Source organism: Orbicella faveolata, unplaced genomic scaffold (genome assembly GCF_042242905.1).
Source record: "Orbicella faveolata isolate gen_17 unplaced genomic scaffold, um_ofav_v1 contig_34, whole genome shotgun sequence".
Classification (NCBI taxonomy): Eukaryota; Metazoa; Cnidaria; class Anthozoa; order Scleractinia; family Merulinidae; genus Orbicella; species Orbicella faveolata.
This window is the reverse complement of record NW_028301563.1, coordinates 14,202,266-14,343,306: the sequence shown is the minus strand read 5'-3', so window position 1 is coordinate 14,343,306 and position 141,041 is coordinate 14,202,266. Positions and strand designations below refer to the sequence as shown.

General features: G+C 39.4%; 11 protein-coding genes and 4 pseudogenes across 15 annotated transcripts; 8 read left to right on the top strand and 7 right to left on the bottom strand.

Annotated features, from left to right (window-relative positions):
• Positions 1–3,002: 3,002 nt before the first annotated feature.
• LOC110053912 (acetylcholinesterase-like) lies at positions 3,003–17,065 on the bottom strand (annotated as a pseudogene). Its single transcript, XR_016201679.1, has 7 exons — positions 16,201–17,065; positions 14,174–14,353; positions 13,149–13,306; positions 12,179–12,283; positions 8,344–8,774; positions 6,038–6,282; positions 3,003–4,510 (listed from the first exon to the last, which is right to left on the bottom strand). The product of XR_016201679.1 is annotated as an acetylcholinesterase-like (transcript).
• Positions 17,066–24,042: 6,977 nt separating this feature from the next.
• Positions 24,043–39,771, bottom strand: LOC110053884 (band 4.1-like protein 3). 2 transcript variants are annotated; one of them, XM_020760195.2, is made up of 16 exons: positions 39,595–39,771; positions 38,248–38,352; positions 38,041–38,089; positions 37,517–37,589; positions 36,498–36,542; positions 35,598–35,650; positions 35,043–35,122; positions 33,893–33,939; positions 32,110–32,197; positions 29,752–29,840; positions 28,952–29,018; positions 28,595–28,764; positions 27,765–27,868; positions 26,833–26,931; positions 26,212–26,248; positions 24,043–25,773 (listed from the first exon to the last, which is right to left on the bottom strand). In XM_020760195.2, exons 1-16 carry the CDS (start codon positions 39,664–39,666, stop codon positions 25,770–25,772), a joined length of 1,182 nt encoding a protein of 393 aa, XP_020615854.1. In that variant the 5' UTR covers positions 39,667–39,771; the 3' UTR covers positions 24,043–25,769. The 2 variants fall into 2 exon arrangements, with proteins under 2 accessions (XP_020615854.1, XP_089128281.1); XM_089272155.1 differs by lacking the exon at positions 24,043–25,773 and having other exon boundaries at positions 26,208–26,248.
• Positions 39,772–41,973: 2,202 nt separating this feature from the next.
• Positions 41,974–44,868, top strand: LOC149104950 (uncharacterized; annotated as a pseudogene).
• Positions 44,869–48,331: 3,463 nt separating this feature from the next.
• On the top strand, positions 48,332–51,047 carry LOC149104949 (uncharacterized). Its single transcript, XM_089272146.1, has one exon. It carries the CDS (start codon positions 48,388–48,390, stop codon positions 50,164–50,166), a length of 1,779 nt encoding a protein of 592 aa, XP_089128272.1. The 5' UTR covers positions 48,332–48,387; the 3' UTR covers positions 50,167–51,047.
• A 633-nt stretch (positions 51,048–51,680) lies between these two features.
• On the top strand, positions 51,681–54,151 carry LOC149104948 (uncharacterized). Its single transcript, XM_089272151.1, has one exon. It carries the CDS (start codon positions 51,785–51,787, stop codon positions 53,489–53,491), a length of 1,707 nt encoding a protein of 568 aa, XP_089128277.1. The 5' UTR covers positions 51,681–51,784; the 3' UTR covers positions 53,492–54,151.
• Positions 54,152–65,119: 10,968 nt separating this feature from the next.
• Positions 65,120–67,675, top strand: LOC110053916 (uncharacterized). The gene has a single exon (XM_089272149.1). The coding sequence runs from the start codon at positions 65,416–65,418 to the stop codon at positions 67,189–67,191; it is 1,776 nt and encodes a 591-aa protein (XP_089128275.1). The 5' UTR covers positions 65,120–65,415; the 3' UTR covers positions 67,192–67,675.
• A 98-nt stretch (positions 67,676–67,773) lies between these two features.
• LOC149104947 (uncharacterized) lies at positions 67,774–70,940 on the top strand. The gene is made up of 2 exons (XM_089272162.1): positions 67,774–68,581; positions 68,838–70,940. The coding sequence occupies exons 1-2, from the start codon at positions 68,268–68,270 to the stop codon at positions 70,300–70,302; spliced, it is 1,779 nt and encodes a 592-aa protein (XP_089128288.1). The 5' UTR covers positions 67,774–68,267; the 3' UTR covers positions 70,303–70,940.
• Positions 70,941–73,501: 2,561 nt separating this feature from the next.
• On the top strand, positions 73,502–75,973 carry LOC149104946 (uncharacterized). The gene has a single exon (XM_089272148.1). The coding sequence runs from the start codon at positions 73,769–73,771 to the stop codon at positions 75,557–75,559; it is 1,791 nt and encodes a 596-aa protein (XP_089128274.1). The 5' UTR covers positions 73,502–73,768; the 3' UTR covers positions 75,560–75,973.
• A 2,173-nt stretch (positions 75,974–78,146) lies between these two features.
• LOC149104945 (uncharacterized) lies at positions 78,147–81,143 on the top strand. Its single transcript, XM_089272145.1, has one exon. The coding sequence runs from the start codon at positions 78,443–78,445 to the stop codon at positions 80,585–80,587; it is 2,145 nt and encodes a 714-aa protein (XP_089128271.1). The 5' UTR covers positions 78,147–78,442; the 3' UTR covers positions 80,588–81,143.
• A 73-nt stretch (positions 81,144–81,216) lies between these two features.
• LOC149104944 (uncharacterized) lies at positions 81,217–84,346 on the bottom strand. Its single transcript, XM_089272154.1, has one exon. The coding sequence runs from the start codon at positions 82,917–82,919 to the stop codon at positions 81,528–81,530; it is 1,392 nt and encodes a 463-aa protein (XP_089128280.1). The 5' UTR covers positions 82,920–84,346; the 3' UTR covers positions 81,217–81,527.
• A 1,367-nt stretch (positions 84,347–85,713) lies between these two features.
• LOC149104943 (uromodulin-like) lies at positions 85,714–95,576 on the bottom strand. The gene is made up of 4 exons (XM_089272301.1): positions 95,261–95,576; positions 94,903–95,052; positions 90,169–90,319; positions 85,714–89,603 (listed from the first exon to the last, which is right to left on the bottom strand). Exons 1-4 carry the CDS (start codon positions 95,559–95,561, stop codon positions 89,141–89,143), a joined length of 1,065 nt encoding a protein of 354 aa, XP_089128427.1. The 5' UTR covers positions 95,562–95,576; the 3' UTR covers positions 85,714–89,140.
• Positions 95,577–107,343: 11,767 nt separating this feature from the next.
• On the bottom strand, positions 107,344–108,226 carry LOC149104942 (uncharacterized; annotated as a pseudogene). Its single transcript, XR_016201680.1, has 2 exons — positions 107,918–108,226; positions 107,344–107,813 (listed from the first exon to the last, which is right to left on the bottom strand). The product of XR_016201680.1 is annotated as an uncharacterized LOC149104942 (transcript).
• Positions 108,227–111,983: 3,757 nt separating this feature from the next.
• Positions 111,984–125,388, top strand: LOC110069327 (uncharacterized; annotated as a pseudogene). Its single transcript, XR_016201681.1, has 17 exons — positions 111,984–112,937; positions 113,572–113,631; positions 114,505–114,588; positions 115,392–115,430; positions 116,409–116,450; positions 116,608–116,726; positions 117,573–117,667; positions 117,935–118,020; positions 118,256–118,357; positions 118,812–118,902; positions 119,126–119,180; positions 119,962–120,054; positions 120,262–120,393; positions 120,643–120,768; positions 121,283–121,318; positions 123,339–123,396; positions 123,667–125,388. The product of XR_016201681.1 is annotated as an uncharacterized LOC110069327 (transcript).
• A 2,753-nt stretch (positions 125,389–128,141) lies between these two features.
• On the bottom strand, positions 128,142–132,355 carry LOC149104941 (uromodulin-like). Its single transcript, XM_089272300.1, has 4 exons — positions 132,335–132,355; positions 131,108–131,273; positions 130,039–130,167; positions 128,142–129,227 (listed from the first exon to the last, which is right to left on the bottom strand). The coding sequence occupies exons 1-4, from the start codon at positions 132,353–132,355 to the stop codon at positions 128,863–128,865; spliced, it is 681 nt and encodes a 226-aa protein (XP_089128426.1). The 3' UTR covers positions 128,142–128,862.
• Positions 132,356–136,468: 4,113 nt separating this feature from the next.
• LOC149104940 (uncharacterized) lies at positions 136,469–137,951 on the bottom strand. Its single transcript, XM_089272299.1, has 3 exons — positions 137,581–137,951; positions 137,225–137,374; positions 136,469–136,587 (listed from the first exon to the last, which is right to left on the bottom strand). The coding sequence occupies exons 1-3, from the start codon at positions 137,906–137,908 to the stop codon at positions 136,469–136,471; spliced, it is 597 nt and encodes a 198-aa protein (XP_089128425.1). The 5' UTR covers positions 137,909–137,951.
• Positions 137,952–141,041: the final 3,090 nt, after the last annotated feature.

The following is a 141,041-nucleotide window of genomic DNA, read 5'->3' as shown; positions in this document are numbered from 1 at the left end:
ACGCCGGAGAAATTCGAAAACGCAACGAATGAATGGAATGTGCCATGTATAAAATGTTCCCGATCAAAAACGAGAGATATGGCTGGCTTTTCTTCGATGGAAGCGAGTCGTGGGAGAATGGACACAAACCATAGCGAAACTCGCGTCGCACCAAAAGTATTCAATACATCGGGATCAAATTCCTTTGGACACTTAATCGTGCTGTGTCTTTCAATATTAGAGATACATGTAGGTACAAAAGTCGGACCGGATCACTCGGACCGCCAGTCTGGGTCGGATCAACTCGGATCGACTCAGATCATTAAAAAAGTAATAAATTTGAGGAAACTAAAACTTTTACCCATTTGAAGGTTAAAATTCCTCTCAAATAATAGGCCAAATCAAGAAAGACTTGCCACGTTACTTCTCATTGTCAAGCCGCCATTTTGTATTTTTAGTGCCAGTTCCTCTCGGATCAAGTTGCCACGCGACAACCTCGTTCCCAGGTTCTCTGTCAAGGGAACGTTTGTACATTTTCCGTTTTCTTTTCAGTCTCTCTTTGTTTCTTACGTGTTTATGAAGGGCGCTTTACGTCGTGTTATTAGGAGGAATATTTAACAAATAAAGAAGCCTAAGCCGTGTATTACACTGTGATAAAACACGACGGGAATTTGAGAACACGAGGGAAATGTAGGAAACACGAGCCGCAGACGAGTGTTTTCTACATTTCTCGAGTGTTCTCAAATGCCCGGAGTATTTTATTGCAGTGTAATTAACGAGGCTTAGGCTTCTTCATTTGCTTTATGATAGAGGTAATGTGGCGAAAAACAATAAAACACGCTTTTTCTATGTTTTATATTCTGATAAAACACGGGTTTTTGACCAATCAGAGCGCGCGCAGGGTCCTATCTATATCATAATTTTGTAGAGTGGAGCCGTTAGGCTGTGCTACAGCAATCACAGGCAGCCCAAGCTCTCTCTATGATATGAACCACACAAGCAACACAATATGGCATCGAATGTTAAGGGTTTATATGGGATATTCTACAATAAAAATGGCTTACCTTATTCCATACGTGTGTTGTTTGCTTGTTTGTTGTTAGTGTAAAAATGGCTATTTACGACGGTTTACGATTAGTTAGGTATGACCTGAACCATTTCAAAATATGCAAGTCCACTCCATATTGATAATGTTGAAGCTTCTCCAGCAGATCTAGAATCCGGTGATCCATGGTGTCGAAACCTTTTTTGAGGTCGAGAAAAAGTACCCCATTTATGAGACTATTGCCTATGTTTAAGTCAGTCACTCATTAGTAGTTGCAGATTATTACCTAAGAAAATTTGGCGGTTTGAACTTTCTATTAGGATGTAACTATGACGTAAAATATGTAGACGGTTTGCCCTCGTTTTAAAGAGATACCGTAAATCCTCGAATTAGGGCCCACCTCGAATAAGCGCACCCTTCGAATAAGCGCCCCTCATATCGGCCGAAATTTAAAATAAGCGCCCCCGCCCCCCACCTCGAATAAGTGCCCCCCTCCCCTCCCCCAATTTTGTGGACGAGTAATGAGACAACAAAGGGTGTATAGTTTTCGTCATGTAGTATTAGATTTGTACATTGTTTCAGTTTGTGAACACGTTTAGTGGACACGTTGAACACGTTAAGTACTAACGGTGACGCGATTTAAACTTTAAGATCAGCTTTTTATGTCAATAAATAGCTTATGTTGGTGTTAACGCGCAGATGATTTATTAAAAAAAAGGATCATGTCAGGCTACGATTTGGGAAAATTTAAATAAGCGCCCCCCCCCCCCCCCCCCTCCTCGAATAAGTGCCCCCCTCGAATAAGCGCCCCGGGCGCTAATTCGAAGATTTACGGTACTCTTACCTTTTGGTCAGCTACTGTCCTTCCAAGAATTTTAGAACAAGTATGCCTGCAAAACGAATTTTCTCCAGTTTTATCAAGTTATCAGTGAGATTCCTCACTTGTGTCCGCTTAATACAAGGTGTCCGCTCTAAACAGGTTCAATAAGGATAGTTTATTATTAACCCTTTGTAACAAAATGTAACACAGTGCAACATCAAAGACTGCTCATAGCACAATGTCAATGCATCAATCTGGAATAATCTATTCAGCTCTAAAACGAAATCACTGAAGAGTTTTAACTAAGGTGTCTGACCTGAGCTTTTAGAAGCAAAAAGCCTTTGAAATGTCCGCTTATTGCAGCTTTTGTGCAACAAAATGGCGTAATATTGGTGTCCGTGTCCGCTTAACAGAGGTGTCCGCTGAATGCAGGTTTATTTTACAGTAAATGTGGGAGGAAAATTTAGGCACTCAAGCTGGTGTCCACTTAATAGGGGCTGTCCGCGTAATATAGGGTCCGCTTAATACAGGTTTTACTGTAATCAAAGCAAAAAAAGAGCCCTGGAAAACGAACTATAACTTCCTGGAACTGGTACTTCCTCACCTGTTCTCTACACAAATACACTCTACACAAACACAACGCGAGAAAAAGCTAAAACTGGAGACTTCTATCAGTATGGTTTACTAAACCGTAAAATTCAAACGCGTACGGTCAGCCAGACTGGCCCAATGAAATGGAACAGCATAATAAGACTAGATGGGAATGCCTGGAAAAAATGTTCACCTCCCTGAAAAACATCTGCAAGGAGACAAAATTGAAGGAATTCCAGCTTCAATTAATCCATAGAATTGTCGTTACTAAAAAGGAGTTTCATCAATATGGTATTTAAGCGGACGATGAATGTCTCTACTGTGGTGAAAAAGACTCAATTGATCATACATGTTTTAACTGCCAATTTGTAAAGATTTTCGTAAACAACATAACTGACTGGTTTAACGCTCCCAACAAGTCAAAATTTGTGCCAACTATTGAAGAGAAACTATTTGGTATCATATCTGGCCCATATGAAAAAGAAATATTAAAGAAATTTAATAACACGATCCTATTTATGAAATATTACAAAACCACTAGTAAGATAAATAACTACGCTGTTTACATTTCTGTCCTTGTTAAAAAGTTTTATTTAAGTAAAGAATAAAAAACTTTTGTTATTAGTTACGAAAAACTACTTCCCCCAAAAGTGCCCTGGGTGCTCGACTACCAGAATTCAATGTAATGCCGTACATGAAACTGGTTATGCTATATACTAGAGAAATGTTAGCAATGTGGTGAAAATTAAATAGTTAAGTAATGTACGAGATAATTGTAGGTACTGCGATTTACGTAAAAAAAAACGTGAAGTTCAAATGTAAGTAATATTAGTGACAAAACGCACTGAAAACAAATGTAAAGTAAGTTATATGATATAAACGATGTAGGTACTAGTAGTGCAGAAAACCAATAGAGTTTATGATAAAAAGATTAGCCTCAAGAAGCGCCGGTTTGAGTGGAGTGACTGAGGGTCAGCTAAGAGTAAAGTTAAGTAAAGTAAAATCCTTTATTTAAAACACGATTATCGTTTAAGCACTACATGTTTGAGGGGTCGTGTATCTAATTAGTTATCTAATTACTGATAAAATGAATAAAATATAAGAAATTAACTTACTTTATCGCAAATCTGATTCTTCTAGCACGCCCTTTTTTTTTCTCAAAACATAATGCTCTGATCTCTCATTAATTCTAGTTCCGGTTTACCTAGTTTCTTTAAGGAGAACTCGACAGCTGTGTGAAAAGTCTTGAAGTTAGACGAGGAGTCAGACGCCGCGTCAGACATACTACAAACGATTTTTGTCACAAGTATTTGACAATTCTTTATTGCAGAATTATTTTGTAGTATGTTTATGACAACCTTCATATTTGACCATCTTATCAGAACCTACCTACAGCATCAAAACTGAAAATGCAAAATGTTGAAACTATGTTCCTCGGTTGGTAGGCCAGGGTTAAATAAAGTACCTCTCTTATGACAACATTAAATTTAACAGCTTTAAGCCTTAGACCTATTTTAGACTTGCATTTGTGCCAGGAATGGCACCATATCTATCACAAAGGGGACTATGTTAGCCGTCAAGAAAGCATCTCTTTTACATTAAACGTAAACATGTACACTACGGAATTGTTGGAACTATGTTAGACTGGTTCTTGAATCAGAGTTGTAACCACATAAGCAAGGATGGAACTTTCAAAGCCATCACATTTCAAAACCCTACAATGCTACAAATGTTGGAACTCAACTGTGTCATGCTAGTCCTTGCACTGGGGTCAGGCAAAACTTATCTCTTAAAACTATAATGTTCCTAATCCTATAGTCTAATTTAATTTAATAGTGCATTAATTCAATTTTTAATGCAAGTGTTGGAATTTTACTACACTACCATGTAGTTCCCTGATCAGGGATGCAACTATTAGCGTGTTAAAAATCTGCAGTACTGTATAAGCCTGGTAGTTGGACCAGGGTCAGAGATGGCGTCTGCCAGCTTCCGCCTGATACGCCATGTAACCACCACAAGAACAAGGACCACAATCGAGAGAACGACAACCACGGCAATCAGGGCATTCTCAGTTTCTGAAAGAAAACAATCCAAGAGATTTTAAAAAAAACACATGTCAAGACAGAACGAGTATGTTGACACAACTTCTCTCCTTCACTGGGGAAGAAAACTCTACTGAAGAACTGCAATCCAAAGTGAAAAGTCCGATCTTATCTAGTCAGAGCTCTTTCACATAATAGGCAACAAGTAACTTAAGACTACAAGGTAAGAGTTTCTTATTTTTTGTATTGTCTTCATATATGTACATGCATTACTAGAAATGATTCTTAAAAATATATATTCTGTTACAGAACTACCACAAACTTGTAAAAAACTACAATTGCTCTGAAACCCTTCCGCTGATTTAAGATTATATAATCATAAATTTACCTTTAAAAAATAAAATCATTTTACTCAAAGTTAAAAAGGAGTAGTTGAGGTTCTTAACTTTCCTAAGATTTTATATTTCATTGTCATCTTAACACCTCTTACTAACCGAGTTCGAGGTTCGTACCGTAAGTTACGGACCGAGTTTTTCCCCCTTCGATTTATGGCCCAAGCGCGAAGCGCGCGGGTCATAAATCGTAGGGGAAAAAACGAGGATCCGTAACTTACGGTAGGGACCGAGAAGACGAGGTTAGTAAGATATTTGTTATATCTCTACTGTGCGCCTGACGGGTTAGGAAACGATTTCTATTCACGCGGACTCAGAAAGGCTTCAAATTTCTGACGCACTTCGAAAGCAAAACGAGTCAGTTTGAAATTATTTTTAAGTCGTTAGCACGCTTTATTACATAATTTAGAGTGTAAGATTGTTCCAAACTTTCACTTGTTATAAAAGTCAAGAACACTTAGCGACAAATCAGGAAACAGCTAGACAACAGAACCAACTTTAAATTTTAGCGGATCACACACAGGAGAGTACGGCCCGCTAAATTGACCAATCACAGCGCGCGTACTAACTGAGGGATATAATAAAAATTGTTACTGCTTTGCAAAGTCAGTTCTTTTCTTTATAAAATCTGAATGGATACATCCTGTATCCATTCAGTTCCACTCATTTTTCTTTCCTGGTCTTTTCATCCCTAATTTTTCGTAGGCCACATAAAAATCATTATCAGAAGGAGCAAAATGTCTTGCACCTTACCATAGTACAGTACTAACATGTTCAGGCTCTACGTTCGTGAATAACAACCTGTATTTAGATGTGTCATAAAGCTAAAAGCTAACCACGAGCTAACTAAGCTAACTTACGCAACCAGAGTGCTTAATTTAGATTAATTAAGGAGTGCTAGCTAGGCTAATAGGAGTGTGATTTAGACTAACCAGCAAGTGAGCCATGCAAGCCAGTAATCACTACTGGCTCTAAGGCTAACCTCAAGCTATCTTAGGGAACTTGGGGAACTTTTTTGGGGGGAGGGGCTATTTAGGCTAATTAGGTTCTACTGATTTAGGCTACCCAGATGGTTATTTAGGCTAACAGGAATAGCTTGCGTGTAATGGCTCGCATGACTCACTGGCTCGTGAACATTTTGAGCAGAACAAAGCTAAAGCATTCTTACTTTTACTGGCAACAGCTTCCTTCTGTCCTGGTGAACCTATGGTAATTGGTACTGGCTTTGTAGTAGGAGGAGTAGTAGGTATCACAGCTGGTTCTGGTTCTGTCAAGGAGGAGACAAGTGAATTCCAAAATGCCATCTTTTCAGGAAGCATATTGTTCTTGACGGAAGATGCCGGACTCAACGAGATATACTTTTCATCTTTGAGAGTATATGCTGGCCATTTGGTTGAATCTTCTGTTGGTTTTCTGCATCAAACATTAAGGTCCATCAACAATTCAATGAACTAAGAATATTATTATTGTCAAACTTGTTATGCATGAATTGGTAGGGGTTTCATTAAGGGCCGGGCAGCAGCATATTGACCGGCTGTCAGAGGATGACTTTGCCCACCTGGTTTGGACATCTAGGAAAGTTTTTCTCACAGAGAAGTTCAGTTCACAACGATTTGCCTGCCTGTAAAAACCAATTACCTCTGGCCTGTTGAAAAAGTTAATGAAACCCCTGGAATTGGTCAATATTAACCAGTGACAGCAGTCCGACAGAGACACTAATGTGCGCGCTGTCCATAATAATTGCTATACACTTGAAAAATAATGACAGTTGATGATGCAAACAGAAATACCTGGTTTAGCTAATTAAAGAGTAAGATATAAATCATTGTGTTTATTATTCCACTAATATGCCTTTTTGCATTTTGCAGGAGAACACACAAAATACGACCCCATATTGCACAGTAGAGTCATATTTGTTTTAATCATTCACACGCTATTTGTGATTGGTTGCTTAGTTCCCGCAGGACTTTCTCTCAGGCCTTCATGGTCAATTGATTTCGGTGACGTATCGGAGACAAACAGCTGGGAGTATGGCCCGAAAATGATGAGAAGGAGGCAAAATATACAAAGGCCTTGGAATAGGGTTGTCCACATTATGCCGGCATAATTTTGAGCATAATAGTGAGGCATGAGCATCGAGCATTATGCCAGCATAATAGTAAGAAAAATTCCCGGAAATATGTCAAAATATCGAAAATAAATAAATAAATACATCAAAATTAGGTACAATCTCGAAATTGGGATTCCTGATTTCCTGTGCAGAAATATACGTGACAATCGACTGCCCCAGACTTCACGACAGGAAACGGACGTGGCCACGCGGGGTGACTAGGAGTCTGGGACTCATTTATAATCATCCATATAAGCATATCAAGCGATTGTATTTTATTTTAGGTAAACAATGAATTTTGACTTTTTGAGCATAAAGAATTAGCATACTTGTGAAATGTTCGTGGCTAGTGTGACTCGGCGTTTCGTCTCGGCCAAGAGACTCTTCAGAGACCTTTAGCATTCAAAGGCAAACTCGTTGAGCATCACGCCCAAAGTCCCGTTCGCAAATTCTTGATGTTGACAGTCTGGTACGTACGGTTGGGAATCCTTCTGCGATAGAGGGCCAGACTGTCAACATCAAGAATTTGCGAAGGGGACTTTGGGCGTGATGCTCTACGAGTTTGCCTTTGAATTCTAAAGGTCTCTGAAGAGTCTCTTGGCCGAGACGAAACGCCGCGTCACACTAGCCACGAACATTTCACAAGTATTTGACAATTGTTTGCTTTTGTATAGAATTAGCATAATAGTGAAAATTGGGAGCATAATGTGGACAACCCTACCTAGGCACTAGGCAATCTGATTGGTACGACCTTTGAATGATGCAGGGTGTATTTCAAAATGTGGAAGCTGAAATATTAGAAAATGTCGCAACAGTGGAATAATAGATCCCTTATTCCATGGTTTAATATATACTGTAATGTGCCCACATATTTTAGTGACCGCTTGTACTGCACAACTCGCAAAATATCTGTGCACATTATAATGTTAAACCATCAGATAAGGTTTATGTATATCAACGATGTCTTATAGAGATGAAATCTGTAATCATTGTAAAGAACATTCACGAACTCTTTTATTGCGTAAGAACTTATTTGTTTGTACAGATAAGACACAGCTTGATATAGCACGTGATACCACATGAATATAATCAATTGTAAATTAGACTTTGAGCAGTCCTTTTGCGAAGCGAAGACGAGAACACGAGATCGCGTTTTTACGAAGATTTATGTTGTAAATAGGGACAAATTTCAAATTAAACGAAAATTATTTCAAATATAATCTCGAAGTTTATCATGTCTCCAGAAATTGTGAATCGGATTAAGATAAATGACTCAGTACAAGTATGAATATCGGTAAGGCTTAAAAGATACATCTATACACCACGTACTCCACAGTATTAAAAAGACAACAGTGTGAACTTACCCATTCTTGGCAAAGCTGCTCCACTTGGAAATGATTTGCTTTGAGAACTTTATTTCCCCATCTTGCTCAGCGTCACCAGCACATATTTAACACATATTTAACATCGCCGCTGTGAATAACTCCAGCCCAGGCTGGAATATGAGGAGAGACGAAATGGTCAAAGGAGTACAAATAAGTCTCCATATCATGTTTGACAAAAACCTTAGCAGAGCGCACTGCAGGAGCCTTGAAGAGAGCATCAGAAATGACATCCATGTACTTTTGACGGATGACTTTTAGATTTGTTTCATTTGTCCAGTCTGTGTACTCAAAGATCACTGCATCTGTGACCTTCTGTGTTTGGTTGTAAGCCCATCGCCCGCTTTTGACAAGGCTGTCAAATGTTGTTTTGTTAAGTCCATTGTTTATGCCAGGCACTCCAGGTGTTATACCTACAAAACAAATAATTTAATAAACAATATAATCATTGGACGAGGTTGAGCAAAATATCGTGAGTTGTCAGTGGGGAGCAGATCAATTATCTAACGAAGCTGAAGGCTGAGGAAAATAATTCATATACGAGACACTAACAAATAACGATATTTTGCGATAACCGAGTTCAATAATAATTATTGTTTTGAGTTCAATTTGGAATTAATTTGCACGAGTGAGTTTTTCAAAAAGCTGAAATTGCACGAGCCGCTTCAGCGAGTGCAATTTCAGCTTTTTGAAAAACTCACAAGTGCAAATTAATTCCAAATTAAACGAGAAAAACCGTATAATTACTTATTAATAATATAACCATGAAAAAATTCATGTGGAGGAAGTGCCGAAAGATCTTTCTTGAAGCCATTTTTTCTCATTCGAGAAAACTTTTTTTCAAAGTTTCCGCACAAAAGTTTCGTCATCATTCTACGTGATATCATTGGCTTAGAAAATTTCCTATTGTCTTTAAGCCAATCATAATCCAGAATTACGATGTGTAATTTTCACTAATGTTACACTTTTTGCACTGATGTTACACTTGAACTGCACTGTTTTCAGCCAATAAGAATCGAGTAATTTTTTCATGTATATTATTAATCATTCCAGTGTTTCCGCCAGAGCGCGCCATTGCGGGAATCCCACGTTACAATCAGAGATGGCCCCCAGAAAAACGAAAGAAGGGCCAATTTGGCCCTTTCCTTTTACAGGACTGCAGACTTAACACAGGCATAATATTTTAAAAGCCATCCCAGGGCTCGAAATTGTGGTCGATACGGTCGCCAATGCAACAAGCATTTCATCCTTGGCAACCAAAAATTCTGGTCTAGTCGCTATAATACGGCATAATGACGACTACATTTCTCTGTGTTGGCGATCAATAACGGTTATTTTGTCACACATTATGTCCTTCTAGAAAATCTTATTGAAAGATCTTTGCTTCTAAAACATTCAACATAAGAAAAGAAGTCAATCCGTCCTTTTACATTGCTGCATTGATTCTCTCACATCGGAAAACTTCCAAATGGCTGACAGTGTTTGAAATCGCCCTACACGTATAATGCATTGCAAACCCTTGATCATTCACTACGTCGTGTATGCCTAAGGATTGCTCTCTTGTAATGCACGGATCCTTCATACTAGTATCCCATTCAAAAGAAACTTTATTGAGTAGAAACACTTCAAAAAGCACTTTCAAAAGATTTTCAGGGGCCACTTTGGCCCTCAAGTAAAATTTTCTGGCTGAAACACTGCATTCAATCACCAAATTTGTTTTCTTATTTTAATCACTCTCTGACAGTAAAGGGAGCAATCTGCCATTTTTCACCAGAGATCATGGTTACAATTACGCATGAGCAGAATATTATTTGCAGCAAAACACATTTAGATGGTACTACGCATGAGCAAACCATTATTTGTAGGCAGCTATTTGCAGGTCATCTGGCTGGCTCTCGGCCAATGAAAAGGAAGAAAAAATACATTGAATCATCTAATTTTAATTATTACATTGTTGGATGAGCAGAGTAAGGAGGACATTTATATATATACAGATGTTGGACACTTTTCATTCAAACAAAATTCTGAAAATTGCAAAACAGGGGCTAATGGTACAGAAATTCTGCAGCAAACTTTTAAGAAAATCCAATAGTGCTGAATTTCTGAAAAAGCAAACCCGTCCAGCCATTCAACAAACAATAATTCTTGAAATTCTGGGGGGGGGGGGGGGGGGGGGGAATCAAATGAAACGGACATTTCCAAAAAATGTTGGCATACATGTACCTCAAGAGGTTGCATTGCCCTTTAAGGAAATTCTGGAAAATGCTGTTCCATTCATCACTGGAAATTTCATTTGTTAAATGGAAAATGCCCATTCTCAAACTAGGCTGACTCAGTCAATGTTGTAGGCATGCAATAAAATGAGGCGCTTCCAAGCTGCTGTTGTACTAAGTTGATTTCCTCCAGACATGAAGATACCGGTAATCTACTTCTAGAAACTTAACAGCAAAGTAAAAGTCTTGAACAGTCTACCTTACGGTGGCCTTCATTGCAAAATTTGGAACACACAACACAATGACCCCAGCCAGGACTTTAACTTCTACAATTCGATCTGGAGTGTTGTGCACTAACCATTAGGCCACCAACACTTCCACACAAATTATTGTAGCATGTCTAGCATAGTTATATTTAATCTTGCAATTTTGCTATGCACAGGTTTGCATATAATGAATGAAACCTGTGCATTATTATAATAAATAATTAATGTGTCTATCAATGTTAAGCCTAAGTGGGGACCACGGGCATGTATGTGCGGTATTTCACTTTTCAGAAGAACTTTTTGTCAAAATCCCCACTATAGGGACCAAAAAATGGGTTGGCACACAATCTCCACAAAGTGAGATGCCGTTGTTATTTGTTGGAAACAAGTGCTTACCTCCAAAACACCCATGTAGGTTTTCTTCTCTGCAAGAATTATTTCGAGATGTCCCACAGACGAGCACACATGATGATGTGACTTGGTTCCATTCCTCCTCACAAAAAAATCAAACATCCCCACCCAGGGGCCCAGACTCTTCGTCAATTCCCAAGAGCAGGAGAGGTAATCAAAGTCAAATGCCTCACTTATGCCTGGGGTCTGCCCCCTTGGGCTTAACACTGATGGAAGCATAAATACAGTGTATGATCAATATTCAACTGTAAGGTCATAAGAATTTAGAACAAGATCACTAGAAACTATTCTCCAAACTAGTGCATTATAAAAGGTATATTATAGTAAATGGTTTGAACCCAGGAGTATCAGTAGTTCGTATAGTGTGATCATCCGGGTGAATGTAGTTCTGAAAAGAACTGTTGTTGGTGACTGACGTTTCGACAACCTGAGTGGAAGTCATCTTCAGAGTCAAGTGAATAGTGTTTGTCAGTCGATGATGTTATAAGTCTGGTCCGTTGAACATGATTGGTCAGTATAGCCATGATGGTATTGGCTGAAAGACTTGTGTAAAGTTTGTCATCGGTCATTGGTGGGTTTCGATCCGTCTATTGTTAGTCAAATAGGTCGGTTTTTGGTATGTGTATTGTTAAGTCGGTCTGTTAGAAGTCCGTTTGTCAGTTTCGTTTCCATCATGGATAAGTCATTTGTAAGTCTATAATGACCAATCACGTTCAATGGACCAGACTTATAACATCATCGACTGACAAACACTATTCACTTGACTCTGAAGACGACGTCCGCTCAGGTTGTCGAAATGTAAGTCACCAACAACAGTTCTTTTCAGAACTACCCTCACCCAGACGATCACACTATACGAACAAAAGGTGTATTATTAAGGAGAATATTTTCATATTGACATGCTCAGGATTTATCTAGCACATGTACCTTTAAAAGGAAGAACAAAAAATCCTCCTTCATTCTTGGCTACACCTATCATTGCCGGCACAGTCTGATTAAACTTGCCATTGACAAGAAGATTAAAGGGATGATCTGCAAAGCATGATTAAATTTATTTACAATGGTTGATAATTAATTGTCGTAAGCAAAATTTCATATCTTCACCTTTGCCCCATGACCTTCACCCTTACTGTACAGCTGTAATTGGTAAATGAATAATGTGCAATTAACAATTATTCCATTGGTACGAGATGGTCTAATAGCCAAGGAGGCACCTGGTTCTAAGTTGGCTATAATCATCTCAATTATCCAACAAGCACTAGTATAATAATAATTGCTTGGTTAAAAACATCCCCAAATATAGAAAACTAAACTAAGACTAGTAGTAATCAAAGATTAGAGCTGGGCGTTTGCGCATGTACTTTGCATATTTCGTCAACAAAGTTTGATGGAATGACAGATAACGATTTGCACATAAAATTGAACTAATGCCGACCCATAAAAGTGTTTTTAATATTAAAGTTTTTACAACTAGTAACTTGTGCTGGACAGAATATTTTCCAGGAAAGACATTTTATTGAACTATTTGCAAAACTCAAACTTCAATTTCAGATCGCCAACAGTTGTTAATAAATATTTCTTATATCTTGTCATGTTATCTTGTGAATGTTTTTGTTTCAATTGCTTGAATTTACGTACATCTTGTTTACACAAATGAAAAAGTTTAAATTAGTTCTAAATACAAATCACGGCCTTTTGGCGAGCTACGTACACAACAAGGAAAGCTACAACTTGGAAACTTTTATTTTCTAACCACATACCCCAGCCATTTGCCATTGCTACACAACCCAAAAAACTTGTTTTCTGACCACAATTCATAGACATTTGCCATTAGGCCCAGTTCTTAGCTCTTACATGTTAAAGCTTCTTGCTTCTTTCTTATTTTCAGCAAACTCACCATGTAGAAAGTTATCATCAACAACAGGCAGAAATAAGCAGCCAGAAACAGCGGTGCCTGTGATATCTTCCTGGGCAGTCAGTATATCACTGACACTCTTTTTCATCAGGCATTCTTTCAGTCCTGACATGTCACAACCAACACGTTTTGCAAAAGTTCTGTTGAAAGATAAAGGATACCCTAGTTAATTCATTTATAACCACTTCACCATTAATCAGACTTTTGAAGGAACCAGTGACTATTGTTGAGCTGGGGGTTGCTTTTTTAAGTGAAGAACATATCATACTGTTGTGCAAAGTTTTTTTTTTTTTATTTATTCACTTTTGACAGCTTTTTGATGGCTATTGCATGTATGTACATTTAAATTTAATATCAAATAGACCACTTTCAATATATTAAAATTCAGCTTGATGGTGAGGCCTAAAGGACACAAACAAAAGAAATGAATAAACATGGTCAGTCAATTTCCTTTGTTTGTGTCCTCTAGGACTCACTGCCAAACTGAATTTCGAAAGTGGTCTATTGCAAGCACAATATGTGGCAGGCAGAGATATTAAGTGTGAAAGTGTGAGTTGTGGAGTTTGACAGCATTCATAGATCAAGCATTTTGATCTAGCCATTCAAAACAAAACAATCAACATTGTTCGCCAAAAAGATGTCATTGCACTAAGCACTTTGTCAAGTAGCAGTGATACCTGAAAAGTGACCATCAATGAGGGGAACAGAGAATTAGTTTTTCATATCCTTCAGTGATTATCAAGGTAAACAAGGATCCACAAGGTCTGTTAAAGGGTTTAAGGTTACACAATACCTTCATGGGTGTCTGTCAGAAAAATAAATCATACCTGCATTGCTTTTACAGAAACTACAAGTACCACAACCTATATAGATCAATAGAAAGTTTATGACCTATACAATTCAGAGAAAATATTTGTTAATTTGGCTGTGCTTTTTTGAGAGGTAATAAGCAATCTGAGATGAAGGCAATTAAAAAGGATTTAATTTGTAATTATTGTGAGACTTACCTTGTGGAGTTTATGGCTGCCTTGTTGTCCATGCCAGCAAATGTAGTAGTTGCAGTTCCACTCTGAAGGATAACCTGGTTGTAAAGCTTATAGCTCAGAGGGGACAACATGTGAAGAGCAACACTTGCTCCGCCTGCAGATTCACCAAAGATTGTCACTTTATTTGGATCTCCTCCAAACCTATCAATAAGTAACACAGTTTGAAGCAAAAAAAAAAAAAAAAAAATTGGATGAACAATTCAATTGATTTCCAGGTGGTCCAATGGCCCTGGGGGGAACTCCCGTGTGAAAAGGTTGAGGACGCTTTTCGTCTTACTTAAGGTTGGAAGTCGCAAATTTTGGTCTCACTTAGGGTGTCCAAGATGAAATATTGCCACCAGTTTTAATCACCCAGGTATCTTTAGGGGTACGGGTTCTGGGTACAAATTGATTGGCATCACCTTTGTGTCACATAGGGTGTGACACAAAGGTCGGATCTAGGGCAGATCTAACCCCTTCCTTAAAGAAATGAGACATTTAATAACATGCTGACTTGACCTCAGAATAGCAGAAATCCCACTTCTGAGGATCTCAATTAAAAAAATTTCCAAGGGAGGATGCTTCCAACCCCCCTTCCCCCCCCCCCCCCCTACAAGGGACTGCCTTCAGCCGTCCATATCTGGAACCCCCTTATCTAAAATCCTGTATCCACCCCAATTTTTCCATTAGAGAAGAAACAATTGGTGACTAACTATTCATAAACAAAAAATTACAATGAAAATCATAATCCTAATTCTAATCATATTTACATCAAAGTAAAAAGTAAAATGCATCACAATCAGTGATAAAATAAATTAGAAGATCAAAAGAATAAAATAACTTAAAAAGATTGTCTCTATATATCAACATTATAAACATTGTTCCAATATCGTAAACTATGCAATTAATGTCAGCTATATATTGTAAGCCACTTTGAATAAATATGTTTTTAAAAGAGACTTAAAAGTTGTAAAATTGTCCCCTCCCCCCCCCCCCCCTGCTCGATAGGTGCATTGGCATAGGTATTACACAATTATGACAGCTTATCATAATTACGGCTAGCTGCGTGAGTGGGCAAGATGAACTGAACCCTGTGCTGTGATTGCCTACCCAAGTGGGCCCGGGTGGGGCAGGGGTTACTCCCAGAAAAATTTGGTGGGGGTATGCAGCCCGCCTCCCAAAACCCTTACCCTCTTTATGACCAAAATCTGCGATTTTCCCTACCCTATTTATGACCAGACCAGACCGAAAATTCAATACCCTATTTATAACCATTGCGACTGACACAGTTGCTCTACACATAGTTTTTAAAGGGGTTTTGTTGATGGTCTTCTTAATAATGATGAAAAAGTAGCTTCTTCTGAACAACATACCCAATTCAAGACTCGAGTACAAAAACCATACCCTATTTAACACAAAAATGGCCAAAATCGATATGCCATATATGACCAAAACGGCTGAAAAACCATACCCTTTGGGGCCGCACCTACGTATATAGCCAATGTAAGGGAGTACCCCCAAACCCCCTCCTGGGGTAAGATGGTGCTGCCCTGTACCTTGCCTACTTGGCATTACCCGCTGACTGTCCCGAAAGTAAACAGTGTTCTTTTTCTAGATAACAAATCCTTTATTGACCAAGCTTGTTCAGTCGAGATGATTGGATATTATTGTCATTTTTTATTTTTGCGTGTTTATGGACCTCAACTTCGACTCAGTCCGTAAACACGCAGCACATCGTCAGCAATGTCCAGCCATCTTGACCACATGCTTAGTCAATAGCCAATATGTAGTACAACGTGCATGGCCCCCTTAAGACGCTTATAGGCCCGGGCAGGAGTGCTAATCTTGTCACTAGCCCCACTCCCCCAGCAGAGCTTTTATTTCAAGTGACATTAATTTTGTGCCTTGTGAACAACGGAAGGTCACATTTGTTGTATTCTATCTAGATGTCCTTTATACGGATTTGCGTTTGTAATTTATACAGTAAAATGTAAAAAAAAAATCTTCACCTCTTAATGTTCTTCTGTACCCAGCGCATAGCCTCCACTTGATCCAAGAGCCCAAAGTTTCCGGGTATCTCTTCTGTTCCAGTGGACAAGAACCCCAGCACACCAACACGGTAGTTGAAAGTAACGACCATCACCTCACCCTCGGTGGCAAGATAACCACCATTATATAGTCCTGCTGCAGATCCTCCCGTGGAAAATCCACCACCATATATCCATAACATGACAGGCAAAAGAGCAGGATTTTGTTTGGCTTTGTCTTCAGGAAGAAAGACATTGATAGTGAGGCATTGTTCATCTATGTCCTTTGTGGAGTTCATAATCACGCTAGGGTTTTGCGGACACCACTTGCCGAACGAGGTTGCGTTCACAGTACTTGTCCACGGCTTGGGCGATTTAGGAGCTTCAAATCTATTTGCTTGGGCAAACGGTATCCCAAGATATCGGACAAAGGTCTTGTTCGTGTTCAAAACAATGGCTTCCCCGCGAACAGGGCCATAAGTTGTGTTGACGATCAGCGCAGATCTTGAACAAAGAGCTAAGGGAAAGGTGATGAGAATTCCCAGAGAAACCAAGATGGAATTTGCCATAGCTTTTCTCGTTGAAACACGAGGGGAAATTCTATGACTGGCGTCGTTTCTTCGACGGAAGCGAGTCGCGGGGAGAATGGGCTGAACAAACAGGTTGAAAAACGCCTGGTGGGGAACCACAAAGGAGCCCCCACAAAGGAAGACTGGCCACTGAAATTGTCATGAACTGAGGGCCAGATCAGTGAACAAGAACGCGCAAAACTCTAGCAAATTCAAGATGTACAAGAATTTGATGAGCTGTTTCCATTCTTTTTTGCACAGAGGCGTTGGCAAAGCCCGTCATGGATTCATCAGTTCTTGACTGTCACGGGTCGTTACGGGTAAGTCACGCGTTCTGTAATCCTAGCAGGTTGCTAAGACTGAGAAAACTTCCGCCTATTTTCATTAAATGCTCACATCAATCATTGAATTGGCCAGTCAATATTTTAATTTTCCTTTTTGTGGTTTGTTTTTCAATGTCGGATCAGTGATTGAAAGCACGAATTCATTATAATATATTTATTTCAGCGACGGTGTGACAGTAGACAGCGAACTGAGTGTTTCGTTTCCGGAGTGACTGGAGCTATGCCGGGAAATTTTTGGCAACACCTGTCCCTATTGATGTTAGGATATGTTGCAAGAGTAGACCAGGACGATCGTTACATTATTACACAGAACTCCATTTCGCCGATTCAGTTTCAAGCGCTATTTCCTATTTTTGTACGACACGGAGGCTGGAATGGTCCGCTGTAGCTGCTGGGTGTCTCAAAATTAAAACTAAGGCCTAAGATCTAAGGCTTAATTAAGACTCCCGCCGAATCTGCTGGGTGTCTCAAAAGTAAAACTAAGACCTAAGATCTAAGGCTTAAGACTCCCGCCGAATCTCAAAGATCTCCTCTGAATCTCAACTGGACCCTCTCAGAATCTCACCTGAGTTTGTTTTTTAAAATGTGAAACTTGAACCAAGAAGCGATCACAAAATGAAACCTCGCTGGCGCGTTGCGAGAACTGAAGCCTCCCTAGAAAAATTAAACTATAGCTTTCTAGAATTCAACCATACAACTTTCAAACCAACCATGTAAACTTTCTTTTGGTCAGCGCCAAGTGTGACGAAACCGCGCCACAAAGGTGGGCTCTCTCTAACAAAAAAAAACTAAGCATAAACGAACCCGAGAAAACACGCAACAACTACCGAAGTCTACAAGCATTTATCATAACAATTACACTAAAATAACATTGTACTTTAAATAGGGTAACTAACAATAATACAATAAGCTAAATAATTAACCTTAATTTATTTACAAGAATCTAATAAACAAGCTAAATACTTCAGTACACTTAATCTATTTACAAGAATATTCCTTTTAAAAAAAAGGCGTTTCCGTAGTTCAGTTCAGTTCACCTTGCGTCTGAAGTCCTTGTCCATGAACTTGACCCCAACAACGTTCCACCAACACATGACACACACAACGAACCAATTCAAACTCCCGTTTATAACTCCCACCTTTCAACTTACTTCTTCCGATTACGTCTTCACTCAGTCCGGTATATTTCAACTTGACTTCTCCGATTTACTCCAGCTGTCCGGTTTACAACGGCCGACTTCGACAGAACTTTACGCTTGTCCTTCGATTGCTTCGACCAGCTATTTAGCACTCACGTTCCCCGGAAAATGGCTCTTTGTCGTGAATCTAGGAATGGTTTACTGATGGCTTCTCAGTAATGAAAATGTGCTTCCGGACGTGTTCCTGCCACTTTCTAGCCTCGCTCGTAACTACACTTCAACCTGCTTCTTCTACACACAGAAAAACCTCTCAACACGTATCAACCCAAAAGCCCTAAATATGTAAACGCAAGGTGTTACAATCAAAGAAAGGAAAAGAAAACTATTGGTTGAACAGAACTAGTTACGTAATGAAAGAATGCAAATCACATAATCGAGTGCCACGGAATAAACACGATTCCAAACAAGCCGTTCCCATGGGATGTAATTAAGCATTCCATGACACCTACACCAAAACTATTGTTACGGAATAAATATGATTCTAAACATGCTGTTCCTATGGGATGTAATTAAGCATTCCATGACACCAAGACACCGAACTCTGTGTCTTGGCGCTGACCAAGAGGCACGTGAGCTCTGGGAACGAGATTGTCTCGTCTCCCAAAGAAAAGGCTACTAGTCAGAACGATGCGATATTTTCGGGCGAAAGTTTACTTCAAGAGCAAAGGAAGGGTAAATATAAAAGTTTATTTAGTTTTATTTATTTTTATTTAAACCGGCCCGGGGCTCTTCCGCTCTTGAAGTAAACTTTCGCCCGAAAATATCGCATCGTCCCAACTTCCGAACTTCTCTACTTCAACGCGTATTACTCCTTTTTCATTGAAAATGTCAAGTTTTAAATGCTAAAATGAGAGCTTTGTAACTCATTGGTCGGGCATGAAAACGTGCTTAAAGCAAAAGCATAAATTTCTAGTTGACGTTCGTGGCTTAAAAACGTCAGTGCTTAAGTATGCCAGAGAGGCCGAGGCAATGAAGCTCACAGTTTTCTTCGAGCTTCACTTTTGAAAAACTGTTCCCTTCTCGGAGCAGACAGACATATTTTCGCGCCAAATGGAGGCTATTGTCGAGGAAAAGGTTGTTGTTATTCATCGTGGTGGATGCAATAATAAAGTGTATTATCGTTTGTCTCACGATGTAGTCACTTGAGATGTAGATCGCGACGTTTCGACTGCTTACTGCTAGTCTTCTTCAGGCGATAAGGTCGACTGATTGCACGGTATCATTTATATCACAAAGGTCGGCTGTGATTGGTGCATTTCGATCCTCCTATTGTTCCATTGTTCCGGCGAGTAGCTCTTCCCTCAGTGGTCCGCTGTTGTACCGTTCTCCTGTTGTTGTGTTTCTTGATCGTGGGTATCCATGCTTCAGGAATTTCAATTCCACTATCCCTGTTGATGTTGTTAGGGTAAAGTCTTATGTGAATAGCTTCCTTGACCCTACGTGTGTACCAGTGAGGATCTCGATCAATAAACTTGACCTCATTCCAGATAGGATAGTGGCCGGTCTCGTGGGTGTGTTCAGAAACGGCGGAGGTCTGGGTACGGGCGAGTCGTATATCCCTGTCGTGTTCTTTGATCCTCTCCTGCATAGATCTCCCTGTTTCCCCGATGTAGACTTTGCCGCACTCACAGGGAATCCTGTAGACAACACCATCTTGTTTAGCCGTCACGTCAGTTTACAGAGAACCTGATGGCCGCCTTACCACCAGTGTCTACAGGAAACCAACACATACTGATCAGTACCTAGCGTATGATTCACACCACCCTCAGTCAGTAAAGCGCGGTATTGTGAAGTGTCTGTACGACCGGGCTAAACGTCTCGTCACCAAACCATCAGTAATCGCTGGAGAGAAGAAACATCTGTCGTCTGTACTTGTTTCTAACGGATATCCCTCCTCTTTTGTACAGAAGATCACAAAGGCACGAACAACCCCAAGAAGAGAGCCTGTCGCGGAATTTAAATCCACCGCCGTTTTACCTTATGTCCAAGGAGTTTCGGAGTCTCTCCGCCGCTGCCTAGAACAACAAGGCATTCGCACCGTCTTTAAGTCCGACACGACACTTCGGTCACACTTAGTGCGACCAAAGGACACCGTCAACCCGGCTAAATAAGATGGTCGCGATCTACATCTCAAGTGACTACATCGTGAGACAAACGATAATACACTTTATTATGGAGGCTATTGTTTATTTTCAGATATCAGTTTGTTTTGGTTGGTAAATGACTTCATTCGATCAATGATGATATCGCTTTATGTTATATTATCGGATAATTCTTCGTCGATTGTATTTTCTAGTTCTATAGTTAAGCACAAACTGAAGCTACTGATCGCAGAAACTTTATAGGAGATTTACCGAGAAAATTCAGTATCTTCTAAGACAGTCGCAATGGCGGCAATTCCTTCCCCACCCCCCTACCCCTGGGTATCGCGGCGCTCTCAGTTGGTTAAAATACTGCCTAACTAACACAGGACATTCAACGTGAATAGTTTATTGACGATACGTCAGTCAATCATCTGATATAGATTATAACATAATCTGTACCCTTGCAAATTATAACTACTTGTTCTAACAATTACAACCTGTGCGACGCTTGATACGGAAAACTATTAGAAATCCACCCTTTAGATGTAGCCAAAATATACGTGGAAACACCGGACGGGTATGCCTCTTTTTTGTTTATTTTTTTGTTTGTTTGTTTGTTTGTCTGTTTTTTTTTTTTGTTTTTTCGTGCCGTGAAATAATTTCTGACGATTCGTCCCTCAATCGTCAGAAATTACATGTTCAGCTGGAGGGCGATAGAACATCACATCATCGAAAAAGATAGAACATCATTTAACTATGCAACAACAGTTCTATAACAATCTAATCAGACCTTTTTGTTTACTTCTTTTATAGCCCAAGATTAATTCCCACGTGAGCTTTTATTTCTTCTCTTTGTAAATATAAACATCAGGGGATAACAAATAAACCAAAGAAAATGTAGTCTTTCTTTTCTCTTGGTTCGTGATTCGCTGGCTAAAACAGTGTGCAAACAAAATCCGTGTCAATTCAATCTCGTTCTCAGAGCCCATGTGCCTTTTGGTCAGCGCCAAGACACGGAGCTCTGGAAAAATCAATTTCTAGACTCCAAGAATTTAGGAGTTCCAGTTTCACGGCGCATGCGTGCCTTGGTTTAAAACATGGCAATCTCGTTCCCAGAGCCCACGTGCCTTTTGGTCAGCGCCAACCATAAGACACGTGGGCTCTGGGAACGAGATTGGTGTCAATTGTTTGGCGCATTTTTTAGCGATTGGTTGAGTTTCTTATCCACATTCATAACAAATTGTAGAATCTTCGTCAATCCATGTTGCCGTTGATGTGTGAAGACTTGTCCTTTTAAAGGCGAGTTGGAACTCTGGAAGCAAGAAGATGCTAGAAGAAGAAGTGCTGGGAACTGGGTAAAGTCTTTAGCTTTTGTAGTTTACGCCTCCTTTGTCAGTCTTTTAATGCAAATTTTCCCATTAATTCTTTCATAACTTGGCTTTTCTTCTTTTCTCGGCAATTGTAATTTTTATAATTAATTGGTTACTGGACTTCGTGCCGTCCAGTTTGGTGTGTAATCATACTCGTGATAAACGAATCAGACTCCCGCTGCGCGGTCGTCCGATTTTGTTATCACTTGTATGATCACAGACCGAATTGGACTCCACTCAGTCCTATTACCATTACTTATCGTTACGAAGAAAAAAAAAAGAAAGGATTCTATCCACCCCCTCCTCTCTGACCATGTACAAAAGTAAGAGTTTGCTTCTCCATCCTTTAAGGAAACTTTTAATGCTTATCTCACAATGGTAGGGCTTATTTGCGTTCCTATCGTTACTCTTAGTGCTTTACCACCCGATATTCTTGGCACCTAAAACCTCTTAGACGCAAACGCCATTTAAATACATTAAATTTCTTCACAAGGAACCAAAATAATCGCAGAAATGAGGGTTTGGATCAGAATTGTTACGGTTTCTCGACTCTTCAAGCGGCAAAAATTTAAACCCTGAAAAGAAAGATAATCACAGAATCAGTTTCTATAGCGGAGACTTTTTCACGGGAGTCATGGTCAAACCTATCACCCATGATCCCTTGCAAGCATAAAGTTGTCTGTTTGCGGGCCACAACCGAAAACTATTTTAGGTCCTCAGAAATAGCACTTCCTTGATTTTGAAGACAAATTTCCAATTATCTCAAACGTAGCTAGGATTTCCAAGAGGAGATTGCAAATTTCGCTTCCTAAAGAAACGCTAACAAAATTAAAAATGGATAAGAATGAAGTCTCGTGATTTATCATTTACTCAGCTAAGATATATATCCTCAAAAAAAAGGCGCCTTGAATGCTTTCGTGCAAAAAAGTCGATTGTTTTACTAACTTCTATTTGCCTGTCGTAATGAATGTGCACAATGTGCCAAACGATCGTTCCAGGCAGTTTCAGGTAGTTTCCCGAATTTAATCGCAAACAGCCGCGCATTTGTCACAGCTTCTAGTGCTCTTACTGGGAAAAGCGCAAGGAAAACTTCATGTCCTTTTACCTTACAACCCAACATGTTCGACACAAGTTGAGCACATTTGTTTAGGTGGCCTCGGGTATTTCTTTCTCAATTACGGCTAGCAAAAGCTAGCTACGCTTCGGCGAATACTTTAAAAAAATTATAAACTTTATTGAATATTCGAAAAGCATTTATCTTAAAAGGTGTTAATCACAGGAATGAACGATTGGGAGGTTTAGACAGTGAGCCCAGCAGTGTGTGTACACAGCCTTTGGACTTTTTTCCCGTATCAGTGCTTGTGCGCCTCGCCTAGTAGGACGTTAGACGCGCCATTGTACCCTCGCCCCCAACAGTTTTTTTATGTCTAAGTCTTCACCCAAAGGGAGGGTTCCGGAACCCTCCCCTGGCTACGCCCCTGATAAAAAATAGCTTGTATAATTTTACCCTCGCCCCCTCAATCGGCCTCCCTTCGTCGGGGGAGGAGGCAGGGGTTACAAAACGGACCCTGCCATAGGGAAACTCAAATCTGGACCCAGTTTAAACCGGTTTAATCCAGTTTAAGTACAAGTTTTCACATTTTGCAGGCAGAGGATGATAACATAAAGCTATTGGAAGCGGACAATAAATCGGCAGTAAGTTTGAAATTACCTAATGTAAGTTACTGGATAGCCTTTGGGAGAAGAGCGAACACGAAAATGCGTGGAAACAATAAACTCTCCGTCCCTGCGAGTAGTATCTAATCTTTGTGGACCATGTGTTTGATTCGGCACTTAGTCGGTGAAATCGATCCTATCTGTTTGAGGCGTTTCCCGACAGATACAAATTTAAAATAACAGAAAAAGTTGAAAAGAAAGTTTTATACGCCTAGCTTTCTTCAAAAAGCTTAATGGGTTTCTTATTTGACACAATTGTACAAAATTAGCTTTAACCTTATTGCATTCTTACAGCAATAACAAAAAGAAGACTCAAACCATTTTCATATGAAAGGTTTTGCACGAGAACTCGTCTGAGGGGTACAAGGTAACTCGGAAATGACCTATTAACTGACTACATACCGTGACCCAACCGCTTGAACCGCAACTTGCTTGGGTGATCCACACTGCGTGACACTTTTGGTAAATTTCATGGCACGTGAGTCACGCAAGGCTAGTCATAATCGCGGTTGAAAACAAGGTCAAGCAAGCATATTCGTAACTAACAAGAAGCGCCTTTATTCAATTAAAAAAAAATAATCCGCTTCATTTAACAGATTACAAGATTGTATTTTAGTTAAATTATTTACCCTGCGCTATAAACCTTGCTTTCTCTTTAGATCCAAACCCTTCTTTGAAAGAATGGCTGTTATTAACCCAAAAAGGGAAAGAAATTCGTGAACTCAAAATGGCATTATAGCAAGCAAGGCCAAGCCCTTCAGCTGTCCTCTATCTTATATTTCTTCTGACAAGACAAGATAGTTAAACTTGTATACTAATCGAGTATCGATGGAAGAAGCAAAGCATAACCTTAATGGTTAATCAATAAAATATATTATATAATAGTATATATTTGCAGTTCGCAAAAACAGTCCACAAAGCTTTTGCTTGTATGTCTTCCTTAATCCTCAAATCTCTTGCACCTATCAGCAACCAATTTCTCCCAACACGACAGGCCAAACTCAAGAATAGAGCTGTGAGAATTGAGAACTGATCTTAAAAGGGTGATTCGTGGGGAGATATCCTATCTATTAAAATTGACAAGAGACAAACATGTAACTTGCCAGGCATAAGTGAAGAATTATGTCACAGTGACTTGGATGTTTCATTCATGGCAAAAAATGTTCTAACCCTATCAACAAGAGGATCTCCTATCAATAATCTAAGCCTCAACAAGTGATAAAGACAACCTGTAGCCTAACAATGCTATGTAAAAAACTTCTAAATTTTATCCTATCTTTACCAATGGCATGTCGTGGTCTCATGAAATTTTGAAGCATCTTCAGTTTGTTGAATGCTTAACTCTTTAACAAGCAATGAATATAAAAGTATAACTCTGAACTGTGCAGTTCCAGAAAATATCCAGATATACTCCCCCCACCCCCCTCTCACAGAAGAGATTGGAATTTCCTGGGGGATGGGGGGATCGGCAAGACCAAAAAATGTGAAAAAATGTATGACGCTTAATTTGAATTTCCAGGGGGTTGGGAGTGTGGGATATTTTCTGGAACTACACATTTTGAGCCCCAAAGGTGTGGATCATGGGAGCTAGTAAAGAGGAACCTTCTTATTTAAGCCTTAGAAAGTAACAACCATACAAGCTCCCTGCACAACAAACTGTGGTCTGGGTATAATACAAACTGTCACATTCTCTCAACAATCTGTGAGGAATGTGAAGAGACAAGTGAGGAGAACTTGCATGCTGACATCAGGATGTCAAGGGTTTCACAAATATGGAATAAACATTGAGCAAGATATTTATTGCTTAGATTTTTATCTTTTTAAAAAGAAAATACAGTTCAACCCCTATTAAATGGCCACCCTCAGGAAAATGGATAGTGGCTGCTCAAAGGGGGCTGCCCTTCAATAGAGGTAAAAACAACAGAAAAACCCTCATTGGGAGTCTGATCACTGACTGCCTAATAAAAGGGGTGGCCGTTTAATAGGTGGCTGCTAATAGGGGTTCAACTGTAACACCTAGATCTTGCTGGAATATTGAAAAACAAACAAACAAACAAAAAACACACTATCAACATAGTAAAAGCATTTTAAAAGTTATATCAATATGTTCTGGCATACAGTAAGGTGAAGATAAAATTTGACACGCAAAATCCTGTAAGGAAATCACGCCTTAGTTCATCATTTTGCATATGTTCCCATGAAAACCTGGTAATGAACATTTCAACGAAGTATGGGATTCTTTTGCAAAAATTACTCTTCCTTTGATTATTCATCTGAAAAAGAGAAATCATGTTTACTATTAGTATACAACAAAGTCATTCTTCTTTTGAACATTCCTCCTGTAAGCAGTGATCACTTTCCAAGTTCCTTTTAGTTATGGCTTTGTTGCAAAATTAAATACAGTATATCAAACATGAGAGACAGTGTTTCATCAGGATGTCCAAACACCAAGAAGAGAATTGAAAACACGAAGTGCAGTGTAGTATTTTTGATGAAATTCGTGGTGTTTGTATAGCTGATGAAACACTGTCTCAAGTGTTTGATATATCTTCTCAATCAAAACAAAAACTAGGGAGTAAATGGAGAAGTAAAATCATCAAAATCTACGCTAATTAAGACCGGGTATTCAAACCTCCTTCATGGTTGATTTTCTTTGTTTTAAGTTAATGAATTATTTCAATAATTAAAGTAAGTTTGAGAACTGGGCTTACCCCTCCTCTGTTGCCATGGGTACTTCAACAGGCTCCTCTGGATAAATAAATAAATATTAGTATAGATAAATACAATGTAAATAATAAATGGGTAAATAAATGAATAGATGAATTAACAGAAAGGAAGAGAGGAAACAATTAGACGAGGGAGTGAAGGAAGAAAGAGAGAGAAAAGGAGGGATAAGGGTAGGTAAATAGCAAGGGAAGGAGAGGAAAGAGGGACAGAAGTGAGGTAGGCAAGGAGGGAGGGACATGGGGAAAGAGGAAGGTAGGGTGGTAGAGAGGAAGGAAGGGAGGAAGGGAGGCAAGGAGGGAGGGGGTAAAGAGGGAGGAAGAAAGGTAGGCAGAGAGGTAGGGAGGGAGGCAGGGAGAAAGGGAGGATAGCAGGGAGGCAGGAAGGTAATGGTGTAGACAGAGAGGAAGGGAGGCAGGGAGGGAAGGATGAAAGGATGGAAAGAAAGGAGGGAGCAAGGGAGTGTGGGATGGATGGAGGGAAGGAGGGGAAGGGAGAGAAAAAGAGAATATGGGAGGGGAAGGAGGAATGGGTATCCAAGGCGACTAAATGCAAGGAACCAAATCATAAAAGAAAGAAAACTGGTGATTTAATGTTAGTTCATGTACCTGTCTTCTCAACAGGCTTTTCATCATCCTTCTTTTCTTCATCTCCCTTTTCTTCTTCTGCCTGGGGTACCTCCTGGATCATTTCTGATCTACGATTACCTACAGCAAATGTAGATGCAATTAACATGAACACACATCGGCTGTTGCCAACTTTACAAGCTTTTGGCAAAACTCAAACCTGTTTGTACTGAAAACAAATGAAAGAACCAGTTGACCATTGCGACAAATTTATCACTTCTTTCACTCAAAACTCACTTAAATCAAATGACTTGGTTTTGTGGAAAAGGATTCAAACGATAACAATGGCTCACAAAAAAACTGCTGTGAGACGTTTTACTAAACATAAAATTGCATTTTTCTCAAGGAGAAGATTTAAAGAAAATGTAGCTGATGAACAAACTGCACTGTCAGGCCATCAAAAATAAAAATCTTAACCATTCAATAAACTACGTCAAGAATCTGGGATTCACGCATTATTTGGAAAAGTGTTTCACCCAAATTTATAGAGCTTTGTATGGAGATATCATGTTGGTGCCCCTCGGTGGCCATAAAGTGACAGAAACATCTGTCATTCAGTTTTGCTATTGAAACGAAAAATTATTACTCTGGAGCTCCCACACATTGAAATTAATACTTCTTCTAGGGCAAAAACTGTTCAGTTAGCAAAAAGTTGTGCGACAACTCTTTTGACCTATGTGAGAGCCTTCTCATGCAGCCATTTTAATGTCACGCAATGCATGAACTTGGAAATTCAAATGTGCTCTATACAAAATGAGGAACCCTGTCCAATGTAAACATTGCAAAACGTCAAGTTGTTAGAGGGTCTTACATCTCATAAAACTTAACCTTCTGAAGGAGTGGTAATTTTTAGCTTTGTAAAATGATGATGTCACATGAAAACCGGCAATTGTTGAGATTGAAACTTGACTTACCATCAAGGACTTTAGTTGAAAAGCGCTTGCTTGAAACTCGCTCAAAGTCTGGCTGACTGCGTAGGATCTCCTGACTGTGACGAGCCTGGTGCTGAGTTCGACCACTGTGGAGAAGCAAGTAAAATCAATCAATCAATCAATCAGTCAATCAATCAATCAATCAATCAACCAGTAAATGTACGAGTCAGTCAGTCAATCAATCTCCATCTACAGTGTAGTGGAGGTAAAATACAGCATCACATTTAGTTCAATGGTAGGAACTCTGCTCCAAAGATAATATACATGTACACATACATGTAAGCTACAGCAAGAAAGAAAAACATGAAAAAAATTTAAACACTGTGCAACACATGATACACCTGTTATGGTTTGAATTAACTTTTGGTCAAAGATAATAATTGCTTCAACCCAGTTTTGTTTTTATTTTCCTCTGAATTCGAAAAAAAAAATTGTAAGACAATTAAAAATAAAGGTCAAACTGACTGCAAAATTTAAACAAAACATAAGTATCAATTTACCACTACCTACATGCACTAATGAATATCAGGTGTATACATCTTCATTCTCATTAAAAAAGGATAATGTGCACTCAGTGAGTTTTATTCATACATGTAGCCATTCCTTGTTCACTATAAATGGGAGGCCACGATCAGAAGCACATTGATTGATGAGAATGAAAAATATGTACGTGCTACAAAATTGAAGGATTTTGGAATTTACTCAGTAGGTAATGTAGTGTACTCTCTTGTCAAAAGCACATAAAGTAAACTGTATGGGTTTATCAAGATTACATGTACAGGTATGAATCATTAATTAGTTTCCCAACAGACCTGTATCTAAACTTGGAACCAAGTTTGATGAATCCCACATCTTTAGGGGGCAGATCAGCCTGCGACAATCTAAAAAATGAGTGGTTTTCCACTCCGACTTTCCACAGTCTTTTCGTGGCCCTCAAACTACCAAGCTTGAAGCTCAACACTGTTGCAACATAGTAATCACTCTGTAGTGTAGTATTGTAAAGAAAGAAATACAATGTGATATTATTAGTAAGCAAGAAAATAAAATGTATGAGACAGGCAATAAAAATAATATATACATGAGTTTTATTCAAAAGTAAAATCTACATGTAGCAATTACTGTAAGTACAAAGACATTTATTAAAGACAAAATTATTACGGCAAGTTTACCTCACTTGCTGGTCTGATTGTTAATGTAAACTTCTTCTTTTTGAAGGCAATTTTCACAATCTTGGGCCTGTTACAAAATCACAAGATACACACATTAAAATTTTAGTTCCTCAACTTTGGTCAAAAGCAACTTCTGCCTAATGTACCATAAGGGGTTATAGCCACAGAAAACATAAAAAAAACTTTCAAACATGGCATGTTAACATACAGAGTCTAATAATTTCCCAAACATAATAATAAATTATGCATGATACCTTATACTGTACAAGTATAATCATACACAAAAACAAAATAAGAAAGATGCATTGCATTTTTTTTTCAAATTCCAGAAAATCAAGAGTGACCAAATATCACTAAAAAAATGTTTCCAGTAATAAGATCGTTGACTCTGCCAATAAAAAGACAAGACAATTATGGGTATAACTGACTTCCCTTTGCAAAGAAAAGCATGGAGTACTGTACTACACATGCACAACCATGCACTTTCAATTATTTTGCCATTTTTGGCTGCAGGACATGTACATAATTGTACAAGTAAAGCTGAGTCAGTCAATAATGTTTAACTTGTCTGTTAAAAACAGGGCTGTCATTAACTTTTGCATCAACTGAAATGTTGATTTTCACACCTGTAACAAACTTGTTACCTTTTACTTGAATTATATCAACTATAGGCCAGTTCATCCGTAACATCAAGGGCCCATCAAACATACTCAGCTGCAGCAGGTGGTATGGGTTATGGCCCTTAGTGACAGCTTGGAAAAAGCCCTCCATTTCAAAGCCTGCATGATTTCCCTACTTACCAAACAAATTTGTTAATCAGTCGGTTGTTGTGGAAGATGTGAATACCCCATGCAGACACACCAATAATCACAGGCTGCCCTTCTGCATCCTGAAACACATTTGGAACAATCACATTAGGAGCGTTTCCTTCTGGTAGAAGTATATTATTTATTTGCTGCCTACAGTTACCAGCCACGAAAAAGGGGAAATTTTTGAATATTTCCTTTACAAGTTGTCACAGAAACTCAAAAGAAGCTACTAACACTGTAATTAAGGTTTATCCATACATCCCCTTTGATAAAATTAAATCCTATTAAAGAACATCTTTCATCAAAAATTGCAACAACTCAAAAACAGCATAAAAGAATTAAAATTAATTTATAACTAAGTACTGTAAGTATAATAAGGGTAAAGTCAGCATGCAAGCCAAGGGGTCCATCAAACTGGAGCTTATCCCGGTTTCTGTGGCATGAAGCGACTAGGAGTATTTCTGCTCCCCCCTGAATGGGATGCTAGTCCATTGCAAGGTTACCCTTAGCATTAAGTTTGCCAGTACCCATTTATACAACTGGGTGGAGAGAGGCACTGTGATAGTGTCTTGCCCAAGAACACAACACAGTGTCCCCAGTCAGAGCTCAAACCTGGACCGCTTGATCCGGAGCTGAGCACACTGGCCATGAGGCCACCATGCCTCCATGAATTTGATAACTACTGCCATAATTTTCTTTTGACTACACTTGTAGATATTAAATTTCTTGACATTAAATTTCTTTGCGACTTTTTCCATTTTCTGTGGTTCATATAACTCTTTTCTTAAAATCAATAGCCCACCTTTACCAAAGTTACTTTCAGTCTTCTGGCATTACAGTGTGAATAACTTTCTCTTTTAAGGACCCATTAACCGATTTATGTGCGCACTTGCGTGCGTTGCTAAGGAGGTGAAATTCCACTTCCGGTTACTTACGTCAGCCTCAGCGCAGAAAATAAAAAAATCAATAACTTCCAAATTTGCTCCCATTTTAGATGTTTTTCTTTGGGTTTCACAAAATGCAAAGTAAAAAAAGTACAAGCAAAGACAAAATAAGAAAAACAAGAGCAATACAAGGAGAAAAACAAACTCCATGTGGCTTTGTTTTATCTTACCAAAGTGTGCTGGTAGTGTAAATTGCGCACGCGCTGATAGGGTAACTTCCAATATATATCGGGTGCACTTCCAGTTTCTTTAAATGCTAAAGGAAACGCAGTTTTTCTTTAAATCCAGCCTTTTTTGACGGATTTTGATTAAAGCCAACGTTGGAAACATAGCTATACATTCCTTTTTCAAAATCATGCTTTTTTCAGAAAATTACGAACTTTTTAATATTTTGAAGTTCTCTCAAAATCCGACCTTTTAGAAATGAAACAAAATCCATGCATAGCGTAATGAGGATTTAAATTAAAATATTAAATCAATGAAAAACAATCCGATAAGGTAATTTGCCTGGGAGCCTTTGCGTTTTTTCAGTATTAGTCACATGACCATGGGTGTGGCCTGATGACGCCAACACTAGTGTTGCTGATCATGAAAAAGTTAAAACACATGAAATAACTCTGAAGTAACTAAAAATGACGAGGTTATATGAGAATAAATTTTCCCTTGCAACGGCTCGAAAAGATCGGTTAATGGGCCCTTAAGGAACTTTTATTAGTTGCAAAAAGTGATCTTAAAAGTCAGTAACACACATTGATCAATCACTCTTGTCATGCACGCAAGAAATGTCTCACATGAAACTGTGAAGCTTGGTTCACACTTTTGAGGCACAATGCACATGTAAATACAAGCACAAGCACAAGGACGTTCACAGTAGCAGCATACGCATGCACAGTGAGAGTTACATTGCTGGAGAAACAAGACAGTGATTAGTTGAATTCTTGGGCTTAGCTTGTACTTATTTCCTGTCAGTTCGCACTTGTGAAATAAACATAACACTAGTGAATTAAGCATACGTGTAAGCAAAAGAAAAAGGATAATTTTTCTTTTTTTTGTGCTTATACTCTTATACTTGTGATTATGATTGCACTCAAGTTTGTGCTTATCTCATGAGTGTGAACCAGTCTTAAAGGAGCCCAGTTACAGTTTGCACATTTTGAAAAGTTTAGCCTAAATTTTTCAAATTTGTTGTTTGCAATCCGTGTCAATCTTCGCCATCCTTGACCATCCTTGTTCCTTTATGGTTTATTATTATCTCTTTGATGTTTATCTATCTTAGTAAACTATTATTTTCAAGTTTCCTTCCATTTAAAGGAGATTTTGTATGCAGCCAAAAAAAGACAAAACACCGTGACTGAGCTCCTTTAAGTTCCTTTAACTCATTGGCACAAAATGAAATGTTACACACCACAGCTTGATGGAGGTCAACTCCATACAGGGGAAGCTTTCTGGCATTATCCAAATACTGCAACTCAGCATCCTCTGGTGTCATTCCCCTAAAGAGTAGGAATTGAATGTTACTCAGTTTTATCTAATGTGTTGAATTATTCTTGCATTTGGATTGGTTCTTAGTTATGATCTGATTGCAGAGAAAGATATGAAGACATGATTGATCATTGCATCTATATGTACACAACTTAAGCAGTTGTGAAATTAAGCTTGAAAAAAATTCTTCATATCTTTCTCCGCAGTTCAAATATACAATCTTTCATATATTCACTTGTATTCTTCACCATCTATGGCCTGTATAATATGAACTCACAATGTGACCAGCTCCCACTTGGCTTGAGAGCTCAGTTGGTAGAGCACTGTATCAGTATCACAGAGGTCACGGGTTCATATCCCATTCAAGTCTGATTTTTTTTCTGGCTTAATTTCACAATTGCTTAAGTTGTGCATACAACTGTGATGACCAATCATGTTTTCATATATCTCTCTACAGTTCAAATATATGATCTTTCACATATTCACTTGTAAAGAGATAAAATAATACCACATTTCCTTCAAATGTCTAATAATTTCAGATACTATTACAATCCACTCTAATCTGCCATTAACCCATTCACACATACATGAACAGCTGAAAAGAACAGTCACTGTCATGTGCCTGATTTGAAATTGCAATTACTGGGAGAAGCTGGATGTGCAGGTACAGTGTAACATAAAATACTGATCACTACCACACTGCAAAATTAAAAGGGTGCAAAAGGGTTGATATATTCATTTCATAAATGTACAGTGTCAATAGATATTCAACTAGCATTATAGTCTATAGTGTATGCTGTACAGGTACAGAGAGAAAGCCACAGAGCTAATGTACTTCATTGCAAATCTGACAGGGCCTGGTAACAGTGTGTTTACATATACAGTTGAACTTCGGGTTGCGACCACTTCTCCTAAGTGACCAGTTTTCCAAAATACCAAAGGTTTCCAAGTTAACTGACCATGACCACTTTTAGAGCTAAACGTTTGAAATTTTCTCTTGTCTTTAACCTCCCACAAGTGACCACTTGACAGATAATAGAGCGGAAATTGGATAATAAGGCGTTGAAGTATATCAGAAGCATACCATGATACTCTGAATAAAATACCACTGGGAAAAGTTTTGGGAAAATTTTGGGAAGATTAAGTTTTTTTGTGGCTGCTAAATGCTAATATGGGTTTAGATGGGCACTGATGCATGGAGTTACCATATGCTAGTGAGGCAACAATTTGACCCAAGAGGGTTAGATAAGCTCTCGTAAGCCACCACCTCCCGTAAGCAACAGCTAAGCTTGGCATTTTGGGTGGTCGCTTATGGGAGCTGGAGGTTTGACTGTACAGTATGTGTAGTTTGTGGTCATGGACAGTGAAATCTTTTGGTTCTTGTGACATTGAAGTTTAGTTAATTTTGACAAAATTCAGATGTACAGTATTCCCTTTGCTTAGTACAGTGTGTAGTTCCAAAAAATATCCACACCTCCCTCCTAGAAGGGATTTTTTTTCCCAAGATCCCCCCACCCACTGTCTCAAAATTCCAATTAAGCTTCAAACATGTACATTTCTTTAAATTTTTTGGTCTTACAAACCCCCCCCCCCCCCCCCGCCCCACCCACACCCTGCCCCCGGGAAATTCCAATCCCTTCTGTAAGGGGAGTATGGATATTTTCTGGAACTGCCCACTGTATTACAGAAGTGGGGGCAAATCTGACCTGTGTTTCTTGTGAAACTCATGTACTTTCTGAAGCATCTCATCTGGCTACAGAAATAATCAAGAAAGGTATTTTCATTACTACAGTAGAAACTTTACAAATGTAACTAAAAGGTATATTTAACAGCAGACTGACATCTTACCACCAGAAAATGCAGTACCACTTGCCACAGTGGCTTCATCCTTCAATACACATAATTATACAGTCTACATTATACAGTTTACATTTTCATAGGGGATATTACACAGCAGCACGCAGATATGAATTTTACTTCCTAGTGGCCAAAAGCATATTATTTTTATGAATGAGCACAGCAAGCAAGTAAAATATTGTTTTTAACACAAGAAAATACAATTCATATCTTCCAGCCACCATATAATTTTCATATTTACACAAACTGACTGTTTGCACAAACAACCGGAAAAATAAAAAATGACATCATCAATATCCTGACTGGTGAGAACACGGAAAATACGCCACGTGAGTCCTGGATGTAGTTTCATATGAATTCTATGAGTGTTCTATTTGCCATTAAAACACCTGACTTTGTCTATGTTAAATGTTCATATCTATAGAATTACTAATGGATAGAAGTATCTTTTGCCATTTGTTGAGAATTTAGTGGTAGTACATATATGTACACTGTGTATATCAAGACAGCATATCCCAATTGATTATTTCTTTTTTATTCTCATCACCTGTCCACTCTGCCTGTTGTCAGAACTGGGAGATATTATTCATTGGTCATGTTAACCAATGTATAAGTAGCGGAGCTCCAGCAGCCAAGTGGAGTACCATGACTATAGATAGGAACAGAACCACATGCGTGCAAAGAAATAGATAACCATGCAACTCTTTTTTCATGGTCAACATGGCTTTTTCATGGTCAACTTGGATTGCATGTGTGTGCACGCTACGATGAAAAACAACAACAGCATTGTGCAACATGGTGGCCATACTCCAGCTAATAGGTGGAGCGAAGAATGCTGCCTTGGTTTACAGCGCACATCTTTGATATTGGACATCTACTGTATGTTATGGTGAATTGACAGCTGTCAAAACAAGGCATCTCTTGACCAGAATCATTTTTAGGCTAGGCTAAATCGATATAATTATTAAAGGGTAATGAACATTTTTACGGTTTTAGTACCTGTTTAGGACAGAATTTAAACTCTGAAAGATATCCTGCACCTTCTCCATGCTCATCAGGGTCATAGTCTCCAACTTCAGCTACAAAAACAATTTTATAATACATGAGACAGTTTAGACGCAACAAATACAAAGTGTACCAAAAGTAATAGAGTCTGTGCGCGAGTTGTACATTCACATGTTAACTTAAAAGAAAATAATAGTCTGTTGTTCACAATACTTTCGATACTGTATAGTAAATAAATGAATAATAACAAAATATGTTTTTCAGTAGTTGGCAGGTTTTGTTTGGCTCCATTTAAGAGTACAGATCTAAATTGTAGGGCATTGTTCAAAAAGTTGTTATTAACAAACCTTCCCCTTCTCTCTATCTAGCACCTCTGGAAATTGAATTTCAGACAAGACCCTTCTGTCTGTTCTTAAGACACCAAGCCAACGAGCATTTAAGTGGTGATCTACATGTAACCTAAAGATGGTACCCAGTTTTAACAATAATTACAAAATCATTTTTGATTTTGTAAAATAAACTTTCTAAAAATGTATGAACTGACTTTACCTTGCACAACAAATGAACCAAGAAGAGCATGGATAGGAACAGAGCATTGCAATCTACAAAAAGGGAACATAACTCAAATAACTTCTTTGATGCTCTTTACCATAGGTGTCCAGGCAGCCGGTGGACACCAGTTTTTAAAGAAAATTGTTATGTTGTTCACGTTGCCTTATAAATTGTTCATTTAAGCAGACCCTATTGCACATTTGCGACACCCGCTTTTCAAATCCTGGCTAAAAACCTGCTCTTTACATTACTTTACCATCAGGACTGGGACATGAGGTTTATTGGGAAATTAGGTATCATATTCAAGAATGGGCAATTGAAATCTAGTGTTGGTATTCGGCTGCAGTCACAGTACTCATTTAAGGGAGTGTCTGTTCAGTTACAATCATTTTCATAATTCATCTTGGCAATAATAATTTTGCACTGTTCATAAGTACATCTTAAGATGTTTTTCAGTCATGTACAAGATTGTACAGGCCACTCAAACCATTCAAACAAAATAAAATAATAACTAAATATCACATGTACATGTAATTGTAATTATGGCAATTGTGACCCAAGGTCATATTTAAAATTTGTAGCTACTCAACTGTGTCCTATTGGAAATCTGTGGATCTGATTGGTTCTCGCATAGTTTTCTATTCCCTGATGGACAACGTTCATGCACACACCGCTATTGAAACTTTATTAACATTATTCTAAATTCTAGGCTTAAAAATACAAAAATTGTACTTGGTTTTGTGCGGTACTCCTCTAGAGCATCTACTAATACAATAATTAGACTACTCGCCTTTGTTTTCTATTAGCGATAACCAACTTGGTTATGCCTCGTTTTCTACGAGCGATAGAAAGCTGCTCCTAGTCTTATTCTTAATTAGTGCCTTTCATCCTTCTTACCTTCCTTTAAGAAGATCTTCTCTGAGTTGTAAAACCATCAAGTACCTACACAAAAGTACTTAATAATTAAACTGATAAATACTACATGAAATAATGTTGGTCTGCTCAGAATAAAATTACACATAAAGGTCACATACTGTAAGTATGAACAACCACAATTATAGTCTGATAGTCTACACGGTCTGTACTTCCACCTGTTCAAACCGTGAAAAGACTGGGTAGCAATTTCAGTGTACAGGTCTTAACACTGTGGAAGTGACAAACAATAATGTTTTTGATTTAAAACATAAAAATTTGTAGCATATATTCACAGATATCATTCCCAAGCCATGTAGATTTCAAAATTTTAAGAGTTCAATCTCTCATGAACATTGTAGGCAACAGAGTTCAGGTGGCACTCAAAAGTAAAGTTTCCTCAGAGAGCGCAAAGTTTTCCTGTGTTGTTTCTTTGGTGCTGCTGCATGATTGCTTTACAATAGGCTATCAAAATCTCACAAGAAGTTCAAGCAGTTGTATTGACAGTTTTTTACAGCTCTTGCAAGACGCGTGTCTTGTCTCGTGGTATGAGAGTCTAGTCTCTGGAGAGGGTGCTAACTTACTTTTGAGCAGTGCTGTAAATTTACATCTATTTACCACTCAAAAAGAAATTAACGTACAAAAAAACAAAACACAAAAAACAAAACAAAGCAAAAACACTGATTTGTTATTACACTAAAGCGGTTTTCAATTGAGTGTCATAAAACCAAGCCCAGAGTAATTGCTCTAGCCAATCACAAAGGACATAGACAACACAGTGAACCAATCAAAACTCAAAGCAAATACAAATAGCTGATGTGAAGGATGGAAAGATGTGTACAAGCAAATTAAGATTGGTTTTGGTTTTACTTCTGATTGGATGACAAGTGGCGAGAGTTTTTAAAGCCAATCGTGAAACGTAGAAATGCGAATTAACCCAATTACTTTTCAACACTCAAATGAAAGCCACTCTGTTACAATAATTTATTATCTTATTTTCTTACCTTGTGATATCTTCAACAAGAGCAGTTGGGTTGGGTGGATAAAACTTGACAGCAAAGTAGAAATGATATGGTTCTATAAAGAAAAAAAATTCTCCTTTTGAACTAGGAGGATAAATTCCAGAATTTGTCCACAGGCCTGATTTAACTTTTTTTAACTTTATATCTTCCAGTTTATTTTAACAAAACACTGGGTTGTACATATACAATGTTGCTGTATGTATACTTTTACATTAGTTTCACCAGGCCTAGAAAAATGGCCATCAAATTATTTGCAATAACATTTCAAGTAACAGCTGTCTACATGAACACACAGAGTTCTACAGATTATCTACAGATTAAAGTGTAAGTTATATGTACATGTAGGACTGCCTGACTACAATCTTTCTTTTTACAAACTACCTTGACGAGCCTAACTCACAATAGTCCAACAAAAAAACTTCTAAGTAACATATTGTATAGAAAAGGACAAAATGTACACTATGTTTGGTTAAAAAAGGAATTATGAATCCATGTACAAGCCTTACCGTGCTTGAGCTGTTTCTTGATAGGCCTCAATGGGTCCAACCAATTATACTGCAACCAAGAGTGAACTTCTCATTAAACTAAAGCTGATTTTGATTTCTTAAACTCCCTGATTTTTCAAACCAAGTTTTGTTTCCCTTTGAGGTTCAAAAAATTGGGATTCCACTGTATTTGGAAAATGTTAATTAATGCATTTTATGGTGAAATACCTGCCCATCCTTTTCGTCAATGTATCGCAAACCAAAGTAATCCTTCTCAGCAACTTCAATTTTCTCGCAGATCTTGTCAAACAAAACTTGACCCTTTGCATTTTTCTGCAAATAATATTACAAACAAGTGACTTAAACTGGTAATTAGGACAAAGACCACTCCCTGCACAAAAGATTTTACTGATCTACGTGTGCATTCAACTCAATATCACAATTCTATAACATTGCATCTCTTTTTTAGCGGTTAATTTCTAAGTATTTTGACTTTATAGAAAGTATAATTAGACAAAAAATAATAATAATTGTTTGGTTGGACTTCAGACCAGACCAGACCCCCGTGTAAACACTGTACATAAAATACAGTTTGCCTCTATTATGTACACAGTTTTCAGAGAAAAATAAACAGTAATCTCCTGGGTTTGAAGATGGATTGATCAAAGTACATTTTACATGTAAAAAAAAAATAATGGGAAACTTTGGTTCCTTGCCCTTTGAACAGCTGAGAGGCACTTTGCTATTTTAATTGACGGTAATTTTCAACTATTAATAATCATTTTGCTAGAAACCCAGAAGTTGGGATATCAGTTTCAGATAAAAGCTAACTGCCAAACAGACAACATGTCAACAAATACTATTTCAACCTTGTACTAATAGAGCAGACATTCGATAACTTCTAGGCCTGTTCTTGATTGGCAAACACCAGCAAATTTATGATCAACGAATGGCTTGTTTTTAAATTTGTATGAAGGTCATAAAAAATTTTCCAGGGTTAAGAATTAACGACCACAACTCAATGTAAGATCAGATAGGATCAGAAAGATCTATCATCACTCTGTCTGGGTTTAAAAGAAGCTTTTTTCCTTCAGGAATGTTTTCAACGTAACGGCTTCTTTGAAATGAAAATTTATTTACAGCTGTAGTCATAGCACGGTTAACACAATCAGCTATTGTATGCCAGTAACTACTGCTGGACACATACCACAAATACGCTAGTTTACACATTTTCCAAGCAAGCGAATTATTCCAATATCCTGGTAAATTTGTCAATTTACAGAATTATTCGACGGGAATATGTCTATGCAAAGACAAAAGACTTCCATGTGATCATATGCGAATCCGAAAAAATTTCATCAACATCGCATCGGATCTTTCTGCAAGACTCTCAATATTATATATTCTGTGAAATTTTGCAATTTCATTTTGTAGTTCATAGCCACAGAAGAATAACACAGGATCGCGAACTATTGGTAATTATTAGCAAACATAAACTTATCGCTGCATACAAACTAACATTATATCCACCATTTTGGAACCAAAATACTCGTTTACAAAATAGAAAAAGCTTACATCTAGGTCCAAAACTGTACTTTGGTCATCTAGCAGTTGAACTTCACAGTGCAGCGTGCTTGACTTCCCCATAGTGCTGCAGAATAAGTGGTAATTTGGATGTGGACCTTCAAGCAAAACAAAATCTCGGAGCGTCTACAAATGATCAAACCCTACCCAAGCCAACTGAGCCTCGATTGCAGTATTTTGTTCCGTTGAATTCTGGGTAGAAGATAACGACATAAGCATTTGTCACGGGTAGGGTAGGGCAACGCGTGGAGGATTAAACGCCGGGTCTCGAATAAACGCCCGGTCTCCCACGTAGATTCGTAAATAAGACCCTCAAGGAATTTATATTCGAGTTACAGTAAGCTTTAGGTATACATGTAATTATAAGATATTTTAAGCTCTAACTGATAATGAATAAAAACTCTAATAAACTCCAGGCTCGAATAAACTGCAAAAGTCAAAAAACGCCTGATCCGCGAGTCAAGTTTAGTACACTGGGTGCCAGAGGCTCTATTTAAGTTTGCGAGTTGCGGGAAACCCCCTAAAGCCTGATGATACGTGGCGATCACGGACTGTTTCCCCCTCACTACGGGAGGTTTTTGAGTGCTAAAACAAAAATATCTCCTACACAGTATACCTGTGTCCTGCCCGGCTGAGTATGTTTAAACCCCATGGGGACTCCTAAATAAAAAGGTAGCTGCCGGTTTCGCCCCATGGCGAGTTCGCCCCCACATCGACTGAACTTGATCGAGTTCGTCCCCAACCAGATCGAGTCGCATATACAGATTATTCCTCGTTCTTTTGTCCACTGCCTTATTAGAATACTGGTGGTGAGGAAACTTCGCTTGGTGGCGAGGTGACTTCGCTTGGTGGCGAGACTCCCTGATGGCGAGATACAACAAGCGAAACAATCACCAACCAATCTTATCAAACATACATAGACTGAAATGGTCATTCGAAAACGTTTAATAACTCGATAATAACTACGTCACAACACAAAATTTTGGGGCGAACTCGAAATAGAAATTTTATAGTGGAGACGAACACGGTGGGGCGGAACTCGCCATGGGCGAAATCGGACCATGTAAGAACGGGGGTGTTAGTCCTAACTTTTAGGGGTTAAAAAAGCATTTTTAGTACCTATGAACTCTTGGTCTTCAGCCATCGCTGCTTGATTACAAATTTAAAACAAACAGCGCTGATAAACATTTTAAAAACATGCATTTTATGAACTTGACGTTTCGTATGCTAGTCAACATACATTTTCAAAAGTATAACCGTTAAAATTTGAATGGGGGTCTGGCTGAAAATATTCTTGTGAATATTCTTAGATTATAGCGTAATGCCAGTTCTATTTTCGAATGTTTTCGGTGTCTGGATGGTAATTTTGGAGTCAGACTGCACGCAATAAATACTGGATATGACACTCATAACCTCTTCCAGAAACACTCTTCTTCTTTGGCCATTTCAATTTAACAAGAAATAAAATGCAAACAGCGGCAAGAAATGTTATTTGCATTAAACATACGGCTAGTGCTGGTTTTGAATTTTATACGGTTTAGTTAAAATCATATACAGTAATTCTATTAACGCACAAAGTTAGATTCTTTTCAAAATCTCAGCCTCGGGTTTATTCATAAAATATTCTTAAAATTTCGTATAATATGTATTCTTATCAAATAAAGAGTGTAATAGAATATTTTATTCGATTTAATTAGATTCAGCAGACTATCTTGTTACGTTGCATATAGATTTCAGAGTCAGTAAAACTGCTGTTTATTCTGCTTGTCTTCATCAGTTTTTTTCTGTAGCGGCTACAGAGTTTAGGCTTACTGAGTGCTCGCTCTTGGTAATGGGGTACAAATTAAGGAACATGGTCATTTACTTCGAGGAAGTAAGGAATATTATTCAAATTGGTTCAAAGGAACAATGGATACTGTTAACGGAAACCGGAGAAACTTCAGAAAAAGGAATTACTTGTTATTAGGCCCAGGACGCACTTGAGAAATTTTTCAAGTATCTTTCCTCCGTTGGGTGGCTCCTTTGTAGCCTAAATCGTGAAAAACTTCTCCAAACACCCTTTGATTTGAGAGGGGGACATTCGCGTTTTGCAATATTGGACAATATTTCAGTTGAGGTATATCCGGCTCAAAGCCGTGAAAATTAATTTCCCAATTAAAGTGGAACCTCGTTAATGCGGTCACCAACGCGCCACAAAAATCTGTTGGTATTGACGGGGGAACCTTATTTACGGCGTTCTTTAAAGAAAACAATGACCGGATGAGCTTTTGCCCCGGCCAGCAAAAAAAAAACTGACATGGTAAGGTGGGCTTCCACTGTATAGTTATGTGACGATCCCGTGACGGTCAAGAGAGGCATGTCCGAGACGACCATCACGGGTGCTTGAAAATCACGGGTATCACTCTGATCAGTGACCAGCACGGGTTTTAACAGTGCACAAAAAAGTTTGATTTTTTGACAACTCTTTGGGCGGCAAGCGTGAAAATTGAAATTTACCGACTGAAATGGCTACTGGTTCCCAAAATTTCGACATCAATCCCTGCTTTGAGACTGATGTTCCCGGATGTCATCAGAGCGAGGAGGAGCGGGAAACGACACGAAGTGACAACTCCATTGTTTTGAATATAAACGCTGGCACATTGCAAATTGGAAGAGATAATGTCCTGAACTTTAGATCAGTGCATGATTCGACTACTCCTGAAAATCCCAACAAGGTTGAAAGCAGCGATGAAGGTGGTCCTGTGTTGAGAGAACTCTGGAAACCACGCGGACTTTTGAACGTTGGTCGGAGTAGACTTGGCTTCCCTGATTGTGACACCGATCACTTAGTACAACTGCTGGTCTGTAAGAATCAACGTACACGGGAGGCGCTTGACATCGGAGGTCATTACGATGTAACAGTGGCAGTAAGTTATGATGGAGAAAGTGCATCTAGTCTTAAATTGCCTGATTATCAGTGTAACTGCATCAAAACTGAGCTGACTAAAAGTGGCACAGACGCATCCATGATAGGAGTTATCGGCTACGTGTTCCGCTTCCACGAAACTGACACAAGATACAAGATCAGTTTTTCTTTAAATGCCATTCAACCGAAAAGAAGAGGGAAAAAGAGAAGTTTAAAGGAACACACTGCTTGTGAAACGATCTGTCAAATTTCTGTCATGCTAGAAACAGGGCCCATGATATCATTAAAAACAGGCAAGGCTAAGAAAATGACTAAAGAGAGCACTGTTTCCCTATTGTTTGCCTTGAGTCTACCTTGCCTTTCTAAAGAGAGTACTGTACTGTACAAAAGATCCTGGTGGGTTACGAATCAGTTTCGGTCGTGCCGTAACAGCTTTAAGAGGGAAGATTTTTATAAACACGCAAGTGATCTATTGCTGACGTTCACTGATGCAGACACTCACATAGCCATAAAACTGGAACAAGGCATGAAAGCTTCTTACCAAAACCAGCCAGACCGCGCTCTACAGTTGATCGACGAGGCGTTCAGTTTCATGTCTGAAGCAGAAAATCCTCAGCTTTTGGCAGGTAAGGGCTACGTCTATCGAGCAGAAATCTTGAGAACACAAGGAAGCCTAGGAGAGGCTGAGCACTGTGTGAATCTAGCCTGGCAAAACATTGCTGGATGTCAAGCGGGCCTCGACACAAGCTTGATTGCTTGGGAGAGAGCAAGAATATTAATAGATTTCATCGGACGCACTCCCCATCGAAGCCTGAAACTAGTCAATGAAGTTCGAAGTAATCTGGAAAAGTGCATCGACGTCTGCCTGCATGTGGAAAGAGAAAACAGCGATTTGTGAAGCAGCTCTTCGTGCTTGCGTTGCTCGCAATGACAATACTTTTGCTCGATTGCGACAGCGATGTCGCCCGAAAACGCACTGTAAACGAAGAATTTATCGCGAAAGCAAGGTGGTGCTTAGATACGCTGAGAAACAAGTACTGGTCGGAAATGACACTGGTAGACAAAGTCGACTTCTACCTGTCTAGTTCTGATCTGGAATATCGACGAAGAAATTTTACGGAGGTAAAAGAGTTTGCTCGTATGGCGAAGAACAAGGCGGTGGAGATGGGCCTCTACTTGGAACCCCCTAAAGCGCAGGAACGTCTCGATTTCATACGCGTAATCACGCGCGGTCACACAATCGACAATGGTCCGCAGAAAAGTGAAAGCGAAGGAGAGAATGCCGACATGAGCTCGTCAGAAGCGGAGTCTGATTGGCTGACTGCAATATTGAATTGATGTTACTTATTGAGTTGAAGTGACCTTACACATACATGTATAGCACTGATATCTCACTGAGTGAAGACCGAGAACTGACGGCAAACGCACAAATTAAATATCGCAAATAAACTGAGAGGCAGCCATTTGGATTTTTTAAGGCAAAACCGTTGTAATGGAAACCTAGCTGTTCTCTCGGGGTTTTTAAACATTAAAGTCTCCAACCAATGTAGCAAATAAAGCTAGCCTTTAATGACGAATATCACCTAATCTGACGAACATCACCTAATCTGAAACCAGATAAATACATTTATATAAATGCTCTTCCTGTAGTTCAGTTTTATCTTTTAATATAAATGACTTCAAGTCATTGCACGTTTGTTATCCCCAACATTGACCGAAGTTCCGATCAGACTAAAGTTATTCTTGACCACTATTTACGGTGGAAAGAGATAAGTCAATGTCTCGATCATTATAACAATTTTAGAATCTTGTGTAAGAAGTCAAGAAACAGTTTGTTAATTTAGAGTCTTCATGATTATTTTACGGCAAAACTGTTTAAGCCTAACAGGAACCGTAAAACTGCAATTCTTATTAAATTCATTGAGTAGTTTTTTGTGATCATGTTTTCATTCCGCGAGCTGTAGTAGAGAGGTGACACCTCCCTGTTTCGCTGAGACAGCGCAGATCATAACATTTACGTCCCAGCGAAGATAAAACTGGTTGTCACTAGCAATATTCGCAGTCGGAGTCGTAATGAGCAGATACTCAGACGGTAGTGATATGCATAAAGTGTTTATGTAGATTTCCTTGAGTTTTTTTGTTGTTGTTGTCCAATACCGTTCGGTACTGGTGATATGCCTTGGTCGAAAGACGAAATGTCGGAAAGATGATTAGTAATTTATGTAAATTAGCCATATTTATACGTTTTACATAGTGATTTTAACTAATTTCCTTTTTGTGTTTATTTCGAGGGCCATTAGTTTATCAGTTTTGTTAGTGTCAAATGTTACCCTCTCCAATAAAGTCTACTACTACTACTACTACTAGCTCCACTTTTAGGCTTGGGTAAATCTAATTGACGTCAGTTTTAAATTTAACAAATGGTAAACGCCATAGCGTGCACTATTGAGTTATGGATGCACGCGGGAGGTTGCTAAGCACGAAAGAAGCGTAAGAGTCGCACGAGGCGGTAGCCGAGTGCGACTCTAGCTTCTTGAGTTTTATAACATAACATTGAGACGTTGGAACAACAGAAGTCCTTTTATTGAGCTACATCACAAAAAAAAAAATGTTCGTGTAGTCTTACATGACAAGAGAAAACAAGTGCGCGAAAATTCATTCATGACAACCGACTGCACACCAGTAACTCGATAAAGTTTCATCTTCAGACAACTGTGAAGACAGTTTCGCATTTCTGGAAGAAGAACGTCGGCCATTACTTTGGAAACAGTGTCTGTCAAAAGATTTGCTTTGTAAACATTAGCACACACGTCAGCAGCGTACACCCATGGGCAAATAGTAGACGCTAAATTAACCAATCAGAGCGCGCGCTTTGCTTTAGTTATGTTATAAAACAAATTGTCAAATTGTCCGCTCTCGCTCGTTGCGTCAACATAAGTTACAAATTCATGTGTCAGTCCGCTTATTGTCAATGACAATTAGTCAACGAGCGCGCGAGAATTTCTGCGGTTATTGTAAAACATGTCGTAAATACAAGTTTTTTCTTAGTGTAATAGACGCAATCTCGTTACTTGAGCCCGCGATACTTTGGTTTAATCGCTAACCGTAAAAATCTGGGAACAAGATTTGTGATGAACGTGAAAACGAGCCTATCCTTGACAAAAGGTGGCGTCATTATCTACTAGCAGGATAATAAGGAACCGAGACCATAGTCCATTTCCAAACGAACTGCTCAATTTAAGGTATCAGTAAGGGGAAAATTTGCAATTTTGCATAATTTTACTTTTTTGAGCGGTTGGATAAATCTTAAAGTAATCTCTTAGATAAAAAAAACTCCACGAAAAAATCTTATATCTGCCGCTAGTTATTGCGCGAGAAAGATTGTTTGCATATTAATTACTTAATTGAGAGTTGACAAGTTCTGTCAAATGAATTAATTATCGAGGCAAGAAGTCACATGACATCAAGATCATGCTGAGTTGACACGCGATTCGCGCGCCATAATCAGTGCCGGATGTCTTCGAAGAAGACAGAGCGATCTTGCCTGTTTTCATCGGCTAAAGGAAGGCCAAAGAAGGCGAAAAACACTTTCAACAAAGAGTGGGCCGCTAAATTAGCGGAAAGCGGCAAAGGGTTCGTTTAACAATCAAGAAAAATTGCTGGATGAACGCGACAACGATCGCGATCACGAAGCCAGCGAGCAAGCCGAAATGAGCGCAAGCCGCGCTAAAATACTGTTGCAAGAAACTGTCGAAGCAGAGAGGAGATTGACGAAGAGAAGTGGACGAAATTGAAAGGCAGATCGATTGTACAAAATTAGAATCAGCAGTGCAACATTTTTTTTTTCTTACCCAGCTATTGTCATTTCTTCCAGTATCTTTGCCTTTGCATCAACATCAGTCGATGTAGTCCCGTTTACGGCGTCCTCTCCAGCGTTTCCCTTTGTGCGCTTGCATTTTCTCAGGAACCTTCTACGGGCCTTCGGCATGTTAACAGTGACATGGTCATAATTTTGAAGATTAGTCAACCGATACGTAAAATTTCGAACGCTAATATAGTAAATCAAAAGATAATTTCACGTTTACTAACTTTGGAATTCTGACTTCACACATGAAAAAGCGGTTTATTCACTGGTGAATAATTTAACGCGCGCCGTCGCGGAAATTTGTACCTGTTCCATGTTAACTGTCACAGTCCTATTGTTATACAGAAAGTTGATTCCTCTGCGGTGTCTCCCTTGGTGTGATAATCTCATAACACTTGGATGCCGCCGAATTTTATTTTTTCTCTGTTTCTCGAAAGTAAAAAATAGGCGAGTTGTACGTACATTTCGAGTTCCAGGTCGGCAGCCCCTGGACCAAATTGGCTGAAATTCGGAGAGAATGTTGTCAGAACAAACGCCGACAAAACCGTGTCTGCGAATTCTGATTACTCTTTTCATTAAAAAGTTATGCCTTTTTTTCGCGGGCAGTCCTATTTTTTTCCTTTTTCTAACTTCATCCTCTTGTAAAATAATAACAAACGCATGTGCCAAAAATCTGAGACACGGTTTTTGAGGTCAATGTGTGAAGAAACGGATGCCATGTTAATCGTTTTCTCCGACCTAAATTTAGCGGGCGTATACCTTGATTTATGGGTTCGTGAAGCTTTGTAAATATATTCACATTTTCGAAACACGGTAAATTTTTACCGTTTTAAACAGGTCAGGTCATAATCTGTAGTTATTAAGCTTCCAGTAAATATACGGTTTATATGGGTTTTTGTTAAAGCCACGAACGCTAGAGCGGACCGCGCGCGGATGGTCAAATGGGTTATACTGATACCTTAAGTAAAACTATGAGGGACATAAAAACGACAGATTTTCTAAAGTACGGTCACTGAAACAGGACGAGTTAATTTTGTTTCTAAAATCCTCGCAGAGGGGAATCCTCGAGAAGAGGCCATTCAGATGACACATGCAGTCACGCAACATATCAACTTCACTCTATTTAGAGAGGAAATGAAATCCGGCCCGCATGTAAAAATTCTCCCCTTTATCATACGCTGAGATCTGTCAGTAAGACCCTGGGTTATTCATTAACTCCATGAAAGGTGATGAAAGTTGATTTGACCGCGATTTTAGCGACTAATAAACAGGGCTCGCTTGTCGGCTTATGAATCATTCAGGCTAATGAGGACGTTAGTTTGCCAAGCACTCTCCCTCCTCCCCACGTCGTTTAAAAATTCGCTTGCACGTCACAGCGACTAGCCAGAAAGCAGAGCTTCACAGTCACCAAGTGGGTAATGACATGAGTGCAAGATTAAATGAACAAAGAAGAAGAAGAAGAAGAAGAAGAAGAAGAAGAAGAAGAAGAAGATTATTTATGTGCCAGTTGAGAATATCTAGCTCCTAAGTAACAAGGAGCTTATTAGGGACACAGTATATTAAAAATTAAAATTCAAAATATATACAATAAGAATTACCTAAAATTATACCAAGTAGAAGTTTAGTAATTTAAAATATAATAAGACATGAAAATACAATGCAAAAAGCATTGAGAATACTCCAAAAAATAAATGTGTCAGCTGTCACAAAGCATACACGAGCAGCCTTGATTAACTAAATTACTGACATGACACAGAGGAGAATCGCCGAGAAGAGGCCATATAGCTGTATACCCGTATACTCGTTCATTAATTAAATTACAAAGATCTAAATTTAAACACAAATAAAGTGGAATAAAATTACAACGAATAGAAACCACAGCCTGCACGCAAGTTAAATAGAATCTCGACAGAGATTGGAAACACAGCAGGCTCCCGCGCATGCCTATATTATGCTTTTTCGCTCTGCTGCGCAGCAACGACAACTGCGGAAAAAAAAAATATTACCGAGCGAAATGGCTACTGGTGAAAATTTCGACGTGAAAAGATGCGATGCAGTCGGAGCTTCAGATGATTACAATGCGACTGATGATCCTGGAAGTGATTCAAGCGAGAGAGAACGAGAAACAAGCGGAAGTGACGACTCTTTCGTTTTGAATATTAACGCCAGTCTATTGCAAATTGGTAGAGATAATGTCCTGAACTTTAGAACCGTGGATGATCCGATCCTCAGTTCTAAAGATCCCAGCAAGGTTACAAGCGGCGATGAAGGTGGTCCCGTGTTAAGAGAACTCTTGAGACCCCGTGGACTTCTGAGCGTTGGCCGGAGTAGACTTGGCTTCCCTGATTGTCACTACGATCACTTGGTGCAGTTGTTGGTCTGTAAGAATCAACATACAATAGAGGCGCTTGACATCGCAGGCGGTTACGATGTAACAGTGGCAGTAAGTTACGATGAACCAAGTGAATCTAGCCTTGAATCAGTGCCTGATTATCAGTGTAAACGCATCAAAAGCGAAACTGAAAGAGACACAAACGGGTCTATGATAGGACTTATCGGCTATCTGTTCCGCTTCCACAAGCCTGACACCAAATACAAGATCAGTTTTTCCTTGACCGCCATTCCATCGAAAAGAAGCGGGAGAAAGAAAACAAAGAAACACACACCCGGTGAAACCATCAGCGAAGTTTCGGTTACACTGGAAACCGGGCCCGTGGCATCATCCAAATCAGGCAAGACAGGGAGAAGGTCAACAGCGAGCGCTGTTTCCCCATTGTTTGCGTTAATGAATCCACCTTCCCTTTCTAAGGAGAGCATAACGCTGTACAAAAGATCCTGGTGGGTTGTGAATCAACTTCAGTCACGCATTGACAGAGCTAACTATGAAGGTTGTGACAAGTACGCAAAGGATCTATTGCTGACATTTACCGACGTGGACACACGGATAGCCGTTAAATTGTCCCAAAGCGTGGGAGCTTGTTACGGCCAAAGCGGGCCGGACCGCGCTCTGGAGTTGATCGATGAGGCGTTCAATTTTATGTTTGAAGCGAAAAATCCGCAGCTTCTTGCCGGTAGGGGCTACGGCTATCGAGCGGGAATCTTTAGACGACAAGGAGACCTGGGGAAGGCTGAGCATTATGTGCAACTAGCGGAGCAAAACATCGCTGCGTGTCAAACGACCCTCGACACAAGCTTCATTGATTACGAGAGAGCAAGTATGCTGATGGATTTCATTGGACGCACTCCCCAGCGAAGCCTCAAACTAGTGAATGAAGCTCGACGTATTCTGGAAAGGTGCATCGACGTCTGCCGGCGGGTGGAAACAGAAAACAGCCGATTGTCTGTGATGAAACGCCACTTTCTCGTGCTTGTGTACGTCAAAATGGCAATGCTTTTGCTCGATTGCCGCAGCGATGCCGCGAAAAAACGCACCGTGAGCAAGGAATTTATCGCGACAGCAAAGTCATGCTTAGACATGTTGAGAAGCAAGTACTGGGCGGAAATGGGACAGGGAGATAGGACTCTGTTCTACCTGGCGAGTTCTGATTTGGAATACCGACAAAATAATTATGTGGAGGCAGAGAAATTTGCGCTTTTGGCGACGGACAAGGCGGTGGAGACAAATCACAAAATGGAAGCTTCCCAAGCGGAGGAACGTCTCGATTTCATGCGCGCAATCACGCGCGGTCACACAATCGGCAATGGTCCGCAGCAAAGTGAAAGTGATGGAGAGAATGCCGACATTAGCTCGTCAGGAGCGGAGTCTGATTGGCTGAGTGCAATATTGAATTGATGCTGCTCACTGAGTCAAAACTACGTCAGTTCTGTGCAGACCAGGTTAACAGTCACGCACTGGCGCCATGTTAGGAATAAACAACAGCATGCGCGAGAAATTCCTCCTTTCGAGGAAATAATTTAACGAAGTTTAACATACTCCACTGATATCTGATTGTATCGAAACTGAGCAACAGTAAAGACTCACAAGCAAATTAAAGATAGCTTATACCGTGAAAGGCAGCAAAGACAGACCTACTCTGGGTTAAGCTTAACCTTGGGTCTGTTTAAAATCATTCTCCAATCACTTTATGTAGGATGTAAAGGTTAGGTAAAGGGGTAAAGTTTGCATACGAACCTAGTGGGTAGTCAGGCCAGAACTTATCCCACCGGCCGGTATCTGTAGCATGAAGCGACTAGGAGTATTGCTACTCCGGCCGAGGCTAAATATTATTGCTTTTCTGCCGATTTTACGCTCAGTGAAAATATTCTTGTGAATATTCTTAGATTATAGCGTAATGCCATTTCTATTTTCGAATGTTTTCGGTGTCTGGATGGTATTTTGGAGCCAGACTGCACGCAATAAATACTGGATATGACACACCTAACCTCTTCCAGAAATGTTATTTGCATCAAACATACGGCTAGTGCTGCTTTTGAATTTTATATGGTTTAGTTAAAATCATATACAGTAATTCTATTAACGCACAAAGTTAGATTCTTTTCAAAATCTCAGCCTCGGGTTTATTCATAAAATATCATCTTAAAATTTCGTATAAAATGTATTCTTATCAAATAAAGAGTGTAATAGAATATTTTATTCGATTTAATTAGATTCAGTAGACTATCTTGTTACGTTGGATATAGATTTCAGAGTCAGTAAAACTGCTGTTTATTCTGCTTGTATTCATTTTTTCTGTAGCGGCTACAGAGTTTAGACTTACTGAGTGCTCGCTCTTGGTAATGGGGTACAAATTAAGGAACATGGCCATTTACTTCGAGGAAATAAAGAATATTTTTCAAATTGGTTCAAAGGAACAAGGGATACTGTTCACGGAAACCAAGAGAAACTTCAGAGAAAAGAATTTTTTATTAGGCCAAGGACAAACTTGAGAAATTTTTCAAGTATCTTTCCTCCACTGAGAGGCCTCCTTTGTAGGTCCTAAATCGTGAAAACCTTCTCCAAACACCCTTTGATTTTAGAGGGGGACATTCGCGTTTTGCGGGATTGGTCAATTTTTCTTGAGGTATATCCGGCTCAAAGCCGTGAAAATTAATTTCCCAACTAAGTACAACCTCGTTAATCCGGTCACCAACGCGCCACAAAAATCTGTTCGTATTGACGGGGGAGTCTTATTTACGGGGTTCTTTAAAGAAAACAATGACCGGATGAGCTTTTGCTCCGGCCAGAAAAAAACTGCCGTGGTAAGGTGGGCTTCCACTGAATAGTTACGTGACGATCCCGTGACGGTCAAGAGAGGCATGTCCGAGACGACCATCACGGGTGCTTGAAAATCACGGGTATCACTCTGATCAGTGACCAGCACGGGTTTTAACAGTGCACAAAAAAGTTTGATTTTTTGACAATTCTTTGGGTGACTTGCGGCAAGCGTGAAAATTGAAATTTACCGACTGAAATGGCTACTGGTTCCCAAAATTTCGACATCAATCCCTGCTTTGAGACTGATGTTCCCGGATGTCATCAGAGCGAGGAGGAGCGGGAAACGACACGAAGTGACAACTCCATTGTTTTGAACATAAACGCTGGCACATTGCAAATTGGAAGCGATAATGTCCTGAACTTTAGATCAGTTGAAAGCAGCGATGAAGGTGGTCCTGTGTTGAGAGAACTCTGGAAACCACGCGGACTTTTGAACGTTGGTCGGAGTAGACTTGGCTTCCCTGATTGTGACATCGATCACTTAGTACAACTGCTGGTCTGTAAGAATCAACATACACGGGAGGCGCTTGACATCGGAGGTCATTACGATGTAACAGTGGCAGTAAGTTATGATGGAGAAAGTGCATCTAGTCTTAAATTGCCTGATTATCAGTGTAACTGCATCAAAACTGAGCTGAATAAAAGCGGCAAAGACGCATCTATGATAGGAGTTATCGGCTACCTGTTCCGCTTCCACGAAACTGACACAAGATACAAGATCAGTTTTTCTTTAAATGCCATTCCACCGAAAAGAAGAGGGAAAAAGAGAAGTTTAAAGGAACACACTGCTTGTGAAACGATCTGCCAAATTTCTGTCACGCTAGAAACAGGACCCATGATATCATCAAAAACAGGCAAGGCTAAGAAAATAACTAAAGAGAGCACTGTTTCCCTATTGTTTGCCTTAAGTCCACCTTCCCTTTCTGAAGAGAGTACTATGCTGTACAAAAGATCCTGGTGGGTTACGAATCAGCTTCGGTCATACCGTAACAGCTTTAAGAGTGAAGATTTTTATAAACACGCAAGCGATCTATTGCTGACGTTTACTGACGCAGACACTCACATAGCCATAAAACTGGAACAAAGCATGAAAGCTTCTTACCAAAACCAGCCAGACCGCGCTCTACAGTTGATCGACGAGGCGTTCAGTTTCATGTCTGAAGCAAAAAATCCTCAGCTTCTAGCAGGTAGGGGCTACTTCTATCGAGCAGAAATCTTGAGAACACAAGGAAGCCTAGGAGAGGCTGAGCACTGTGTGAATCTAGCCTGGCAAAATATTGCTGGGTGTCAAACGGGCCTCGACACAAGCTTGATTGCTTGGGAGAGAGCAAGTATATTAATAGATTTCATCGGACGCACTCCCCATCGAAGCCTGAAACTAGTCAATGAAGCTCGAAGTAATCTGGAAAAGTGCATCGACGTCTGCCTGCATTTGGAAACAGAAAACAGCGATTTGTTTGTGAAGCAGGTCTTCGTGATTGCGTTGGTCGCAATGACAATACTTTTGCTCGATTGCGACAGCGATGTCGCCCGAAAACGCACTGTAAATGAAGAATTTATCGCGAAAGCACAGTGGTGCTTAGATACGCTGAGAAACAAGTACTGGTCGGAAATGACGTTGGTAGACAAAGTTTACTTCTACCTGTCTAGTTCTGATCTGGAATATCGACGAAGCAATTTCACGGAGGCAGAAGAGTTTGCTCGTTTGGCGAAGAACAAGGCGGTGGAGATGGGCCTCTACTTACAACCTCCTAAAGCGCAGGAACGTCTCGATTTCATACGCGTTATCACGCGCGGTCACACAATCGACAATGGTCCGCAGCAAAGTGAAAGTGAAGGAGAGAATGCCGACATAAGCTCGTCAGGAGCGGAGTCTGATTGGCTGACTGCAATATTGAATTGATGTTACTTATTGAGTCGAAATGACCTTACACATACATGCATTGCACTGATATCTCACTAAGTGGAAACCGAGAACTGACGGCAAACGCACAAATTAAATATCGCAAATAAACTGAGAGGCAGCCATTTCGATTTTTGAAGGCAAAACCAATGTCATGCAGACCTAATTGTTCTCTCGGTTTTTTTTAAACATTGAAGTCCCCAACCAATGTAGCAAATAAAGGTAGCGTTTAATCACGAACATCACGTAATCTAAAACCAAGCAAGCTATGTATTTATATAAATGCTGTTCCTGTAGTTGTTTGATATTTTAATATATATGAGTTAATGTGATGATCATTGCACGTTTGTCATCCCTAACATTGACCGAAGCTCATTTTACGGGAAAACCGTTCAAGCCTAACAGGAACCGTAAAAGTGCATGTCTTATTAAATTCATTGAGTAGTTTTTTGTGATCATGAGAAGTGACAGCTCCCAGTTTCGCTGAGACAGCGCAAATCATAACATTTACGTAACGAATTCGCAGTCGGAGTTGTAATGGGCAGAGCATGCTCAGAGCGTATTTTTAGTAAATTCAGTAGAGCATCTTGTTATTTTGGGTATGGATCTCAGATCTAATAAAACTGTTGTTATATGGTTCAAATCATGATCATTTAAGAACGGCTGACTGTTAGGATCGAGAACCGCCGGTCAACGACCCATTTAGCAAATCGCTCATATTTTGCCCAAAGATACCCTTAGGTGACCTAATTCTAAAAATCATATTTCAAGGTTCCAGCAGGAGCCATAATCGGGGACGGAGACCGTAAGTGTCGGGATTCGCGCGCACCTATGATATGGGACAATTTTTCTATTTTTAGAACAAAATGCGCCATCCTGACGTCATATATCCGCGCGGATTCACGCACGTGTCGGGGGCTCTCGCGTGGATGTTGTCACGTTGTGTGATCAAATGGTGAGAGTTGAGGGATTCTTTTGCGTATTTTTCACAGCGATGGCAGGGAATAAGGCAGGGAATACGAACCAGGGCGCTTATATGTAGTTTTATGCTCTGAGCTAACGGAAAAGGTGGGTTTTTCAGGGTCGAAAACAAGACTTCAATCTCGCGCTGGGAATGAATACTAAGATCTGCTCACGCTAGTTGTAAGCTTACGCGTATGTTTTTGCGTTTGTTTGACTTAAGAATATAGCAAGAAAACTCTACACTCTGGTATCGAGTTAATTTGTGAGTTTCTCAGACAATGGTTCATCATAACCAAAACCTGTTTTGACGGTTTCTTATTGTTTCTGCTTGTTTGGTGAGTTGGCAAAAGTTTTTGAAAGGAAAGTCTGACGCGTACAATTAGCTCATTTGCATAGTGCAGCTCGTGCACTTTCAAGTCCGAATCGGTGTTTGAATTGTCAACAAATCTTGACAAAGATTTCTTTCGTTATCTTTTGTGCTCAGATGCTGTAACAAATTTCACGAACGCAAAAAAGGCTACTAACATCATGTGTGTTTCTTCAACATAAGCATAGTGAAGTTTTACACTGCGAAAATGAAAATAGACAAGGAGTTTTGATAGCTCGATCAACAAACTCGAAATCGTTATTCCAAGTTGATTAAAGAAAGCGTCATCGTAACTTTGCTGATTATTTCTGCTTTATTCACATATTTCCAGCTTAGCTTTTAATATGTTCTCAAACATTTATCAATCTTAAACATATTTAAAAACTATAGAGTTATTGTTTGAGTTCGATGTACGCTTTCACACGAAAGAGCGGCGGAAGTACAATTTGTCATGTTTACTGACTGTACGGAAAACACGCATCGGCGGGCGCTCTCATTCATTGACAACAGAGAATTTACTGGATTTTTACACGAATAAAACTGAGCAGTATCTACGGACGTAAAGTTATTGGGCCTTGGATGAAACATCAAGCGTTGCTTAAAATTCAAGCGAAACTCAAACTGGCAATTATTTTGTTTTACTTTTCGGTCGCGATAGACTGATAAATTCCTCGCAAGTGTGTGGCAAGAGGAGCTAGGAAACTATGAGGCCCTGAAGCTCTGCTATATCTAAATATATCCAGCTAGTTTTCTGCTGTGTAATGGAAAAGCTGTTAATCTTCAACATATGTGAAATTTAAAGTGGAGTAATGTACAGCTCATGTAAAAGAAGCATCCGTCGGAACACAACTTGGTCAGCGATATATATAAGCTTACAGCGGAACATACCTAAATTCGACCATGTCTTACTTCACTCAAACTGGAGCAGCTTACGACGAAAATACTTAAGCAAAATTCCAACAGACGTGAACGCGTTGAGTTGTGGGCCAAAAACATGAAAATGTTCGGGAATTTCGGACGCCATTTCCTCCGCGCGACATCCGCAAAAATCCTCGCAGCATGTACGCGCGTGTGCCGCAGGCGATGGCGCAATTTGTTCTAAAAATAGAATTATTGTCCCATATCATGGGGACAACCCTAATACTAGAAATGGCGCGCGCTTACGGTCTCCGTCCCCGATTATGGCTCCTGGTTCCAGCAAATTTTTATTTTTCACAAATTCGCGAACATTTGAAAGCGCGGTCAAAGTGCGGTTTTTCGTGTAATAAAATGACCGAAATAAGGTGCGAGGACGAAGCGCTGGTAAAGTCTTAAAATAAATTCAATTGACTTCAAACTTCACACAAATGTGGAACAACCACTCTAATTTATTCCTCGTTTTAAACTAATCTCAGAGATGTTGATATAGTGGTTTTCCTAACCATTTTAAAAACACCTATGAAGCGTGTGAAAAATAACGGCAAAATATAGGTCATGTTTAACAGCATAAAAATACATCTGGTACCTCACTTTCCGATTATTTTACTTTACAGCCTAGAAATATCATTATTAAACATATATCATGCCAAGTTTCATGCTCGAACTCGCAGTATTTCCCTTTGAGAAAAATGAAAATCTATGTCAATGTGTTGGGCGCAAATAACACAATAATTATACACGAACAAGAGACAAATCAGTTTCAACGGCGAAAGTAAAAGGCCATCATTCATTAAAATCCCGTCAATTCACTGCTATCAGTAGAAACATAATGTCCACTACATAGAAACTGTTTTTAGACGTTTTCGAAACATTGCGCGTTAACTTTGTTTAATTTCGTGTCCGCCGTCATGTCTAGTCTGTCATCGCGTGTATTTCACTAATGTAAAGAACACTCTGAATTGTTTTCACGACAAACACAAGAGATTTCCTGTAACCTTAATGTTTTCGGTTCACCAAAACGCTTTAAGTTCGTTAAGACACAATAATGGGTCAACTTGGAATGCTGTTTAGCATTAAGGACGTTAAAGGACTGTAAATTAATCGAGTTGAAATATCTTGAAGCAAATCAAAATCGCGCCCTTATTCTAATTTGGCAAATAGCCGACCTCCGTTCAAGTTCAAGAAGTCGAGAGGTTAATTCGGCAAAGTATTACCGGTACAACAACAAAATCAAACCGAGGTCACAAAAGTGTAAGTTTAAAAGTGCAGTGGCAAGTCCCAAATAAATTTCGCCTATATAAAATGGAAACAAGAAGTGAAACGCTCTGCCCCGAAACAAATAAACAAAATATTAATACGACTAAATTAATCCGAAAATGTTACAGAAAACATACCTAAAAGCCGTCGATTCCCCTCAATACCACTCCACATTGCCTTAAAGAGCCCAATCTTTCTGCTGTAAGAATCAGGGGCCTCAGGAATCTGTTTTTATCATATCGGCAACCGTGCTGCGTGGCTGATATTCGAGACTCAGTAAAAGTTGTCACACAACCGTACGAGCAGCCCAGTCACGCTTTCACTGCTCTTGCGCAAATGTTCAACATTTCGCAATTTACATAAACCGATTACAAGTTTAAAGTAGTGACAGTAGATTGAAATGCGCTTCTTAAAGCTGACCTATCCAGTAGCAATTATTTCTTGTTCTTGAATGGCTCTTAGTTGTAGCTACAGTCGGGAAGGGGGGGGGGGGGGGGGGGAGGAGGGGGTACTCCTGGAAATTTCGGATATCTCTATGCCGTGGAAGATTAAGTGGTCTCCAGCTCTTAACGCCAACACTGACACACCAGATGATTCTCGAAGTATCACAGGGATCCCTAAGCTAAATAATTTTGAGTTTAGCTCCGCTGAGTCAATTACCTGTTGGCGCGCATATTGCATTGACCGTGGACAGGTGGAAAAACAGTTAAACGGGAAAAGCCTGGTGCACATTGTAATTTAGCGTTGTCCAACACGCAATCGGTCAGGTTGTAATGCTAATCGTATTTGATAGAATCTCAAGTTTTCTTTCGACACATACTTTTGTGACATACTCCTAGATGGGTGTGACCGGGAGCCATGAGTCAATTCAGTCAACTCGCAAAGCTTAACAGAAGAGTGATAATGAACCACTGGTGGAAGGACTGCAGATTGTCCCTACGCTTTACCCTGATAGGCCTCTGTTTTATTCTAATGAACTGATGCTGTGACAATAATACTATTGAGCTTTACGAACATGCTAATTGTCAAGGGTTTCTTTTGCAATTTAGTCAGACATCACTCTTTCTTTATTTCTGCTGGAAACATCGTTCTCTAAAGGAGACTTCAGGTCATTTTCTAAAAAGGCGCGAACACTGCGACCCCAACATCGGTGCCATTATCAACGGGTGTAATAATAATAATAATAATAATAATAATAATAATAATAATAATAATAAAATATTTATATAGCACCAATATCCTAAAAGTTCAAAAGCGCTTTACAGTTAGAAATATTAAAAACACTTAAGACTAATAAAGTAAAAATTAAAAAAATGTCGCTAAAGAGTTATAAAAATGCTTTTTTAAAAAGGAACGTTTTTAGTTTATGTTTAAAAAGGGACACTGAGGAGCTGTTCTTGATGTCAGACGGAAGAGTGTTCCAGAGTGTAGGAGCTGCTACAGAGAAAGATCTTGCGCCATATGTTTTCAAATTGAAGTGCGGAATGGAAAGAAGTTCTTTAGACCGAGAAAGCGTCTGGTGATGCTTCCATGGATAGTAACCATGCATGGCAGGGGTGTGTTAATGTCTTCAAGGCAGCTGCATTCGTGTCTTTCATAGCCTGTCCACTTTAGAGAGGCACTTGTCTCTGGAGAAATATACTCAGTCACTGGACAGACATTCCCTTATGGACTTAGCCAAAATGTGCTACAAACCCTGCTTGGAGCAAGCGTTGGCGCGTTACTCAAAGCCACAATAGGCCACCAAGAAGCCCTTGTTGTTTCAAAAGAGGGTTCGGCTCTCAGGGCAGTCAGTGACAAGCAGCACTCGTATCTTATGGCAAAATTCCGCACTGGTCAAACGACAGGCCGAAAGCTTGACGCCGAAATGGTGGCGCGGGAAATGCGCAGAGCCCAGGATCCTTATAATATTCGTCTTTTTCAGGTGCTAGTTTTTCGGGGCGGGGAGGATCGTTAAATTTTTGTAGAGAGGGAGAGGGAGTAGAGGAGGAAGACCCTTTAGAGGGAAAACTCATGGCCGAATCGTCTCAACCTCGTTTCCAGGGTCTCTCATCTTACCGCACCCTGGAGCGTACTCCAGTCGGGCGGTAAGATGAGAGACTCTAGGAACGAGGTTTGAATCACCTTTTTGATTTGAGTCACCCTTTCCAAATTCGCTGCAACGATTAATTTACCTTTATCGACTTAAAATTAGATGATCTAATGCATTTTGTTTCCGACACTGCGCGTAGACGCAGCGCAACAGTGCCTTAACAAACTAATCACTCTAGAACATCTGAAAACATAGATCTCCCAAACAGCTTACTTTCCTGAAAATAGTTTTTCACAAAGAACTACTTATTTATGATTTTTTTATACTGCAAAAGAAACCCTTGACCATTAGCATGTTCATAAAGCTAACTGGCATCATTGTCACAGCATCAGTTCATTAGAATAAAACAGAGGCCTATCAGGGTAAAGCGTAGGGACAATCTGCAGTCCTTCCACCAGTGGTTCACTATCACTCTTCTGTTAAGCTTTGCGAGTTGACTGAATTGACTCATGGCTCCCGGTCACACCCATCTAGTAGTATGTCACCCCAGTATGGGTCGAAAGAAAACTTGAGATTCTATCAAATACGATTAGCATTACAACCTGACCGATTGCGTGTTGAACAACACTAAATTGCAATGTGCACCAGGCTTTTCCCGTTTAACTGTTTTTCCACCTGTCCACGGTCAATGCAATATGCGCGCCAACAGGTAATTGACTCAGCGGAGCTAAACTCAAAATTATTTAGCTTAGGGATCCCTGTGATACTTCGAGAATCATCTGGTGTGTCAGTGTTGGCGTTAAGAGCTGGAGACCACTTAATCTTCCACGGCATAGAGATATCCGAAATTTCCAGGAGTACCCCCTCCTCCCCCCCCCCCCCCCCCCCCCCCTTCCCGACTGTAGCTACAACTAAGAGCCATTCAAGAACAAGAAATAATTGCTACTGGATAGGTCAGCTTTAAGAAGCGCATTTCAATCTACTGTCACTACTTTAAACTTGTAATCGGTTTATGTAAATTGCGAAATGTTGAACATTTGCGCAAGAGCAGTGAAAGCGTGACTGGGCTGCTCGTACGGTTGTGTGACAACTTTTACTGAGTCTCGAATATCAGCCACGCAGCACGGTTGCCGATATGATAAAAACAGATTCCTGAGGCCCCTGATTCTTACAGCAGAAAGATTGGGCTCTTTAAGGCAATGTGGAGTGGTATTGAGGGGAATCGACGGCTTTTAGGTATGTTTTCTGTAACATTTTCGGATTAATTTAGTCGTATTAATATTTTGTTTATTTGTTTCGGGGCAGAGCGTTTCACTTCTTGTTTCCATTTTATATAGGCGAAATTTATTTGGGACTTGCCACTACACTTTTAAACTTACACTTTTGTGACCTCGGTTTGATTTTGTTGTTGTACCGGTAATACTTTGCCGAATTAACCTCTCGACTTCTTGAACTTGAACGGAGGTCGGCTATTTGCCAAATTAGAATAAGGGCGCGATTTTGATTTGCTTCAAGATATTTCAACTCGATTAATTTACAGTCCTTTAACGTCCTTAATGCTAAACAGCATTCCAAGTTGACCCATTATTGTGTCTTAACGAACTTAAAGCGTTTTGGTGAACCGAAAACATTAAGGTTACAGGAAATCTCTTGCGTCTGTTGTGAAAACCATTCAGAATGTTGTTTACATTAAGGAAATACACGCGATGACAGACTAGACATGACGGCGGACACGAAATTAGACAAAGTTAACGCGCAATGTTTCGAAAACGTCTAAAAACAGTTTCTATGTAGTGGACATTATGTTTCTATTGATAGCAGTGAATTGACGGGATTTTTATGAATGATGGCCTTTTACTTTCGCCGTTGAAACTGATTTGTCTCTTGTTCGTGTATAATTATTGTGTTATTTGCGCCCAAGACATTGACATAAATTTTCATTTTTCTCAAAGGGAAATACTGCGAGTTCGAGCATGAAACTTGGCATGATATATGGTTAATAATGATATTTCTAGGCTGTAAAGTAAAATAATCGGAAAGTGAGGTACCAGATGTATTTTTATGCTGTTAAACATGACCTATATTTTGCCGTTATTTTTCACACGCTTCATAGGTGTTTTTAAAATGGTTAGGAAAACCACTATATCAACATCTCTGAGATTAGTTTAAAACGAGGAATAAATTAGAGTGGTTGTTCCACATTTGTGTGAAGTTTGAAGTCAATTGAATTTATTTTAAGACTTTACCAGCGCTTCGTCCTCGCACCTTATTTCGGTCATTTTATTACACGAAAAACCGCACTTTGACCGCGCTTTCAAATTTTCGCGAATTTCTGAAAAATAAAAATTCGCTGGAACCTTGAAATATGATTTTTAGAATTAGGTCACCTAAGGGTATCTTTGGGCAAAATATGAGCGATTTGCCAAATGGGTCGTTGACCGGCGGTTCTCGATCCTAACAGTCAGCCATTCTTAATATTTCGAATCTCCTTGCCGTTATTTTTCTGTAAGAACAAATGCCACAGAGTTTACACACCCTGAGGGTGCGCTAAGGGTTATAGGGAAAAAAATAACACAACTATTCATATCGAGGCAAAAAGAAATATTTTTAAGATTAATTCAAAGGACCGAGGGATATTATTAAGGTTGTATGGTACCCTAAAATGGACCAAAACGTTTGTTTAAATATGGTGAAGAAAGATTAATTGTGCTATTGCACTCAAAAAGAGAAATTAAATTTTGAAAGTTTTACTCAAAATGGTTGCTATGGAAACCAGCCACAACCTTTTGATGTAGAGTTTCACGGTATTGACGCCAACAGTTCGTGCTCTTTCACAAAACAAGATTTGATTTTCAAACAAGAATATCTTGTAATTTTCTGTTTCGTTCTATGTAATAAACTAAAGTTTTGACATTTAACTCTTGTTTTCAGTGGTTTCCACAGGCTTTATTTGGAAATAACCTTATTTTGCACCAAACCCAGTGAACAAATTATCTAGTGTCACGTGATAGACGTTAAAATGTTATGATTTTTTTAGTTTATTGCATCACGACGCCATTGATCTTTGATTACCCCAAACTTCAGGAATTTCTCTTAAATACCTTCCAAGGTAGAAATGTTGGCGTGAAGTCAGTTGGTACAAAAGTAGACAGTTGAGAAAAACGCACTTGAAATTTCTTACATGATGGATTAAGCATTTAACAAGCCAAACATCGCGGGGGGGGGGGGGAGGTGCAGATTGGATCTGCAGGCGGGGGGGAATAATGGTTGTTCTATTTTGTAAAAAGTTTCCGTAGTTATGGGAAATGTTCCTTTTCATAAGGAAAATGAATGAGCCGGTGATGGTAAATCAGGCAAAACCTTTTCCCAAGTAATTACAGCAATCGAGTCGTGCATCTCTTTACAGCTTTACCACAAAGTATCGTTCTTATATATTAAAACAGCCGTTGCAATGGCCGTTGCTACGTAAAAAATCTTATACCACTGTGTACTTTCCTTAAATTTCACACTTACCTAGAGGTAAATTCAGCAAGATCGTTTCAAAATGTTTTTAATAAGTGTTCAAGGGTCTTAATCTTGTATTTTTTTAAAAATGGAATTTTTCATAAACATCGACATATTTTGGGGTATATGCCACCTTAATGAAAACTTCAAAAAAGCAAATTTATTAGAAGGAGAAATTTTTAAGGGATCAATTGGTGAAAATGTATTTTTCTTCACCTAAGAGAAGCCTCCTATGCAGATCCCAAATCGTCAAAACTTTCTGAAGAAAACCTTGTTTTCACAGTAACTAATTCGACGCCATGTTTACAAGTCCTGGGGCCCATATCATTGTGAACTTCTAAAGACATTCCTCCAGATCTGATGCTAGTTGTAAAAGTTTGTGAAAAGCATCTCACGAGGCAGCAACATTACTGGAGACCTAAGTCAGTGAGACAGAGGAGATCTCAGGCTTTTTAATTTTACAGTAAAAGTTGTTTCCTTGACAGCTGTTACTCGGGTCGTCACGCAACGCTTCTTCTGGTGTGGAGCAGCGTCACGTGGTGTAAAACATGTTTTAACTACGCGACAAGACACACGATTAAATGCATGGAGCATTCAGTTGCAAATTACGTTCAAATCTCTTTTAATAAACATGTACTAAGACCAGGAAAGGTTCGAAACACTGGAGAGAATAGACCTAGCTTGAGGGGCAAACCCCAGGGGGGATTCCCACGTAAAAAGGACGGGGGTGCTCGTCGAAATTCTCAGGGGTTTAAAAGAGGTTTTGGTATCTCTTAAGGTGTAATAATAATAATAATAATAATAATAATAATTAATAATAACAATAATTAATAATAATAATAAATAATAATAATAATTAATAATAATAATAAACTTGGGCCTTGACTTGTTAAGACAAGTCAAGGCCCAAAAAGTCCACAGCGATAGCTTTTGAGGTACCTTTTATGGTATAAGCGAAAAAAAAATATGACAGGAGTTAATGTCTTGTGTTAGAATTGGTACTTCTTTGGGGTGAAAAAAAATTCAAGCCACACCCACGAAGCGGCATCTTGGCACCTTTTAGGGGTTCTTTTCCAAATTTCCGTTGAGCAACCGCGTCCTATTCATGTTGGAACCCCCCTAGGGACGGCAAACACAGCAAAATTGCAGTATATGCGTGGGAAAAGTTAAAAGTTTGAGGTTCTGAGTAGTTAATGAGTTGGAAGGAGCAGATACTCAACAGAGGGTTTCGTTGACCAAATTTGAAAAACATAGACTTGCGCGCTGTCTGGAGAGTAATTGCACTTTTAAATTTTTCATAAAAATGTCTCTGAATTTTTCCGCAGATTGCGACTCGGTTTTACAGACAAAAGAATGTATCACGGAAATTTCAAAACCTTGATTATGGCTTTTAAATAGAGAGGTGATTTTCCGCCTCGAATGTGATCTGCAAATTCTTTAACCTAGTATCTTTAATTTTTTATTCATAAATACTTCTGAGCTCGAATTTTTCATTAGCTGTTCGACATTAGATTTTCCATTTTCCCCATACATTTATTGTAATTTTTGCCAGGTTTGCCCCACAAGTAAGATGGCGCCAGAGACCGTGAAAAGGTCTAGTGAAGCCTAACCACACACTACTAAACAATTAGATTATGAGCTCTGGAGCATGATAGTTGACGAAGGCGCAGCCCGAGTCAGCTATCACGCATAAAAAGGGAGAGCGAATAATCTAATTGATTTAGCATATGCAGAAATCTACTAGTCGAGTCAACTATCACGCATGGAAATCGAGAGCGTATAATCTAATTGTTTTAGTATAAATCTACTAGTCGTTCCGGCAAAGCTTTATCTAAATCCTCTTCACAGACACTTCGTAAACGCCAAGAAGCGGCCGTCATTTTGTTTACAAGGGCACACTGCTATCCATAGAATAGACAGCGAGGAGCTTCGCGTTCGTGGGCGCGCTCCGCGCTGGTGTATCGCGTTTCGCTCTCTGCCCCGTCGTGCACGCGCACATTATTGAAAACGTGACGGTTGAAAAATGGCTACAGCCCACTAACAAGCTGGGGCACCCCAATTTTTTTTCCACACGTCGTTTTAATCAACTAATCATTAGCTTTGCGTGAGAAAAGACTGATTTGATTTCTATTGCTGAAAATTAAAGAAATAAGGAAAATAGCAGCTGCACTGTAGTCTTTTCTATTTTGCAGTTTGGTAGCCATGGCAAGCAATTTGGTTCTAATATTTTAACAAGGATTCAGCTGTCTGTCAAAATCAAACTCAAAAAGCTTATTTGTGTCCGACACAAGTGTTGACTGTAGTGTGAGGCATGTTTTCATGCTTTTCATGAGTCTGGGTTCATAAAGATTTTACAATAACTTGGAATGCGTTCTTGTAACAAGCATTAAATAATGCCAAAATGGAACATTTGCAATGGCTCACTACTCCTTAACGAGCATGGACACCAACCCCTTTTATTTTAGAATTAAAGTTCTCATATGATAAATATTCATTTGACAAAGTTTGAACAAAAATCTATTGACAGTTTTATTTCAAGCTAATTACCTTAATTTATGGACATCTGGCTTTCTAAACCGATATTCAGCCAACATGGATGCTGTGTAATTTATTATTCCATGAGAATGAATTGTTTTGCGTGAGAAATATTCGGCGCCCGTAAAACCCGTGACGGTCAAGCACTCGTGATGGTCGTCACGAACGAATTTGTCTTGACTGTCAGGAAGCCATCACCACGACCGTCACATAATTTACCAATTTTCACCAATCTGTCTGACCGTCACGTGTTTTACCAAATGTTCACACACACACACACAAAAAAATTATTTTGACAACTGGTTGGGTGACTTGTGGAAAGCGTGAAAATTAGATTTATTGGCTGAAATGGCTACTGGTAGTCAAGGTTTCGACGACGGTGGAGTGAAAAGGTGTCAAGCAGTCGGAGCTGCAGATGATTGCAATGGGACCGATGTTTCTAGAAGTGATTTAAGTGACGACGAGCGAGAAACAAGCGACAATGACAACTTCTTTGGTTTGAATGTTGTTAACGATAGTATCTTCCAAAGTGCTAGAGACAATTTTCTGAACTCTAGATCAGTGGATGACTCGATCCATTCTGAAAATCAAAGCAATGTCAAAAGCGGCGACGAGAATGGTCCTGTGTTGAGAGAACTCTGGAAACCACGCGGACTTTTGAGCGTTGGTCGGAGTAGACTTGGCTTCCCTGATTGTGACATCGATCACTTAGTACAACTGCTGGTCTGTAAGAATCAACATACACGGGAGGCGCTTGACATCGGAGGTGATTATGATGTAACAGTGGCAGTAAGTTATGATGGAGAAAGTGCATCTAGTCTTAAATTGCCTGATTATCAGTGTAAACGCATCAAAAGTGAGCTGACTAAAAGCGGCACAGACGCATCCATGATAGGAGTTATCGGCTACCTGTTCCGCTTCCACGAAACTGACACAAGATACAAGATCAGTTTTTCTTTAAATGCCATTCCACCGAAAAGAAGAGGGAAAAAGAGAAGTTTAAAGGAACACACTGCTTGTGAAACGATCTGCCAAATTTCTGTCACGCTAGAAACAGGACCCATGATATCATCAAAAACAGGCAAGGTTAAGAAAATGACTAAAGAGAGCACTGTTTCCCTATCGTTTGCCTTGAGTCTACCTTGCCTTTCTGAAGAGAGTACTGTACTGTACAAAAGATCCTGGTGGGTTACGAATCAGCTTCGGTCGTGCCGTAACAGCTTTAAGAGTGAAGATTTTTATAAACACGCAAGCGATCTATTGCTGACGTTTACTGACGCAGACACTCACATAGCCATAAAACTGGAACAAAGCATGAAAGCTTCTTACCAAGACCAGCCAGACCGCGCTCTACAGTTGATCGACGAGGCGTTCAGTTTCATGTCTGAAGCAAAAAATCCTCAGCTTCTGGCAGGTAGGGGCTACTTCTATCGAGCAGAAATCTTGAGAACACAAGGAAGCCTAGGAGAGGCTGAGCACTGTGTGAATCTAGCCTGGCAAAACATTGCTGGGTGTCAAACGGGCCTCGAAACAAGCTTGATTTCTTGGGAGAGAGCAAGTATATTAATAGATTTCATCGGACGCACTCCCCATCGAAGCCTGAAGCTAGTCAATGAAGCTCGAAGTAATCTGGAAAAGTGCATCGACGTCTGCCTGCATGTGGAAACAGAAAACAGCGATTTGTTTGTGAAGCAGGTCTTCGTGATTGCGTTACTCGCAATGATAACAATTTTGCTCGATTGCGACAGCGATGTCGCCCGAAAACGCACTGTAAATGAAGAATTTATCGCGAAAGCACAATGGTGCTTAGACACACTGAGAAACAAGTACTGGTCGGAAATGACGCTGGTAGACAAAGTTTACTTCTACCTGTCTAGTTCTGATCTGGAATATCGACGAAACAATTACACGGCAGCAGAAGAGTTTGCTCGTTTGGCGAAGAACAAGGCGGCGGAGATGGGCCACTACTTGCGAAAAGCGCAGGAACGTCTCGATTGCATGCGCCTAATCGCGCGCGGTCACACAATCAACAATGGTCCGCAGCAAAGTAAAAGCGAAGGAGAGAATGCCGACATTAGCTCGTCAGGAGCGGAGTCTGATTGGCTGACTGCAATATTGAATTGATGTTACTTATTGAGTCGAAATGACCTCACATATACATGTACAGCACTGATATCTCACTGAGTGGAAACCGAGAACTAACGGCAAACGCACAAATTAAATATTGAAAATAAACTGAGAGGCAGCCATTTCGACATTTGAAGGCAGAACCGTTGCCATACAGACTGTTCTCTCGGAACTTTTTTAACATCAAATTTTCCAACCAATGTAAGAAATAAAGCTAGCCTTTAATAACGAACATCACGTAATCTGAAACCAAACAAGCTACGTATATATTTAAATGCTTTTCCTGTAGTTGTTTGATCTTTTAATATATGACTTTAAGTCACTGGACCTTTGTCATTCCCGGCATGGCATTTAGCCCGTATCAAAGTTATTAATTTGAAGTGCTCGACCACAAATTACAGTGGAAAGAGAGAACTCAGTGTATCCACAGGGGACCCGTACACTACATTATTAGCAGTAAAAATAAATGCACTGTCAGTTACCTGTGTTCCTGTGTTTTTTTAGTCGTTTAGTCACGCGTTCGGTCACGGTTGATCGAAAAAGTGCGGGCTCTGGGAACGAGCTGTGATGATCGTGAAAAGGAACACGTTCAACAAATGATGAATCATTAGCTAGCTGAAAAGGAACCGATTTAAAAGAAAAAAAAAAAAAAAGGAAGAAAAAAAAATCAGAAGACAGAAATACCTATAGTAGTTTCCTTCCAAAAATACTGCTCACTTTCAAGTGAAAGTAAAGATATAAAAACGACAGATGTTCGAAAGGAATGTCAAAACGACACAAGATAAGTTTGATTCTGACATCACGCACTGGGGAATCCCCGAGGAGAGGTTACATCTATTTTAAAAAACAGCTACGAAAAAATTGCTTACGCTTTCGATTTCATATCATCTGGTTACGTGTCTGATGTATGAGCTTAAATAGAGCCTGAATTTATGGCGATGTCTTGCTTTCTAAACCATTACTCAGCCGTCTTGGAAGCTGGCTATGTGATAACTCCCTGATAAAGTTGTATCGGTTTTGACAACCCGTTGGGAAAATTGTAGAAAGCGTCAAAATTAAATTTCCCGAGCGAAATGGCTACTAGTGGAGATTTTGACGAAGGTCGAGTGAAAAGATGCGATGCAGTGGGAGCCTCAGATGATTACAATGGGACTGATGATCCTGGAAGTGATTCAAGCGAGGAAGAACGAGCAGCAAGCGGAAGTGACAACTCCTTTGTTTTGAATATTAACGCCAGTATATTGCAAATTGGTGGAGATAATTTGCTGAACTTTAAAACTGTTGATGATCCGATCCCTTCTAAAAATCCCAGCAAGATTAAAAGCGGCGATGAAGGTGGTCCTGTGTTGAGAGAACTCTGGAAACCACGTGGACTTTTGAGCGTTGACCGGAGTAGACTTGGCTTCCCTAACGTTTCCGAAAGTGAGTCAGGCGAGGAAGAGCGAGCTTCGAGCGGAAGTGAGAATGCTATTGTTATGAACATTGTTAACCCTTATCATGCAAATTGGGAGCGATAATGTCCTAAATTTTAGTCCAGTGGATAACTCGATACCTTCTGGGGACTCCAGCAAGATAAAAGGAAACAACGAAGGACAACCTGTTTTGAGAGAACACTGGAAACCCCGTGGACCTCTGAGCGTTGTTCGGAGTAGACTTGGCTTCCCCGATTGCGACAACGATCACTTAGTACAACTGCTGGTCTGTAAGAATCAACATACAAGAGAAGCGCTTGACATCGCAGACAATTACGATGTGACAGTAGCAGTAAGTTATGATGTAGCTGGTGAATCTAGTCTTACATTGCCTGATTATCAGTGTAAACGCATCAAAAGCAAAAGTAAAAGCGACACAGAAGGGTCCATGATAGGAGTTGTCGGTTATCTGTTCCGCTTCCACGAGTCTGACACCAAATACAAGATCACTTTTTCTTTGAAAGCCGCTCCACGGAAAAGAAGAGGAAAACTAAGAAGTGTAAAGGAACACACTGCTTGTGAAACGATCTGCCAAATTTCGGTCACGCTAGAAACAGGGTCCCTGATATCATCAAAATCAGGCAAGACTAAGGAAAACCCTAAAGAGAGCGCGGTTTCCAAATTGTTTGCTTTGATCCCACCTTCCCTTTCTAAGGAGAGCACTGTGCTGTACAAAAGATCTTCCTGGGTTGTGAATCAGCTTCAGTCACGCCGTGACAACGCAAAGTGGAAAGATTTTGACAAGTATGCAAGCGATCTATTGCTAACGTTTAGTGATGTGGACACTCATATAACCATTAAACTGGAACAAAGCGTGCAAGCTTGTTACCAAAACCAGCCGGACCGCGCTCTGCAGTTGATCGATGAGGCGTTCATTTCCATGCCTGAAGCTAAAAATCAGCATCTCCTGGCCGGAAGAGGCTTCGGTTATCGAGCAGGAATCTCGAGAAGACAAGGCGACCTGGGGAAGGCTGAGCATTATGTGCAACTAGCGGAGCAGAACATTGCTGCGTGTCAAACAAGCCTCGACACAAGCTTGATTGCTTACGAACGAGCCAGTATGTTAATGGCTTTCATCGGACGCACTTCCCATCGAAGCCTTACGCAAGTGAATGAAGCTCGACGTAATCTGGAAAAGTGCATCGACGTCTGCCTGCATGTGGAAACAGAAAACAGCCATATGTCTGTGATGAAACACCACTTCGTACTTGTGTTGGTGAAAATGACGATGCTTTTGCTGGATTGCCGCACCGATGCAGCGCGAAAACGCACGGTAAGGAAGGAATTTATCGCCACAGCCCTGTCGTGCCTAGACACGATGAGAACAAAGTACTGGTCAGAGATGGCGCAGGGAGATAGAAGTCTGTTTTACCTGGCTAGTTCTGATCTGGAATACCGACGCAGTAATTACTCGGAGGCAGAAGAGTTTGCACGTTTGGCGAAGGAGAAGGCAATAAAGATGGGCTTCAAACTGGAAGCTTCTCACGCGCAGGAACGTCTCGATTTCATGCGCGTTATCACGCGCGGTGACACAATTGACAATGGTCCGCAGCAAAGTGAAAGTGAAGGAGAGAATGCGGACATTAGCTCGTCAGGAGCGGAATCTGATTTGATGCATCTTATTGAGTCAAAATGAGCCTTTAGTCTAGCTTGAAGCTTGACCATCAATTTAAACAATGAGCATGCATATATTGCACGGATATCTGACAGAGTCGAAACTGAGAACGAGAAACAGACAGTAAACGCTCTCAAGTAAAAGAGTGTGGAAGGCATGCAGCAAATTCGATTTTCAAAGGCAGAAACCTCGCTATGCAGACCTGTTCTCCCGCAATCTTAACAGGGGTGTGTTGTTTCAACATCAAATTCCTTAACCATTGTAGCATATAAAACTAGCCTTTTATTAAAAGTAGGTAAATTTTCACGAAGAACATAACGTTATTTAAAATTAAACAAGCCATGTATTTTTGGAGATGGTTACGTCATGGTTGTTTGAGCTTTTGACTTGAAGTCCCTGGAGTTTGTCACAGTACGCTCCAGTACTAAAACGTGACCGAAGTTCTGATCTGATTAAATTCTTAAAAATTTAAATTCCTCGACTAGAAATTACATCAGAGAGTACAATAATTTGAGGAAAGTTTCATCTAAGATAAAGCAGGTGTTTTAGTGCATAGAGCATGGTTTCGCTTATTAATAGAATATTTTGATGTATTGTAGATCCAGTAGACTATCTTGTTGGTATGGATTTCACATCCGATAAAACTGCTGTTTACACCGTTGCAAGTTATGATCATTCAATATTTCGATTCTGGTACAGAATTTACACATGCTGAGGCCCTCTAGAGGTTATGGGAACGAAGGTACATGATCTTTATTTCGAGGGAACAACTGGGACGTATATATTTTTTTAGTATAATTCAAGGGTGCTTGGGATATTATTAACAGAAATGTCAGCGAAGAAGGGAAAAGTGGAACTTATTATTGGGGTGTGAGGGAGAGTCAAGGGAAAATATGAGAAATATTTAGGGCAATAAGGGAACATGTTGTAGTCATAATTTTGGTTCTGTTTGATCAAAAATGCAGCAATGCAAATTCGGCGACATCAGTTCCTTTTGAGCCCTGAATAAAATTCAGACCAACAGCACAAATTTTGTAAACGAGCATCCCTCAAAGATCACTTCGAAAACCAGCAAAGATCATTTGAGGTCTTCGGACTTTTATCGACCTAAAGAAATCGTGCGAAGATTTCTGAAACATTTTGACGCTTCTCGGATATTCATGAATGCATTTATTTTCGGAGATTCCACGAGGTCCTCCCAACAATTTAACGAATTAACGTCAGTTTTTTATGCGTCTGTCCTCTTATTGATGATAAATAGCGTCATAACACGACTCTGGTACGACAGCGATTCAAACGTGGTGCTTTTATCGCGCCAAACAAAATTCATAAATTATATTAATGTATTTTGGAGAGATTGCGTTTCCACGGGGAGTTAGGAGGAAAATTGTTACGAGGCTTCAGTAAATCTTGAGTTTGGTTCGACTCTGGCATGAAGTCTGAATCAGAGCTGTATTTTTCTTTTTTGCCGTGCTACAGTCAAGGCTAATTGCAATTAAGTTCGGCACGGCAGAAGCACGACGTCTGAACCGGACCTTAGCTTAAAGAGTGGAGTTTATTCTGCTTAGATTGTTTTCTGTTGATACTGAAGTACAGTTAGATTGATATATAACCAAAGTAACAAGATCTTCAGTGGCGGCTCCAGACCTTGAGCTAAGGGTGTGTGGTGGTGGTGGTGGTGGGGTGCTTGCCCTGCCGGCTTCTTCCTTCTGCAATTTTTTCCTTTCCGAAAACAAAGTGGGGGAGGCCGCAGACCCCTCCCCTAGATCCGCCACTGATCTTATTTGAATGCATAGGAATGTTTGGAACCCCGGCGACTTCTTCCAGTTTCCAAGGGAAAACAGGAACGTGGATGCATTAGCCAAGAAAAGCAAAAACAAAACTGAACTATAAAGCACGCGGTTTACAGTGAGACTACTCTAGCTTGTATCTATTGAAGTTAATATCTTCAAAGCCACTTTAAATCAGACAGAAGATTGTCTAATCAGTGTATTGTTATCATCTGTCAGTGTCTTCATTGTGGCGATTCGTTTCAGTATACAGTGAAACCTGTATTAAGCGGACACCCTTGGGACCCTCTAAACAGGTTCAGTAGTAATAATTAATTATTAACCCTTTTGTAACACAGTGCAAGATCAAAGACTGCTCATAGCACAATGTCCAGACAGTCAATGCATCCATCTGGAATAATCTACTTAGCTTAAAAACGACATCGCTGAACAGGGTTAAAGGTGTCTGAGCTGAGCTTTTAGAAGTAAAAAGCCCTTGAAGTGTCCGCTTATTGCAGGTTTCGTGCAACAAAATGGCTTAATATTGGTGTCCGCGTCCGCTCAACAGAGGTGTCCGCTGAATGCAGGTTTATTTTACAGTAAATATGGGAAGAAAATTGAGGGACTCAAGCTGGTATCCACTTAATAGAGGCTGGCCGCTTAATATGGGGTCCGCTTAATAACGGTGTCACTGTAATCGAGCTTATCGGAACAGCGGCGCTTATAATCAAACCACTCTTAAGTGGAAGCGCTGAAAGACGATTTCCAGTCCGTACTGCGCAGACTCAGCACTCTTATGTTTATATCACTCGATGCTATTCCTTACGAACTAAATACCTTATCTTTGAAGCCTTTCAAATTCTTTTTCCAGCAGCTTAATTGATTTTTACAGCTGCGCATCCATTCGGGCGGTTGTTTCAAACTTTGAGCGTGTAAGTAGTTGCGAAATGTTTACAATTTGTGAAGTCTTACATGAAACAAAACAAAAAAAACAAACAAACTCTCGAGAGTGCACAGTACGGACTGGAAGGAAGATGAAATTACTATTACGGTTAAAGTTCCGCTCAATCTCAGAAGTCCCTGAACATCGACCCACGAGAAGCTCGAACAAGACCTCGGAGAAGCCCGGATGGTTCTCTGGCGCGGCCCAAAATGTTGACGTCATTATCTACAACGGAAAGGGAATGCCACGCCCTTTTTAGGTAGCCCGTTCCAGCAATGCTCTGGCTCAGCGGCAAGCCAGGATAAACGATTCATAAAATGATCAAAATGGTCCGTTCCCAAAAATACCGATCATTTTGAGTTAAGATGAACGGAGTATCAAAACAGTGGACTACACAACTAATAATAAAGAGTTCCATCTCTGGTCTTGACCTCATTGAAAGAGGATAGGGGAATCCCCACCAGGACAGCTGATATTTATTACCGACCGCGGCGGAATAATTTATTCCGCTTTCGATATCAACACGAGACTAAATATTTCACGCTGTACCGAAAAGGACAATTCAAGACGTGCGTGGGTTAAATATCTCGAGTATAGACATTTGTAGAGCTTTTAGTCACAAGATCTTACTTTCGAAACCACCCCTCAGCCATTGTGCATGCAAGTCAGGTGATGAATTTGTTTCGATAATTTTTTCCACATGAAAGAATTGTCTTTTGACTGAAAACTCGACAAGCGACTTGTGGAAAGCGAGAAAATTGATTTGGCAAGCGACATGGCCGCTGTAAATCAAGATTTTGACAAAGTAGCAGCTGAAATGTTTGATTCAGACGAATTTTCAGATGACTACAATGGGACTGACGTTTCCGAAAGTGATTCAGGTGAGGAAGAGCGAGCTTCGAGCGGAAGTGATAATGCTATTGTTTTAAACGTTGTTAACCCTTGTTTCATGCAAATTGGCAACGATAATGTCCTGAAGTTTCGTCCAGTGAATGACTCGATGCTTTCTGGTGACTCCAGCACGATAAAAAGCGACAACGAAGGCCAACCTGTTTTGAGCGAACACTGGAAACCCCGTGGACTTTTGAGCGTTGGTCGAAGCAGAAGTGGTTTCCCCGATCGTCACGATCACTTAGTACAACTGCTGGTCTGTAAGAATCGGCATACAAGAGAAACGCTTGACATCGCGGGCCATTACGATGTAACAGTGGCAGTGAGTTACGATGGAACAAGTGGATCTAGTCTTAAATTGCCTGATTATCAGTGTAAACGCATCAAAAGCGACGCTAAAAGCGACACAAACGGGACCATGATCGGAGTTGTCGGTTATCTGTTCCGCTTCCACGAACCCGACACCAGATACAAGATCAATTTTTCTTTGAACGCCATTCCACCAAAAAGAGGGAGAAAAAGGAGAATCGTCAATAAGCACACTCCTACTGAAACGATCAGCCAAATTTCGGTCACGCTAGAAACAGGGCCCCCGACATTATCGAAATCAGGCAAGACAAGGAGAAAGACGAAAGCGAGGATTGTCTCTCCTTTGTTTGCATTGAGCCCAGCCGCCCTTTCAGAAGAGTGTGTGGAGCTGTACAAGAGGTCATTACGGGTAATGAATCAGCTTCAGTCACGCCGTGACAACGCCAAGTGGGAAGACTTCGACAAGTACGCAAGCGGTCTGTTGTGTGAGTTTACTGACACGGACACTCAGATAGCCATTAAATTAGAACAAAGTGTGGGAGCTTGTTACCAAAACAAGCTGGAACTCTCTCTGCAAATGATTGATGAATCGTTTGCCATGATTCCTCGTGCCAAAAACTCGCAGCTACTGGCTGCCAGAGGTTATGGCTATCGAGCAGGTGTGTTAAGACGACAGAAGCACTTGGGAGAGGCTAACCACTTGGTGCAACTTGCAGAGCAAAACAATCACGCGTGTTACTCGAACCTCGACGCGAGTTTCCTTGTTTATGAGAGAGCAAGCGTGCTGCTCGATTTTATTGGGCTCATGCCTCGGAGGAGCCCCAAACAGGTGAATGAAGCTCTTAGAAACCTGGAGAAGTGTATCGACGTGTGTCTGCGTGTGGAAATGGAAGACAGTGAAGTCTATGTGAAGAAGCACCACTTCGCTCTGATCAAAATAGCCATGCTCCTGCTCGATTGCCGCACGGAAGCCGCGCGAGAACGCGTCGTAAGCGATGTGTTTATCGCGAAAGGGCAAGAGTGTCTGAACACGCTGAAAACAAAACACTGGTTCGAAATCGCCGAGGGTGTTAAAGTTCAGTTCAACTTGGCTTGCGCAGATCTGGAATACCGAAAGGGTAACTATGAGGAGGCAACGAAGTTTGCGGCGTCAGCTAAGGGTATGGCACAAGCGCTCGGTTTCAACACAGAAATTTGCCACGCGCAGGAACGTCTCGATCATTTGCGCGCGCTCACGCGCGGTGAAACGAACATGGTGACTGATGCGCGGCCATTTCTAACATCGCCTACCAGTGAGAGTGAAGGGGAGAATGGTGACGTCAGCTCGTCAGGAACAGAATCTGATTGGTTGAGAATTTTAGAGTAACTCACATGACATGCCAGAAATGGAACATGAACAGACAGTATAAACTATCTCATAGGCCGTCCAAGGACTCGTAATTTTAGTTTCTCTTTTGGACGAAAATGACAGCGTGAAAAGTCAAGTAGTCTAAAACGCGGATTCCTATGCGTTGAGATAGGGAAAATACCGGTTAAGATCCAGATAGTTTTACATAAATGCTGTAGATACAAAGACCATTGATTTTTTTAAATGCAGATGAATGCTAATATTGTAAATAAAACTTGTGATATATTGGATTACTGTTGTTCGGATGTTGTCACGTCCTTTTTTGTATCACACATTAACTATCACGCATAGAAATCGAGAGCGAATGCAAATGTGATCTAATTGTATTAGTATAAATCTAATAGCCATTAAAAACATTTTCTAAATCCTCTACACTGACATATCGAAAACGCAAAGAAATGGCCGTCATTTTGTTAACAACAGCACACTTTTCTCAACAGACTAGAAAGTGTGTAGCATAGCCAATTAAATAACGGCATCCGCGATTGAACGCTGGTTGATTTCAGAGTAGAAGCATGTTGCTGGCCACGCGGTTAAATGTTTAGGCTGGCCTTGTCCAGCCACATTTATTTTTTTGCTTTTCGAGACACCAATCGTGACACTTTGTCTCCTTGCGCCCCGAAACACGTGATGTGGCAACGCTTTTTTCGGGGCGCAAGTGAGTTCAAAATACGGAACTTGATATAGTGAACGGGTCATTTTGCAATTTATGAGCGTTGGCTGTTGGGCTGGCGTTACATATCTTCGCTACACAGTGCCAACGAGCCCCAAGAAGGACGAAACAGCTGTCCACTGTTGCGATCCTACTTTATCGGTTCTTGTCATGGTTGTGTCTCGAAACGCTTTTCACTTAGTATCAGTCTTGCAGTCTATTGTCTGTCTTAGATTATGATAACCCGCTGCGGCCCCGTGAATGGAAGGGGGAGGGGGAGGTAATACTCTACAAAGTTTTATACGGGGAGGTCCGCCTCGAGGTCCAACCCCTTAACCTCTTGAGTGCCATTTTGACAGAAAGGATATCCCTTTCGTATAACTTTTATTGAAAAAAAGGCACCATACCTATTCAAGAACATTGCATCTCTTTTATAAACCCTTGAAATGAAGATATTGAGAAAAGTTTAATAAATAAGATGATAAGTCTTTAAGGTGCGTCTGTTCGAAATATTTAATTTAATTCCCTTTTAAATACCTAAATGACAGATTTCCCTACCCTCTCATATACCTCAACTTGTGCAATCCTTACCCTTTTATATACTTGAAGCCTGAAAAAGGTAACCCTTTCGGGCGGAGACTCCCCGTACAGGCCATTATAGGGAGTCCCTCCCGGGGGGGAGAGGAGGGGGGCTGCGAAATGCCATTTTATATCTTACCAAGTGTTTTGCCGCGGTCATCTTCCACATCGAGGAATTTTCTTGCCGTGTTTCTTCAAATATATGTATTTTTTAACGAAGCTTCAAGGCCAGATTCGTTTTTTGATAAAATTTCAAGTCTTCATGTATGTAGTATTCACAGTTTGGGCGAGAGATTTCGGTGTTTAAAAATAACAACGCCTAATAATATTATATAAGAACAAGTGAATAAGAATCTTGTAAGAAATCAGTAAAGATTGAAACTAATGACAAAGTTCTTAGCGAATTCTTCGGGTTTTCATATGATAATGTAAATTAGGCACGTGATTTTCTGAGTTATAATCGGCAAATTTCAACTGGTGCCCCATTATTTCTGATAAATTTTACGCAGCTATGCTGTGTTTTTACTACTGAAGTAATAAATACTCAGCATCCGATGCACTTCTAGAAAAAAAATGGCTTACAAAGTTTAAAGCGAGTCAAAATATTGATAAACTATTTCAAGCCATCCGCAAAAATAAAATAAATATTCCATAATGTGTCAAATGTAGCCTCCCACGCGCGCAGACCCTCTTTGGGCTCGTCACGCAAGACTCTTAATCAAATGTCAAATGTGGCTCTCTATAAAAATCACTCTGGTACAAACGCTCCACTTTTGGGACTGGACGATTTTCCAAGAACTGTCTTCTTACCAATATTTGCCTCTTGGCAAGCCGCATGACTGATTTCTCGAGTTAGACGGTTTCCGCGAATGCCCGAGCAAAAAAGGCAAAAATAAAGTTACCGAAGCAAAACAAAAAACGCTCAAAGTAACGCAACAATTTGAATATAATTAAGACGAATTTATTGAGACTCTAAGTTCTCAATCTGTCTCTGCGATCGACAATTGAATTTGAAGTTATCAATATCTAAATTAAAATCAGTTCAGAACAAAATTAAATAACACACACGTCGAGGTTTGACATTAACATTCATGAGAATGCTTGCGAATTTAATTGTTAGAGATATGAATTAAAGTGAGACGTTTCAAACAGTATTGAAAACACTACCTTGCTGTGAGCTGAATTTTAGGAAATAATTTTTGCGAACCCATCTTTCAGTCCGGTCAGATCCCCCCAGCCAGTACCTGTTCACAGGCTAACCGGAACCACGCACTGTCGATGCACGTCACATGTTTAAAATCTGATAATCATGTGTTATGATAAAATTCAACGTTGATGCAAGGTAATTTCGACCAAAAATTACAAAATTGCCCTAAAAGAACCGGACAGTTGCGTTGGATGATACGCTGAGTTGCAGAGCTTGAACGACAAAAGCCGGGGAATACCCTGAATTTACGTTATGTGGCATCATGTGATCAAAAAAATTTAAATCGGCAGAAAGTGTTTAGTTTTACAGCTGAAGACAACTGGCTGATAGCTGATTCGAAATTAAGCGGACTGTTTCAATCATACATGAATTTTCCGTCGGTTTTCGAAACGCTTGCATCGAAATGCCTTTCAGCGAGAAGAACGAAACGGAAGCGAGTGAGATACAAGTCACGTTTATGGTTTCAAAAGCGACGACAACCTATTGCGTAGTCGAAAATATGGCATTGGCAGCCCCCGTGGAAGCCGACGGACGAGTGATGCCGCGAATGCAGGTTGACGGGAGCGAAGTTAGAGGACAGATAGTCGAGGTACTTTTACCAAAAGAGAAGGAAAAAGGTGAGAAAGGTTATTCCTGTGCGAAAACCCGATCAAGGCGAATCAAAATGAAAGCACAGACTGTTTGTTTACAAATTGGGGATGATAATCGCGTGCAAGTGGACCTTGGCCTTTCAATGCCTGCTAGTTTTTCCGATGGTCTCACGAAAGTTTCCGACGAAGAGAAAATGGTCATTCGTGTGTTACGAAGATACGGAGCGTCCGAAGAACTTATTCCGGTAAACGATGCGAGAACCCTTCGTCAAGCGATTGACATTCGCGCTGAATTCGTCAGGGTAGTCCCTCCCCTCAATGGCAAATCAAATACTGAAGGATTTACGATGGATATCGATGTCAAAGCCTGTTACGCTTTGATAGGAAACGAACATGAAATGACGGTTAATCCAGAAGGTTTTCCGAATGTGTTCGATAATAGTCGGCCTGTCCTTCGTGTTCTACGACTGCCTACGAAGCCCGTTACCATAGTGAGGAATGCCAAGGACTTTCCAAACACAGGCAAAGATCATTTAATCGTACTTGAAATTTGCGAGAACTTTTTTACAACTAACGCAGTTGACTATAGCTTTTCTCAAAGCTCCCCTGCAGCAAAAACAAAGAAGAGGGAATTTTACGATGTAAAAATCAGCGTTTGTCAGTGCGGAAAGAATGGCAAGACGGAAATAAGAGACGGTGTTTTGTTCAAGCGAGAGTCGTCTTTAGATTGTTTTCGTGGTATTGTTGGGTTTTGGTGTCGTTTTCAAACCAGTAAAACTCGTTATGTCGTGACATTTTCACTGTGGAGGACTCTAACCGCCTCACAGACGAGTGAATTACTAGATGAAACACGCATTGCTGTTGAAACAAGCGAGCGCAAGATTCCACCCCGAAAACTAGCAAACAGGAAGCAAAGCCACCCGGCCAAACCGAGTTCTGTAGACGTTACATCATTTCCAGGTCGAAACTGCCACAGACAAGCGTCACTTCGGGATGAAAGTCACACCCCTACAACTACCGCTTTAGAAAGTCACGCGACCGAAGAAAAGTCACTTCCGGTGGAAAAAAACACCAGCTGTCCAATGGGATTCTACGAAAGATGTTTGCACATTAGGAATATTTTACTTCCGCTCCGAGATGACTGCGAGTGGCGAGAATTTGATCGGCAGGTCGAATGTTATCTGAAGGAATACGCGGGAAACACCGATATTAAGATTGTCGTTATTCTTGAGCAGGGAATGGCTTGCTGCTATCACAATGAACCGAGATTAGCCGAGGGGTTTATCAAGAAAGCCATGGGGATGATTTCACAAGCTTCTTCCACTCTGGTGCCAATCTTAAAAGGTCGCGCAAGTTATTATTTGGCAAACATTTATCGAAGGGACGAGATGACACTTGGCAAAGCGCAGCGATGTATCGAATCTGCGAGGAAGCATCTAGCAAAGAATGCCTCTATCCTCGATCAAGCATGTCTTGCATATGAGGAAGGCAGCTTGCTTCTTGAATATGCGCACAATTCCTGTGTCGTGGAACATGCGAAACGAAACTTTGATCGATGTACCGACCTTTGCTCGCGAGCGTCAAACGAGGACACGAACAATCTGATGTTGAAACAGCGCGATTTGGCACTAATGATGAAAGCGATGTTACTATTGGACTGCCGTTCAAAATCCGGGAGGGAGTCCCGTGCAATCGACGAAGAAACCCTCCTAGAGGCAAGACGGTGCCTCGATAGGATGGAAATAAACATCGTGGAAGAAATGCCAATATGTTTGCAAGTTCAATATCACTTCGTACGATCAGATCAGTACTTCCGGGAGGGGCGCCCAGTCGACGCCGAGTCGCATGCTCGAACTGCCTTTGATTTGTCTCAGAAGCACGGTTTAGACTCTGAAAGTGCAGCCAAGATTCGTTGGGACTATTACGATAAAGTTCTTAATTCCAATTCGATGAGCTAAATCGACTCAAGATTCCGTTGTACACATGCTGATATTTATCAAGGCTATTGTCAAATGTATATGGAAAAATGTATATAACAATTTAGTATTCAACTTTCATACACTGCACGGATTCCGATTTTCTGATGGGCTGATTTGTACCACGTGATACTGGGTTGTGACGAGACAACCACCTTGACGTCATTATCGTGGTGTAATAGCGGTGGTGTAAATTCAGCACACCACTGTCATTACACCATGGCTTCGGCTGACTCAAATATAGTGGTTTCAATGCAGTGTTTCTTTGCGCGGTGTATTCAATTTGAATGATAAAAATGTTAACGCACTCATTGCCCGTGAATTATCGAGATTTACCTGTACTCGTTCACTACAATGAACTGGAAACTTTCTCGTTCATTGTTCGTGAACTCGTGCAGGTAAATCCCGATAATTCACCCGCTGAGTGCGTTAACCTGTAAATAAGGTACATAATATAATGTGTATAATGTATGTGTAGAAAATGTATATAAATGGAGAAGATTTTAATTTATTGAAATAAATTATTGGGTTGTTGGCAGACAGCGTCAGTCAAGTATTCTGTATTATTTACATAATATCATGGGTGACAAATTACTCCTGAATTTTGGCGCGAAATTTCAGCATTAATTTATGGTTTCACATGCGAAATTATGAAATTGCCATGGCAACGTCTGGCGAGAAATTTTTCGATTCAATAAACAAGTCAAACGCACACAATTGTAAGCGTAATTTAGAATATTCACACGACGTTAAAAAGTAAATCAAATGGTATACTCGTGAAATTAGAAAATTTATACAGGCAAAAACTAACGATAGATAAATCCGACGTTTCGGCGACATCTTGGCGCCATTGTCAAGGGAAACTAATTAAATATGCGATTTCAAGAGTAACTAAGAGTTCAGAGTTTCTAATTTGCATAAGTTAGACAAAGACTTTAGCGCGAACTGAGTCTGATTGTACATTTAAACACGGTCGTAATTGTTTAATGAGTAACATCTCATTAATGAGACAATCAAACTTGTTGTGGCATTTTTTCAACACGCTAAAACAATTGCGAAGGTCATCCGGAATCCTGCCTGCGTGTCTATTATCATAGTGATTGCGTACTGACGAGGTCTTGCTTCTATGTCCATCAACGCGTACGAACAGATGGCCACGGGTGTAACCGACATAACCAGCATCGCACTGGTCACACTTGAAGTTATACACAGCGCATTGTTGATCAATGACCTGAGGCTTAGGTTCGCTTGTCGGGAACTCCTGGGCAATCTTGCGGCTCGTAAACACCGGTTGAACACTGGTCTGCAGCTTCACACTGAGATCTTTCAACTGTGTCTTCACGATATTAGGAGACTCCTGGTCTTTAAAGGGTATGACAACCCGAGTAGTGTTTTCTGTCGTAGATCTGGACCATAATGAGGGCTGGTCAGCGACCTTTAAATTTAGGAAGGTTTTGATAGTGGAGTCAACAAGGTGCTGGGGATATTTCAGTTTAGAGAAAACAGACTTCAGTCGTTCGCCCTCCTCAGTGAAGTAGGACCATGACGAAGACAGGCGATGTGCGCGATCGAGCATAGTTGTCAATAGTCCGCGCTTGTACTTATTATCGACATGACTGTGGTAATGGAGAAGCAGACCACTGTTTGTTGGCTTCACAAACACTTTAGTTTCAATACGAGGCGCTCTGTTTAGGAGTTGAGTACCGAGAAAGGGAAGCATTCCATCATTTTCGACCTCCATAGTGACGTTGATGGCGGGGTGAGCGTGGTTGAGGGTGTTAAGAAAGTCCCTAGCTGTAGACAAATCGGGCATCACAGTGAATGTGTCGTCAACATATCGACGATAGTAAGGTGGCAGCTTGCCCTCAACATCTAATTTCTCTTCAATAGACGACATGAATACGTTGGCTAGCAAGGGCCCAAGGGGTGACCCCATCGCTACTCCGTCGATCTGTTCATACAGGGATCCATTAAATTGGAAAAGCTGCCCCTTGGTGGCCACACCCAAAAGATCAATAAGGTCTTGCTTTGAAATGTTCAAATCATACTCGGAATTAAACCAGTTGTTTCTAAAGGCTCTGTCTGCGAGAATCGTAATGGTTTCATTCAAAGGTACATTCGTGAACAAGGAGGACACATCATAGGACACCAGCAAGTCACCAGGTGTTATGTTGAGGTCTCGCGGTAGTTCGTTCACAAAATCGAAAATGTCCGTGACTGTGTACTGATTTAACGACAACGGTTTGAGCTTGTTGTCCAACCATTTCGCCAGAGCATAATTATACGTATTAGTCGCTGATAGGATTGGTCGCATGGCTAATTTCTCCTCAACATAACACCTGGTGACTTGCTGGTGTCCTATGATGTGTCCTCCTTGTTCACGAATGTACCTTTGAATGAAACCATTACGATTCTCGCAGACAGAGCCTTTAGAAACAACTGGTTTAATTCCGAGTATGATTTGAACATTTCAAAGCAAGACCTTATTGATCTTTTGGGTGTGGCCACCAAGGGGCAGCTTTTCCAATTTAATGGATCCCTGTATGAACAGATCGACGGAGTAGCGATGGGGTCACCCCTTGGGCCCTTGCTAGCCAACGTATTCATGTCGTCTATTGAAGAGAAATTAGATGTTGAGGGCAAGCTGCCACCTTACTATCGTCGATATGTTGACGACACATTCACTGTGATGCCCGATTTGTCTACAGCTAGGGACTTTCTTAACACCCTCAACCACGCTCACCCCGCCATCAACGTCACTATGGAGGTCGAAAATGATGGAATGCTTCCCTTTCTCGGTACTCAACTCCTAAACAGAGCGCCTCGTATTGAAACTAAAGTGTTTGTGAAGCCAACAAACAGTGGTCTGCTTCTCCATTACCACAGTCATGTCGATAATAAGTACAAGCGCGGACTATTGACAACTATGCTCGATCGCGCACATCGCCTGTCTTCGTCATGGTCCTACTTCACTGAGGAGGGCGAACGACTGAAGTCTGTTTTCTCTAAACTGAAATATCCCCAGCACCTTGTTGACTCCACTGTCAAAACCTTCCTAAATTTAAAGGTCGCTGACCAGCCCTCATTACGGTTCAGATCTACGACAGAAAACACTACTCGGGTTGTCATACCCTTTAAAGACCAGGAGTCTCCTAATATCGTGAAGACACAGTTGAAAGATCTCAGTGTGAAGCTGCAGACCAGTGTTCAACCGGTGTTTACGAGCCGCAAGATTGCCCAGGAGTTCCCGACAAGCGAACCTAAGCCTCAGGTCATTGATCAACAATGCGCTGTGTATAACTTCAAGTGTGACCAGTGCGATGCTGGTTATGTCGGTTACACCCGTGGCCATCTGTTCGTACGCGTTGATGGACATAGAAGCAAGACCTCGTCAGTACGCAATCACTATGATAATAGACACGCAGGCAGGATTCCGGATGACCTTCGCAATTGTTTTAGCGTGTTGAAAAAATGCCACAACAAGTTTGATTGTCTCATTAATGAGATGTTACTCATTAAACAATTACGACCGTGTTTAAATGTACAATCAGACTCAGTTCGCGCTAAAGTCTTTGTCTAACTTATGCAAATTAGAAACTCTGAACTCTTAGTTACTCTTGAAATCGCATATTTAATTAGTTTCCCTTGACAATGGCGCCAAGATGTCGCCGAAACGTCGGATTTATCTATCGTTAGTTTTTGCCTGTATATGTTTATCTAAATCATTGTTGATTAGAATTAGAAAATTAGGAAATAATTTCACTTACGTTTGTCAAAATTCTTTCTAATTTAAATGATGAGAATTTTGACAAAACGCGCGCAAGGTCATTTCCTAATTTCACTCGTCACCAAAGTAATGTTTCACCAGCGAAACAAAGCTAGCGCCTGCGCGCGAAATTGCGCCAGCGCTACACAGATGTTGCGAACTAATGACCAGGGTTGGGTTAACAGATGCGAAAACTTGCACCGGTGTATCATGCAAACGATAAACGACCACTCATTTTGGCATGAAGTCACTTTCAAAAATGCCCCCTTAACTAAAGGCAGTATTGCTTTGTTCCTGTACGGCTTTCTCCCAGGCATGCTCGGTCAATTGATTTCGGTGACGTATCCGAGACGGACGGCCCAAACTTTTCATCCCGGACCACGTGACCCAAAAACGATTGATCGCGGCGAAATATCGAAGCCTAGGAACGTTCTCCTCCGAAAGAGGCCGAAAGGGATTTATTTTTCGGGCGGGAAGAATCCTCTTAACGATATGAGTGCAGGCACACGGTTACTTTCGACTTTGCGCCTACACTCACTTCGCACAACGAACGTTCGAACCTTTGCGGAGGAGATAGACAAAACGCAGTATAAAATCGAGTAATCATACTGTTATCCCCACCCCCCAACTTTCAGCCGTTGGTCATGGTTCCAAAACATCCACGCTTCTAAACATGCTTTTAAGATCAGAGCGATTTTTACCTGAGTTTTTGCATGTAAAGGCTAGCTTTTTCGACTACGGGTAAGCGGGGCACTTCACTTACCCGGGAAACCTCCCCCCTCCCGCCCCCGCCCACTCCATGTGAACAGGCCCTTGATTTCAAGTCTGCCTGGAGTGGACGACGGTGAGCAAACATTCGCGCTCATGTGCAGAGTATTTACGGAAGTCATTTGTTATTCTTGGTATAGCTGTTACCGGTCTCTATTCCCTAAAAGGCTCGTTTATCAATCAAGTCTGTCTTGGGTATTTCAGGGGAGACCCCCAAAAATTGATCAATATTATATCATTAACAGCGCAAAATTTGTAAAACAAGATCGAATGAATTTTTGTTCTTCAAATATCCACGTCTTTATAAATTTGCTAACAAAATCTACAGCGAACTAAATAAAAAAATCTCGAGGAACTCTTCATGAAAGGTTTTTTGTTTCGTTGTAGCCGCTACTCCGGGAAACAAAAGTGCAATAAGAAAAACGCCTATAAGCCTTTTGATTGGTTCTATTTGTGAAGGTAATTGAAATGTGCTACATTACAACATGACTGGGAAAACGTCACTCCAAGCATATTAAGCTAAAATCCTGCGGAAAACAATAGATACATGTTCTCAAAGCATCATAAACAACTACTCTAAACAAATTTTATTTACTTGAACATTTTGAAACGTGTACATGAGTTTTTAATTAACATATATTTACAGAAATATGGCACTAATGTCTGGATGGAACAACTGTCTGAACTATGGAGTTTACAGTTTGTAAGTTTAATTTAATCAATCGAATCACGTGTTTATCCACCTTCAAGTAGCACGCAGCTCACAAACATTTCCATCCAAAGCTCTATAGGTACACTGTTTCCATACAACTTGGAAAAATCTAAACCAAGAGAAGATATCCTTCGCCGTATGTCTTTTGCGTTTTAAAACATGCACTGATGACAAGTTAATGTTTGAATTAAAACGAACCATGATTAAGTGGCATGCTTTGATTCCGCCGCACATTACCCGATCCTTTTCGAGTTAACATCTTACGTTCCATCCAGACTTCTGGCACATTTAAACAGCGAAACAATATTTACAACGACAGCTTGTAACCGTATCACGCATTCGGAGAGAATGCCTTTACTAACACGGAGGTTTTTCCCTCAATTCCCAAGGTACTTCACAGTAATTTGCTTTGATTTTGCCTTGCTACGCTTAGTGATTGTTTTGAGAGATTAAGCGTCACATTTTCAAGTAATCCTAGCTAAGCCTCGCCCGCACATGTTTTCTCGAGTTCGTATTCGAGTTCAATATTGCTTCACTGGATTTTCTGTGTCTTATGAGATTGGTCAGAATGATTACCTTGGTTCTCGTTTTACGACAGTCAGTTAAACCTCTCTATGGGTTGAATATTAATATATGTTCGATAAGTCATTACTAAACGTTGCACTTCAGGTGATGTCATTCAGCACTCCGCTAAGATGATCTTGGGCCTCAGTGCAGCGTCATTGGGTCTCATTGCACACAAGCCATTTGTACAGTTTGAAAATTGTAGTGAGATGCAAAATTAATTTGTCTCTGCTCGAATCTGTAATAGAACTAATAACCTCGTGGGATCCAAAAATACCAGGAAAGAGATTTGGTAAGGTAAGAGTTAGTTTTATCCTCGACTTGCTTGCTGGAAACCTATTTTTGACGAAAGCACTGGCCCCTTCATAACTCTAGCGCTGCATTAAATATAACTGCACATACATGTCTATGTATAACTTATTTGTACTACTATAATCCCACTAAACATTATTCAAAGTTTTTAATACACGTTAAATCTTGCAAGGTACGTACTTAAAGAGTTAAAAACTGTCCTAATAATAACAATTTTTAAGTATAATCGAACTTGTAAGCAAGGCAATTTTGGGCATTTTGTAGTTTCTGCCAGAGATTGTCTCGCATCCACTATATTTAAACTGTAATGCAAATCAGAAAAGTTAAAGAGGTTATTGATATTCATTACCTATTAATTAACATATGCGGAATCAAATAACAAAGGTACTGGACGTATATCTCTAAGTGACTATTTTCTGTTTATATACGTTATACTATGTTAGCACTACAGCTTAGATAATGTTACAAATTAAAGTAATGAATTTGATCATTCCCTGAAAGATGCCTGTCTGTGGAAATAACTTCGTTGCCTGGATTCTATCACAGTAGAGTTAACTAAGGAATATGAAGACTAAGATTAGGAAATAATGTCTTCACGACGTAAGGCAAAATCCTTGAAGAATATCATTGAAGAATTAAACGAAGTTTAATGTAAATCGATGTGATAAAAAGTGATATTCTCATATCAATATTAGAAAACTTGAAACACCTAAGAGAATTTTGAGACAGATGTTGGCCTAAAAGAAAGAGAAGACTTACAAACTGAATTGTTTCTTGGTAAGATTACCGAAGGAAGAGTTTTTTTTTTGATAGAGTGAGGAAACAGGCAAAATGTCTGGAAGAGATTTGTTTTATTGGCTTCTTAATATGCACATTGTGTACACATAATTTACCAGCTCAACATGCTGCAACAGAAATCAGCAGCCTTGGAACTTTCAGAGATGAGATAATTTCTTTTGTAAAATCCGCCAAAATGTACCTAGAGAGTACTACCACCGTCATTCCATATCAGCCGGCATTTTCAGCCGTGCAAGGAATTCATAATACTCTCCTCTATACTCGTCCTGTACAGGCGCCTGACGCTATCGCATTCATTGGTACGACGGCGGCTAAAACCGTGGGCCAAAAACTTTGTCACGCCTTGTGTGAATATTTCACAACGCCGCCTGCTTCCTTTCGTAAATCCGACAAAACCTTAGTGGTTTGTGTCTTCGAAATAGCCGCTAGTGTGGCTTAAATACAGGCGTTTAGTGTATGTTTGTAAAACTTCCTGAAGAAGTGTACTACTAGTTTAGTGTTTAATTTTAAATCTCAAAGAAAAGGAAATCAAACTTAAAAAGAAACCAAAGTTCTAATTAAAAAAAAAATTGAAAAACTTCTCGGTGTGCTTATACTATAGAGACTAGGCTGTGCTACTCAGTTAAATTTACGAGAAGTTATTATTTTGCACAAAAAATTGATTGTATACGGCCTGATAATTTTAATCAAAACTGGTTAAAAATGTGTTGAATAACTTTTAAACCGATACGAATAGCAGTTCTTCAGAGAAGACAACGTAATGGTTGTTCCGTGCAATCAAGAAAGATACAAAAAAAGTTTTAAATAACCCTCACTTTTCAAATTATACAAATGACTGAATATTGGAAAAATTATCAGATTTTGAGTTTTTCTAATCACACTCTATTTCTCTCTCTAGAAACGAGAGCAAATGGATTGCTCAAATCACCGACAAGAATATGCGCTCGAGACTCGTTCAAAATCGACCTGCTTCCATTCAATGACTTTACCAGGCCAAAACAAATTTTCTAGTAGCTTTCTAATACGACAACTGTGCAAGTTATAACAAACAATCTTGAACAACTAATTTCTTTAAAGCCTTTACTTTCGTTAAGAGAATGCGAGTTACTTTGCTAATGCTATTGGTATTGATATGATTGCTATTCATCTACTAACTTTCCTTACAGCGTTACAGTGTCTTGCCTTAGAAAACAGGCGTCTTATGTGACGCCCTCAAGTCTTCTCCCGAGAAACGGCTGAAACTCGATGTGCCTTTCGTTTGTTTACAGTGCTCAGGTTGTTCGTAATCCGGGTTTAAGAGTTGATGGAGGTTTAAAGTTTTTTCTTTCATGGGTAAAGTATTTTCTTTGCTGATTTTCAGAGGACTTAAAGCTTGTAAGCCGTCATCAAAACTAGGGAGAAAAAGAAATGGCTAAAGTTTATAAATAACTAACACTAATTATGGATTAGCTTGGTCGTGCTTTGAACAACCAGGCCTTGGTTAAGTATTACTGTAGGTAATCATGTCGAGAAGTAATATCCCGCTTTGGCACCACAAGAGACAATGATCTAAGTCTCTTGCTAATACTAGTCAACTGAAGCTAACTGAAACACAAATCTCATATGCTATGATCGATTAGTCAGTACTGCAATATCGGGCAGCACAAATCCCTGGGAAAAATAATTTGTAGATATAGTAGGAGCCACAGTTCTTTACTTGAATGTAGACCGAGCGTTCGCAACAGTCTTCAAACCAGTGAATGCAGACTTTTCTTGTGACTGTACCCTCAGCCACTGTAGGATGATCTTCACTCAACCAGGCAGGAAAGTCTGTGTCACATCTGTTCATCGGTGGACATGTGGTCACCATTTTTGTGCCTGCAGCTCCTTGGAAGCGATACCAGCCATTGAGTGTGTCGTCACATTTGTAGTTTACTGTTACGTAGTCATGTTTTCTTTCTGCATCTGTCAGATTTTGGTAGTTCTTACATATGTCAACTAAAAAAATAAACAGAGTAATACGTAGATAACTCCCTTGATCCGTAGATATCTCTTTCGTGCTGTGTCGTTGTGTGTTACTTGTAGTTTGAATACAGTCACTTCATATATTTTGTTCAATTTTACATCACTTTATTACATCCGGTCATGCGCAAACATTTCTATATGATTTGTCTTCGTTTCCATTTTTCCTGGGAACAAGGTTGTAAAAAGATCTCGCCACCGAAATATAGCTTCTACAATAGGTATTAATTACCACCTTTTTGTCTGTTTATACGAGAAAATCTTCATATTTACATTTGAAATTTCCAGTTCAAATGTTGATGGGTAACCTGTATGTAAGCCATAGCTGAATAAATTTGTCCTTCAGGCGATGATATTTATCGGCTCTAAGTGTAAGAACATCGCAATCAGTGCCAGTGTTTCTCCACTAAGGTATGTTTACTCTCTGGCATTGGATAAACCGCTGGAGGAATATCATGTGGGATACTTTCAGTTAATCAACTATGTAGTGGATTCTAACTTCATATGGGTTATTTATTACTTTTTTCCTGATACATGCCTACTTGTTAAATAAGATTCTTAAATGTGGCAAACCGTCCTTACATAACGACAAATAAAGTTTTTAACTGTAGCCAATTAAAACAGAATAGAAGATATCCCTACTAATGATAAAACTGTGTTGCACCTTCACAAATAGCACGGTTATTTACAAATCCATCTTTGCACCGGCAGTTGTACGATCCATCCGTATTCTTGCACTCAGAGTTGGCAACAGCAACACATAGGTCGACCTGTGCTGCGCACTCGTCGATGTCTAAAAACAAAGGGATCTAAGTGTTACTATTTCAATGTCACAATGGATGGTTAAGTGTCCCATTACGAGCATAAAAGGGAATTCTGGTGGAAATAAACCACTTTACACATTAAAAAGGCGAAAAAAAGTATCAGAAAAATCTCAAGAGAACCTTGTTACGAAGGAAAATAAGTAGAATTGGCGCCTTAAATCCACTCCAAAGTTTTTACATTTCTAAAGTGATTACACGGCATATAGAAACACCTATAGCAGATACATTTTATTACAGTAATCGTGTGGCTGGCTAACGGGAAACTCTCAGTGATATCAACCACACAGTACTGCCATCTGCCCATCGATTGTAGGCGTTTCATCCCTGTTACTTGCATGTGGTTTTACCTTCTGTTACCTACAGCGATTATCTCAATCACAGTGTTCCAGTAAAGTCTAGTGCGCAGCTGCAGTTGAATTCGTTCACTCGTCTAAGTAACTAACTCTTCGCATCATTTCGCCTCCACCTGCCCACAAAAGGTGTAACACCGGTCCTCAATCGAAGCCATACCCATGCAGTCAATTCCCTATCTGTCCCCCCATCACCAGATTGGAGGTTATGACCATGGAACTACATGCCCTAGTGTGTTTAGCATGTGTAACTTTGGGTCGTGTGTCCGCTCACAGGCAAACGTTTACAAGGAAATATGCTGTAAAGAAGGAACTAAAACATTTCTGCTGGAAGAGTAAATAAGATGAAATTTTCACAGCAACTCGTAAAAAAGGTTTATCTTTTGGTTTCCTCGTGGCGATAATAGTCAAAGACGACTTTCATTTTTTTTTCCCTTTTCCAGTGGCTGTATATTTCTAGGAAATACACCTTTTGATTGGATCCCAATCTTTGTTAACATTGCTGTTTTATTATTTACACGAACGATAAGGTTGGTGAGGTTATCTGTTTCGATTACCTGTTTCACATTGCATTCCATTAAATCCTGGTGCGCAGCTGCAGTTGAATCCGTTCACTCGGTCTGTACAGGTCCCGTTGTTCTTACAGGGATGACTTGCACAATCATCGACATCTGTTTCAAGGTGATAAGGCAGAAAGTTAATAACGGTCACATTCGATAGAACCTGCAACAACTAACAACAAAACTCAATAACAAAACTATGCTTGAAGTTAAAAAATACAACACTGCGCGCAAACAACTTAGAGAGAGATTAAAACCCGAAAAATTTGAATGAAAATCAACTAATTTTGGTTATAGTTACCTGTTTCACATTGTGTGCCATTAAATCCTGGTGCGCAGCTGCAGTTTAATCCGTTCACTCGGTCTGTACAGGTCCCGTTGTTCTTACAGGGATGACTTGCGCAATCATCGATATCTGTTTCAAGGTGATAAGGCAGAAAGTTAATAACGGTCTTATTCGGTAGAACCTGCAACAACCAACAACAAAACTCAATAACAAAACTATACTTGAAGTTAAAAGATACAACACTGCAAACAACTTAGAAAGAGATTAAAACCCGTAGAATTTGAAAGAAAATTAACTAGTTTTGGCTATAGTTACCTGTTTCACATTGTGTGCCATTAAATCCTGGTGCACAGCTGCAGGTGAATCCGTTCACTCGGTCTGTGCACTTCCCGTTGTTCTTACAGGGTTGACTTGTATAGTCATCGATATCTGTTTTAAAGGGATAAGGTAGAAAGTTAATAACGGTCATACCGTAAAATACCATGTTAAAGCCTCCCAGGATATAAACCCTTCTATTTGCTAACAGAGATATTATTCCAGATATTAGCGCTCCCCCCCCCCCCTCCCACGAAACCGGATAGGAACCCATCTAATGTATAACTCAGATAACGTTCTGTTCCTTTCCAGTTGTTCCAGTCACACTAGTGTTTTATAGATGTTTTTAAAACATATTCTCCATTTATTGTTACGCACAATAAATGTATTAAAAATCTAATAGTTCTAAATGTATTGGTATGTTAGCTTCAATTAGTTGCTCAGTTACGTTTTATATCGTCGTTCCGAAACATTATTTTTATTCCACTTATATTCCCACCCCCGGATATAAGCACCCCCCCCCGTCTTTAAGCCCACACAAAACCCCTTATGACGTTATATGATCCCAGGGCTTTAACTTGGGATTGTACCGTATACGATAGAACCCACAACAACAATATCTGCAAAATAACCAAAAATGCATAAGATCGTTTAACGGCCCAAATTTCGCTCCTTAGAGACTTGGATAGGTCAATTGGACAGAATTATGGAGAGAAAAGAAAGTTGTGGGAAAAAAGTGTGCTTTTCTTTAACCAAATATGCATAAGCAAAAATATGTTTCTCCTCTCTTCAACCAGTTTAAAAATCGAAGGAAAATGAATTTTGGATATAGTTACCTGTTTCACATTGTGTGCCATTAAATTCTGGTGCACAGCTGCAGTTGAATCCGTTCACTCGGTCTGTGCAGGTCCCGTTGTTCTTACAGGGATGACTTGCACAGTCATCGATATCTGTTTTAGAAGATAGGATTGAAAGGATTAAAATGCAATTGCTTATGTTGTTACACTTGACGGAGCCCGACTCGGAACAAATAGGCAAAAGAGATCACTAACTAACTAACTTTCAGAGAGTTTTTTGCTTTTTATAAAGAAAAACAAAATATCTTTATCAGATATCCATCATTATCATAATCCAGTCAGGGAATGGCAACGGATCTGCCCAAACAAGGCAATCACGAACTTCCTAACAATAATAGACCAATTTCGCTACTACCTGTGTTGTCAAAGGATTGTGAAAGAGTCGCTTATAATCAGTTTGTCACCTATTTGACAACAAAGAAGAGGCTGACGACAAAACAAAATGGAAGCAAAAAATGGTACTCTACTGAAACATCATTACTTCGCACGACTGATGCATTTCTTAAAGGAATAGATAAAAAGAAATTAACTGCCTGTGTTCTCCTAGATATGAGCAAAGCGTTTGATAGTGTCGACCACCAAATACTGTTACGAAAACTACAAGACGTTGGCGCCTCAACTAGTGTGCTACAATGGTTTAACAGCTATCTCACAAATAGATATCAAGTTGTACGAATTCACTCCACTGTTTCCAATCCAATACCAATTGAATATGGAGTACCTCAGGGTAGCATCCTGGGCCCCTTATTATTTAGTATATACGTTAATGATCTACCGGAAGCTCCACGGAATTGCTCTACTGAATGCTATGTAGATGATACAAAATTGTTCGTTTCTTTTCATTCACAAGACACCCAACGGATTGTTGAGGAGATGAACGAAGACCTCCTCGGTGTGCGCAACTGGTGCTTCAGAAATCGGCTATTACTAAATCCAGACAAGACGAAATTAATTGTTTTCGGGAGCCGACAGATGACTTCGAAGCTCCATGATTTTCGTTTGTCTTTGTTGGGAAAAGACATCTCCCTAGTACAATCAACCAAAGATCTCGGCGTGATTTTGGATTCGAACTTGACATTTGATGATCATATTAAGACCACAGTATCGGAATGTATCGCACGCCTCGCGCAAATTAGCCGTGTCAAACGCTGTCTTGACAGAACGTCGTTGTTAACCGTGATAAATGCCTTGGTTTTCAGTAAGTTGTACTACTGCTCGAACGTCTGGGCAAATACCACAGAGAAAAATATAAGGAAATTGCAGGCTGTGCAGAACTACGCATGTCGAATCGTTAGTGGCGCGAGAAAGTACGATCATGTAACTCCCCACTTAAAAAGTTTGTCTTGGTTACCCGTTAAGGACCAACTATACTACCGCCAAGCTACCATGGCTTTTAAATGCATTTCCGGACACGCCCCCAAATATCTGACGTCACAATTCATTACCCGCGAGCAAGTTACCAAGCGTACAACTGCTCCTTGAAATATATCTGTTCCAGAGACAACTTCTTGCTGGGTGGGAATCTTCTGGTTCTGACCACCCGCTGTCAGTTGCACGGGGAAGATGGAGCCTGTTGGCCTGTTAATTATTAGTCTAGAGAAGATAGCAGATCTGAAACCTATCATTTTAGTTCTCAGCTTCATAAGCTATATGAACGCTCTCGTTGTAACTCTAAACAAACAGTTTTGCTCGGATGGAGTCCGATTGGGTTTTAAAGCTGGCCTTGTTCTTTACATTTATGGCTCTCGGCTTCTTGACCTTCATAAATGCTATTGCTGTTTTAACTCCAAACAAATAGTTTTGCTCGGATGGAGCCTGATTGGGTTTTAAAGCTGGGCTTCTTCTTTATGAAGAGTATCTCATAAATTAAACAGTCTATGTCCATGTCTTGAATGTTCTTTTCGCTATGGAGACGCTTATTGGAAGGGTTTATTAAAACACACTCCTTGTTATTACATTAACAGAAAGGTAACATAACCTAAATATAAAAGTTCGTAAAAATTTGATTTAGCGCCAAAGTTGCACTTTTCGCAAATATGCCTTTTTTTTATAAAATACAGAGTCTCTAATCACAGACTCACAGAAACAGCCTGGAAGTTTAGGCATTTTACAGCGTGTAGATGAGGCTTATTGCAAGAAGTTTGTAAATAATAAATCAAGGTAAAACCCCGAACGTATAGTTACCTAGTTTAGACATGTCACAACGAGCCAGGACTACCTCGCCAGGTTTAGTTGAATCGAACCAGTAATTACCGCTGACTGCATCTTCTCCTTCACTCGCCCTGATCTCGGCGCACGACTCAGCTGGCAACTCGGGAACGGATCCAAGAGGAACTAAAAATAGAAAAGTCAAAAACATTGTTTTTTTAGCGATTTCTTCTCATTACTAAACACCACTTTTGTTAAGCACTCTTCACGAAAAACTGGGGGCTTTGTTTGTAGTCCTCGGGATGCAATGAGATTCTGGGCACGCTCGTATAAGATACGAGTACTATCCTTAAAAAAAAAAAGATGCAGATGAACATTCAAAGAAGAAGAATACCTCTTTCCCTGAATCGTTTAATATAGAACCGATCGCAGTCCGGAACAAAATCTTCAGGTCTGGCTTCTTTGGTGCGGTTGTTCAACTCACATATGCCTTGGCTGATGACGTAGTTAAAGCTTTGACATCTGACGTCATCATCACACTTGTCTAAACAATTAAGCCCAATTCCGGTCTTCTCCTCGATGAAGGTATGTCCTTTCAACATCATGCCACGGATGGAATATTTGCCTTGAATTATACACTGCTGAGCGTCCAGTTTATAAAACATCTGAGACATCAGAAGCACCGTGATTGCCATACTTATGCCAGCTTCTGAAACTGTCATATGGAGAGAAAAATATCAAGCCTTGCATAATATGTTTCTTGCACCTTACATAAAAAATTAACTGTTAGATGCAAGCGAGCATCTCGCTCTCTTATAGCTGAGTGTCAATGAGCCAAATTCCTATAAATGGCAGCGACACAACACGCCACCTGTTATTACACAGTGTTGCTTGTAACCAATCTTGAAATAAATTTAGGGAGCGGCTGGTGAGGGAATCATTGAAATTTACTTCATTAAGTGAAAAAGAGAGGTGAAAAACTCAGGCTGCGTCCACACTACAGTGGAGAAATTTGAAAACACGGCTATCTTTCTACGGTTAGGCCTGCCGTCTCCTCTAATCCGTTACGAAAACGCTCTTTGAACAGGAGGAATTTGAAAACACGGCTTTCTTTCTATGGTTAGGCCTACCGTCTCCTCTAACTCGTCATGAAAACGTTCTTCCAACAGGAGGAATTTGAAAACACGGCTATCTTTCTATGCTTAGACCTACCCTCTCCTCTAACCCGTTATGAAAACGCTCTTCAAACGGGAAGAATTTGAAAACGGCGGCTTGCGTTTTAGTGTGCGTGGACGGGAAACATTTTGAAAACAGAGCTTTTCGAAAACGATGACATCGCGATAATTAAGCGATTTACCTGCCAGAGTTTTCCTCAAACACAAGCCAAAATAACCGGTGATTGTAGCATTTTCCAAATTTTTTCCTTGTAGCGTGCAAGAAAAACATTTACTACGTTTTTATATGTGGTCTGTTGTATTAATAACCTGTAACGCTGGCGTTTTTTCTGGAAAAGAGCTGGTTAAATTTATTTACGCATCAACCTAGCTTTTTGTTTGCTTTCTTCAACTTACTGAATCCAAGATAACGCTCGCTTAGACAAAAAGAAGACAAAAAAGTTCAACAAATACACAAAACGAAAGAAAACAAATGAAACGCTCGAGTTCGCTCGCTCAAGAGAAAACCGCATACTGGCCTTCAAACCGCAACGTACTTAAACAAGAAAGATGTTTTCCGCATAATTTGACTAATTGAGGGGTTTCAATGATGACATACGGTAATTTCATACTGTGAGGAAAGTGGGTATTTTAAATCCACCTGTTACTGGTAATAACTTCCTTTATTGATTCTCGAGTGCTTTGGAGCACGAAAGAAGTCGTTTTTAGTTTTAGGCTACAGAATTCAAAGGATAATTATCTTAATTACAGAAGACTGACCGAAGAAAACTGTGACACAACGCATGGGCATAAAGTTCCTATTTTTGTTTATGATTAAATTCAGATAATATATTTTTTAAGAACAGCATTACGTATAGTAGGATATGTTTGTTAGACTGTAACAAGAAAGCCCGCATTTCGCTTATTTGCCGTTTGAACTCCAAATTTCCGTGCCCTTCGAAGATTTTTGAAAGATCTCTCCACAAAGATCACCTTGCCGATTTTATTAACGAAAAATGCAGCATCATTCTTTTTTAGGCGATATAATACAAACTAGACATGCATTTTACAGACCTCTTTTCCCATCTAGTAAGAAAATAGCTGGTTTTGATATTCTAGCTTCCTCTTCGTCTTTATTTATGTGCTGACTGACTGAGAATTATTTTTAAGAATGTAGTGATGCTATAAGATAAATGCAAGTAGCAATTTCTCGTACCAACTCTTGTAAAGAATTATGCGTCGGCAATCGTGTCAAAAGGCGCTGTTACACTTGGTTATTAACATGCCTTGCATTGCTGTCACGAATACGTGCGAGACATGTCCAATTCAGGGAGAGTTACACTAGACGACGCTTCGTGCAAATTGCCTCGTAGATGCGCAATAAAATTGTGAGACAAATTACTAATAAATTCCGGTAAATTTATTCAAATGTTATTTGTGGAAAACTTAGCGATGATGCATCAAGAACTTGAAATCTCCTTGAAAATGGTTTTCGTTATCTTACGGTATTTTGAAATTACAACTATCGGCTTTAAAATACCAAAGAGTGCTAAATAAACAAAGCTTCCACGAAGGACAAAGAAGACAAAAATGACTGAACTGCCACTTTTAGAAGATTAGTTTCCCAAATGACCACAAAAGACTGTGATCTAGACGATAGTCTCTTAATTATCACCATCATTATCATCATTATCGAGAAAACTATTGAACCAAATAAGTTCATTTATATTTTTACATGGGTCTTATCTTTTAAACTTTTCGGGTATCGACAATTAAGGACCGAAATTGCTTTCGCAAAAGAGACAGACAGGAGGTAAAAATGTTACCAAAAAAACCGCATTTTTCTCCGTTTTTGTGAGTGATTAATGAAATATCGTGTCAGTTTTACCTGAGAAATTTTATCATAACAATTTTGCGTGATCTTGGCGAGTTCCAGCTGAATGAAAATATTGACGGTGTTCAGACAAACTCACACAAACTCACACAAACTCGGATTCTTGGTCAAATTGGAATTTTAAAATGTCGGTATTCATAAAGATAGCAAAATAGGAGTACCCGGAAAAAAACATGACCGAGAAGAAGAGGTTGAAGAGAAGAACAAACAACAAACTCAACCCACTTATGAGGCAGAGTTTGGGATGCCAGCCCAGGCAATTGGATGTTAGGATACACAAAGTAGGATAGTATAAAACGCGATTGAAAGGCTATCAATGAAAATGTAAGGGCATTTTGGAACTCACCCTGAGCTTGCGTTTGACGAAGCGTTATTGAAATCGATGACGCAAAAATGAGGAGCGCAGAAATATTCATTTTTCACCGCAACGAATGTCTTCAGTTCTGAAGTCCTATGGAAAGAATTGAGCTAGCACTAGCTGGCGATGTGAAGTCGACAGATAACCAGCTCTTTACGAGTCAACACTGTAATAAGGGATGGCGTGTTTTGTCTCTGTCATTCAGAGCTATTTCTGCTCATGTCAGTTTGGCTCCTCCTGCTCCTACTAGAACTTTCCGTTTAAATTACGCACTTATTATGTGAACAAAATATTTCTATCTGCGGGTTTCTCAACTAAGCTTATAAGAAGGAATTACTTCTTGCGCTTGTTTATGAGTGTTTAGTTCAATGAAAGATGCGTTCCAAACTCATGTTTTTAACAATCACTCAGTTAAAAACCTGGAATTTCGACGGCATTTCCCGTGTTCCCTATCTTTGTTTTGGTTCTTTATTATGAATTAAACATTGATTTCGTTGTTTTCATCTTGTTAATTTTTTTTTCTTCAGATTTGTTCGAGATAGAGTTGGCCTAAATGTTGAAAGCATATCTATAACAAGACGTCATTGCGACTTGGACTGTTAGCTTAACTATATTCCTCGGCTTTGTTGACGTTTTGGCAAAAGGTAGGATGTTAAACAATTTATTTTACAGCCCTGCAAGCATGTGATTGATTTAAGTTAAAAGTTAGTTAATTGATTAAACGCCATTCAAACAAATTAATTTAAATTTATGCTTTTCCTTTTGCAAACAAATTGACATATTGTCTGCTTCTCATTTTGCCACACTCCTAATTTGGAAAAAAAAGGCATATATTTTCAGGCGCCAAGTTACGCTCGTTGCGATGTAAATATGGCAAACTATTTTATTCCGAAGACCTTTTATTTTGTATTTCGATAAAACAACAACTCATGTCTTTACTTTCGCTCAGTTAAAAATCTTAAATTCCTATGGCATTTATCGTGTTCTCCACCTTTGTTTTTGTTCTTTACTGAAAATATAAATATAAATTTCGTTGTTTTTCTGTTAAGAATATATTGTTTTTTAGCTCAAGGTGGCTCAAGATTAATTAACCTGAATATTGAATAAATATATGTTAGGGCGTTATTGCAGCTTCGAGCTAAGCCTATATTCAAATTAAAAATAATAATAATAATAATAATAATAATGATAATATTAATATATTATTATTATTATTTATTTATTTTTAAAGGGAGTGATATCAAACATTATATTCTGCAGGCCTCCATGCACATGGAAATTGTATTTTGGAAAACTGGTCGCTTACGAGAGGTGGTCGCAACCGGAAGTTCGACTATATACTACATGTTATTATGTCACTCTTGGTCTAGAGGCAAGCCAACAAAAGACGACCACATGTATAATTTCCATGTTAAAAGTTTAACACTTGGTAACCACGCACTGAATAGTAATTTCATTTCCGGTCGGTGCGGAGTCGAAGACGATTAGCAAACATCACTGACATGCGCAGAGCATTGAAGTCATTTGTTGTTTCCGGTAGCCGTTGCAATCTGTCACGGTCGTCCTTGCTAAAGGTCTGTCTCCTCGACAAGGCTTGTACGTATACCGAACAATAAGGGACCATTCAATATTTATGCCTTGGGTGAATGGAGAGGGGGGCTGGAAAATAAGAGGGGGAGTGATCAAAAAATTAGAAAATGAAGAGGGGGTCACTAAAATGAATAAGGATAGGAGTGGGACAGGGGGGGGGGGGCTATGTATTTCTTTTAGCCATATAGGGCATACCGGTGAACACTTCCAAACAGTCCACTTACATGGGTCAAGTAATACAAAAAAAGTCGCGACAGTGAGAGGACGACCTCACAATATTGCGCCCAGATCGGGTTTGGTCAGAGACCTGTGCTACAACAGGTACTCTGTCACTGTTAGTTTCCTTTTGAATCACTCTCGCTTTCCGATTAATCAGAGCTGCAAAGATGCGAAATAACGATATCATCTCCGCTGTCACTTTCCGCATCAGAACTGCTGTCCATATCATTGTCACTGTTAGCATCTTGCAGTACTTCGTGCCGCTGAAGAGAGACATGGGTATCAAGTACCTCACCCATTCTGATCAAGGCATGTTCAGTGACTCGTTGCACCTCATCATTTTTCTTGCTCTTTAATTGAAGGTTGAAATGACTGACGGATACTTGTCAAGCTCTTGATTGCCTAATTGCCCAACTTTACCAGTGCGACAAGATGTGGTCCAATCATAGTCCTCGAAGCATTCCTGTTGTTTCTGCTTGCGTTTCCTGTTGTCTCTGCTTGCATTTCTCACGTCATGTATCTGTTTAAGTTTGCATCCGGTCTTGCGGGTTCTTTAGCATTATTTTCTTTTGACATGCTTTTAACAACACAATTCTTTGCTATTTCATTGAAAAAGTATTTTTGGACTGAACAATTTGCATGGCAGAAATTGAATGACAATGTGAGACCTGTTCTCATTATATATTTCTTTCATTATCTATATTTATGTTTCTTTATATTTTATCTCTTCCACGCCGGCTGCCTTGGAATTCATCACCAAAATTGTCAACTGGAAAAGAGAGTAACAGCGAAGGCTATTTTAAGTACTTGCATAAGGACCTAAAGCACGAAAGGCCCAAGTAATTTAACAAAATACTCCCAGACATGTACAAACATGCACAACCTAGACTACGAGTAGTCCCTCTTTCGCTTAGTCCGTCGTGCGTGACGCGAAAGAAAACCGCGAGAAAACAAAATGGCCGCGCGAAATCCGCCCAAGCCCAAGAGTTTGCCCTTTCACGGCCGAGTGATTTTTCGGTGTAGGATTTCTCATCTTGACGTTCTCTTATTATCGCCTGTTGTCAATAACCCCGAAAGATATCCTGAATAAAGTTGCTCTGGCAAAAACATATGCCGTGAGAAGTATATCTTCGTTCAGTGTTTCTTCAGCGAAACTGCCAAAGACGTTTTAAAAAGAAGACGGCGAATGAGGCATCTTGTAACGATTTTCGCTGCGTCTGTAAGTGTAAATATAAAAGTTATTGCGAAAATTTCAAATGCAGAGTTTCAACCGAGAATTTACATTATGTGTTTGGCATAGGAGATCATCCAACTGCGGTGAAATGTTTGCCGATAGCAGCGGAAAGTTTCAGGTGAATGTCCGGTTTCAAGTGAAAGTCCGGTTAAATCTTTCAAACGGACGGCAGAAAGGCCAAGCTCAGTGAATTTATATTCGCTGACTTGGACGATGCTGCCGATCGGCGAAATCACTAACACGCTCGCAGTCGGGTTGGGGGCGGAAAGCTTTGCCAAACAAAACACTGGATAAATTTGAATCTTTCCAAAGCCTGTTGGCAGATTCGCAAGAACATCACGGCTTGCGAAGTGCGATTCCAGCACTTCGATTTGCTCTGGTACCACTTCGATTCGCTCCGGTTCCAAAACATTCCCGCAAGACGTCACACGTAACTCGAATGTTGTCAACGTTGTCAACGTTCGTAACATAAGCCAATCATATTTTTGCGTTGTGAGAACAACGCATAATTCAAACTCTTGGGCGTAGGCGGTAGTCCCTCCTTTCGCGGGGCCATATTTTTTCTCGCGGTTTTATTCCGCATCACGCACGACGGACTAAGCGAAAGAGGGACTACTCGTAGTCTATGCACAACCCTATTTGCTGGATAACTTTACAAGGAAAGGAAAAGAAGATTTCAAACCCAAAAATATTATGAAAAGGTCAAGCATGACTTGAGTGTTCTTTATTTCTGAAACAAATGAAGCCTCCTGTTTTAAATTGATAAGAATGTCCCCGACACAACTAAGGCCTAATCATATAGGCATTGTGTCCAAGGGTGTTAAAAAATTCAAAACAATTATGTCCCAAATGAAAAAGGAAGAAAATTAACATTCCATCTAATTTGGGGACACTTTTTAACAGAAATAAACTTAAGCCATAGAGCAGTGAGCAATATCAGTATACTAAAGCAGTGCAAGAGGAACTTGCTCAAATGAAAGGAGATGTCAGTGACAAATAAGAGAAGTTTTTAAGCATAAACCAAAGTCTTGACCGAGTACTCAAAGGTTTGCTAAATAAGACAGGAATGAAGAACGGAAGACAAAAAAAAAAAAAAAAAAAAAAGAAAAGAAAAGAAAAGAAAAGCTGAAAAGGGAAAGAAAAAGCGCCTAAACAAAATCCAAGAAGAAACAAGGCGTAAAATCATTAAACGTGATTCTGAGGAAGCTTACAAGTTTATTACAAAAAAAATACTTCTGTTAAATGCACTAGAAAAATTGAGAGCATACTGGCACAAAGCTCGATTAGCAAGCCTCATTAACAAGGGAAATTGGCATCCAGAAGCAAGGATATGTGCACTTGCGCTTATGCAAAGCTCACCGATTAAGAATTAGACGCAAACTGCCATGAAGAGGAAGGACATAGTGAAGAAGAAGTGAAACGTGAAAAACGTGATTGTAAAGAAAGAAAGAAGTGGTGGAGGATAATAAAGAATTCAATGAAAGAAATTAAGTGTCATTGTCAGAGAGAACCGGGCAGTACCACTAGATCGAGGTCGGCCGTTTACTTTCATCTTTTCACAGTATAAAAGCTATCCGAAAAGATTAACAGCCATGACATTTAAAGGAATTTTATTTAGTTTAACATTCTGAAACGTGTACATGAGTTTTTCTAAAACAAACATATACTTATAGATTTATTGCATTCATGTCTGGATGGAACAAATGTCTTAACTATCGAGTTTAGAGATTGTACGTCTAATTTAATCTGAATTCAATTCTGTGTTTATCCACCCTCATTTCCATCCAAATCTCTACAAGTACGCTCTTCAGTCGTTATTAACAGACTGGAAAAATTTTATATGAAGAGAAGTTATTCTTCGCCGTATTTCTTATACGTTTAACACTGATGGCAAGTTAATGTTTAAAACAAACCATGGTTAAGTGGCATGTTTTGATTTCCCAACAGAAACACCTTTCGAGATAACATCATTACGCTCCATCCAGACTCTGGCACATTTAAACAATAAAACAATATTTACACCGACAGGTTATAACTATATCATGCATTCAGAAAGAATGCTTTAATTTACTAACACAGAGATTTTTACCCTAAATTCCCAAAATAATTCACATTAATTTGCTTTGATTTTGCCTCGCTACGCTTAGTGATTGGTTTAAAAGCCTAGCGTCACATTCTCAAGCAATCCTAGCTAAGACTCGCTCGCACATCCTTTCTCAACTTCGTATTCGAATTCAATATTGCTTCAGTCGAATGTCTGTGTCCTTTTTGATTGGTCAGAGTGATTACCTTGGTTGTCGTTTTACCACAGTCAGTTAAAAACCTCTCTATGGGTCGAATATTAAAATATGTTGGATAACACATTACTAAACGTTGTATTGTACGTAACATAATTTAATTAGTACTGCACTAAGATGGCATTGGGCCCCAGTGTAGCGTGATAGCGCGCAAGTCATTTGTACAGTTTGAAAATTGTATTTAGATTGAAAATTAATTGGTTTCTGCTGGAATCTGTGAGAGAACTAATAACTTCGTGGGATGCAAATTTAACCAGGAAAGAAATTGGGTGGGATAAGAGTTAGTTTCATCCTCAACTTGAATTTTCACTTAAGTTAATTTGTTGCTATTTGAAATCTATTTTTGCATCAAGAACAAATTAATCAACAACAATTCCAACGCTTTTCTTTTGACTCCTGGTGCCTTTTGTCGCACGGAAAACTTGACAAAAGCACTATCATGGTACTGGCATTTGGTAAATGTAACTGAACATACATGTATATGTATAACTTAGTTGTACTAATCCCATTAAACATTACATTATTTTGAGTAACAAGTTGAATAATAATTACTGTTATGATAACAAAGGGTCCTTATTCATAGTTTTAAATAGACGTTAAAACTTATAAGGTACTTATAGAGTTAAAAACTGTCCTAATAATAACAATTTTTAACTATAATCCAACTTGTAACCAAGGCAATTTTGAGCATTTTGTAGTTTCGGGCAGAAACAGTCTCGCATGCAAATGAGAAAAGTTAGAAAGGAGTATTGATATTCATTACTAACATATGCAGAATCAAATAACAAAGGTACTGGACGTATATCTATAAGTGACAATCGTTTGTTTATATACCTTACACGATGTTAGCACTACAGCTTAAATATATTTACAAAATTAAAGTAAGGAATTTGATCATTCCCTGAAAGATGCCTGTCTGTGGAAATAACTTCGTTGCCTAGATTCTATCACAGTAGAGTTAACTAAGGAATATGAAGACTAAGAATATAAAGACTAAGATTACGAAATAATGTCTTAATGACGTAAGGCAAAATCCTCGAAGAATATCATTGAAGAATTAGACAAAGTTTAATGTAAATCGATGTGATAAAAAGTGAAATTCTGATTAGAAAAGTTGAAACACAAAAGAGAATTTTGAGACAAATGTTGGGCTAAAAGAAAGAGGAGACTTACAAACTGAATTGTTTCTTGGTTAGATTACCGAAGGAAGCAGGCAAAATGTCTGGAAGAGATTTCTTTTGTTGGCCTCTTAATATTTACATTATGTACACATAATTTACCAGCTCAACATGCTGCAACAGAAATCAACAGCCTTGGAACTTTCAGAGATGAGATAATTTCTTTTGTAAAATCCACCATATTGTACCTAGAGAGTTCTACCACCGTCATTCCATATCAGCCGGCATTTTCAGGCGTGCAAGGAATTCATAATTCTCTCCTCTCTACCCGTCCTTTACAGGCGCCTGACGCTATCGCATTCATTGGTACTACGGCGGCTAAAACCGGATCACTCACGGTTTCTGGTAAACCAGGCTACTAGGACTCGACAAAAATCGTCTCGATATAATGTGTGCTCGATATGCAACGAAGACGTGACTCGTTTAAAAAACCAGGCTCGTTCTTGAAACTTTCGGAAAACGAGACTTGTTTTGACGGAAAACTATTCAAAGAAGAAGACTCGTTCGGAGTGTTCGGAAAACGAGACTTGTAAAAACGAGACTCTTTTGAAATAACGAGACTCGTTCGGAAAAACGAGACTCGTTTTGAATAACGAGACTCGTTTGGAAAAACGAGACTCGTTCGGGAAACGAGACTTATTCAAAAATCGAGACTCGTTCGTGAAACCATTTTTGTTCGTGAAAGGAGGCTAGTTAATTATTAAGTTCTTTTAGGTAAATTGACAACCCGATCAATAGACTGAGTTTGATTTTAATTTCAATGTTAATTGTAAAATTTAAATATTATGCAAAATTTTTTATTCGCAATCTTACAAACTATATAAATGCTAACCAGAAACTGTAACTTTAAATAATCTTAACCTTGAAGCCACACGCGCAGGCTCTCACACGCTTGCCCGGTTCCTTGTGCCTGTGAAATTAAATCTTGCTGTTCCTCTTGACAGGAAATTGTCATAGGTTTTTATAAACAGATGGGTAACGCCCCTGAGAACCACATCATTATAGGCTAAAAGCGATAAAGGCGATTTAAAACGCTTTGTTCCACCAATTGCAAGATATTTTGCTTACTAAAACATTACAACAATAAAACATTTTTGAATTACTCCCTAGACACTACGTACAATCTGCGACAAAATTCAGTAAGCACCTTTTTAGGCCGAACTCAAAAATGAACTTTAAAACCAAACACACCTCGAAATACAATACTCCAACCCTTTCCTACATTCAATGTTGTACAAGCACAAATGAGGAAAAAACTAATTTATCAGGGGAGAGTCGGTCAAATTTAAGGGAGTCGAGTCTAAAATAATATAAAAATATTGTGATCTCAGCGGCAATGTGTGGGCTATTGTGTCGCAGATTGTAGGCCCATCTTTCTTTCAGACGATATGCTGTAAAAATTATCTTAAGGAAAATGCGTGCATTATTGTATGTACAAACTGCAACACGATCTATCTATGTTATCCGGAGCAAAATACATCGCATTTACTACGCTTAATTATTCTACTGCGCATTAAATTGTTCCACTGATTTTCATTTCAATAAACTTCAAAAGCTTTCGCAACACTTTATGTTTTTGTTATAGCTAAGGGTAACTAATCCTGTAATGGACTGGAATACAAAGTTCATTGTTATACCTCCCAACTCAAATACGTGTCACGTGTAATTTTTCTCGCCCTATAAAAACAACAACTCGAACTTTCAATTCGAACGTGTTCAAGATCCGGCAAATTTGTGCGTCAGTCAAGCTAATAACTTGCTCGTTGTAGTGACGGCAAAGAAACACTTTCAAGTCATAACAGAGGAAGTTAAGCAAAAAAGCTCTTAATCCCCTAGTAAAGCAACCAAAAAAAAAAGAGAAAAACTTGAAAACAATCTTTGGATTGTACAGAATTAAGAACGATGAAGTTCTTAGAACTAAACAAACCAAAACTAGTATGCATGAGGTACATTTTAGATTTATTCTATTTTTGAATTGGAAGGTATAACAAATACTTCATGACCGACCTACGAGAAACAAAAGTCCTTTTAAGTGGGGCCAGCCATTAAGTGCCTCTTGTTATATAGCTGGAGTTAATTTGAATATCACGTTTGTTCTTATTGGTTGATTTAGAGTCACGTAATTACAGTTACAGTTACAATTACCGTAAATTAAAAATTACAATTACAGAATTATCGCGCGCTCTCTCAATAACCAGGAGGTTACTTTTTCTTCTACTTGATTTATTACTTTTCACTAAACGTAGCCTGCAACGCAGGCAGTCTTCCCGAAAGGAAAAAAACGTAGAGGTTCCTCACTGATTTTTTCTTTCGGGGAGGGCGGCTGTGACGCAAGACGTAAGTAGTAAATAGTAAACACACGCAGGCTACTATGACACAGGCTCCAGCTATATAACAAAGCACTTAATTACTGGTCCTTTAGGAAAAAGTTTGTTTCGTTTCCCGCCCTACACCACCCCCCCCCCCCCCCCTCCAACCCCCTTCCCATCTTCGTCTCGGGAAACATCGACATTCTCGAGAAAACAAAGCTAACTGCTTCTCTCGGGACCAGTGATTAAGTATCTATTACACAATATAGTCTCTATACTGTGAAGACAATACCGGGAGAAAATTTGTTATGATGCGATCCAGTCCTCGCCATTGCCTCCACATCCTGTCGTTCAGATAGGCTGCAGATCATCGTGAGAGATACCACGCCGTCCTTTGAGGGGGCCTTTCAAATTTGCCCACGCAGATTCGGCTTCCTGAGTGTGAACCCCAGTTACTGGGTCCACGAAGTTATCTGCGTGGACAACAACGCGATGTCGAGCGACGTGGTTGGGCAGATGTTGGTCCAGGTTTCTGTAGGCCCCCCAATCATCGGTGTACACTTCACTGCCTGGTTGGAGACATTTTGCAAGAATCGGCAACAGTGTCGCACGATCCCGACTCGCCACCACTTCATAATAGCCCTTTACAGGCCTCGTGGCTGTTGAAATGACTCCAAAGACCCACAAGTCGAGAGCTCTTCTTCCTCGGTTATACTAATAGAGTTAACGATTGTTGATTAGTGAAACTATTTGTCAAAGAATTCAACCAAATTTGACAAAACAGCAATATCACAACCAAGACATGTATACTAACTAACCTTTGCTTTGTGATTGAATTTGCTTTCGTCGCACTTCACGACAGCTGTTCCCCCAAACGGAATAAAAGGGTGTGTTACGATGTCCGCTGAACATACGTCCTCCAAACTTCGGAAAACAGTGCAGACAAGGTTGTTATTTATGGACATCATGTTCGCGGTGGATTTACGACTCTGGTCCGTGGACCAGAAGTAAATCATCATTAAAAGTTCCCCCAAAGGGATTTTTGGCCACTTGGCAAAAAAACTGTTAGTTCTGATGCTTCGTTTCTTCCTGCAAGTACTGCATCTCCTAAAGGAATAGAACCAGTGTCAAATTCAGAATTCCTTTGGACGCCTCTATTAGAGATTTACAAGGGATATTACTACAGTTGTTCTCGGTCTCATATCTTCTACGCCCAAGCGGAATGGCTCACTCTACCGCTTCAAACGGAGTGCGTTTTGGGTAAGAGATCTGCTATGGAGTTCCGGGAAGAATTATTTAGTCTGCGTTTTTAGCAATGACATATCCGAGATATGACATAGTCTCGTCTTCTGGACGTTTGTTATACAATAGCAATGCGGTTAGCCTGCAAGAACGAAACATGATCTTCGAGATATAGGTGTGAAATCCCAACGAATGCGTTTCCCGCAATATTACTCCAGTAGTCCCAGCACTATTACTCCATTTTTGTCAAGAGAACGCGCCAAAACTTTGTGCCCGTATTTCTCTGTGCGGTCTTGGTTTGTTTTCTTAATTTACACGCTCCTTATATCTGCGTTCCCTAAGATTTTTGTATTTCAAAAACTAGAAGCCGAAAATGACGTATGATAAATATCAATGGAATAATGAAGCTCGCATTTATGGTTCAACATATAATACGAGTATACCAACTTGCGTGACTTGCCATCCAACATGGCAAGTGAGAAGGCGAGCTCGAGAGGAGCGAACATGAAACGCGTGATAGTGCCACGCTCGCAGCAGGCTATCAAGAGATGTTTTTTACATTTCGTTCAACAGACCACGTATAATCGCTAGTTCAAATCATTCAGGTAAAGAAGAAGTACGCTTCACGATTTTTTATTGGAATTTCGAATGCTCTGTCCGATCGACGCGGGTTTGCATATACTAAGATAAAGTACATATTCCGCATGTCTTTAGACTGCTTACGGACTTTTTCTTTCCCGAATAATCATTCTGTAGCTCGCGCTATAGCCATGGTTTATGCTCTCACTAGAAACGGACCCAGCATTCCAGCGTGCTTGCAGCCCTACTGCTCAGTAATGGTTTAAATTATACAACTCTTAAGTTAATATAGCCTCTCTTTATACTAACCATTGGTATCCGTCGACGTGGGCATCCGATCTTTCAACCATTGTCATGGCTTGGTTGCATCCTCCACAGTGGAGCGGATTTGCCAGTAAAGATCGGTTTTTAAGCCAATTTATTACTCTTACCGATGAAGCTTGCCCTAAATCGGTAAAATATCGCAGGTCCGTGCTTAACGTCTTCAATGAAAGATTTATAATGGTGAAGAGCAGTGAAACACTAAGATTACACTTTGGACTAAAAGCGTGCTCCGAGAAACGTTTCGCTACAGGAGGTCTTTCAATGAGTAATTAAATGACAAAGCCCAGCACTCCCACCCCCAGAATTATTGGATCAGTTTTTGTTTCTGGGCAACCGACCTCGGTTCTGAAAAACTGTCCTCGGAAAAAGATCTGTCCTCGGTTACAGAATGTACGGTCGGTAAACTGTCCTCGGTTGGTGTCCACGTAACCTCCACGGTATTAACCGAGTCTGGGATTCACGAACCGACTTCATTTTATAAACCGTACAGGGTTGCCTTTATCCGACCGTGATAACAATGGGTTGACAGGCCTACACAACTCCTATCCACGTGTCATAGCCGCTTTGAGAGTTTTGCTCGAACTAGTATATCTTTGAGGATCTGCCCCTTTTGTATTGTACGATAGGGGGATCTTTGAATATTTCGCTAAGCAATAATCCTGTTTTTCGGAGGACATTTCACCAGAGTAGAGCCGTTAGAGGTCATAGGTCTGCGTGGTTTCCGCTGTTATCCGCGTGTAATTTGTTGAGTTTGACACCTCTGTTTTTGGCCACGTGCTACTTTTTTTGGCTCATTTTGATTGCAAGATATGTTTTAAGCTCTCTAAATATTAGCTCTGGAGGGACAAAGTTTGAAATATTCCGTGAGCATGTTGGTTACTTGCATTTTGTATTATTACGCCGGGCCCGGCTGTTTGATTTACTGTTGCAAGTTATGCTGCTTGTTATCACGGGTGTCATATTTATCTTTGTCCGGCTTCGCCAGAGATAGCTGTAGCTTTCCTTGTTGAAAGCTGTGAGTCTGTCTTAAAGATACGTTCTTATGCTTCTTGCATCAATTTCATCGAGCTTTTTGTCCTTCCAGTTTGTTCGTTCTGGGACTGCAAATGTAGGTGTTCACGCGCAAGTCTGTGGACTTTTTTTGCGTGTTGTTTATGATATTGTGTGGTTTTATTCAGGCAGAAGCTCTGAATTTAGGAGTTCTTCCTACGATTGTTCATCCAGCTCCACGTTGTGGTTGTCATTGCTTTTATTTGCGATGCTGTCAGGTTTTCTTGAGACTGTTAATAGTCTCTATTTTGTTAGGAGGCTCGTAGCCTTGTAGATCAGGCAAGACCGCGGTTTCGATCCTTCTGGATCTCATCAGTTGCCGATAGAATGGAGTGGTAGAGACCAATGCTCGGTAACACTCCGCACCTGGCATATGTTTTTTGTATTATATACTCGTTCGGCGGATCGAGAATTCTTGATTGTGATTGGTAGTTTTGCCACTAGCGAATGGTGGGCATAAAGTCTTCGATCCTATTGTACACAGCTTGACACTGTGTTTTCTATGATGACTATAACGCTTATTTTCTCCAGCATGTGTGATTTGAATTGAAGGATAAAACGTAAGATAGTTATGCGTTGCATTTATACGGCATTTCTCCAAGTTTTGGAGGTTTGCGTAGAGTATTTTGCACGCATTTCGTATGTTTATCCTTTGTTTTTAGTGTAGCTAATGTACACCTTGGACTCACATGCTGTGATTGGATAACAATGGGTTGACAGGCCTACACAACTCCTATCCACGTGTCATAGCCGCTTTGAGAGTTTTGCTCGAACTAGTATATCTTTGAGGATCTGCCCCTTTTGTATTGTACGATAGGGGGATCTTTGAATATTTCGCTAAGCAATAATCCTGTTTTTCGGAGGACATTTCACCAGAGTAGAGCCGTTAGAGGTCATAGGTCTGCGTGGTTTCCGCTGTTATCCGCGTGTAATTTGTTGAGTTTGACACCTCTGTTTTTGGCCACGTGCTACTTTTTTTGGCTCATTTGATTGCAAGATATGTTTTAAGCTCTCTAAATATTAGCTCTGGAGGGACAAAGTTTGAAATATTCCGTGAGCATGTTGGTTACTTGCATTTTGTATTATTACGCCGGGCCCGGCTGTTTGATTTACTGTTGCAAGTCATGCTGCTTGTTATCACGGGTGTCATATTTATCTTTGTCCGGCTTCGCCAGAGATAGCTGTAGCTTTCCTTGTTGAAAGCTATGAGTCTGTCTTAGAGAGACGTTCTATGACCTCTATGTATATTGTTCATGTATAAGCTGGGCAGATCTAAGGGGGATGGGGCAGGTTTAGAGGGTTTGATGTTACATCCTAAACTAAAAAGTGGAGCATTAGAACAAGTCCATATCTCGAACCCCCGTACCTATAATCCAGTATCTGCCCCAGATAAGACGATTTCAATTGATAGTTTGATTCAGCCCCCCTGTGGGATAATGATAGTGTTGTAATTAAGCGCAAGCCCACTATTTCTAAGGTGGGTTAACAGTTGACGATAAAAACGAGGATACAAAAAAAGATCCTAAGGAGGCATCTCGTAAATGGCATCATTTAGTTTCCAGCACTGTAATGACCAATCAACTCTAAAAATTTGAACAGGTATTTATTCCACTAAGCAAAACCAAAGAAAGTCGATCAGGAAATTAAAATCAGGGTGTACATTTCTTAATTTTTATAAAACTTAAATGTGTTACTGGTATACAAGGAATAACAACATGAAATTCTGGGTTGTCTTAATTGGGTTTTACTGTGCTTTCAAAGGCAATTCAATTTTTCCCAATGGTTATCAAAACCAGGAATTAACTAAAAATATATTATTTCTTTCACCAGTTTCAACAAGACAGTATCTTACATCCTTAGCTCAATCCGGGACCCTGGAGACTGACAATGGTGAGTCAAGAGCGGAAAATTTAATAAAGGGAAGGAAGAATCGAGCTTTCTGAAAGCAAAGATTTTTATGGGATAGAACAATAGCATGTGTAGACCCATGTAGTCCTGACCAATACCTGTTGGAATGTAAAAAAAATTGTGAACTGTAATCATACCCAAAGGCCAGTGCAAAAATAAAAAAAAAGCTGGACACTATCAAATCCCACTTCAGTCTTATAATCCTCACACATATTAGGCCAGAAAATTGGACATCTCTACCAGCCGAAGACATAAAAAATAGCTATGCCCTAAATCTGAAAATGAAACCATACCATCAAAGACACCTATATTATTAATAAAAATTTCAAAGTACCACTAGCTTAAAAACAAATGCTTTTAAAATTCCTTTGAGGGAATTCTTGAATCCTGTCTTAATCTATTTCAGATTCCACATTATCACCAAGAACTGATACATCTCAGGGTGAGAGAATTTCGTTTCCCCTACATGTACATTTGATGTGCTTAAATTCAGTATGGAGGACTAACACTCCATTCTTACTAGTCTTGCCTTTTTTCCCTTTTGATCTTATTTGCAAGTGGGTAAAGCTGTAGAAAATTACTGCAACTATTCTTTGCAGAAAATACAGATGAATTTCAAAATCAAACTATATTTCTCTTGTTACATGGGTTTCAATAGGAGCATGGACACCTACTTCATCTCTTCCCCTGGTCACTCAAATGTAAATCCTGTAATCCAACTGACCATTGAAGATGGTAAGTTGTACCAAGTTGTAATGCCCATGACTATATGTTCGTGTGTGTTTCGAGAAAATAAATTAATCAATCAATCAATGAAATATAAATACTGGCATTAAATAAGATCCAATAAGGAAAGACTATTTTCATACCCTATTATTTAAAATATCATGTCATTTACATGATAATGGATCTCTTTTCATTGACTCTATAAATTTTGTTGCCTGCAGTGCTGATACAATCATCAGAAAGAATTGTGACACCACAACTTATGTGTGCAAATTGCTGTGGTGTTAGATTTGAGTGTGTTTACCAATTACAGGACAAGAAAACCAAATGGGATGACATCCCTGTTAAGTTACATGAACCAGAATTCGAGTTATCAGGGTAAATTTTTATCAAGGGCAATGAAATTTGGTTCGAGTTAGCGGGGAATTCGAGTTATCAGAGTTTGAGTTAACCAAGTTGAAATGACTGAAAAGTGGGGACAAATCCAATAAAATGGGACTTGGTTCGAGTTAGCAGGAATTCAAGTCATCTGAGTTTGAGTTACCGGGGTTCTACTGCACTGTTAAAACTGCAAACATTTACATACAAATTGGTTGCCATGGGAATGGGATACAACTGCTAACATTGTCTTCCACAACTACAGATGCCGATTTACAACAAAGTCCATTTGAGAATTCTGTGATAGTACTGGACCAAATTCAAGGTAACTCATTTTTTAATTAGCCCATCCAGGCTTTTATCCAGGATTTGAAAAATGGGTGTCCAAAATGTGCACTAGTGTCTGCTCAAATGGACATTTATAAGGCAACATATGAACAATGATTTTCTTTAAGAATAGACCGTCCACAAGACAACCTGGACACTCATCTGGCAAATTGCCTGAGCTCAGCCCATTGACTCCCATGTCACCCATTGGTCCCTTTTTCACTTGTTAACCAATCAATGTCAACTGTGTCAGATCAGCCTCGGATGTTCCAGTCCAAAGTCATTTTCTCACTATTATCTTATTGAAAAAGTAGAATCCACTACTCTGAGGTTGAAATTCACTGCAGAGTCAAAGTTCTCTAATACGGACACCAAAGGGACAGAGCAGAGAGTCCGTATTAGAGAATTGTCTGCATTGGAAAGGTCACTATGATGACATCACTTTAAAGTCTCCACTGACAGTTTAGTGTGTTTAGTAACTAAAATCAGGCTTAAAAGTGACATGTCAATCATTGGTATCACTGATTGATCAAGTGTCCATGTTTTGGAATTGGCTTCCTAGGGCCGAGATTTGGTGTCTGTTGTCCATTTTTGAGAGGGTCCATAGAATAGAATTTTTTTTAAAAGGCAATGTACATGTATGAGAATTTTCGGTACAGAGGAAACTGTCCATATGGAAAATTGGAAAATTCTTTCTTTGCTCAATGCATCACTATGATTTCCATGATTTTAGAGATACTAAACGATGTTCATTTCATCACATTTTATATTATAGTCCTCTTGCTTAAGTTAGTTAACTTAAAAGGATTAAAGACAGGGCATTTCATACTGAAAGCACGCATTTATTACACGAGTGTCTTTATTCATTCAGCACAGCAAGAAAATAATTCTTCAGCAGCCAGGGCTGCTGAAAGAACAAATTCCAGCACAAACTCAAGATCCCTTTCTACAGCAGGTACGTGCATGCAGCATAATGTACATAAATGAAATTACAAAATGCATATTTCTTAGCATAGCTACATTGTACACTGTAATGATATTTTATTACAATGTAGATTTATTTATATTTTGCCTCAGAAAACCAGAAACAACAACCACGATACAGAAAATAATACTTAAAATGTACTGTAACATCAACTTGTTGTACAGAGTGGTTAAACGTGCACATTTCTATTACACTGACAGCATGGTTAGTGTGCAAAAAATGTCATGTCTGATTAGGGCTAGTGGGTTTTGCAGCTGGTCTAGAGAATTTTTCCTTCACAAATGAATTTTAGCAGGCAAAAAATCACAAAATCACACACTAGCTGGAGTCAATGTATGCCTTTTTGTTGGTGTCAATCTACACAAAATAGAACACGCTGATTTATACAACAATCGGGCAGTCTACAAAACTCTAATAATAATGATAATGATAATTTCAATACTCACTAAACACGAGTAAAAGTCACTTAATGACTGTAAGTACATGTAGTCAACAACAACAAGAGTTCAGCTATTTACAGTCAACATAGACAATGAAAATATCCCAGCAACGATGGATTCCTACGTGTATCTTCAACATTGGCTTTGTTTGTGTACAACACTGAATTAGAGGGCAGGTGTTTGTCAATTGAAATCAAATTTAAAGTAGAATAAAGGCAAAATGGAATTTTTTTCTTTCTTTAACTGACTGCCTCAGCTTCTTCTGTTGCTTATTATGGCTTTCAAACATGCATTGTAATTTGTGTAAAGGTTTAAACCAGTTAATGTCCGTAGGTTTCCTTGGCACACCATTCTACAGTGAAGGCAACAAAGGTAAAACTCATTACATTGTGTTTATTGCATGGTGATTATGCAATATTCTATCGAATGTACATGTATACTTTAAAGTATATTAATTTATGCTGTTACTGTGACTTTTATATTCAGACATTCATGTCAGGGAAAGCATCCAGTTGGTTTTGAACATAAGATATAAATGTAATTATCTATCTGCGTGGTTTTTAAAAACATGTCTACAGACATTTTTTCACTTGGTAACCATTGATGGTCTTGATAAATTCCTTTAATCAAGTGATTTTGATACAGCTATATCAAACCTTGAATACAGGAAATAAATTCAATATCAAATGATTGTATTTGGTAACCTAACACCATTGTTGCCCTTTACCGACTGATCGTCCACCAAAAGCGTCTCTGCATTCCATTCTCAGTAAAGGCACACGCGATAGGTATTTATTTATATTGTCAAATAGCTTTTTGTACCTGAATGTAAAAAGATTGCTCCTTAACAAAAAACTGATTAAATTGTGCAATGAACTGGAAAAGCAATTGGCCAAAATTAATTCGCAAACAGTCCACCTTAGCGGTTTGTATTGAAAAATTCGGAGGGCTTAGGGAACCAATCAGAATTGAACCATATAACAAATATGATTTGTTGATATAATAGAAACGCAAGATGTGTTCTTAGCCTTGAAAGTCATACATAATAGTTATTATTTTTATATTTTGGTTCAGATATACAGAAGCAAAATGTAGAAATAATTTTTACAATGTACATGTTTGTCAAGTTCTTGTACAGTCTTCAAAATGTTGTAGAAAAGGGTGGACTTTTGTAGACGGTCCACATACACATATTGACAGGTCGCGATCCAACTTACACAAGCTTACTATGATTTACACAAGGAAACCACAAGATATAATAGATACTTGTTTCAGTTGCAAGGTTCTGTTTAGACCAGCGTTAAACCTATGTTGCGTTCTACTCTAATTAATTATAATTTTGTAAAACAGTTGGAACCGTGGCTGGAGACATGTCACCTCATGGCTTGGGAGGTAAGCTTAAATTAATGAATGCACAGATTAACACAAACATTAAGCTTAGGTACAGTAGGAAGCTTCCTACATTTGTGAAAAGTAAATAAACTGGAAAGTCCTTAAAGAAAAGAATTCTGAATGCAATTTGTTTTGCTTTCTTTCTTTATTTCGGAAGAGGAGTCCAACTTACCTTCTCGTACAAATGAGGTGGTGCGCTGCGAAGAACGTTTGTTGGCCTCCTGCAGAGGAGAGAACACTTCCCTGCCAAGTTTCCTTGTTCACTCTTTCGACGAGGTAGGTAACAAGGGCTTGCCAGCAGTCGCTTGTCTAATATCACTGATGACAAATTACTCAGTCATCTTTTGCACCCAAGAATGTGAGCGTAATTTGCACCCAGGAATGTGAGCGTACATGTAATTTGTACAATTATTAGGACTTTATCCAAATGCGTGAAAGCAAGTATGCACACGCACAGATTGCTGGTAGTTGTAATAAAGAGCTCGCAAAGACTTCTGGGGGGGACTTTCATTATCGCGAGGAATATGGAACAAAACATTTTCCGATCAAACCTGGCCAAGTAGGAGGAATGGCTCTGACCATTTTTATTCCTTTTCATAATTCCCTGCATGCATAAGGGAAGCAAAGTGGGGCAACGAACTGGTTTGCCAAACTGGAGAGGGGAATTTCGGTCGGGCCGGTCCGAATGGTCAAAGTGGGCCACCTCCAAAGGGGTCACGAATTCTGCGATCTTAAGGAACCGAAACGGACCTTTCCATATGACTTCCAACCGAAATTTTGGGGAACTTCGGCATAATATAAAGCACCTCTGATAGTTGCAGGAAAGGAAGCGGAATCGCGATAGACGTGAAAAGAGTACAAAGATAGGAGCTCAATGTTATTTTCTTCAGGTTTAGATCTCTGATCCCCTGCAAAGCTAATAAAGCTTTTCACGATTTTATACCACAAACACCCACACATACAAAATAACCAATCACAACCAAAAAAGCAAGGAACAAAAGCAATGGGAAACGCGTGAAGTGCACTCTGGTCCAGTTGACCGGCAGCTGTTAATAATAACCTTATCAGTTAAAAAAAGTTTTCAAAAGCACGACTCAAAAGCATTTTATATTTGCCTTTCAGCTTTGCTGGCAGGCGCGGACGCTTACGATGGCTATCTGCATAGTCCTACTCAACCCCAGAAAGGAGAACTCTGGAGTAAGGGAGGGGATTGTGAGGTATACATGTGCATGCAGTGTATCAATGCTAACATGCCTTTATTGAGTCGGTTGAGAAGGCTGTTGTAGTAAAGATGGAACTAAAGACTGGACACCCGGGTTCACTACTGTAGATGTCCCGGGCGGCACCATCGATTTAGCCGGACTTTATGTCAAAAACTTTGATGCATCTCAATGTTAAAATTGTCATCATGAAAGGACAATGTTATAATATTATACCCAGTAGTCACCACTGATAATTCAGTACATTGAATTGGTTACTTGAAGGGCTCTAAGATGGCTATCGGCGCAATACCATGGAAAGGGTTTGTTCTACTGGCCTGGAGAGACATCCTCCACAGATGGAAGGCGAGGTAAGTTGTAAATTCATCAGTTATCATCAATTAACAAATAAAAGAGTGTGGAGTGTTTCGTTCCACAATGCTTTAAGAATTTTGAATAAATTTATTGAATACTTGTTTAGAAGTTATAGTTCATCGACAACTGCTGTGTTTTCTTACATGTCACTGTGTAACATCAAAGGAGAAAAATAATTAACCAAAGGTTAACAGAACTATCGTCAATTACTGTTATTTCTATCCTTCACAGTTTGCAACATGTTCGGTGTACGCTACACCAGTGATGCCGTACTGGTCATCGTTCCTTCCAGTTCCTCAATGTGGAAACCAACATTGCTAGATGATATTGAAGGTAATGGATTGTTTGAGAGCTCTGAATGCAACGTGTAGATATCGTCTCGTCTCCTTACTCTCTAAAAGTATGACATTATAATATACCAGGATGCTCGTAAAGCGTTTCTACCATTGTTCTTTCCAAATTTTGGTTTACTTAGCTTTTGTTGGGTTGTTTTAATCTGTCAGTTAAATTGCGATGTTCATGCCGGGTCGAAATACAGTATTTCTGTAATACTTAATAAGAGTAATTGCCTGGGTACTGGTGGTTAGCAGGGTGAAATTGAATAGAAATTGCATGGAATACATACTTTCCACACTTAATTTCTGCAAAGTAAAGGTACTCCCTCTCCGAATCTCGACCAGTTTCTGAGGGATTTAAACTGAAACCAATTTTCCGCCAGTGTAACACAGACAAAAAGAGTTTTTCATAATTATTATAAACCAACAAAGATGTGTATATGTTACCGCAGATAGCAGTATCACTGCAACAAATATTGAAGACAGGCTGGCGACGGCATTAGAGAAAGCAACAGATATGCTGAAAGTGCTGTCTATACAAAGGTAGGTTTGCTCATTATTTTTCAAATTAATGATAAATCTGAAGGTAGAAAAGTCGCCTCAGAAAACCTTGACATAATGTACGTGTGTACAGATTTAATTTTACAGACAATTCTGGAGATATAACGACATAATAATCCTATAATATGATATAATGCCTAAAACTGTTAATTAAATCTAAAAAGTAAATGATATATATCTATGATCTCTGACTACCATTTTGCAGGGAGAAACTCGAAACTTTCAGGAGAGACAGGGCTGAGCAAGAAGATGACTTGCGAGTAAGTAATGTAAGAAATGTTAGTATTGTAATTACAGTAAGTATTGTACGTTGTGTTGTAGTTATTGATTAAATTTAAAAAAAGAGAAAGAAAGGGGCAGTCAATAGGATGCAAATGACGGTGACAAGATTGACAAGTGAATGATTTCACGGGAAAATTCGGAAAAGCGCTTGTTAAGTAGTTGGTGATGTGTTTCGGTTTTAAGACCATAAATTTTTCCGTTTAATGCAACTTTGTACAAACTGTTTGCTGGGCATTTGACGTTAGCCTCCCTGTTAGCACGAGTGTTTCCTTTCCCTCCTCTTAATTTTAATCATTTTGGTAGCTTTTTATAACATAAAATAGACCTTACAGCGGTTTGTTCCGTTCTAACACCATTCTATAATTATTGTGCTACTCTAAGTTTAATACGTTTTCCGTGAAACCATTTTGCAGAAAATGTTTGTGAATTATTGAATAGTTGTCCACTCGCCCCATTTACAAAAGAATTACATCGTGTTATTACGATGTAGCTTGGATGTCCTGTGTCTGCAGGCATTGGTAAACCTTTTACCTAAATTGACAAATAATATTCAATAGGCACTTTAGTAAAAACCACATGAAGAACTGTAATTTCCTTTACCTAATCTGAAGGCCAGCATGAAGCTATTGTCTTTGAAGAACTTATAAGTTGTTAATTTTTTTTTTGTTCTGTTCTGGCAAGTTGCCTCAGGTAGCTCAAAAAACAGACAACGAAGAAATTAAATGTCACTGATATTAATAACTCTGCATTTTCAAACAGAAAGCACAACAAAATGAATCGAACGAGAGAAGGGAAGGAGAGGAGAAGGAGAAAGACAAGGTAGGAGAAGAGCAAAAATTAGAGGATAACGATGTAAGTTTTTCTTGAATGAAGATTGTTGTGCATTTGATGTTAGCCTTCCTGCACGAGTGGTTCCTTTTAATTCACTTCCTTAGTTTCAGTCATTGTGGTAGGTTAAAAATAGATAAAATAGACCTTAAAACGGTTTTCTTCAATTGTAACAACATTCCATATGCTACATTAAGTACAATAATTATTTTTCCTGAAACGATTTTGTAGACTGAAGAGAAAGATGCAAGGTCTGCAAGGAGAGCAAGGGTGAACGAAGAGCCGGTGTCGGGAAATGTGATTCGGGTCAGGTCCCGAAACGGGACACAGGAAAGGAGATTTCAAACGGGAGCTCATTTCCTTGTGAGAAGCCGCAGTAACTAAAATTGCCTTAGTTGTATACATGTAGTTGTCGTAACATGGGAGTTTATGGACCATGTTTTCACGTGAAAATAATCGGTTGTCTTGCGTGTCGACATTCATTTTAATGGAAACGTTCAGTTTAAGTTTTACTAACGTTGGCCAGTCTATACAGGAGCAACCTCATTACCAAGCTAAGTTATTCACCTTGTTCCTCATGTTGCACAACCGTCTTTATTCTGTATGTTACAGGAGGTCTACGACTGGGCCGGGGCAGATGAATCCTTCCCGCCCTATTTCACCCTGCATAGGGGCAGTGTGATGGTTTCTCACGAAGAAACAGTGCAAATGGATGAAACTTTAGATGTCACAGAGAGAGTAAGTAGACAATGTGATTTGCTCAGCTTTAAAGTGGACAATTTTTAAAATTTGACCAGAAGCCATAATCGGGGACGGAGACCTTCCCCGATTGTGGCTCCTGATTTGACACAACAATCTAGATATGCTTGATAGTCACAATACTGAAAGTTAGCCTACCCATCCTCGCATACCGGGCGCAGCTAGTAAGGCTTTACGACATTTCCCGGCGAGGCTATAGTCTAGAAAAGTCTAGAGAAACCCAGACAGTCGATCCTCGCGAACGACCTCCCAAAATGTCAAGTCTGGGTGGCCGCTGACGGGAGGTGGTGAGGGGAGGTGGAGACGGGAGCTTAGACCATATTTGGTCAAAATTCGGCCACATTAGCATGTTTATTTTTAATTCATTTATGGTGGTCTCTTTTTAGACTTCCAGGAATGCAATGTTACAAAACATTAATATCCAGTTTTCGATTCATTATCTGTTTGAATGTTAACTTTTGTTTTTACATTCTTCTGTATTTCCTTCCTGCAGGAGGAAGAGGAAATGGAGTCACTGTTTCAAACTAAGGTTAGGGAAGTTTTTTTTAAAATGTCCATCATTTAAACAAATCAAGTCTAACCTTGCAATCGGACTTATAACATATATAGCCGATATAGGCGGAGTTTTAACCAATCTTGTGAACGCGAAGAAGATCATAATATCTGCTGCTACATTTCTTTCTACCTTCCATGTCACTATTTACCTATGAATTCGCAGGGACTCATTATTATTGGCCACTTTAATTCGGACTTAGTTGTTAGGAACTTACCTTCAGCCCACTTACTGATTCATCTAGGAAGCTTCAGACCAGCCTCTTCGTGAGGTTCTTAGGAAATTTAACATCCAGATGATAGTCTCCTAATCGAGCCGGGACACTTGGGACCAGGCTCTTCGTGAGCCAGGACACTTGGGACCAGGCTCTTAGGAGCTTAACTAAGGGCAATAGACTTCCTAATCGAGCCAGGACACTTGGGACCAGGCTCTTCGTGAGCCAGGACACTTGGGACCAGGCTCTTAGGAGCTTAACTAAGGGCAATAGACTTCCTAATCGAGCCAGGACACTTGGGACCAGGCTCTTCGTGAGCCCGGACACTTGGGACCAGGCTCTTAGGAGCTTAACCTAAGGCAATAGACTTCCTAATCGAGCCAGGACACTTGGGACCAGGCTCTTCGTGAGCCAGGACACTTGGGACCAGGCTCTTAGGAGCTTAACTAAGGGCAATAGACTTCCTAATCGAGCCAGGACACTTGGGACCAGGCTCTTAGGAGCTTAACTAAGGGCAATAGACTTCCTAATCGAGTCAGGACACTTGGGACCAGGCTCTTAGGACCTTAACTTCCTAATCGAGCCAGGACAATTGGGACCAGTAAGTTAATTTCTTTCGCGCACATCAATAATTAGGGTTTTTTCTTTATGGCCAGAGCTCGCCAGTGATGGAAATCGTATTATATTTATTTGGTTTGATCAAATCTATACAAGATCTCAAATTGGGATTTGAAATATAAAATTTGATATGGTTGTTTATTTACGGCGTTTTAGCCATCTAAAAACTTGAAATTTTTTCCTTCCGATTGGTCATAAACCGGGTGAGGTGGAGGTTAATAAGAACAACGAAGTAGGTTGATCTAATATTCGAACCAACAAATGGAAACGAGAAACGCATTTGAAATGTACTAGACACTGTTTAGTTCCAACTTCGCTTCAAAATTGTGAAAATTTACAAGAACTATCCTGGATGTGCAGCTTAAGTGTCGGAGCATTTTTGAAAATGGGACGTTTTCGAGATCCATACTTCTTGCGGTGAAGATGTCCTTAATTTTAAGCGTGGTCACTCAGGATCAGGTTCTTTGTTAGCCAACTCACGCTCGGTAGATAGACTTCCTAATCGAGTCAGGACACTTGGGACCAGGCTCTTCGTGAGCCAGGACACTTGGGACCAGGCTCTTAGGAACGTACTCCGGTAGATGGACTTCCTAATCTAGCCAGAACACTTGGGACCAGGTTCCTAAGAGTCTATCTAAGATTCAAAAAGCTCATTGCTGGGCATGGGAGGGGTGTTAACGAGTATTAAGTAATTTTTGCTGGATCGCTCGAGACAAGTTTCTTTATGAGGCACCTTACCCCCGGTCGATAGACTTGGACAAGGACACTTGAGAACAGGTTCTTAAGATTTTACCCTCGCTCTATAGACTCTCTAATAGAGCCATAACACTTGAAAGCAGCCTCCTCGTGAGCGGAGGCATTTGGGACCAGATTCTTAGAATTCTTCCAAACTTTCATCCATATTCAAGTAAGGAGTAGTAAGGATACACAGAAACTTAATTTAACCGCGCATTAATTTTCATATCAAATCAATTAATCGGGGCAGGTTCTTATAATATCAACGTAACCACAATACATCTCTTTGTTTCTTGGCCACTTAGTTCGGTAAATTGAAAAGGGGGTATTCTACTCATATGTGTCAAACAGCCATCCTACGTTTAAAGGGCCCGGGATAACTGTTTGACACTTGTGGGTAGAATACTTCCCTTCTATTTTCTTTCACAGGTTTCCTTCAAGGGGAATTATAATTACCAAGAAGGTGCGCTGTCAAAAACCCTGGAAGGTAAGACCTTTTCATTTAGTTTTATGTTGAAAAAAATGTCAACTCGAAATGTTCATTTAAGGTACGAGGCTACGATTTTCCTTTTGCCTTAAATATCTTTCTCTTTGTTCTATAGATTATTTGTTTCCTTATTTTTCGTGCCTCTTCAGCCATTATGTAAACTAAATACTATTAAAAATTAAATAGGGGGTCTTTGTGTTTGGGAACGATATTTTACGATTACTCTGGGCTGGTTGGAGGTTAGTTACAAAGGTGTTATTATCATTGCAGATGCACAAACTGATGCCAAAGAAGATGGAGACAAGAAGAGCGATGATAACAATGACGTGCCAGGCACGTCTTTAGGAAGGAAAAAAAAGGAAAAGAAAGGACCGGAACAGAACAACAGCCAAAAGACTGAAGAAAAAGAAAGAGAAGGAAGGAAACCACAAAACTGACAACTGATTTAAAAATATGTTCATGTTATTTAAAGCATGGTAAATTCGATGTATTTTACTTAGGATAACATAGATAGATCGTGTTGCAGTTTGTACATACAATAATGCATGTATTTGCCTTAGGATAATATTGACAGAATATCGTCTGAACGAAAAAGTTGCCTACAATCTGCGACACAATAGCCCACACATTGCCGTTGAGATAACAATATTTCTGAATTATTTTAGCCTCGATTTCCTTAAATTTTACCCACTCTCCCTTGATAAATTAGTTTTTTTTCCTTCTGTGCTTGTACAACATTGAATGCAGGAAAGGGTTGGAGTATTGTATTTCGAGGTGTGGTTGTTTTTAAAGTTCAATTTTAAGTCTGGCCTAAAAAGTTGCTTACTGAATTTAGTCGCAGATTGTAGTGACTAGTGACTAAAAAAATGGTTTATTGTGGTATTTTTTTTAGCAAGCAAAATACAGACTTTCAAGCGAAAGCTTTTTAAATCGCCTGTATCATTTTTAGCCGAGAATGAAGTGGTTTTCAGAGACGTTATCCATCTGTTTAGAAAAACCGATGACAATTTTCTAGTAAAAGAAAAGCAAGATTTAATTTCTCATGCACAAGGAACCGGGCAAGCGTGTGAGAACCTGGATTCTGCATTTTGCAACAAGAGAGTCATTTATTCATTGGACACTCTGCTAGTGGCATCAGTCGCTCATTCCATTTATTTATTTCTTTATTTATTTTTGTTGAAAAAATCTAGTGGAAAAGGCTTTTCCTTTTAACTTTCCACCATTCAAGTGGAAGGCGCCCGTAAACGTTTATCCCTGATGGCTTCTTCAGTCCTTTTGGAAGTTTATGCTGATCTCCTCCTCAAAACTTCGATTGGCAGTTTTTGTTTTTATTCTGACAAATAATATCGTTTTCTTATTTAATTTATGAAACACAGATCGTTTATTTAATTGTTTACCAATTATGTCTGTGACTCAATACTGAGCAAGTTGCAGTTTGTAGATAGAATGGTAGAAGCCCGTTATGAAACCTATGGGCTACCAAATTTGAGTTACAGTTGAGAAAAAAAATTTTAAGGATGCAAATGATTTTTAATGACAGAAAAAGGTACAACTCATGGATAAGAATGTTGACTTAGAATCATCTTTTATTTCTTTACCTTATGTATTACACAATGTAGCTTTCATGATGTAGTTTCTAGTACAACAACTTAAAGCAAGCTATTAATATTTGGCCAATCAATTTCTTAGTTATTCATGAAATAAAAAAAAAAAGTTGCCAAATATGAAACTGACACTTACATATTTCAAATAAACCCTTCCGCGTCCCATGTTCAGACTTCCTTTTGGAGATGAAAATTTTTCGCGTTTCATTTGTTAAATTATGAAGGCTTTTGACACCATCCATAACAATTGAAGTGGCTTCAAGGTTAAGAATTTTTAAAGTCACAGTTTCTGGTTGCCTTTATATCGTTTGTAAGACTGCGACTAAAACGTTTTGCTTAATATTTAAAATTTACAATTAACATTGAAATTAAAAGCAAAATCAATTAGTCGGGTTGTTAATTTAATGAAAAGACAATGAACGTAATAATTAACTAGGCTCCCTTCACAAAAGAAAATGGTTTCACGAAGTATTTTTGCTAATAAGTCTCGTTTCCCGAACGAGTCTGGTTTTCTTAACGAGTCTCTGCCGAACAAGTCTCGTTTTAAATCTCGTTATTCCGAACTTATTCCGAACGAGTCTCGTTATTCCAAACGAGTCTCGTTTTTCTTTTTCGAGGGTGTCTCGTTTTCCTAACGTGTCTCGTTTTCAACGAGACTTTCAAAACGAGACTCGTTCGGAAAAAGACTCGTTATTCGAAACGAGTCTCGTTTTTCCGAATGTTTCTCAAACGTGTCTCGTTTTCTGAGCGAGTCACGTCTTCATGGCATATCGAGGACCTATTATATCGAGACGATTTTTGTCGAGTCCTATTAGCCTGGTTTACCAGAAACCATGAGAGATCCTAAATTTCTTACCTGGCTTCACGATTAAAGTTTTGGTCCTTTGTAGCGATCCTTGAAACCTAGGTAGCATTAAAACTGCCAGCTTTTCCTTCCAACTGTAGGTTTACATATAAAGTAGATTTATGCGTTCCTGTGTCGAGCGTGATCGTCACATACTTCGATGTTCTTTGTATTACTGACCACTGTTTTCCTCGAAGCCGGTTTAATCATGTAGACTCCTCTTGAAAGGTTTGTAGAAGCACTCTTTTGTACAACTCTCGGCACACATACATGTATGAACAGTAAACGGTGACTCGGGAAGCCAAGGAAGGATTGATACATGCCACGGCCATTTTGTGTTTACAACAAGTGATTTAGTTCCCAATCTTCCCGTGAGTATTTAACTTGTGTCGAGCGGACCGAACTTCAATCAATCGTAGAAAACTTCAATTGGAATTTTTTAATGAAACAAAACTCAATTTATTGATTGACTAGGTAAGGGCTTTGAAATCCCAGCTTATGAGAAAAATCGAATTTTCGAAGTAAAATCAGTGGTCGGTTCTTACAGAGACAGCCTCTTAAAACTTACAAGGTACTTATAGAGTTAAAAACTGTCCCAATAATAACAATTTTTAACTATAATCCAACTTGTAAGCAAGGCAATTTTGGGCATTTTGTAGTTTCTGCCAGAAATTGTCTCGTACCCACTATATTTAAACTGTAAGGCAAATGAGAAAAGTTAGAAAGGAGTATTGATATTCACTACTAACATATGCAGAATCAAATAACAAAGGTACTGGACGTATATCTATAAGTGACAATAGTCTGTTTAAATACCTTACACGATGTTAGCACTACAGCTTAAATATATTTACAAAATTAAAGTAAGGAATTTGATCATTCCCTGAAAGATGCCTGTCTGTGGAAATAACTTCGTTGCCTGGAGTCTATCATAGTGGAGTTAATTAAGGAATATGAAGACTAAGATTGCGAAATAATGTCCTAATGACGTAAGGCAAAATCCTTGAAGAATGAAACAAAGTTTAATGTAAATCGATGTGATAAAAACTGAAATTTTCATATCAATCTGATCACCAAAAAGAATTTTGAGACAGATGTTGGGCTAAAAGAAAGAGGAGACTTACAAACTGAATTGTTTCTTGGTTAGATTACCGAAGGAAGAGTTTTTTTTTTATAGATTGAGGAAACAGGCAAAATGTCTGGAAGAGATTTCTTTTGTTGGCCTCTTAATATCTACATTATGTACACACAATTTATCAGCTCAAAATGCTGCAACAGAAATCAGCAGCCTTGGAACTTTCAGAGATGAGATAATTTCTTTTGTAAAATCCGCCATATTGTACCTAGAGAGTTCTACCACCGTCATTCCATATCAGCCGGCATTTTCAGCCGTGCAAGGAATTCGTAATTCTCTCCTCTCTATCCGTCTTGTACGTGCAAGCGCCGGACGCTATCGCATTCATTGGTACTACGGCGGCTAAAACCGTGAGCCAAAACCTTTGTCACGCCTTGTGTAAATATTTCACAACGTCACCTGCTTCCTTTCATAAATCCGACAAAACCTTAGTGGTTTGTGTCTTTGAAATGGCCGCTAGTGTGGCTTAAATGCAGGCGTTTAGTGTACGTTTGTAAAACTACTTGAAGAGATCTACTACTAGTTTAGTTAATTTTAATCTTGAAAAATGTAAACCAAATTTAAAAAGAAACAAAAAGTTGTAATTTAAAAAAAAAATTGTAAAACTTCTCGGAGTAACTAGGCTGTGCTACTAAGTTAAATTTACGAGAAGTTACTATTTTATACAATTGCAAATTGCTTGTATAATGTCTAGGATGTCAGGAAATTTTTAAGTTTGACTGTTGTCTGGGCAATAGCCAAACATGTTTACTAAAGAACTTTTGGCATTCCCTACAGGCGATTACACTAGATACATTTTTTGAGAAACCAAATCGAACAAAAACACAGATAAACATACAACACAAACGTTAACCCACACGAGCTAAAAACGTGTATACTGTATGTTGTAGACTGCTTATAATTTCAATCAAAACTGGTTAAAAAGTGTTCAATAACTTTTAAACAAATTAAGCTAAACCGATAGGAAGAGCAGTTTTTAAGATAAGACAAAGTAATGGCTGTTCCTTGCAATCAAGAAAAATTGTTACTCTGGCTTTCATATCAAATTTCTTTTTAAAGTCTCTTGTCTTGAGGAATGGAAGGTATGAAAGTTTTAAATAACCCCCACTTTTCACAAATTATATACACGACTGAATATTGAAAAAATTATCAGATTTTAAGCTTTTGTAATCACACTCTATTTCCTTCTCTATAAACGAGAGCAAATGGATTGCTCAAATCACCGAAAAGAATAGACCTGCTTTGATTCAGTATCTTTGCTGCAGGGCCAAACAAATTTCTCAGAAGCTCTCTTAGAAGACAAACTGTACAAGGTTATAACAAATCAACTTAAGCAACTAATTTCTTTAAAGCCTTTACTTTTGTTAAGAGAATGCGAGTTACTTTGCTAATGCTATTCGCATTGATATTATTGCTATGCATCTACTAGCTCACTGTACAGCGTTACAGTGTCTTGCCTAAAAAAAACAGCCGTCTTATGTCGCGCCGTCAAGTCTTCTCCCGAAAAACGCCTGAAACTCGATGTGCATTTTGTTTGTTTATAGTGGTCAGGTTGTTCGTAATCCAGGTTTAAGAGTTGATAGAGGTTTAAAGTTTTCTTTCGTGGGTAAAGTATTTTCTTTGCTTATTTTTAGAGGACTTAGAGCGTGTAAGCCGTCGTCAAAAGTTGAGAGAAAAAAAATTGCTGAAGTGTATAAATGGGTAACACTAATTATGGACTAACTTGGTCATACTTTGAACAACCAGGCCATGGTTAAGTTTTACTGTAGGTAATCATGTCGTGAAGTAATATCCTGCTTGGCACTAAGAGAGACAATGATCTAAGTTTCTTGCCACTACTATTCAACTGAAGCTAACTGAAACATACATATGCTATGACCGGATTAGTCAGTACTGCAATATCGGGCAGGACAATACAACGGGTTTAATAAGTTGTAGATATAATAGGAGCCGCAATTCTTTAATTGAATGGAGATAAATATGTCGCAACAGGCAAACTTATTAATGCAGACGTTTCTTGTGACTTTACCCTCAGCCACTGTAGGATGAACACCACTCAACCAGATAGGATAGACTGCATCACAACGGTCTATCGGTGGACATGTGGTCACCATTTTTGTGCCTGCAGCTCCTTGGAAACGATACCAGCCATTGAGTGTGTTGTCACATTTGAAGTTTACTGTCACGTAGTCATATTTTCTTTCTGCATCTGTCAGATTTTTGTAATTTTGCCAGTGACATACATCAACTAAAGGAAATACACAAATGTATCAATAAATATGTGATAAACACAGAAGACATTTGACATATGTAGTCTTGTGTTTCGTAGTCATATCTTCTTTCGGCGTCTGTCAGATTTTGGTAGTTCTTACATATGTCAACTAAAACAAACAGGGTAATACGTAAATAACTCTCCCCTGATCCGTAGATACCTCTGTCGTGCTGTGTCGTTGTGTGTTACTTGTAGTTTGAATACAGTCACTTCATATATTTTGTTCAATTTTACATCACTTTATTACATCCGGTCATGCACAAACATTTCTATATGATTTGTCTTCGTTTCCATTTTTCCTGGGAACAAGGTTGTAAAAAGATCTCGCCACCGAAATATAGCTTCTACAATAGGTATTAATTACCACCTTTTTGTCTGTTTATACGAGAAAATCTTCATATTTACATTTGAAATTTCCAGTTCAAATGCTGTTGGGTAACCTGTATGTAAGCCATAGGTGAATAAATTTGTCCTTCATGCGATGATATTTATCGGCTCTAAGTGCGAGAACATCGCAATCAGCGCCAGTGTTTCTCCACTAAGGTATGTTTACTCTCTGGCATAGGATAAACCGCTGGAGGAATACCATGTGGGATACTTTAATCAACTATGTAGTGGATTCTAACTTCATATGGGTTATTATTTTTGTCCTAATACATGCCTACTTGTTAAATAAGATTCTTAAATGTGGCAAACCGTCCTTACATAACGACAAATAAAGTTTTTAACTGTAGCTGATTAAAACAGAATAGAAGATAACCCTACTAATGATAAAACTGTGTTGCACCTTCACAAATAGCACCGTTCTTTACAAATCCATCTTTGCACTGGCAGTTGTACGATCCATCTGTATTCTTGCACTCAGAGTTGGCAACAGCATCACATAGGCCGACCTGTGCTGTGCACTCGTCGATGTCTAAAAACAAAGGGATCTAAGTGTTACTATTTCAATGTCACAATGGATGTTTAAGTGTCCTATTACAAGCATAAAAGGGAATTCTGGTGGAAATAAACTACTTTACACATTAAAAAGGCGAAAAAAAGTATCAGAAAAATCTCAAGAGAACCTTGTTACGAAGGAAAATAAGTAGAATTGGCGCCTTAAATCCACTCCAAAGTTTTTACATTTCTTAAGTGATTACACGGCATATAGAAACACCTATAGCAGATACATTTTATTAGAGAAATCGTGTGGCTGGCTAACGGGAAACTTTCAGTGATATCAACCACACAGTACTGCCATCTGCCCATCGATTGTAGGCGTTTCATCCCTGCTACTTGCATGTGGTATTACCTGCTGTTATCTACAGCGATTTTCTCAATTAGAGTGTTCCAGTAAAGTCTAGTGCGCAGCTGCAGTTGAATTCGTTCACTCGTCTAAGTAACTAACTCTTCGCATCATTTCGCCTCCACCTGCCCACTAAAGGTGTAAAATCGGCCCTGAATCGAAGTCATACCCATGCGGTCAATTCCCCATCTGTCCCCCCTTCACCAGATTGGAGGTTATGACCATGGAACTACACTCCCTAGTGTGTTTAGCATGTGTAACTTTGGGTCGTGTGTCCGCTCACAGGCAAACGTTTACAAGGAAATATGCTGTAAAGAAGGAATTAAAACATTTCTGCTGGAAAAGTAAATAAGACGAAAGTTTCACAGCAACTGGTAAAAAAGGTTTATCTTTTGGTTTCCCCGTGCCCATAATAGTCAAAGACGACTTTCTTTTTTTTTTTTCCCTTCTCCAGTGGCTGTCAATTTCTAGGAAATACACCTTTTGATTGGCTTCTAATCTTTGTTAACTTTGCTGTTTTATTATTTACACAAACGATGAGGTTGGTGAGGTTATCTGTTTCGATTACCAGTTTCACATTGCGTTCCATTAAATCCAGGTGCGCAGCTGCAGTTGAATCCGTTCACTCGGTCAGTACAGGTCCCGTTGTTCTTACAGGGATGACTTGTACAATCATCAATATCTGTTTCAAGGTGATAAGGCAGAAAGTTAATAACGGTCACATTCGATAGAACCTGCAAGAACTAAAAACAAAACTCAATAACAAAACTATGCTTAAAGTTAAAAGATAGAACACTGCGCGCAAACAACTTAGAGAGAGATTAAAACCCGTAGAATTTGAATGAAAATTAACTTATTTTGGTTATAGTTACCTGTTTCACATTGTGTGCCATTAAATCCTGGTGCACAGCTGCAGTTGAATCCGTTTACTCGGTCTGTGCACTTCCCGTTGTTCTTACAGGGTTGACTTGTACAGTCATCGATATCTGTTTCAAGGTGATAAGGCAGAAAGTTAATAACGGTTGTACCATAAAATTTCACGTTAAAGCTTCCCGGATCTAAACTCTGTTTGCTAACAGAGATATTAATTATTGCAGATATTAGCGCCCCTCCCCCCCCCCCCCCAACCCCAAAACCGGATACGAGCCCATCTAATGTATAAATCAGATAACGTTCTGTTCCTTTCCAGTTGTTCCAGTCACACTGGTGTTTTATGAATATTCTTGAAACATATTCTCCGTTTATTGTGACGCACAATAAATGTATTATAAATCTAATAGTTCTAAATGTATTGGTATGTTAGCTTTAATTAGTTGCTCAGTTACGTTTTATATCGTCGTTCCGAAACATTATTTTTATTCCACTTATATCCCCCCCCGGATATAAGCACCCCCGTCTTTAAGCCCACACAAAACCCCTTATGACGTTATATGATCCCAGGGCTTTAACTTGGGATTGTACGGTATACGATAGAACCCGCAACAACAATATCTGCAAAATAACAAAAAATGCATAAGATCGTTTAACGGCCCAAATTTCGCTCCTTAGAGACTTGGATAGGTCAATTGGACAGAATTAGGAGAAAAAAGAAAGTTGTGGGGAAAAAGTGTGCTTTTCTTTAACCAAAAATGCATAAGCAAAAATATCTGTTTCTCCTCTCTTCAAGCAGTTTAAAAATCGAAGGAAATTGAATTTTGGATATAGTTACCTGTTTCACATTGTGTGCCATTAAATCCTGGTGCACAGCTGCAGTTGAATCCGTTCACTCGGTCTGTGCAGGTCGCGTTGTTCTTACAGGGATGACTTTTACAGTCATCGTTATCTGTTTTAAAGGAAAAAGGTAGAAGGTTAATAACTGTGAGGAGAGAAAACCAGATTATTTAGTATATTTTATATCAGTATTTGCTTTAGATATATATATATTTTAGTTCATTTTGCATTTCTAAGTTACAGTTTAGTATTCCAGTTCATTAACCGTTACAAACACCTGCTATTTTTGTTGTAGATCATAACTATAATAAGCGCTGAGCTGTAATTACTACCTGCGATAGTCTTTTTGTGAAACTGTCAACTACCTGTATTGTTTTGAAAGTTATTAAGAGTGCCTGCCTGTAAAAATCAGACCAATTCTTAATTTCACGGCAAGGGTCGAAAATTCGATTTCGCTCATATTCTTATGGTAGATAGGCTAGGGCATGACAAAAACCACTGGATAGTTTTTTTGGCAAAATATCCTTTTATTTCAAAGAAATATGCAAATGGCCAAATTCCGTTAAAATCGTCGTTTGACGCACCATTTTATTTAACAAGTTTGAGAGCCTCGCATGTAAAACCACATCATTCTTCCGTCTTCAAAACACTCAAATATTTTTGTGCAATGTTTAAATGTGTACTGGGTTGGTTTTAGGGAATGTTGCGTTGTGTTTTTGGGTGCAAAATAATTAAATTTCGAAGACATGTATGTCATTCACTTAAAAGTACTTCGTGAATATAATTAATTTTCATCATGTGCGAAACCTTCAAATGGATTAAGCTTCGGGTGGTTGAATCGCAGAAGGATGATCTACAGATTCCTGTAAAAACTTCTTTGGGCAAATGATTGTGAGCGACGCGAGAGCTTTTTAAAGTACGTTAAAAATGCAAATATTTGACCATCCGTCGTCAAATTTCAATTCACGGGTTAGACGTATATTTTAGCACGCGCCACATGACTTGACCTATAATAAGTTGAAATAGACACTGAGCTGATAATTTCGAAATGTTCTAACCTTATTTGTTGCAGGTCCAAAGCCGATTTGACGTGTTCCTAGTCGATCTCTCACCATTCGTCGCACATAAAGCAGAAGTTTGCTTTTGTTTACACAAGGTTAACGCCCGATGTACATCGCGAACTGTCAACTTATTATTGCTCGAATACCAGGAATCTGTGACCATCTTTCTGCGCATATGAACATCACTGCATCTAAGTCAAAAACGGCTGAGTCATTTGTAGATAGTTACTTGCTTTGCACTTCGCCAAAATAATACGTTTGATCGATTGCTGACCATTGCTGATAAGCGTTTCGGCGCAGCACAATCTTACAGCCGTTATTTGTTCGTCACGCAATGCTGTCACGGCATGTGCTGCACATTTTGATCTATTTTGTATAGAGCACTCTCAGGATAAATGAAACAATTTAATCATTGTTCATCTGTTTGTTTATATATATAATAATATGTGTATATTTATATAATCGTTTTTTATAGTGTACTTGACCTCGGTCCAAATCACGTTTGCTGTACGTTTTGATGTTTCAGACAACAGTGGATAAAGCTAGTGCCTGTACTCACTAGAATTTTAAAAAAATCGCCATGAAACAAATTATAGATCAATGAAGCAAGAACTAGCTGAAATAAAAATAGGAAATCACAACGTGTCTAATTCGTGAGAAAAAAAGACTAAATTTAATTAGTAATTACGTGAGTAAATAGCCCTGGCCATGCCATTTTATTTGGCGTATTTTGTTTGCCTAGTGGTGAGGCATTGGTATGTTTGTAACAGAAAATAGAGGACTGTTGTCAATACAGTCCAAAATTATTGTCAGTAAAATATTGTAAATAAAACACTTATTGACCGGTTACCTCCGCGGCCACCATTTGCTCGTTCCGATAAGGGTTTCATTATTGTATTTACCCCTATTAAGCGGCCACCCAAAATTTAAAAACTCTGTTTTGGAAAGGGCGATGGCAGATAAGAGTCTGAAATTGAAGGTGCATGACGAGTGATAATTCAAATACACGTCTATCATGATTGTCTTGAATTGACTCCATGTTCACCAAGACATTTATAACCCGATAGGGAAAACTTAAATATTCAAGGTACACCAACCTCTATTTAAGCAGCTAGCCCCATTAAGCGGTCACCACCCATTTCCCTGGGGGTAGCCCACTGTATTACATGTAAACCAAAAATAATTGCACAGCGCGAAAAGACCTAGGTATGAGTTTAGCGTTACAGTATTACACAGGGCATGTAGGTAGCGGTGGTCGAGTAAAGGATGATAACAGGGGCAATGGTAAACTATTCATTCTTCTCATTTCTTAATTTAATCTCTTCCTACTCAACACGATTGTGTGCTCCCACTCGTTCCCAGCCTTACGGAGCCTTATGTATTAGGATAGAAATTGTCCTACCCCTACCCCCTGAAATGGGACGACAGCATTGCGTGACGAACAAGGAACCGCTGCAAGCAAGGATTCAAGCCATCAAACCATGATGATCAAACGTAATATTTTTGCGTAGTGCAAAGCAAGCAACTGTCTACAAATGACTTAGCCGTTTTTGACTTAGATGCAGCGGTGATCATATGTGTCGAAAGAGGGTCACGGATTCATGGTGTTCGACCATTAAATAAGTTGACAGTTGGCGATGTACATCGGACGTTATGTAAACAAAAGCAAACTTCTGCTTTATGTGCGACAAATGGCGAGAGAAACACGTCAAATCGGCTTTGGACCTGCCTTTTACAGCAAATGAGGGTAGAACATTTCGAAATTATCAGCTCAGTGTCTATTTCAACTTAACATTGGTCAAGTCATGTGGCGCATGCTAAAATATACGTCTAACTCGTGAATTGATATTTGACGAGGGAATGGTCAAATATTTGCATTTTTAACGTACTTTGAAAAGCTCTCGCGTCGCTCACAATCATTTGCCCAAAGAAGTTTTTACAGGAATCTGTAGATCATCCTTCTGCGATTCAACCACCCGAAGCTTAATCCATTTGAAGGTTTCGCACATGGTGAAAATTAATTATATTCACGAAGTACTTTTAAGTGAATGACATACATGTCTTCGAAATTTAATTATTTTGTACCCAAAAACACAACGCAACATTCCCTAAAACCAACCCAGTACACATTTAAACATTGCACAAAAATATTTGAGTGTTTTGAAGACGGAAGAATGATGTGGTTTTACATGCGAGGCTCTCAAACTTGTTAAATAAAATGGTGCGTCAAATGACGATTTTAACGGAATTTGGCAATTTGCATATTTCTTTGAAATAAAAGGATATTTTGCCAAAAAAACTATCCAGTGGTTTTTGTCATGCCCTAGCCTATCTACCATGAAAATATGAGCGAAATCGAATTTTCGACCTTTGCCGAGTTATCTTCCATTTTTATGGACAGGGACTCTTAATGTTGCAAACCACAAATTCCGTTACAGCTAATCGAGCTCCCTGAAATGTATTAGATAATGTTAAGTTAAGACTTTTTAATAACTTTACGTAATCCTTTAGAATTGTGTTTTGGGCTTAAAGAGTCGTGCCTTGTAAAATATTCTTTGGTTGCGTTCTTGGATTAAAACGATATCGTTGGATCTAAAGTCTAATTGCTGTTGGCATCTCTGAATATAACTCCCTGTAAGAGATTTCGGTACTGATCTCCGCAACCAAAAATTTTCACCAGGTTTTTACAGAAGTGCTTTCCTTGGTCAAAAATCTATTATCATATAACGGTCATATAAGATAGAACCCACAGCAACAATATTTGCAAAATAAGCAACCGAACAACAAAAATATGTTTCTGTCCATTCCAAGCGGTTTAAAAAGTACTGTAAGCGAAATAGAAAGAGATTTAAAAGAAAGTCCTAACAAATGAAGAAAAATGAATTTTGGCTGTAGTTACCTGTTTCACATTGTGTGCCATTAAATCTTGGTGCGCAGCTGCAGTTGAATCCGTTCACTCGGTCTGTGCAGGTCCCGTTGTTCTTACAGGGATGACTTGCACAGTCATCGATATCTGTTTTAGAAGATAAGATTGAAAGGATTAAAATGCAATTGCTTATGTTGTTACACTTGACGGAGCCCGACTCGGAGCAAATAGGCTCACTAACTAACTTTCAGAGAGTTTTTTGCTTTTTATAAAGAAAAACAAAATATCTTTATCAAATGTCCATCACTATCATAATCCAGTCAGGGAATGGCAACGGATCTGCTCCTTGAAATATCTCTGTTCCACACACAACTTCTTGCTGGGTGGGAATCTTCTGGTTCTGACCACCCGCTGTCAGTTGCACGGGGAAGATAGAGCCTGTTTGCCTGTTAATTATTAGTCTAGAGAAGATAGCAGATCTGAAACCTATCATTTTAGCTCTCAGCTTCATGAGCTATATGAACGTTGTTTTAACTCTAAACAAATAGTTTTGCTCGGATGGAGTCCGATTGGGTTTTAAAGCTGGCCTTGTTCTTTATCTTTATGGCTCTCGGCTTCTTGACCTTCATAAATGCTATTGCTGTTTTAACTCCAAACAAATACTTTTGCTCGGATGGAGCCTGATTGGGTTTTGAAGCTGGGCTTCTTCTTTATGAAGAGCATCTCATAAATTAAACAGCCTATGTCCATGTCTTGAACGTTCTTTTCGCTATGGAGACGCTTATTGGAAGGGTTTATTAAAACACACTCCTGGTTATTACATTAATAGAAAGGTAACATGACCTAAATATAAAAGTTCGTAAAAATTTGATTTAGCGCCAAAGTTGCACTTTTCGCAAATATGCCTTGTTTTGTAAAATACAGAGTCTCTAATCACAGACTCACAGAAACAGCCTGGAAGTTTAGGCATTTTATAGCGCGTAGATGAGGCTTATTGCAAGAAGTTTGTAAATAATAAATCAAGGTAAAACCCTGAACGTATAATTACCTAGTTTAGACATGTCACAACGAGCCAGGACTGCCTCGCCAGGTTTAGTTGAATCGAACCAGTAATTACCGCTGACTGCATCTTCTCCTTCGCTCGCCCTGATCTCGGCGCACGACTCAGCTGGCAACTCGGGAATGGATCCGAGGGGAACTAAAAATAGAAAAGTCAAAAACATTATTTTTTTAGCGCTTTCTTGTCATTACTAAACACCACTTTTGTTAAGTACTCTTCACGAAAAACTGCGGGCTTTGTTTGTAGTCCTCGGGATGCAATGAGATTCTGGGCACGCTCGTATAAGATACGAGTACTATCCTTAAAAAAAAAGATGGAGATGAACATTCAAAGAAGAACAATACCTCTTTCCCTGAATCGTTTAATATAGAACCGATCGCAGTCCGGAACAAAATCTTCAGGTCTGGCTTCTTTGGTACGGTTGTTCAACTCACATATGCCTTGGCTGATGACGTAGTTAAAGCTTTGACATCTGACGTCATCATCACACTTGTCTAAACAATTAAGCCCAATTCCGGTCTTCTCCTCGATGAAGGTATGTCCTTTCAACATCATGCCACGGATGGAATATTTGCCTTGAATTATACACTGCTGAGCGTCCAGTTTATAAAACATCTGAGACATCAGAAGCACCGTGATTGCCATACTTATGCCAGCTTCTGAAACTGTCATATGGAGAGAAAAATATCGAGTCTTGCATAATATGTTTCTTGCACCTTACATAAAAAATTAACTGTTAGATGCAAGCGAGCACCTCGCTCTCTTATAGTTGAGTGTCAATGAGCCAAATTCCTATGAATGGCAGCGACACAACACGCCACCTGTTATTACAGAGTGTTGCTTGTAACCAATCTTGAAATAAATTTAGGGAGCGGCTTTTGAGGAAATCATTGAAATTTACTTCATTAAGTGAAAAAGAGAGGTGAAAAACTCAGGCTGCGTCCACACTAGAGTGGAGAAATTTGAAAACACGGCTATCTTTCTACGGTTAGGCCTGCCATCTCCTCTAATCCGTCACGAAAACGCTCTTCGAACAGGAGGAATTTGAAAACACGGCTTTCTTTCTATGGTTAGGCCTACCGTCTCCTCTGACTCGTCATGAAAACGCTCTTCCAACAGGAGGAATTTGAAAACACGGCTATCTTTCTATGCTTAGACCTACCGTCTCCTCTAACCCGTTAGGAAAACACTCTTCAAACAGGAGGAATTTGAAAACGGCGGCTTGCGTTTTAGTGTGCGTGGACGGGAAACATTTTGAAAACAGAGCTTTTCGAAAACGATGACATCGCGATAATTAAATGATTTACCTGCCAGAGTTTTCCCCAAACACAAGCCAAAATAACCGGTGATTGTAGCATTTTCCAAATTTTTTCCTTGTAGCGTGCAAGAAAAACATTTACTACGTTTTTATATGTGGTCTGTTGTATTAATAACCTGTAACGCTGGCGTTTTTTCTGGAAAAGAGCTGGTTAAATTTATTTACGCATCAACCTAACTTTTTGTTTGCTTTCTTCAACTTACTGAATCCAAGATAACGCTCGCTTAGACAAAAAGAAGACAAAAAAGTTCAACAAATACACACAACGAAAGAAAACAAATGAAACGCTCGAATTCGCTCGCTCAAGAGAAAACCGCATACTGGCCTTCAAACCGCAACATACTTAAACAAGAAAGATGTTTTCCGCATAATTTGACTAATTGAGGGGTTTCAATGATGACATACGGTAATTTCATACTGTGAGGAAAGTGGGGTGTTTTAAATCCACCTGTTACTGGTAATAACTTCCTTTATTGATTCTAGAGTGCTTTGGAGCACGAAAGAATTCGTTTTTAGTTTTAGGCTACAGAATTCAAAGGATAATTATCTTAATTACAGAAGACTGACCGAAGAAAACTGTGACACAACGCATGGGCATAAAGTTCCTATTTTTGTTTATGATTAAATTCAGATAATATATTTTTTAAGAACAGCATTACGTATAGTAGGATATGTTTGTTAGACTGTAACAAGAAAGCCCGCATTTCGCTTATTTGCCGTTTGAACTCCAAATTTCCGTGCCCTTCGAAGATTTTTGAAAGATCTCTCCACAAAGATCACCTTGCCGATTTTATTAACGAAAAATGCAGCATCATTCTTTTTTAGGCGATATAATACAAACTAGACATGCATTTTACAGACCTCTTTTCCCATCTAGTAAGAAAATAGCTGGTTTTGATATTCTAGCTTCCTCTTCGTCTTTATTTATGTGCTGACTGACTGAGAATTATTTTTAAGAATGTAGTGATGCTATAAGATAAATGCAAGTAGCAATTTCTCGTACCAACTCTTGTAAAGAATTATGCGTCGGCAATCGTGTCAAAAGGCGCTGTTACACTTGGTTATTAACATGCTTTGCATTGCTGTCACGAAAACGTGCGAGACATGTCCAATTCAGGGAGAGTTACACTAGACGACGCTTCGTGCAAATTGCCTCGTAGATGCGCAGTAACATTGTGAGACAAATTACTAATAAATTCTGGTAAATTTATTCAAATGTTATTTGTGGAAAACTTAGCGATGATGCATCAAGAACTTGAAATCTCCTTGAAAATGGTTTTCGTTATCTTACAGTATTTTGACATTACAACTATCGGCTTTAAAATACCAAAGAGTGCTAAATAAACAAAGCTTCCACGAAGGACAAAGAAGACAAAAATGACTGAACTGCAACTTTTAGAAGATTAGCTTCCCAAATGACCACAAAAGACTGTGATCTAGATGATAGTCTCTTAATTATCACCATCATTATCATCATTATCGAGAAAACTATTGAACCAAATAAGTACATTTATATTTTTGCATGGGTCTTATCTTTTAAACTTTTCGGGTATCGACAATTAAGGACCGAAATTGCTTTCGCAAAAGAGACAGACAGGAGATAAAAATGTTACCAAAAAACCGCATTTTTCTCCGTTTTTGTGAGTGATTAATGAAATATCGTCTCAGTTTTACCTGAGAAATTTTATCATAACAATTTTGCGTGATCTTGGCGAGTTCCAGCTGAATGAAAATATTGACGGTGTTCAGACGAACTCAGACAAACTCGGATTCTTGGTCAAATTGGAATTTTAAAATGTCGGTATTCATAAAGATAGCAAAATAGGAGTACCCGGAAGAAAACATGACCGAGAAGAAGAGGTTAAAGAGAAGAACCAACACCAAACTCAACCCGCTTATGAGGCAGAGTTTGGGATGCCAACCCAGGCAAGTGGATGTTAGGATACACAAAGTAGGATAGTATAAAACGCGATTGAAAGGCTATCAGTGAAAATGTAAGGACATTTTGGAACTCACCCTGAGCTTGCGTTGGACGAAGCATTATTGAAATCGATGACACAAAAATGAGGAGCGCAGAGACATTCATTTTTACACCGCAACGAACGTCTTCAGTTCTCAAGTCCTATGGAAAGAATTGAGCTAGCACCAGCTGGCGATGTGAAGTCGACATATAACCAGCTCTTTACCAGTCAACACTGTAATAAGAGATGGCGTGTTTTGTCTCTGTCATTCAGAGCTATTTCTTCTCATGTCAGTTTGACTGCTCTTGCTCTTTCTAGAACTTTCCGTTTAAATTACGCACTTATTATGTAAACAAAATATCTCTATCTGCGGGTTTCTCAAGTAAACTTATAGGAATAAATTCCTTCTTGCTCTTGTTTATGAGTGAATGTTTTATTCCAATGAAAGATGCGTTCCAAACTCATGTTTTTAACAATTAATCAGTTAAAAACCTGGAATTTCGATGGCATTTTCCGTGTTCCCTAT

Bases quoted from the DNA above. Each gene is read 5' to 3' on its own strand.
- LOC149104941 (XM_089272300.1), bottom strand. From the start codon at position 132,355: ATGACTGTAAAAGTCATCCCT. The intron at 130,168-131,107 runs GTAATCGAAACA...CTTTGTTTTTAG, and splicing joins TGGAACGCAATGTGAAACTG to ACATCGACGAGTGCACAGCA. The intron at 129,228-130,038 runs GTGCAACACAGT...TATTTCCTTTAG, and splicing joins GAACGGTGCTATTTGTGAAG to TTGATGTATGTCACTGGCAA.
- LOC110053916 (XM_089272149.1), top strand. From the start codon at position 65,416: ATGGCTACTGGTAGTCAAGGTTTCGACGACGGTGGAGTGAAAAGGTGT.
- LOC149104943 (XM_089272301.1), bottom strand. From the start codon at position 95,561: ATGGCAATCACGGTGCTTCTGATGTCTCAGATGTTTTATAAACTGGAC. The intron at 95,053-95,260 runs GTATTCTTCTTC...TTCTATTTTTAG, and splicing joins TAAACGATTCAGGGAAAGAG to TTCCTCTTGGATCCGTTCCC. The intron at 90,320-94,902 runs GTAACTATACGT...CTTTGTTTTTAG, and splicing joins TTGTGACATGTCTAAACTAG to ACATCGACGAGTGCGCAGCA.
- LOC149104940 (XM_089272299.1), bottom strand. From the start codon at position 137,908: ATGACAGTTTCAGAAGCTGGCATAAGTATGGCAATCACGGTGCTTCTG. The intron at 137,375-137,580 runs GTATTGTTCTTC...TTCTATTTTTAG, and splicing joins TAAACGATTCAGGGAAAGAG to TTCCCCTCGGATCCATTCCC. The intron at 136,588-137,224 runs GTAATTATACGT...TGCAACTGACAG, and splicing joins TTGTGACATGTCTAAACTAG to CGGGTGGTCAGAACCAGAAG.
- LOC149104947 (XM_089272162.1), top strand. From the start codon at position 68,268: ATGGCTACTAGTGGAGATTTTGACGAAGGTCGAGTGAAAAGATGCGAT. The intron at 68,582-68,837 runs CCGGAGTAGACT...TCTGAGCGTTGT, and splicing joins CGTGGACTTTTGAGCGTTGA to TCGGAGTAGACTTGGCTTCC.
- LOC110053884 (XM_020760195.2), bottom strand. From the start codon at position 39,666: ATGGGGAAGTCAAGCACGCTGCACTGTGAAGTTCAACTGCTAGATGAC. The intron at 38,353-39,594 runs GTAAGCTTTTTC...TATTATTTGCAG, and splicing joins GTACAGTTTTGGACCTAGAT to AAAAATGCAAAGGGTCAAGT. The intron at 35,123-35,597 runs GTAAAGTCAGTT...TTGTTTTTGTAG, and splicing joins TGGTTCATTTGTTGTGCAAG to CTGAAGTTGGAGACTATGAC.
- LOC149104944 (XM_089272154.1), bottom strand. From the start codon at position 82,919: ATGCGACCAATCCTATCAGCGACTAATACGTATAATTATGCTCTGGCG.
- LOC149104949 (XM_089272146.1), top strand. From the start codon at position 48,388: ATGGCTACTGGTGAAAATTTCGACGTGAAAAGATGCGATGCAGTCGGA.
- LOC149104948 (XM_089272151.1), top strand. From the start codon at position 51,785: ATGGCTACTGGTTCCCAAAATTTCGACATCAATCCCTGCTTTGAGACT.
- LOC149104946 (XM_089272148.1), top strand. From the start codon at position 73,769: ATGGCCGCTGTAAATCAAGATTTTGACAAAGTAGCAGCTGAAATGTTT.
- LOC149104945 (XM_089272145.1), top strand. From the start codon at position 78,443: ATGCCTTTCAGCGAGAAGAACGAAACGGAAGCGAGTGAGATACAAGTC.